The 111,406-nt window shown below is 43.3% G+C and overlaps 3 protein-coding genes and 1 long non-coding RNA gene across 10 annotated transcripts; all 4 read right to left on the bottom strand.

Moving 5' to 3' along the window:
• Positions 1 to 1,091: 1,091 nt before the first annotated feature.
• On the bottom strand, positions 1,092 to 6,694 carry LOC121533583 (ras-related protein Rab-11B). The gene is made up of 5 exons (XM_041839659.2): positions 6,559 to 6,694; positions 2,979 to 3,174; positions 2,611 to 2,804; positions 2,421 to 2,501; positions 1,092 to 2,297 (listed from the first exon to the last, which is right to left on the bottom strand). The coding sequence occupies exons 1-5, from the start codon at positions 6,596 to 6,598 to the stop codon at positions 2,155 to 2,157; spliced, it is 654 nt and encodes a 217-aa protein (XP_041695593.2). The 5' UTR covers positions 6,599 to 6,694; the 3' UTR covers positions 1,092 to 2,154.
• A 272-nt stretch (positions 6,695 to 6,966) lies between these two features.
• On the bottom strand, positions 6,967 to 11,018 carry LOC121533581 (interaptin). Of its 2 annotated transcripts, XM_041839652.2 has the most exons (10): positions 10,790 to 11,017; positions 10,613 to 10,703; positions 10,406 to 10,503; positions 10,138 to 10,299; positions 8,900 to 10,022; positions 8,673 to 8,781; positions 8,251 to 8,563; positions 7,822 to 8,000; positions 7,519 to 7,634; positions 6,967 to 7,162 (listed from the first exon to the last, which is right to left on the bottom strand). In XM_041839652.2, exons 1-10 carry the CDS (start codon positions 10,850 to 10,852, stop codon positions 7,119 to 7,121), a joined length of 2,298 nt encoding a protein of 765 aa, XP_041695586.2. In that variant the 5' UTR covers positions 10,853 to 11,017; the 3' UTR covers positions 6,967 to 7,118. The 2 variants fall into 2 exon arrangements, with proteins under 2 accessions (XP_041695586.2, XP_041695587.2); XM_041839653.2 differs by lacking the exons at positions 10,138 to 10,299; positions 10,406 to 10,503; positions 10,613 to 10,703 and having other exon boundaries at positions 10,790 to 11,018.
• A 2,057-nt stretch (positions 11,019 to 13,075) lies between these two features.
• LOC121533582 (phosphatidylinositol 4-phosphate 5-kinase type-1 gamma) lies at positions 13,076 to 92,239 on the bottom strand. 5 transcript variants are annotated; one of them, XM_041839656.2, is made up of 19 exons: positions 91,780 to 92,236; positions 52,555 to 52,586; positions 48,735 to 48,821; positions 48,339 to 48,469; positions 47,990 to 48,107; positions 37,746 to 37,898; positions 33,412 to 33,711; positions 32,359 to 32,558; positions 32,143 to 32,226; positions 30,528 to 30,576; positions 28,641 to 28,725; positions 28,156 to 28,317; positions 27,813 to 27,984; positions 27,509 to 27,541; positions 27,015 to 27,128; positions 25,458 to 25,701; positions 21,162 to 21,234; positions 18,125 to 18,217; positions 13,076 to 15,165 (listed from the first exon to the last, which is right to left on the bottom strand). In XM_041839656.2, exons 1-18 carry the CDS (start codon positions 91,907 to 91,909, stop codon positions 18,168 to 18,170), a joined length of 2,217 nt encoding a protein of 738 aa, XP_041695590.2. In that variant the 5' UTR covers positions 91,910 to 92,236; the 3' UTR covers positions 13,076 to 15,165; positions 18,125 to 18,167. The 5 variants fall into 5 exon arrangements, with proteins under 5 accessions (XP_041695590.2, XP_041695591.2, XP_041695592.2 ...); XM_041839657.2 differs by lacking the exon at positions 21,162 to 21,234 and having other exon boundaries at positions 91,780 to 92,234; XM_041839658.2 differs by lacking the exons at positions 18,125 to 18,217; positions 21,162 to 21,234 and having other exon boundaries at positions 91,780 to 92,235.
• Positions 92,240 to 93,785: 1,546 nt separating this feature from the next.
• LOC121532723 lies at positions 93,786 to 110,499 on the bottom strand. 2 transcript variants are annotated; one of them, XR_005994373.1, is made up of 4 exons: positions 110,410 to 110,499; positions 105,960 to 106,035; positions 99,499 to 99,556; positions 93,786 to 94,136 (listed from the first exon to the last, which is right to left on the bottom strand). It is a non-coding gene; the product is annotated as an uncharacterized LOC121532723 (long non-coding RNA). The 2 variants fall into 2 exon arrangements; XR_005994374.1 differs by lacking the exon at positions 110,410 to 110,499 and adding an exon at positions 106,477 to 106,790.
• Between the last annotated feature and the right edge of the window lie 907 nt (positions 110,500 to 111,406).

Here is a 111,406-nt window from a genome sequence, read left to right as displayed (position 1 = left end):
TCCATCAAAAACAACTGTATATTGAAGGAATGCCTTTGATTTGACGGCATGCACATGCGCAATTCGTCGCGAGACGACCGTTAGACCCGATGACGTGTTTCTGCGCATGAGTTTAGCTAGCCAAAGTCGCCATGACATCGCCTACAAGTGAAATCCGGGATTTCTATTGGAGAAGCAGTTTATGCCTAACTTCATTATGTCAGTGATCTTAATACTGTACTGTCTTTGACAGTAGCCTCCTCCTCCACGTACAGACGGCGTTTCCCGATCCGCATAGCTAGTTATCTTGCCTGCCAACAGGCTGGCTACGCTGTTTTTTGTAACTTGGCTGGCATTCTGCTCCCGATTGATAGGATATAAAAATGTAAAATATAGAAACCTGATAGAAATACAATATCTCACCCGTTTGAATGTGAAATAAAACAGATTGAGTTACAGGTATTTTTCCATATGTAAAATGTAAATTACCACCAGAAGCAAGCACACATTTTGTTTGGCAATGTATTTATCCACGTTTAATTAATCATTCACAAATTAAGCAACTTATATTTACATAGTGGATTGCACACTTAATAAAATAAATGAAATACCCTTATTTTCTTAATGGGATTTTTTTTCCCCTAAAATAAAATAAACTATTCAGAATGACTGAAATTAATGACTGTAAAGGTAATCAGGCATAAAGGAAAAAAAATCAGGAAAAAATTCAGACATTTTATCAAAGTTGCAATTTACTTAATATCTAATGAACACACTATTTTCTGGTGAGCATGTACAGTACTTTGAAGTTAAGTCTTTGAACTTATTCAACTGAGTCTATATTTCATAAGTCTACCATTACATTTCAGTGCACTCTTACATTCTCTGCATTCAATTCTTCAAAATCTGTAAATAAGTCTCACATTGCACTGTAAAGTTGTAATGATATTGGTCCTACTGATAGCAGTTATGTGAACATGTATTTCTGTATCACGCATTCAATGTTAGTTATACTATATAACTAGACCACTAGAAGTTCAGCAGGCCATGTTTCAGCATTATAAGGCTTGAGAGGAAAGTTCTTGATGTTCAAAGAAAATTCTGTCAACAAGTGACATTAATTTGGTTTATTTCATTTCAATGCTCCTTGATGAAATGGCAAATTAACAGATGTATTTATTGATTTAAAAGTTGGACCTGTGACAGAAAATGATGTACAGGCAATTCTACTAGAAAGGGGAGACATAAGGCATTATAGCCAACCATACAAAAGCAACCTTCCTTTCTTAAAATTCCACTGTCATCAACATTTTAGAGGCTTTAATGGTTTGAGTAGAGAGTGAAGCAATGAAAGCATCCTCCACCCTAGATATAGACTGTTACTGTATATCAGCCTCCTTCCCAGACCAAGCAAGCTAAGTGTTGTGATTTGAAGACGTTAGAGTCCTTCGGAATTAGTTGTTGATTTTACATGGCGAGTTCCATTGAAATGATTGGCAGGACACAAGATGCATATTCACATTTGCTTTCAATTGTAGTCGGACTACTGGATTAGTTCATAGTATAAACTAATTACATAGAGAACACAGTGGCTGCAGCTAACAATAGTGAAACAAAGCGCATGATAAAATTGGGAAAAGTCCAATCTTGACAAATGTGCCTCTGCAAATTTACTGTTTAGATGAGGTTTTAGATTGAAAATGATCACAGCCACACTTTGGCATCTCTGTGAGCCACAGGCTTAACAAAAAACTACATTTTCAGAAACACTTCATATCAGCCTAAGTCAGTCACTACCCAGGTCTCTGTTCTTTTCTTTCATGCCACACTCAGGACAGGGACCTTGAGGACAGCAGCAAGGCAACCGGAAGCACAGGACAAACTGATCTCTCACCATTCCTTCTACAGGATTGGATCACACAATCAGAGCCTGAACACAAAATAGACAAAAATCCTATCACTTGTTAAAAGACATGAGCTTTGAGGTTAGAAGAGGATAGCGTACAGACGAACAAAGAACATGAGGAAAAAAAAGGGAGAAAGGAATGTTATCTAGAAAGTCAGATTTTCTAGGAGACTTCTAAAACACATGGAGGAATAGAGACAGCAGAAGTACAACACACAGGAGAAAAGAGAGAGGAGTAAGGGGTGGGGGTAGGAAGGTGGTATTGTGGGTCACAGGCTTTGGCAGCACTGCAGTTTGTTTTTCTGCCCATCGGTGGTGGGGGGGACACTGATGTCTACTACATTGTTGCCTGGAGACTCGTCATGTGCTGATCTGTCAGCTATCTGCTTCTGTGATACAATTCGGTGGATTTCTGTGGAGAAAAAAATCAGGTGCCTTAATACAGCAGCAATTCCATTCAAGTGTAAGAAATCAAAAAATTTGACTTGAAACTAACTAATGTAAATAGTCTTGTATAGTGGCCCCTGTCTATTACCTGTGAGGATGTTCTTGAACGCCTCTTCTACATTAGTGGAGTCCAAAGCCGATGTCTCAATAAATGATAGCGTATTCTTTTCTGAGGGATAAAAAGAGATAAGATTGAGTTGAGACAAACAGGGATGTCTTCTTAACCATCTTTGTCCCCGGAGTGAGCTGTCATCTACTCCTGTGTTTTTGTTGTTTACCTGCGAAGGCGCGAGCCTCGTCTGTGGGCACTGCCCTGAGGTGGCGCAGGTCACTCTTGTTGCCCACCAGCATGATGACGATGTTGTTATCAGCATGATCCCTCAGCTCCTTCAGCCAGCGCTCCACGTTTTCATAGGTCAGATGCTTGGCAATGTCGTACACTAGGAGAGCCCCCACCGCCCCCCGGTAGTACCTGATTGGGACAGAGCAGGGAGGATAGGAGGTCAAAGGTTGTGAGACTAAGATAGAGAAAGATTTCACAGAATGGTTTCAGTACTATAAAAATATGCTAGTTCCATAAAGGGCAGGTTACAGGAGGATGAGTATCCTTAACATTATTGAGCAGTGAGCACCCTCCTCCACTCACGCTGAAGTGATGGCTCTGTAGCGCTCCTGTCCAGCTGTATCCCAGATCTGGGCCTTTATCGTCTTGCCGTCCACCTGGATGCTGCGGGTGGCGAATTCCACACCGATGGTGCTTTTGCTCTCCAGGTTGAACTCATTCCGTGTGAAACGGGACAGCAGGTTACTCTTCCCTACACCAGAGTCTCCGATCAGCACCACTGGCAACAAAATAAAGATGACATTAGAACTGTATGAAAATGTATGCACTCACTAACTGTAAGTCGCTCTGGATAAGAGCGTCTGCTAAATGACTAAAATGTAAATGTAAACTGCAATGACAGGCTGCTGGGTCACAATGGAAACGATTAGGGTTGAGAGGTGACTAGTACAGAGCTATATTTGTTCAGTATGATTCAACAATGACTAAATTAAGCCCAAATCTACTGAGCACACTTTTCCTGGTAGCTAGTCATTTAACCACTATCATGATAGACAGTCATGATGACTGGTGCTGATACTTAGGGAGGAGTCGAAATTTACAGGATGATTACCTGGGAGGAAAATGGGGGAGGGTCATGCTTTTTCAATTTCAGTCAAGGGGAGAGTTTCGTTTTCTATCTAGTCCAGGGGAGGGTCATGTAATTTGCAATTGATGAAATTTCAATATTTCTCAATGTTTTAGAATTAGTTGCTTATTAGGCTACAATGCCTTCGGAAACTAATCACACCCTTTGACTTTTTCCACATTTTGTTACGTTACAGCCTTATTCTAAAACGGATTAAATTGTTCCCCCCCCCCTCAATCTACACACAATACCCCATAATGACAAAGCAAAAACTGCTTGATTTTTCTTCTTCTCATTTATTAAAAATAAACAACTGAAATAACACATTTACATAAGTATTCAGACCCTTTCCTCAGTACTTTGTTGAAGCACCTTTGGCAGCGATTACAGCCTCAAGTCTTTTTGGGTATGACCCTACAAGCTTGGCACACCTGTATTTGGGGGGTTCCTCCCATTCTTCTCTGCGGGCTCTGGCTGGGCCACTCAAGGACATTCAGAGACTTGTCCTGAACCACTCCTGCGTTGTCTTGGCTATGTGCTTAGGGTCGTTGTCCTGTTGGAAGGTGAACCTTCACCTCAGTCTGATGTCCTGAGCGCTCTGGAGCAGGTTTTCATCAAGGATCTCTGTACTTTGCTCTGTTCATCTTTCCCTTGATCCTGACTAGTCTCCCAGTCCCTGCCGCTGAAAAACATCCCCACAGCATGATGCTGCCACCACCATGCTTCACCGTAGGGATGGTGCCAGGTTTCCTCCAGACGTGACGCTTGGCATTCAGGCCAAAGAGTTCAATCTTGGTTTCATCAGACCAGAGTTGTTTCTCATGGTCTGAGAGTCCTTTAGGTGCCTCTTGGCAAACTCTAAGCGGGCTGTCATGTGCCTTTTACATTTTACATTTCAGTCATTTAGCAGACACTCTTATCCAGAGCGACTTACAGTTAGTGAGTGCATACATTTTCATACTGGCCCCCCTGTGGGAAACGAACCCACAACCCTGGCGTTGCAAGCGTTCTCCCCCGATTGCTCAGTTTGGCCAGGCGGCCAGACTCTAGGAAGAGTCTCGGTGGTTCCAAACTTCTTACATTTAAGAATGATGGAGGCCACTGTGTTCCTGGGGACCTTCAATGCTGCAGAAATGTTTTGGTACCCTTCCCTAGATCTGTGCCTCGATACAATCCTGTCTCTGAGCTCTACGGACAATTCCTTCGACCTCATGGCTTGGTTTTTGCTCTGACATGCACTGTCAACTGTGGGACCTTATATAGAGAGGTGTGTGCCTTTCCAAATCATGTCCAATCAATATAATTTTCCACAGGTGGACTCCAATCAAGTTGTAGAAACATGTCAAGGATTATCAATGGAAACAAGATGCACCTGTGCTTAATTTCGAGTCTCATAGCAAAGGGTCTGAATACTTATGTAAATAAGGTATTTCTGTTTTTATTTGTAATAAATTTGCAAAAAAATCTAAAAACCTGTTTTCGCTTTGTCATTATGAGGTATTGTGTGTAGATTGATGAGGAAAACATTACATGTAATCAATTTTAGAGTAAGGCTGTAACGTAACAAAATGTGGAAAAAGTCAAGGGGTCTGAATATTTTCAGAATGCACTGTATATCACAAACCCCCCGAGGTGCCTTATTGCTATTATAAACTGGTTACCAACGTAATTAGAGCAGTAAAAATAAATGGTTTGTCATACCCGTGTTATACGGTCTGTTGTAAACTGGGTGGTTTGAGCCCTGAATGCTGATTGGCTGAAAGCCGTGGTATACCACAGGTATGACAAAACATTTATTTTTACAGCTCTAATTACATCGGTAACCTGTTTATAATAGCAATAAGGCACCTCTGGGGTTTGTGATATATGGCCAATATACCGCGGCTAAGGGCTGTGTCCTAGCACTCCGCGTAGTGCCGCGCGTAAGAACAGCCCTTAGCCGTGGTATATTGGACATATACCACACCCCCTCGGGCCACATTGCGTAAATATAGCACGGCTGTCAGCCAATCAGCATTCAGGGCTCGAACCACCCAGTTTATAAAAAATATATATTCTGCTAATATGTAAAATGATGTAGAACTGCATAATATTTTTATAAATGGCACCTTTTTTTCTCGGACCTGCAAATACGATGATAGATTCAAGCAATGTTTTTACTATAAAATTAATCTTTCCACCCCTACTCATCCATGGTGGTATGCGAACCCACAACCTTCTGGTCCGCAGCCCTGTGCGCTATCAACATTCCTGCGTTGCCATGTAATGCGTACAGGATGACTAACAGTTGCTAAAACTGCATATCTAAGGCTCTGGCCTGTCCAAGAAGTGAGGGTAAACGGTATACATGTTCTCTGCTATCCACTTTGTTGTAATTATTATGTTGGGTATAGGGAAGGGTTTAGCCTTTTCAAGCGTACAGTGAGGGTTTAGCCTAGGTAAAATTAATTTGCTGAAGGGAGGGCCATCCATTTTAATTTTCAGAGGTCCGATTTTCTCCATGTAACCCTTACTATAAATAATGTTCACTCCCTTAGGGCAAAGTTATTTGTGAGAGAAAACATTTCATATCTTGGACGCAGATGTTCAGTCAAAATGGTTCTTCATATTTCAGACAAGTGGCGACCAAGCTAGACTAGCATCGTTGTTACAAGTTATGGCTAGCCTAGCATATTGCCAGTGGCTTTGGCTAACATTACACCAAATATTTATATGTGATCATACCAGCTGATTGTCAGACATTAGCAAACTAGCTAGTTTGCTAGCTAATCTTACAAACGTTTATAACTAGTAAGTAAGCAATTCTTTTCTCCACATTGTCTGAATGTAGCTTACGTTAGCTAGCAACCTAAATGGTGATGAGACGCTTATTAGGCTGCAGATAACTGCTCGTTAGCTAGCTTGCTAACCTGTTAGCAAGCTAGTTTGGCTAACGTGTTAGTTAGCTGGGCACTGGAGACATCTGCGTTGAATTTCAACTACTGAGAAAATAAGTAAATGGTCCCCTAACTACTAAATCTCTGGAGCGCGTCTTACCTTTGAATAGATAGTCATATTCGTCGTCTCGGGTTCCCATTTTGATGATTCCCAATTTATGAAAATATTAAGACTGGCAAAGAGCGCCTCCGGACTCCTACCCGCAGAAAAAAATTATCCGAAGGGAATGCGAACGTGAGCTGAGGGACAACTGCTTAGACCAATTAGAGGTATATCTCTGTTAATTGATAGATACATTGACAAATAATACCCTTCACCATGTAATATTGACCAATGGCCATAGGTAGGGGCGTGATCAGATGAAAAAACTCCACAAGTCTACATTGTAGAAAATGTGGATTGAGCAATAATTTTTTCCACCCCATGTCAGTATTTCAGTTCATTCATGAACTTGATCGCTTAGGAATGTGATCTTATTTATGAAAAGAAAATACAAACGAACAAAAATGGACTAGAACCAATGATTTATTTGCCATGAAATCATTCTTGAAATCATTTTGATTTTATAACAATTCTCAAATTGTCTGGTATTTTTAAATGATGTGGTTTCCCTCAGTTGTAAAGTAATTCAATGGTCCCAAAGAGTCTCGCTGCTGGTGCTATGACGTCCGGAGTAAACCCTTGATATTCCTCTGGAATTCAACTAAGACAAAACAAATTCATACTGCATTCATAATTTACAATAATTTGGTGGAACAAATGCCAGAACAAGGGCAAATATTGGCCTACTTCTGTCATAATGAAGGTCTCTAAGCTTTGGTTGTGTAAATGAAAGCAAAACACCAATGGGATATCAGGCCATATAATTAGTAAAATATTCCTTTCTGTAATTCAATGGTCTCTTTAAACATTTTGTGAATCTTTTTGTCCTATTAAAAAGTTCCATTGTTATGACTGACCTGGAATTGATGACAGGGTGGTGCCTGTCTACAAAGAGGTCAATGGATGTATGTCATCTACATATTCTCTTTGTGATAGCTTAACGTGATTGCTTTTTACCTGACTGGAGGTTCTTCAGTCTTTTTTGGATAGTTAGTAAATGCTGCATGCCTTCAGAATCATTCAACCCACGGTGGGAGCTAGACCCAAGCTTCTTCTCCTGGCCTAAATATTGCCTGTGAAGAAAAGAAGACAAAACCATACATACAGGTCTGTAATGGCACTCAATGTAAAATCATAAAACCCCAGAACCTTCTATCCACTCTCCCAGGAGACAGCAAATTGGGAGACAACAAATTGAGCATGAAAAAAAAAGATTTTGGCTTAACTATGAAATCTATGCAGAGATGCGGATTAGATTACCCATAGGGATATGGAGAAGCGGGCCTCGTAGAGAGGTTCCTCTGGGGCACCGTCACAGCAGAAGGGGAAAGGATGGAGGGTGATGCTCCACTTCTCCATGCTCCTGCTCTATATTGGTACCTCTCATCCCCTCCTTCTTCCAGCAGCTGGTGACTCTGCAGAGAATCTAAACTGTCCACCTGCAGAAAAAAAGGAACATAAAGCCAACAACTTCATCAAATTGCAATAATGATGCAGAAATTCAAGTTTTCTGTAGATTGTGAAACCTCAGCTGTGCTTCTTTATTAAATTCTGCTACTGAGGTAATGTAACAAGTATAGTAGAAATATATTGAAAGTGATTCTTTAGTCTGAGCAACCGTACCGTGAGCAAAATATACCAATGTGTATCGATTGTCCATTATTTACAGTACATGATTTACAGTCTCACCAGTTTTTCTGCCTTTTTCTCCCATTCCTTACTCTTGTCTAACACCTGCATCCAGTCTTGCCTCCCCGGGTCGTCTCTCCCAGCCTCCTTCTCCAGGACGGAGTGCAGGCTGGTTCTCAGGTGGAAGAACTCCTCCTTCAGGTCACCCTTGCGGGGGGTGAAGTGCTGCGGTCCCTTCTCCTTGCCACAGACCTGGCTGCACCTCAGCAGGTCTGCCTGTAGGTGGCGCTGTACATCCGCCAGGTCCTTCTGACGCAACCTCAGGCTATTCAGAGCAAACCCCCTCTCCTCAGTTTGAGTTCTCAGCTTCTTCCTGATAGAGTGGAGAGAGGGGACATAGGGAGTGAGTAATGTCCAACCATTGGCTAGGGTGACTGTTTATTTGTATCACTAAAGGAAAGTCTGTGTGTGCTTGTGTTTACCTAAGATTCTTGATAGTGTCTTGCAGCTCTTTCTCATATCTAATGGATCTCTCAAGGTCCTTGCTTGCCTTTGACTGCTCCTCCAGCAATTTAGTGTTCAAGGCAGCAACTAATAAAACCAATATAAAATCAGGATTACACAGTTAAAGGGAAACATCTGATATAATCTTAAACATTATTTTTGTGGATTTTCACATTGACGAAGCAAAATTATCACTCTCACTCACTCTGGTTGTGCAGCTCCTGCTCTGTTGAAGACAATTTCTTTGCAGCTCTGTTCAGTTTCTGTTGAAGCTGCCCCACCTCCTTCACATGCCCAGACTCAGTCCTGTTCAGTGTATCCTGCAGAATCTCCACCTTCTCCATGGCACTCTCAAGACCCACCTGCAGGTCCTGCACTGTGCTGTGGTGCTTCACCTCAGTGATCCTGAGAGTCTGCATCAAACTCTTGATCCTCTCCTCCTGCTCCTCTTTGCATTTCTCCAGAGACTGCTGCTGGGCCTTGGTCGCCCTGATCCAGCTCTCGCTGACCCCCAGGGCCTCCTGTAAGGACTTGGTCTTCTCCTCTGAAGATCTGAGAGCTTCCTTCAGGGCTTTGGCCTTCTCATCTGTAGCCTTGAGCCAATGTTGTGTCGACTGGAGCTTTTCCTCTGAGGAGTTGAGGCTCTGCTGCAGGGACTGGACTCTCTCCTCCAGGGCCCAATGGTTGTGTTGGAGGGATAAGACCTTCTCCTCTGAAGACTTCAGGCTCTGCTGCAGGAGAGAGACCTTTCCCTCAGAACAGCTGAGGGTCTGCTGCAGAGACTTGACCATCTCCTCAAACTTCCAGTTATTGTGCTGAAGGAAATCAACCTTTTTCTCTGAAGCGCTAAGGTTCTGGCTAAGGGACTGGATGTTCTTCTCAAAAGAAGCCAGGTTATGTTGCAGAGTCTGGTTCCTCTCTTGGGAGTCCCCAAGGATTTGCTGCAGACTTTGGCCTCTCTTCTCAGACTCCTCCAGGTCCTGCTGAAGGGACTGGAGCCTATCGTCAGAGAACCGGAGGGTTTTCTGCAGACTCTGAGTCCTTTCATTGGAGCCCATGAGATTGTGCTGCAAGGACAGGACCTGTCCCTCAAACTCCTTGAGTTTCTGCTCCATGGAGTGTAGCTTGCCCTCAGACAGTCTGAGGTTCTGCTGAAGTGTCAACTTGGAGCTCTTATTCTCCTGCTCAGCAGAGTGAAGGGAAAGGTGCAGGCTCTTCATCACAGTCTCATGTCGAGACTTGGCATCTCTGAGCTCCATTTTCAGAGCATCGTTCTCAGAGAGTAGGAATGTTCGTTCGGAAGAGATCAGGTAACTCTGCACGTCATCCTTCAGTCAAACACAGCACAGAGGTTACATGCATGATGGTCACATATGACTATGAAGATTATCCTATAGCCTCACATCAAAAACACAAGAGGGGAAACACTTCTAGAGTACCTACCGAGTTTTTGGTAAAGGCTAATTTCAAAAGGAGCTCTTGGAGGGAGGGGATATGTAAGAGAATATGTCTGTCCTGCTGGTCTTTCTTGTGACAGCTATCCTCCAATGCTGATGACCTAATCACCAATTTACATGCATCTGAACGAATTTGATCCAAAATAGGCTGAGAACGTAAAACATTTTTATTTTTTACAAACATTACTGTATACTAAAGAAAACCATAAACAATTAGTCGTCAAACAGTCATTTGCTACTATGCGTCATCATACCTTCATGTGGGCTTGGACCATGGCCTCTACTTCTTTGTATGACATTTTGGACCTGTCTATTTCATCATGAAGCTGTCTTATTATAACATAATAGGATTCTAGGAAATAAAAGAGTGAATTACCCTACACCTTTAACATTTTTTATTTTTTATATGAACTTGTAGAATTGTATCCAAAGGCCCAAATCCAATAGAATGTTAGTTTTACCACTGGGTTGATTTCCCTCATCACTAAGAACGCCATTTGCTGGACTTGAGCATCTACTATTGCTTGCATTTGACATTTTGTCTCCAAGACCCTGGAACAAACCAGATACAGCTAAATAAGATATATAAAATAAACATATTTGATAATGAACAAAGTTTTGATGAGAGGACAACAAACCTTGCAAGACAGGTCCTCCCATGTGTGGAGAGTGTTAGTGAAGTCTCCGTTGTCCATCATCATGCCAAAATAGGGCAAATAACCCTATAGCTTGATTAAAATAGGAGACTTCTAATTGTCATTGTTAGACAAATTATCGATGTGCTAGCTAGATTACATTAGCTACATTTTTACAAAATAAAAAAGTTCCAAAATGCGCTAGTGATACAAATCCTAAAATATCACTACTTTTCAAAATGTATGTTGTTCTCCAAGGAAACCTGACGTATGATTATATCATTCAATTCGATCATTCCCGCCCTCTTTGCTCTGGTTCTTGATCCGAATGTAGCGGTATGAAGACGTAGCCTGGCTGACGCGCGACCCACGTGACTACACAGCGAGCTGTCAGGAACATAGGGCGCCTGAGGTGTATTCATTACGCCAATTATTTCGTTTGTTGCCAATCGTTCTGCAACAGAAACCGTTTACTCCAAACGGAAAGCGAGAGTTTCTATTGAACATATTCAGGTACGTCGTTCCGCGCTTGGGTCCGTTTACTCTGTTTGCTGCCGTCTGGTTCTACCTATATGTACAGTGCATTCGGAAAGTATTCAGACCCCTTCACTTTTCCCACATTTTGTTACGTTACAGCCTTATTCTAAAATGGATTAAATAATGTTTTCCCCTCATCAATCTACACACAACTGGGTACTCGGAAGAAAACGAGCTCCGACTGGGAAACATCTTTTGAACTGTCATCCAACTCAAAATTCCAAGTCGGAAACTCTGGCATCTTTTTAGAGCTCCAACTTTCCGACCTGAAGATCACTGACGTTGTGATTTGACCTCGTTTCTTTTCCGAGTTCCCAGTTATCTTGTGCCGCGTTCACATTTTAGTCCAACCAAGTAGCAAGTCAGATATTTCAGAGTTTCCTTGTTCCGACTAGCACGTGAATGCGGCATTTAAAGCACCATATTGAAAACGCTTCACCGACAGAAATAGACAAAATTAATGTTGCATTTTGGAACTTTATTAATTTTCCCCCACCTTTTAATTGACATAAATTAAGAGAAGGTCGTACAATTGAATCTCATCCCTGCTATTTGACAGTTGAATTCGGTTGACAATACATTTTAATGTCACTTCCCTCTGATATAGCTCAGTGTTTTAATGAGATGGCTCTTGCACAGGGCATATTTTCTCTATATAAAACATTCAAGCAAAATACTAACAAAAAAAGACAAACAATCAAAACAAAGATCACGTAGCCACAATATGGGACACACTCGTTTCACGCCACTTCGATACAGCTACAACCGGAAGTGATTTTCATAGCAGGTTAGGAGAGCATTTTCCCTAGACCTAACCCTTTTAATAACATTTACATTTTAGTCATTTAGCAGACGCTCTTATCCAGGGCGACAACATTTTTCGAACCCACAACCCTTGCGTTGCAAGTGCCATGCTCTACCAACTGAGCTACCAACTCCCTTTCTCTCCTTAGCCTAATTATCCTAACCTGCTGCGTAAATTCTCCTAACTGGCTACGAAAGTCACTTCTGGTTGTAGCTGTATCAAAATATGGGCAGGTAACCGTGCAAACAGCTTTTGAGAACATGTATGACATTTTGTTAGTACAGGGAAATTATGGACCAATGTCAAAATATTTCCTAAGGACCTCATTATATATTTGACATAATAAAAAAACATGATTGATTGCATAACACATTTGAACACTTTCCCTCTGTTGTATTGTATTGTGTTATAGCAGTACTACTTTTCAAAAAGCTGTAGTGTAAACAACAGTCTAGTAGGTATGATCTCCATTTATGGGCCACACTCACCATCATAAATCAGCTCAGATGAGAACTGACTGGTAGACTCAAACCTTTCTGTTTTGATGAGGACCAATCATAGTAGAGTGTTATGAAAAATGGTCTTTGTACCTTCCTCATTCACCAATATTGCTTCAGATAAAATGTCATAAATCAAAATAAAGATATTCTTGAGTACCGTGCCTTGAACATCATGTTGCTATTCTCACCAGTTGAAAATATTGAATTCTACACTACGCAGGTCAATATGCTTCTCTTAAAATGTATCTTCTGTGCGCTTTCTTGCAGGCTAGGGGGAAAAAGGCCACACAAAAATCAAGCACAGCACAATTATGTTTTTCACAACATGCACTGAACAGTAGCACAAAAGAGACACATGGAAGGAATTCCCCTGCTTGCAAACATCAGCAATATAGACATGGAAGTCAACAGACATGCACAACTTTGGAAGCATGGACGAATACACTATTTCATAGACATAGAACTGCTTTATTTTGTATTCATTCTCATCGTAAGGGTCCAAACACACACAGACATACAGCCATCTATTTATCCTCATGAATAAATAGATGAATATACACAGATATACATAAATACATATCTCTGATATGCATATTCATTTTGAAACCATGCTATGTCTCTGTAAAGGAGGGCACACAGTGATTTGAAAACATGTACACAAATACAGCTAAACTGTCAGAACAACCCCTACTGATTTGCATGGACAGTAAAACTGACAACTCTTCAGTAACGGATATCATACAAAAAAAACAGCTGTGATTTATAAACCCTAAATAGAGCTGCATCTTGTCAACACCTTGAAGAACATGGTACAGTAAATCATGTGTAGATCTTAATCAAAAAAATAAAAAATAATAATATTCTCCAATTCAAATGGAAAATATATTTATATATCTTTATATATGTATTTATAATTCTATATACACATTTTCAGGCTCACAACTACACTATTGAAAAAATGACTTGAAAATAATAAATACAACAGCACTGCTATGAAAAGAACATTGATATGATACGTTTTAATTTCTCAATAAGGCAATTAAAAGTAACTAAGACTACACCTGTACTGTACAACATACTGCTGCTATGGTCTCTTGATGACATTAACAACAGCAACTGATTACAACTGGCCACTGCACATTATGATAGAATGATCAGTATTTTACACGTTTTGACATTGACACCTTCCCTCACGCACGCACTCACAGACATACAAACACACCAACTAACTTAAACAGCCAAGTGAGAAACACAAAAAGAGGAATAAAAACATAGAAACATAACTTAAACCTTAGAACATGTCATTCGCATAAAGACTATAACACTAATCCTATGCCAGATGATTGTGATGAAGACGTCACTTTCACATCTGATGATGGTTGACAGGTAAAAGTGCTGTCTGAAAGCAGCCTGAAATCCCTCTCTGATTAACTATTACTAAATAACAGAAGTATTAATTAATTCTGGACATGATATGTGATAGTGTGAGTTATTTAGCCTAAGTAATCAAATCCATTAGCCTAAGTCCCCTCCAGCAGAGCTAACATTCAGTGCCAAAGTTTGACTGCTGAAATGTTGGTATTTCATGATATTACGACAGCTCAATGAATCATTATGCTTAGAAAATGATTTGTTTGCATTTCTCCAGAAGTTGGGCGGAGCTGGAAGACATTGTAATGATGTAGGATTTTGAAATGATTGACAATACCCCACCTTATTTAGTGTTCCAATGATCTGGTTTTGAGGCTAGAAGGCTGTAGCAATACTGTGATAGAAATTACAAAATAAATACATAACAATGAATAAACAAACCTGTAAAAGAATACAGTAGGCTTATGAGATTTACCAAATCATGTTTTCTGAAACAAAGTCTATAGATTCTTTTTCATTTTATGGAAATAAAGTGTTCCCTCTCCAATGGTAAAGTACCATTCATCATAGCGGTAAAGTAACACTTTGATAGCGATTAATATCTTGAAAAACAACATTAAGATTGATACTAGAGCTAAATTTGATGCACACAACATAACTAAATATATTCACAGTATTAAAAAATGGCTGAAAAAGTGCACAAATAAAAAAGATAGAAAAACAACACAAACAAAAGAAAAAACTAAGAAAAAGCACACAATATAAATTAACATATCAATTAAACACATGATATGACCATTTGACTATATCAACATTTGGGAATGTGAGAGGAGTAGCAGAGTTGCCTCAATGACCCTGTTTTTATGGGGCATGCTAGATGTATAGCCTAGCAATTTGAGTTCCTGCTTTTCTTCTGGTATGGCAATTTGGGGTTGGGGTGGGTTGAAAGGAGGGGAATCGATCATACAGTATCATCACCACTGTGACCACGGGATGTCGAGGGGGTTTCCTCCCAGTATTTAGTCTGTTTTGTTTTTGTATCCATGGTTTAAAATACAGGTCTGGACTGGAAAGCTTCTGCTGCCTGCTACTCAGAGGCCCGGGGATCAGTCTGATGGCTCCTCTCTCCACGGAATCATCCTCTCAGCTCTACGGAGGAGTGTTTACTGTTGGTGGAAGGAGAGAGAGAGGGAGAAAAAAAGAGAGGAGAGAAATAGGAGAAGGGATAAAAGTTGTAAATCTTCAGAACATAATCATGTCAAGAGTGTAAAATAAAATCGATTCATTCCCCCACAGCATGATATAACTGAGGTATAACTCTTATCAAAGCACATCTATTGATCAAAGGTATATCAATAATTTAAAGGGAAAGTCAGAGGACATACTGAAAATAAGAGGGTAGAAAAAGAGAAAAGTAGTATTTTCCTCTCATATGAACATCCCCTCAACACAACCAAATAATGCAGTTTTCTATGACTGTTTTTACATTTGTTTTCATCTATGCATAGACAAACCCCAGGAGACAGTCTCCTTCCACTAGCCCACAGGCTCTGATTCCACTTATTCCTCTGGCAGCTCCTGTCCCTGGGATAGGTGGAAGTGATGGTTCTCTGTGTGTGTGTGTGTGTGTCTCTATGGAGAATAATGGGCCGGGACGGGGGAGTGATTGTTCACTTCATCGACCTGGCCAAGGCTTTCGACTCCGTCAATCACCGCATTCTTATTGGCAGACTAAATAGCCTTGGTTTCTCAAATGACTGCCTCGCCTGGTTCACCAACTACTTCTCAGATAGAGTTCAGTGTGTCAAATCGGAGGGCCTGTTTTCTGGACCTCTTGCAGTCTCTATGGGGGTGCCACAGGGTTCAATTCTTGGGTCGACTCTATTCTCTGTGTATATCAATGATGTCGCTCTTGCTGCTGGTGACTCTCAGATCCACCTCTATGCAGACGACACCATTTTGTATACATCTGGCCCTTCATTGGACACTGTGTTAACAAACCTCCAAACGAGCTTCAATGCCATACAGCACTCCTTCCGTAGCCTCCAACTGCTCGTAAATGCTAGTAAAACTAAATGCATGCTCCTCAATCGAACGCTGCTTGCACCCGCCCGCCCGACTAGAATCACTACTCTCGGCGGGTCTGACTTAGAATATGTGGACAACTACAAATACCTAGGTGTCTGGTTAGACCGTAAACTCTCCTTCCAGACTCACATTAAGCATCTCCAATCCAAAGTTAAATCTAGAATCGGCTTCCTATTTCGCAACAAAGCCTCCTTCACTCATGCTGCCAAACATGCCCTCGTAAAACTGACTATCCTTCCGATCCTTGACTTCGGCGATGTAATTTACATTTATGCGCTCCAGCAGGTATATCTCACTGGTCATCCCCAAAGCCAACACCTCCTTTGGCCGCCATTCCTTCCAGTTCTCTGCTGCCAATGACTGGAACGAACTGCAAAAATCTCTGAAGCTGGAGACTCTTATCTCCCTCACTAACTTTAAGCATCAGTTGTCAGAGCAGCTTACGGATCACTGCACCTGTACACAGCCCATCTGTAATTAGCCCACCCAACTACCTCATCCCCATATTGTTATTTATTTTGCTAATTTGCACCCCAGTATCTCTATTTGCACATCATCTTCTGCACAACTATCATTCCAGTGTTAATACTAAATTGTAATTATTTTGCACTATGGCCTATTTATTGCCTTACCTCCATAACTTACTACATTTGCACACACTGTATATAGATTTTCTATTGTGTTATTGACTGTACGTTTTGTTTATCCCATATTTAACTCTGTGTTGTTTTTATCGCACTGTTTTGCTTTATCTTGGCCAGGTCGCAGTTGTAAATGAGAACTTACTGGCTTACCTGGTTAAATAAAGGTGAAATAAAAAAAATAGAAAAACATAAACTTAACCCTTACCCTTATTTTAAACCTAGGCTAACAATAACCCTAACCTTAGCATGCAGTTGCTTATCAACATATAGTTTGTTGATAGTATAACCATCTGTAGGTCATCTATATGAGACTATCCAAATAAAATGTAACCTGGACCTTAATCATGAAATTTGTCAATGGATTCATATATGTACCTTTAATAATAATAATAATAATATGCCATTTAGCAGACGCTTTTATCCAAAGCGACTTACAGTCATGCGTGCATACATGAACAAAATGATTTCTCATCCATCTCCACCCAACCCTTGCCGGAAACTAGAAGCCTATAATGAAATATGCACGCTTAGCTTTCCAAAGCCATAATAGTAGCTTTAGTAATAAGAGTTTAATTTATAATTTATCTAAAATCTCAATTACAGAACATTCATGGGATTTGACACCCTGAAAATACCCAGTGAAATAGAAGTCATCAGTAATATAACAGAGTTTGTACCAAGGGATCAATTATGGGGTCTCATAACACAAAGTCGTTTCTGATCATTTGTGCAGAGTGGCTGAAAGAGGACCATCTGAAAGCAATAATGTCATATTATATGGATTTATAAACAAAGAAAACACAGTTATTGGGTTTCAGAGAGGAACTGTACAAATCAAATAAATGTATTGCCATACTTGCCACCACTCATCTGACCAACTGCTTTGTACTGTATGTGTCAAAGCACATGCTTATATGTTGGTCAGTTGTTTCAGAATAAAACAAATGACAATGACAACTGTAGCTGTGTGGGTTTGGGATCTGGTAACGGTGATGCATGAGTCAGGAGGTAGGGTTGCAAAATTCTGGTTACTTTCCCAAAAACCCTGGTTCTCCAGAAATCCTGGTAGGGAGGTTCCGGATTTCCTGCTTATACCCTTCTGATTCCGGGAATCTTCCAATCAGGATTTCGGGAAAACCTGGGAATTTTGGGAAAGCTACCATAATTTTGCAACCCTAGGCGGAGGAGACATGTACCAAGTTGCCAAACCACATGCAGCCAGACAGACCTAGCGGTGTGAAGAAACTGAGCAGCATGCAGTGAGAGCTGGGTGTTGCATGGTGAAGGGAGGGGGAACCAAATGGTCATAACTGGCACGGCCATACTCAGTGGGCATGACGGTCGGGCCGGCCCACACACACTGGTACTGGGAGGTGTAATTCTTACTACTTACTGTCTCGCTCTCCTCCCCTTCCCCATCCGGCAAGGTCTGAGACTCACTGCCGTAGTGCAGAGGGGAGTACACCCAGGTCTTGTCCTCCGGGGGCTGCACAAATGACACAGCAGAGGGCGCCAGAGAGAGGGGGTCATTGGACACAGCACAGAGAGAAGCAGAGGCAGGCAAGAGAGATAGACAGGACAGGAAAACACAAGACAAGGCAGGAAAATAAAATTAGAAATGCAAAAGGAGGAAATGCCAGGACAGAAAGTGTGAGCTTGGAATATAGATTAGCCTAACTGTAGAAATGTGAAAATGAAACACTAGCAGTGAAATCCTATTGGAATACAGCCTAGAGCAGGGGTCTCCAATCTTTTCTAGCATGACAGCTACTTAATAAAAACAAAAAACATGTTGCGAGCTACATTTTTTTTTATAGCTTTCAAATTGGCACATTATTTTCTTCTACTGTACCCTGCAACTCTTCCCGGGTCCTTGGTGTACAATATGTGTTTTCTGTCAATATACCTGGTTAAATAATGCTTAATAAACAACTCTAAGGGGGCCCCATAAAATTATATTTAGTATTTTCCTGAATTATGTTTTCTCAGTAAACAAATTCCAGGTTTGGGATTGTTTTTTTGTTGTTGTTTTTTTACTCTCAGTATTACAATTATTCATAGACAAACAATTAAAATGGATGTTCTGAGTCCATGTCAATACTTAAAGGCCCAATGCAGCCGTTTTTATATCAATATCACTAATTTCTGGGTAACAATTAAGTACCTTACTGTAATAGATTTCCATTAAAATTGGCAAAAAATAACTTTATAGGAAAAAAATTAATCTCAAGCAAGAATTTTGCTAGGACTGTCTGGGAGTGGTCTGAGTTGGGAGGGGAAAACTGAAAACTAGCTGTTATTTTTTGTTATTGGTCTATTAACCAGTTTACCGCATGGTCATGTCACCATGGAAAGCCAAAGCTCCCGCCCATGCAAACCTGCTGATTAGAAGGTCCTGTGTAGATTGTATTTTCAACCAGCAACTATGAGGAAATAACACTGATCATGTTTTTCACACTTTTACAGTGTAAGTTTAATCAGATGTTGTACAATATGTTATAAAACACAGGAAAAACGTAACTTTGACTGCACTGGGCCTTTAAACACACCAGACAATGTAAAAAAAATAAAGAAAATACAAAATATGATTTTGAGAGTAATTCCACTTTAATCGCGCATCTTGCAAGAGAGGCATTTGTAGGTCTAGGATGTTTCTGCTGTGGCCTACTGCTGCAGAACATGTCATGGCAGAGTTTGCAAAACAATCACCACCCAATTGATACAAATAATCATTATATAGTTCTGTCACGTAATACTACTTTGCAGTTAACATTTCACTGAGAAGGTTTTTTGGAAAAGTCTTTCTTCGGTCTACCCATAAGACGGTTATCATTAGCATCGCTAACTGGCTGCATACAGAGTGATAGACAAACGCAGGCACCAAACAGACAGACGGCAATATTGCTGGAAATTAATTGGCAGATATTGTGTTACGTTTGGGTTTTTAAGCCAATAGTGGCTAACCAGGGGTGATATAATGTCAATGTGGCTTTAATTGGATAGTAGCCGGGAGCTTTATGTTTATGACAGTTTGCATGGAATATGATAAAATGCATGTACTTTCAGAATTGATTGGCGAGCTGCTCATAGGTGGGCTGCGAGCTCGCGATATACCTGTTGGAGACCCCTGGCCTGGAGGTAGACTACATGTGCTAACATATCAACATAGCCTTCAAAAGAATGTTAGTTCTTTCCTGCTGTCACTTTCAAAACTCTTCATTTGTAATGCTGGCTGGTAGGGCTATGTATGTGCCTAATAATTGCTTTCTATGACTATGCTATTTCAAAAAAGCCAAGATGAAGTGGACAGGAAAAATTATGAATCTACAGTATGTATCAGCCAGAAAACAGGGTGGGAGTAGGTGGTTAGTGGTGGGTGGAAAGCGAGGGTGCCAGTACTGCCAACAGCCAAAAGGACATATTCTCCCACAGCATCTTCCCCCCTTTCTTTCTCAATAAAGAAAAGTGCTCTGTGTGTTGCTTATTATGTGCATTAAGTGTTTAGCCTTGTCAGAGCCTCAGTGCTGCATGGTCTCTGATGCAGTGACCGTGGCGTTGCCCTGTACGGTACTCTCCCTTTAAGAAAGAGCAGCAGCTGCCACACACTGTCTGTGATGACGTAGTTGGAAGCGGCACTGAGGTTTGACGTCACACACACACTCGTCGCTCACACACGCTTATACACACACACACACACCATATGCACACACACGCCACACTCACAGCGCAAGAGCTGACACACCTTCCACAGGGAGACCACTCAGGTGGAGAGAGAAAGTGAGAGAGAGAGAGAGGTGGGAAGACAGGGAGTGGGAGTGAACGAGAGAGACAGATGGCCTCAAATGAGAAGCCAGAGCCCCCTCCTGTAACTCAGCCACTTCCTCCCTTCTTCCTCCTTTCTTGCCCCATCTCTCCCCCTCTCTCTCTCTCTCTCTCTACATGGAGTCTTCTCCAGCCGGCCATGATTTGATTCAACATGAAGAGGAACAAACCCCAAGCGGAGGATGAGGTAAATAAATAATATTAACAAAGACATGATATGAAGGCAGAACAAAAAAGGCCATGACCCCTTTTGTTCTAATGAGAGGAAACACATGACATGATTAAATAAAAAAGGTCTAGCACAATATGTAGAGCATATCATGTGTCATGCCCTCTTACACATCAAGTATCCTTTGAGAAAATATGCTCATTAAGGAATATCAGTCCATTATGGATCTTGTCAAATTTCAGAAGATCAAACATTGAGAAGATCAACTGAGGAATCACTACAGTTACAGCACTAAGACTCAAAGTAAGCAGACTGGGGGACTAAGCTACAACAACTCCATTCACAGCTATAGGCCATTGATATCTGTATAAAAAGGTGCTACTAACTGAAGCATTGACTAAGCAGTTAGCAGAGCTACCAGCATGTCCCACAGACTTACACTGCATCTGAGAGCTGGTCTGGAGCTTTCTCCTCCGCAGGACAGGAGAGAACACCCAGGTTCTCCCTGCAAGCTGACAGCACATCCCCACAGAGAGATGGGAGAGACCAGAGAGGGCAGAGGAGAGAGGAGTGAAAGGGATGGAGGGACAGAAAAATGACACAAAGATGGAACATGGAGGGAAATTAAAGGTTAAGTATTGAGGTGATAGAAGAGATGATTGCTGGTTTGACTGTGTTTTGGTGAAGGGTGATGAAATTAAATGTGAATCAGCCATGATGATGAATAGGTCTGGTGCATTCCTTCACTATCTCACCCCCCCCTGAACGAGTGTGCTCACATACTCCCTTAAAAGACCTTCACTTGAAAAACTAGAAAAAAGCGTCAATAGTACTGTTTGTCCGTTTTGAGACGCCGTTGCCAGTATACACTTCCTCAAAATAGTCAGAATTAATCTAATAACTCAAGAAATCTCTCATAGATTTTTACGTTTTTGCCGAAGAGATATTAGTTGCGCAATTGTACATCTAACTAAGATGTTTGTTGCAGTATTTTTAAATTAAAGAATTTGCATGAAAACGAGTCGTCTCTCATAGAATGACAACAGACTTTATTGAAGAATCCCTACTGTTGACCAATCACCGACGAAGGAGCGTAGACTTTGTCTCTGAACTTCGACTTGCCTCCAGAAAAATATTTGTGTGCCCGAACAGCCGGAAATACCCTCACCGAAGTCCAAAACTAACAAAAACGTCACAAAATGTCGTCATAATATATGCACAAACTCTACCGAACTGTTTCGGCTGGGAAGCATGCGGACGCCTTGAGGCTCCGTCACAGCGAGAGGGTGAGAGAAGAGAGTGTGAAAGACAGAGAAAGGGAGGTGGTGACTGCCAGGGTTGGGCGGTATCCAGATTTTCATATCGTCATACGGTCTTTCTCTCAACCCAGGATTTACGTAATTATCGGCTTAGTACACAAGGGGGCGCCAAAAAATGCATAAAATACCATTGGGCGTCTGTTACCAGAAAGTAATAGCGAATTTCCATGGAGGCTGGTTGCTAAATATGCTAACAAGCGCAAACCAAAATAAACAAATTGCAAAGACAGTCAATCCAGCTCATAAAGTTATACATATATAGGTAGGAGCTACCGAATGTCATTTTTGGTGAGTTTGGACATTTACAAGCGAATATGAACGAGAGACATTGTGCAAATGAAAAATGTTTTGATGCATGCTTGTCTGAAGGAAGAACAATACTTGCTCTGAAGCAGCATGTGTACACGCTGTGTCTGTGTCGAGTCTGGAGTCGCTAGGGCAATGGGCCTGTCTGCTCTGCGAAGATCGGGGAGGAGCAGACGGGCCGAGAACGGAGAGGAGAAAAAACGCAAGGAAATCAAAAGATAGCAGTGGCAGCTGTACAGATAAGTCATCCAAAGGGCTTTGACTTCTCAAACAGAAAGCTTACGCAATTATCTTTAAGCAAAACATTAGGAAATGTAGCTGGCTAACTTCTTTCTATAATAAACATTAGAAAGATGATGGCCATGCATTATTTCTGCAAGAAAAGACCTTGCTTTTTCATTGTAAGCTCATTTCCTTGTGTGGCTGCCAGCCAAATAGCATTGAACTTCTGTTGTCATCTAATTAAAATTAAGCTATTTTCTGCCGAATGTGTCGCACTAATGTATTTTCTTTGAAGGAAAACTATAGTTGCATGTCCCTGATCACTCTATTGAAGTAAAGAAACACTTGACTTTCAATATAAAATGCAACCCCTGTCAATATACAGCTGTACTCCCGCCTTCTCCCGTTGTGCTATTTACAAACAAACACGTGACTGGCTCAACTGTTCTGGGGAACTTTGGTAAGCTTCATAATGTTAAATAATGTGACAAGTGAAATGAAGAATGAGATCTGCTTTATCTCCTATTGCACAAGTTGACTGCAGGTATTTACTTAAAAAGTAGCTACGAATATTAACATCTATTGAAAAACTTCAAAAGAAATGGTTTCAATGGTATTGACGGTATTGAAAAAACCATCCTGTGTCTATTTCCAAATGCCCCAGTATACGGTATATATGGTATACCGCCCAAGCCTAGTGACTGCTGATGATACATTCATAATTCAGGCTGTAGCCACTTAACAGGGGCTTGTGAAGCGCTCCTCGGCCATCTTTCCTGCTCTGACTAGAACAATCACTTAAGCCCTCTCTCCAAGAGCTCTCAGAGTAATGTCCGCTCTGTCTCGTAGGACTGGTGCAATATCCCATGAATTGTTTTGGAAGAGTCATCTCTGCTTTTACCAGTCAGGTAGCTTAGTGGTTAAGAGCGTTGTGCCAGTAACCGAAAGGTCGCTGGTTCTAATCCCCGAGCCGACTAGGTGAAAATTCTGCCGATGTGCCCTTGAGCAAGGCACTTAACCCTAATTGCTCTGGATAAGAGCGTCTGCTAAATGACTAAAATGTAAATGTAAATAATAATCTGTTTATTCTACCCAGAAGACAATCATCTGTTTATGCTGTCTACTAGTATTGGCTTCGTATTCATACGACATATGAAGTGACATGGCCATATTGTACAACCTCATTGTATACTACAGCCATTTAGAAGCACTCTACAAATAAAATAATGTTCCATTAAAATGTGAAATGACCTAATCTGTGTCTGTTGGCTAAATGTAAATGACGACAGGTGCATACAGAGGCAGGGGTGATATAGTCTCTATTTTCTATGTCTCCTGACCTGAGCTACTGCACATGAAGAGAGAGGCAGAGTAGGTGAAATGGTCATCAGACAACTGAGAGCTCCTAAACAGACAGACAGACCTATTGACCCTCAGGGCCACAGACAGACCTACTGGGCCACAGTGTGAGGTGTTTGATTGCAGGAGAGACTGTCCACCAGTCAAAGGAATGCCAGAGGAGCCTTCCCATTCCAGCCTTCTCATCCCTTATCACCAGAGACTCATCCATAAATACATGGCTCTGGTTCTGAAATCTGTCGTAGAACCTAACATATGGAATTGTTTTAAGATGTTCATACCAAGGATAATTTAGCTATTTGATTTAGAATTTTAGGACCCCTTAAGGTATAAAAAAATATATATATAACAATTATTTGATGAAACATTGAATTTGGCCTTGCTGCTATTAGCCCATAGAAACGCATTGAATAACAGCTTCATACATGGATAAACAGATAGTAAAAATTTTTTATCAAAAGGAAGTTTGTTCTAAAGTGTCTGTCCTATTTTTATCTGAGAGATAGATATTTTGTTTTTTGTTTAGGGGCATGTATTTAACCCCTTATTTTAAGCACTAAACTATCTCCATATTTACTTCCATTCATTTTTTTAACTAGTACCTGGCTACCTTTAGACTAGCTTTGTGAGGAATGCAGGCATCCTAGAGCAACACGTGAGAGACTCACCTTTCCATGGAAGGGTCATATTAGTGTGTAGGCCAAATCGTTAGAGTGCTGCAGACGTTTTCGTGAGAAGACCGATTTTCGGGATGTCTCATGGTCTGACAAACACCGCTCTAGCTCTGCCACCTTTCACCGCAGATGCAAAAAACAGATATCTCTAGCTTAAACTGATGGATTTTGATGGGGATAAAAAAAAAATGCTAATTAGATTTCCACGGGGGCGAAGACATCAACTCTAGGGTTAACCCTTAACCCTCTACAGACTCACCCTCTCTGCCCCCCCTGTAGCTCAGTTGGTAGAGCATGGCGCTTGCAACGCCAGGGTTGTGGGTTCGTTTCCCACGGGGGGCCAGTATGAAAAATGTATGCACTCACTAACTGTAAGTCGCTCTGGATAAGAGTGTCTGCTAAAATAAAAAAAATAAAAAAATAAAGTCCAACTGTCAATGCTTCTGTAGAAAGGCATCCAACTCAGACTCACACACACATACCTTCCCATGACCCAACACTAATAACACACACTCTGACCAGCTGCATTACGGGTGGCAATGAGGAGTTACACACATGGGCAAACAATATATGACAAATCAAAAATGGAAATGATGGCCAATGGAGATTATGTAAGCTATCTGTGTCTAGTTTACCATCTGCTGTTGTCTGTATCATGTTAGTGCAGTATGCCTGCTGACTGACAAACCTAGAAGCTATTTAGTAGCTAGGATACTGTAGTATTTAGCTATTTACCATGTTGTAAGCCTACAAAATGTTTTAAACCGTTTTCTGTTGTGTGCCCTAAGGAATACGACCCAGGTGTGTGTGTGTGTGTGAGTGTGTGTGTGCTGAGCCAATGAAAGCACAGCTTACAAAGTAGATGTCTGTGATTGGCACGTCATCCTCGTCGTCCTGGGAGGCTTGGCTGGTGCATCCGGACCCAGACACTGTGCTGCCCCGGCGGTCCCGCTCAGCCTCCACCACCACCACTTTGGGACTGGCAGCAGCCTCTGGGCCAGGGGCCTCAGCAGAGGCTTCAGCAGGGGCCCCAGGGGCTGGGGGAGAGGAGGAGGAGGGTGGGGCAGCAGCAGGAGCCTCGGCTACCTCTGGTACCTCACTGAGAGAAGAGACAGACGCACACCTGCTCATACACAACCACAGACGTGATACGACATACTGTACACACCTGCTCTCTAACACACACTCACACGTACACACCTGCTCTCTAACACACACTCACACCTGCTCTCGCTACTCGCTCTCTCTCTCTCACGCACAGGATAGAATAGCTGTACAGACAAATTATCAGGGACACTTCCGATTAAGCCCTTCTAATGAACAAGAACCAGCCCAGACAGGCAGAGCTGAGGCTGAACAACTAGAACAGAAGGAACAGGCTCCAGGGTGGTTTGAGAAGACGGCACTAACCAAGACTTACAGTACCAGATGGCATGGTGCCGCGCCACCACAATCCCTCTATTGTCCAGGCCCAGATCATTGACTATTAGGAACGACTTAAGCTTATCCCAGATTGCTTTCTCAGCCTTGTGTGTTTAGAGTTCACGCTGAAAAACCTGGAGCCTGGCGTTCCTAAAGAGCAATGACAGCATCTCAGACTCCGAGACGGACCTGATTGGCTGGGAAGAAGTATTTAATGGGGGGACTTGGTGTTGTGGTTGCCATGCAGCCATGGACCTTGCACTCTTTCTACCTCTCTCTCTCTCTCTCTTTTTCTCACCTCCCACTCTCTCCCCCAGAAGGGGAGTCTCTGAGGCTGCTTTGAGGAGCCGGGTCTCCAGATGGCTAATTCCCCAGTATCCCGTCGCCCTGCCGGCCCCCTTCACCCTTCCCCTTCTACCCCATCCAGCCCCCTGAGGCCATTTGTCTGGCCCTGTCTCAGCCTCTCAGCCCAAGCCTTAGCCCCAGACCCTCTAACCTAGTTCCACTGCCTGGCCGCTCCATGACTTTCCCAATGCACTCCTGTCTGTCTGTCTCACCCTTTTACAGTAATTGGTGTCACCCTATTACCCTGTGCCTCTCACCCTACTCCACTCTCTTAACCTAATTAGATTGCTGCTCCAGAGAACATCCGTAGGCAGTGCTTATCTGTCCATAATAAGGGATTTAACAGCATCGCAACAGCCCACAACCACAATAACCAAATGGGACTTAGAGTAAGGTGTAAGGTGGGGATTTAATATCACCGCCACCCTATCAACCAAATGGGAGCATGGCTGCCCCACTTCCCAGAGTGGAGTGTTAGCTAACCAAGGTGTTATCCTGTCGCAGGTGAGACGTTTTCAATGTATGGCTCTGGTGTCAGGGAGTGTGTTGGATGCTGGGTGTGCCGTTCAGTAGAGTTGAGCCTGCCTTTTCAGGGCTTTGTGTGATAAATCTTGGTCTATGTAGAGTAAGGTTGAGGCTGTGTACCTGGTCTCTGGAGAGGGCTGTGGGGCCGTGATGGTGGGCTCGCTGTCGTGTCTCTTCACCTCCACCTCCACCGTGATGGTCTGCTGCTCCTCCTCAAGCACCTCCTCCTGAGTCCTACACACAAACATGCGTAATGTAAGTACACACGCAAACATACATACAGTGAGCTCCAAAAGTTTTGTGAAAGTGACAAATGGTTTGTTGTTTTGGATCTTTACTCCAGCACTTTGGATTTGAAATGAGACAATGACTATGAGGTTAAAGTGCAGACCATCAGCTTTAACACACACATACACAGGGAATACAACTGAGCGACAGGAAGGGTGGTCACGCACATAAAAACGCAGACCAACAGGCAGATCTGACACACCCTAGCGTAGTAGCCTTCCTCACTGGTCAGAGACAGAATGACTAGCACTGTAAGAACTACCAAGTCTTTTATACAACGGAATAAGTTGTGCATTCATACAGGCCATGCAGGGTAGTGTTCTTACCTCCCGTCATGACTGACAGACTGGGTGTGCCTCCTGCAGAGAAACAGACAGACAGAGAGACCACTGTAAGTTAATGGTGTTATAAGCCAGGGTGGGGTACATAAAATAGGCTCTATAGCTTTGACAGTTCAACACAACCAGTTATTGTTAGTTATTCAGTCATGAACATGGTATAACCATTATATTATACATCTTGACTTGTTTTCTTCTTCTTGTTTTTTATTTTCTTCTCATGAAAAGGACATGCTCCACATGTGTCATGAATACATGCTCCATAAATAGGACATTGTGTCCATAGCTGTACCTTCTCTCAGAGCTGTTGTTCTGGTACCTGTAGCGTGGGTGCTCTGCTCCAGCGTCTGAGGGAGACCTCTCTGGGATGGACAGAGAGGTGGTGGAGGAGAGCGTTGTGGCGATGGAGGCTGTGGTCGCCTCCTCAAATGACGGAGGGGTGCAGGGGAGGAGGTCTGGTCGCCCTGAGAGAAAGAGAGAGGGAGAGAGAGAGCGAGAGAGAGAGAATCAGAACAGGTTGTCAAAACACCTGCATCCAGTCTCCGTTAACAGCTAGGATAAAATGATAGCGCTGTGTGAAGGTGGAGTGTGTGAATGTGACGGTGGGGGTGTTTGCATGATCTAGTACCCCCTACCCTCGTCCTCCAGTGTGGGGAAGCTGCGTGCTCCTCTCAGGTCGTAGATGTTGTCATCTCTCTCCGAGGGCAGCTGGCTGGCTGACCAGGCGGCCCCGGGGCCAGTGTACTTAGGCACCGTCAGGCCCACACGGCCCTTCTTAATGGGAGAAGACTTCAAGGCTGGGGAACACACACAGAGGAATAACATCACTTACATCTTCTTATTACCAAAGGGAACACTGTACTAAGTGTGTGTTTGAGTGTTCAATATCTTCTATCTTTTCTAATCCCTCCCAGTACAAAATACATAAGAGGATTTGCAGTTCAAGTGAAAAAGTACATCCATTCAAAAGACATCAAGTTAAAAGCCAACAGCAACCTTCAAGCATAACAATAAGTGAATTTAGCAGGTCATTTTCTCAGACAGCTTGAGGCAGTGGAAGCGGTGTGTCTGTCAGTCTGACTGACTGGTAGTCTAGTCTAGTCTGGTCAGGTCTACTCACAGGAGCTCTTCTTGAACACAGTGCTGCTCATAAATTTGAAGAACCTGTCTGCATAGAAGCCTGGCCGATGGACTGATACGGTGTCCTGAGAGAGAGAGAGAGAGAGAGAGAGAGAGAGAGAGAGAGAGAGAGAGAGAGAGAGAGAGAGAGAGAGAGAGAGAGAGAGAGAGAGAGAGAGAGAGAGAGAGAGAGAGAGAGAGAGAGAGAGAGAGAGAGAGAGAGAGAGAGAGAGAGAGAGAGAGAGAGAGAGAGAGAGAGAGAGAGAGAGAGAGAGAGAGAGAGAGAGAGAGAGAGAGAGAGAGAGAGAGAGAGAGAGAGAGAGAAAGAAAGAAAGAAAGATGGAGAGAGGCAGAGAAAAGGGTATGAGGAGAGAAAGACAAAGCGAACGAGAGAGAGGTAGAGAGAGCGAGAGAGAGAGAGATAGAGGGAGAGTATGAATCCTCTCTCTCTAGAGTAGGCCAGAAGAAAACAACACTTCCTCATCCCATCCTATTATTCAGAGGTAGACAATGAGAGCATCACTGCAGCTGAATAAATCCCGATGTGCGTATGTGTTAGATGTGTTAACCCTGAGAACATTCAGTCATTATGCTGGTTTCACAACACGTCACAGAGACAGGGTGAGAACCTAAGGTGATGTACACCAGGCTTGTTAGACAAGAGAGGGTGAGGGAGAAATAAGCAAGAAAGAAAGAAAGAAAGAAAGAAAGAAAGAAAGAAAGAAAGAAAGAGAGAGAGAGAGAGAGAGAGAGAGAGAGAGAGAGAGAGAGAGAGAGAGAGAGAGAGAGAGAGAGAGAGAGAGAGAGAGAGAGAGAGAGAGAGAGAGAGAGAGTGAGAGAGAGTGAGTGAGAGACTGTCGTTCTATATTAGGAGCATCCTGAAGCTGATGTCTGAGAGGAAAGGGGGGAGTCTGAGGTGTTTGAGGTCACAGCCACAGGATATGTTAGTGATGGAGATGTGGAGAGGGGGAAAGAGGAAGAGATGAGGAGGGGGCTCTTACTGAGTACATGTGTATTGGACAGATTCAATTAGGAGGCTACACACACACTACTTAGACAAATGGCCAGAAGGACCTGCACTGATACACAAGGCCAAACACACACAAAGGGCTACCCTGCTTCTCCACAATAGCTCAACCTGTCTGTATTTATTTTTTATTTTACCTTTATTTAACTAGGCAAGTCAGTTAAGAACAAATTATTATTTACAATGACGGCCTATACTGGCCAAACCCGGACGACGCTGGGCCAATTGTGCGCCGCCCTATGGGACTCCCGATCACGGCCGGTTGTGATACAGCCTGGGGGTCTGTATTGACGCCTCAAGCACTGTGATGCAGTGCCTTAGACCGCTGCGCCACTCGGGAGGCCGTATAGCTGTGACTTCATCAATAAATGCATGAGGGAAAAGAACGGCAGTTACCACACGTCTGGGTATAGCGTACTCCCAGACAGAGAGAGGGGGGAATAGACAAACGCTGGCTTGGTGTTCAATGATTAAAACACACACAACTGGTTACACAGCTGTCTGCCTGGGAAGGGCTGGAGTAAGGAAGGCTGTCTGTCCATAAAAAGGACTAGGGGCCAGGAGTTTTTCCTCAACACATGACCTGAGCAGGAACAACTCTGGGCTCTACTCGTAGGTCACATGATCAGGAAACCCTTGACCCCTAAACATAACCAAAGAAAACCTCAACCAGTCACAAGACTTGGCAATAGAATAACTCATAAGAAGAAAACATAGTATGACATAACCCATAAGCCAGAGAAGAAACGGATATTAGAAATGATTATGTTCATAAAGAGATCAGATATGATTACAGAGCCCACCCAGACTGTAATAGGAAATACAAATAAAGAAGGATTATATAATGAACGTGAAACTCACCCCATCGTGAACCATAGCTTTCCATGTGTGCTCCAGTTTCTTTATTAGCCTGGAACCGTAAAGAAATAACACTCAAACGTTTGGTATTAAAGTCACAGAGACAAATATAAAAAGCGTCAGCCATCCATGCTACAGGCTGTTGTTTTATACACTGATGGAGGCTGAATATGTTGTTCATCTTATGAAGCTGGGAGGCTGGTTCTACATGACAGAGAGGGACTGAATGAGTTCTAATTTATACTGAACAAAAATATAAACACAACATGCAACAATTCCAAAGATTTTACTGAGTTACAGTTCATATAAGGAAATCAGTCAATTGAAACGTATTCATTAGGCCCAAATCTATGGATTTCACATAACTGTGAATACAGATATGCATCGCTTAATCACAGATACCTTAAAAAGAAAGGTAGGGGCGTGGATCAGAAAACCAGTCAGTATCTCGTGTGACCACCATTTGCCTCATGCAGCGTGACACATCTCCTTCGCATAGAGTTGATCAGGCTGTTGATTGTGGCCTGTGGAATGTTGTCCCACTCCTCTTCAATGGCTGTGCAAAGTTGCTGGATATTGGCGGGAACTGGAACAGGCTGTCGTACACATTGATCCAGAGCATCCCAAACATGCTCAATGGGTGACATGTCTGGTGAGTATGCAGGCCATGGAAGAACTGGGACATTTTCAGTTTCCAGGAATTGTGTACAGATCCTTGCGACATGGGGCTGTGCAGTATCATGCTGAAACATGAGGTGATGGCGGCAGATGACTGGCACGACAGTGGGCCTCAGGATCTCGTCACGGTATCTCTGTGCATTCAAATTGCCATCAATAAAATGCAATTGTGTTCGTTGTCTGTAGCTTATGCCTTCCCATACCATAACCCCACCACCACCACCATGGGGCACTCTGTTCACAACATTGACATCAGCAAACTGCTCACCCACACAACAACATACACGTGGTCTGCGGTTGTGAGGCCGGTTGGATGCACTGCCGAATTCTCTAAAACGACATTGGAGGCGGCTTATGGTAGAGAAATGAACATTCAGTTATCTGGCAACAACCCTGGTGGACATTCCTGCAGTCAGCATGCCAATTTCACGCTCCCTCAAAACTTGGATTGTGCTGTGTGACAAAACTGCACATTTTAGAGTTGTCTTTTATTGTCCCCAGCACAAGGTGCACCTGTGTAATGATCAGGCTGTTTAATCAGCTTCTTGCTATGCCACACCTGTCAGGTGGATGGATTATCTTGGCAAAGGAGAAATGCTCACTAACAGGAATGTAAACAAATTTGTGCACAACATTTGAGAGAAATAAGCTTTTTGTGCGTATGGAACATTTCTGGGATCTTTTATTTCCGCTCATGCAACATGGGACAAACACTTTACATGTTGAGTTTATATTTTTGTTCAGTGTAGTTACCTGGGTCACATTCATTAGGCCCCAAACTGAAGTAAATAGAGGGACTATCTGAACTTCTCCAATAAGAAACATTAGTTTTCGTTTCCATTCCAAAAAGTTTTGCTACAGTGTGCCCTAATGAACACAACTCTGTATAATTTATATGATGTATGGGTACCTGTATGACTGAATGATGTATGATTATTACCTGTAGGATTGCAGGATGTCTATGATTCCGATGTAGAGGAGTAGACGCTCTCCTTTCCCATTGACTGCTGGGATGCCTCCCATCCTACAGAGACAAACATGAAGAGATGGAGTGAGATAAAAAAAGTGACACTGACAAACAGAGAGATTTACAAGGAGACAGCAAGCGACACTCAAACACACCCCACCCAGCCTGTCACACGTCTCATTCACTCACGTGTCGTCTGTGTCGATAGACTCGCCGCAGGCAGCCCCTCCCTGGATAGACTCCATGGCAGTGGAGTAGAGGGCCTTCTGGGCCACGGGCCTCTTCTCATCCTTCTCGCCTCCCTCCATCTGCTGCTCCCGCTCTGCCTGGTCGATGTTATGGACCCCCAGCAGCAAGCTGTAGTCCATGATCTTAAAGCTCTCCAGCACCTGGCAACATACACAGAGATATGGGTCATAGTTATGCGACTGAGCCAGGTCTATCAACCCTATGAACAGGTCCACCCGTCAACGGGGTCCTTCTCAATGATCTTTTCTTTTGCAGTTCAGGGCATTAAAAAGTTAACCTGTACTGCAGTGCCATATAAAACATTTGCTTTACAGTGGATGACGTAACCGCACAGTCAGGGGCATATTTCAGAAATGTATTTAATTATGAACTTGCTGCTTGGCGTCAAAGAGAGTTTGTCATATTAACGATGGACATGTATGGAACTGTCTATTTAGTAGGCCTAAACTTGTCTGTTGTCTTCGTGAAAATATTTTAAATAGTTCCTCTTACTTTTGTTAAATTGAAAACCAGACTGGTTTATGAAATTACATTACATACAGGAATGATGATATTACTTTTGACTTCATGTACCAGGCATACTCTCAATTTAGTTCTAAATGGATTCATCCATCAAAACAATTTGGAAATAATTTTCCTTTTTTTGTGTTCAAATCTTCACTTGAGTGCTATTCATGTGTTCATTCTGCCTGCTGTTGGCTGTCTATTCTAACAAATATAATGAATACATGGGGGATGATGATGTATCTCCTTGTGCTAGATATCCTTTTATATTATATTACATTTTGAGGAGCTGGTTCTGCTGGCCAGATGTTGCTAATGTTTTGTTGTTTTCCTTTCACATACGTTTTTGTTAATTGTACAAGAAAAAGAGCTAGATTGAAAAAGTAACTTTTTAATGCCCACAACTATAGATGCTAGGTTTCAAACTACGTCAATGTGTAATTTAAACCTTTATAGCAATGGGTCCTAAACCCGGCTGGTTTTCCTCACCAGACAGTCTCTCTGCAGGGTCTTGACCAGAGCGCTGTACATATCCTGGTCCAGCATCAGGCCATCCTGCAGGTCCTGCATGAAGTCCAGGTCTTTGAAGGTGGGCTTGGCTTTCTGTCTCTCCTTCTTGGAGGCACAGCGTTTGTACGTGGAGCCCTTCAGGTCAAACTTGAGGTGCATGCGGACGGCGCGCGGTAAAACGTTGTTCATGACCACCATGCGGATGTTCTTACCGCCAGATTGGATGCAGTACAGGCCGAAGAACTTGGGAAGCAGGGTGCGAGGGTTCTGGTTGAGGTTCTGGAGAAAGAGAAAGACAGAGTAAGAAAAAGACCAACAGCACCAAGAGCACAGGGCAGTATTGGAACAAACAGTCCAGAATTTGGTACCACTAAACTAACCTTCAAAATATTCAAAACACATGAATAACTAAAAAAAGACCGAAAGCAGTAACCCAAAGCACGAGCCGTTTAAACAAATCTAATTCATCCTTCAGTAAAAATATCTCCTCATCATCAATCTTCCCCTTTAAATTAGGTTAGCCAAGCGACAAACGTTCCAAAAACCTCCTAAATCCCATTAAAGTAATGACAGAGGAGCCTGCTCCTTATCCACTCAAAGACAACCACCACTGGCTGGCAGACAGACAGAGAGAGAGCTAGAGAGAGAGAGCGAGAGAGAGACAGAGAGAGAGAGAGAGAGAGAGAGAGAGAGAGAGAGAGAGAGAGAGAGAGAGAGAGAGAGAGAGAGAAATAGAGCGATAGAGAGAGAGAGATAGATAGATACAGTTGAAGTCGGAGGTTTACATACACCTTAGCCAAATACATTTAAAGTAAGTTTTTCACAATCCTAGTAAAAATTCCCTGTCTTAGGTCAGTTAGGATCACCACTTTATTTTAAGAATGTGAAATGTTAGAATAATAGTAGAGAGAATGATTTATTTCAGCTTTTATTTCTTTCATCACATTCCCAGTTGGTCAGAAGTTTACATACACTCAATTAGTATTTGGTAGCTTTGCCTTTAAATTGTTTAACTTGGGTCAAACGGTTCGGGTAGCCTTCCACAAGCTTCCCACAATAAGTTGGGTGAATTTTGGCCCATTCCTCCTGACAGAGCTGGTGTAACGGAGTCAGGCCTCCTTGCTCACACACGCTTTTTCAGTTCTGCTCACAAATTATCTATAGGATTGAGGTCAGGGCTTTGTGATGGCCACTCCAATACCTTGACTTTGTTGTCCTTAAGCCATTTTGCCACAACTTTGGAAGTAGGCTTGGGGTCATTGTCCATTTGGAAGACCCATTTGCGACCAAGCTTTAACTTCCTGACTGATGTCTTGAGATGTTGCTTCAATATATCCACATAATTTTCCTTCCTCATGATGCCATCTGTTTTGTGAAGTGCACCAGTCCCTCCTGCAGCAAAGCATCCCCACAGCATGATGCTGCCACCCCCGTGCTTCACGGTTGGGATGAGTTCTTCGGCTTGCAAGCCACCCCCTTTTTCCTCCAAACATAATGATGGTCATTATGGCCAAAACAGTTCTATTTTTGTTTCATCAGACCAGAGGACATTTCTCCAAAAAGTACGATATTTGTCCCCATGTGCAGTTGCAAACCGTAGTCTGGCTTTTTTATGGCGGTTTTGGAGCAGTGGCTTCTTCCTTGCTGAGCGGCCTTTCAGGTTATGTAGACATAGGACTTGTTTTACTGTGGATATAGATACTTTTGTACCAGTTTCCTCCAGCATCTTCACAAGGTCCTTTGCTGTTGTTCTGGGATTGATTTGCACTTTTCGCACAAAAGTACGTTCATCTCTATGAGACAGAACGCATCTCCTTCCTGAGCAGAATGACGGCTGCGTGGTCCCATGGTGTTTATATTTGCGTACTATTGTTTGTACAGATGAACGTAGTACCTTCAGGCGTTTGGAAATTGCTCCCAAGGATGAACCAGACTTGTGGAGGTCTACAATTCTTTTCCTGAGGTCTTGGCTGATTTCTTTTGATTCTCCCATGATGTCAAGCAAAGAGGCACTGTGTTTGAAGGTAGGCCTTGAAATACATCCACAGGTACACTTCCAATTGACTCAAATGATGTCAATTAGCCTATCAGAAGCTTCTAAAGCCATGACATCATTTTCTGGAATTTTCCAAGCTGTTTAAAGGCACAGTCAACTTAGTGTATGTAAACTTCTGACCCACTGGAATTGTGATACCGTGAATTATAAGTGAAATAATCTGTCTGTAAACAATTGTTGGAAAAATTACTTGTGTCATGCACAAAGTAGATGTCCTAACCGACTTGCCAAAACTATAGTTTGTTAACAAGACATTTGTGGAGTGGTTGAAAAACAAGTTTTAATGACTCCAACCTAAATGTATGTAAACTTCCGACTTCAACTGTAGATAGAGAGGGGGAGACAGGCAGACAGAGTGGCTTAAGGAGCCTGCTCCTTATCCACTCAAAGACAACCACCGCTGGCAGTCAGACAGACACAGAGAGAGAGAGAGAGAGAGAGAGAGAGAGAGAGAGAGAGGACGGAGGGGGCCAGAGGGGCCACAGGGCTCCAACAACAGCCTGCTGAGGGGCCTTCAGGCTTTTAGGCCACAGCCAGTGACCTTCAAAGGAGAGACCGACTGGAGCATGATAGAGAGAGAGTAGAAGGGAGAGAGGGAGTGAACCCATATCCTCCAGCCAGACACGACCCCTCTGTCCATGAGTGAAGGGCACAGCGCTGACAAGTCAACAACAGACACGTGAGAGAGAGAGAGCGGGGGAGGGAAAAACAGGGATAGAAAGAGAGATGTGAGAGGGTGAGAGCAAGTGAAAGCGTGACAGAGAATCGAGCTTGGCATGGAACATTTAAAAATGATGGGGGGAAAACCGGCATGGAAAATAATAGCATGAGAGAGTGTGGAAAACAAGTGTGAGGGGGAAAAGTGAGGGGGTGGCACGGACATCTGTTACATCACCATGCTTTACATTATGCCCCCAGCCCAACCTAGTCCTGTCAGCTGCAGCAGACGTGTAGAGCTGCTCTACTGCCTGTGTGTCTGTGTGTCTGTCTCCCCACTGTGTCTCAGTCAGTCAGTCTAAGTCTGTTATGGCTTCAGGCTATAGATAACCTGCATGGCTCAGAATCTCTCTGGGCTTCTTAACTCGCATTCCTAAAACACCCATAAGAATCGTGTAACTGCAATGGTCTGGAGCCAAAATTGTGGAAAAGGTCCGTGTAAATGCGTGAGTCTTCCTGTTCTCATGTACTAATGCTCTGTTGCCAGGCCTGTTGGTACATGAATTTACACAAGCTTAGCCCCACCAGGAACCTAAAATAGAAACATGGACATACATGGAGCTGTTGCTATTTAAACAGAGTTCTACTGAAGTGTGACCAGCATGGCTAACTGAGGCTCAACAACATCCTGCTTCTGTTACACAGTGACAAGGGCCTTCCATGGCTCGGTGACCTCCAGTTATCTGCAGTCTAGACCAGGAATGGGCAACTGGCGACCCAGGCCCTCGGATCAATTTAGTCGGGGTCTCAACTTACTGTTACGAGGTAGAATACACAAGGTGCAATTTTGAAATTTGGTTGTGCATCAACAGTTTTTATCTTGTTATGTCAGTCACTGATCGTCACTCAATTAGCCCATGTCAGATACATTTTCTAGATTGGTAAGTTAGTCTAGCGGCCAGCTATCTAAACTTGTAGTAATCAAGGTCAAATTAGAGCCCGGGGGGCCCCCGTTGATTTTGTTAGTCAGTCTCACTCAGATATCATATTAAAAACTGCAAACATTTCTCTCCATCCTATGGCAAAAACAATTGTAGATTTGCAGCAAACTAGCTTTTAAAACAGCTACATTTTCTCTACAGCCCATGGCAAAATGTGTAGAATTGCACGAAATTAACTCTAAAACACATGATGAGTTCAGATTTTTTGTGGCCCCCACTCCAGTCAAAGTTGCCAATCCCTGGTCTAGTCAATGAATGTACCAAGGTATAAAGCAGCTAGGCAGAGTTGTTTGAGATTGGAGCAATGAAGTGTGTAAGGATGGGATCAGCAAAACATGGGCTTCATGTTCCTTTGTGTCAGAAAATAAGGAATGTTTTATTCATCAGGAAAGGTGGCGTCTCTGGTTGTAGAGTGAGTTTAGTATGTTAGTGAGTGGGATTACAATGATGAAGAGTGCAGTATGTGAAAGAATGATGCAGTGTGTGTGTGGGCGCATGTGTTTTTGTATGTTTGTGTATATTCGTGCACGCATGTGCGTTTGTGTATGTGTAAGTGCGTGCATGTGTGCGTATTGTGAGTGTCTGGGGTCACATCTCACCATGTAGTAGCCAGGCAGCAGCTTCTGCAGAAACTCGGCCTCCTTGTGCATGACGGTCTTGATGATGAACTCGTCGTCCTTGGTCAGGTAGAACACAGACCCACTGGCCCCAGGGTTGGACAGCTCAATCAGGGGCTCGTTACACAGGGAATACTAGAGACACACACACACAGAGAGATACAAGCACACACAGCCACAGAGACAGAGAGACACTGGTCAGATTGGGTAAAAGCACTGAAAAACTGAAATAAAATAAAAATGTCAGTTTGAAAACAAATATCACTTTTGGGGGGTTAGATATATATCCTCACTTTTGGGGGGTTAGATATATATCCTCCTCAGAAAAGCAGTGAATCAAGACAATAGTTTCACCATAATCCATTACCCTCTGAAATGTAGGCTACAGTCTGTTTAATCATCCTCTACGCCTTCTTGCGCTCCATTATTTTCTTTAGAGACAGCAAAACAATATCTGAAAACCCTGTCTATCTGGTAGTGGAAATGAGATAATAAAGTGAGATGAAACGAGGACAAGCTAGAAACAACACCCGATTGAAACACACACAGCAGGAGACGGATGCATGCACATCCCAATCAGACAGTATGTGGAATGAGGGATGGAAGGACGACGGGAGGGAGGGAGAGAAAAACAGAGAGAGAGAGAGCAAGAGAGAGAGAGAGCGAGAGAGCGAGAGAGAGACCGAATGGGAGAGAAAGAGAGGATGACAGAGGGGAAAAGAGAGAGAGAGGAGTGAGGGAGAGAGATGGAGGGAGAGAGAGAGAGGAAGGGAGAAAGGAGAGAGTAAGAGGGAGAGAGAGAGTGAAGAGAGAGAAAGAGAGGAAGGGAGAGCAAGACCCTGAGTCCAGAGAGCACGAGCACTGGCCCCAGGCACTGTGATGAATCACTGAGGCAGGAACACTGCGCACACACACACACACACACACACACACACACACACACACACACACACACACACTATAAACGCAGACCCTCAGAGAGACAGATACACCTAATGCACAAAGGATCTTAAAATAGCCCAGGCCCATATGTTTATACATGAGACGGTCTGCTCCTTCAGGGCTTTCTCTAACGAGCTGCTCAGGTTGGGCTGACATCTCACGTCTGATCTCTGCTGTGTTCTGCTGTGTGTGTCTAGACCTGAACCCCAGTGTGCTTAACACATAACTAACCCTGGGTTAATGACAGACAGAGAGACGCTTCACAATTCACTGCCCCAACGAATTGTGAACGCAGCCCCCGGCGCGGTTAGCCCTTGTGGCTAGGACCACAGATTGTCCCGGGCTTGTGGCTGTCTAGATCTCTGCTGTTTGTTGCGGTTTCCATCTGCCCTGCGACCTGCCCTGAACAATACCAGGTCTATTTTGCTCCAGAGAAGTAGCTCATTGTTCCCTCGTTGGCGCCATCTTCCCTGCGACCTGCCCTGTCTGGAAGTGCGAGGAGTAACAGCATAGCCTACATTGGTACCATGACAAAGCCGGTGGGAGCACTGTTGAGGACAGTGGTTCTCTATCACAGGTGAAGGATCTTTTAAATGAACAAAACGTTTCTACAAGCAGTTGTTACAACAACAAGAAAATAGCTTAAAGTGTTGTGTCCAAATACTGTCAACTAATAAAAGAATGGACGACCTGACCAGAGAGGTCCAGGACCTGAAGAACAGTTTGCAGTTCTCCCATGGTCAGCTCGATGAGTTTAAACAGGAGAACACCAAGATGACAGCAATCCGTAAGTCATTGAGAGAGGACATCAGTTCTGTATGTGAATCCATGATAATAATGGAGAAATCAGCTTATCTCAAGGGACAATCAAGGCGGAACAACATTGTTGTGGACGGAATTGCAGAATTGCCACATGAGACCTGGACGGAGTCTGAGGACAACGTGAGGGAAATGATCATTGAGAAACTGATGATGGACCACAGGAACATTGAGGTAGAGCGCAACCAGAGGACTGGAAAACCCACCACCGGCCCAGGTGACAGGCCCAGGCCGATAGTGGTCAAGTTCCTGAGGTTCAAGGACAAGATACATGTTCTGGAAAGAGCCAAAAACTTGAGAGGGACGTACATCTTCTTCAACAAGGACTATCCTGAAGCTGTGCGCCAGCAGAGGAAAAACGCACCCCAGCCATTAAAGCTGCCAGAGCGTGTGGGGACATTGCTTACAGTACATCTGCTATGACAGGCTCATTGTCCACCCTCCCTCCCAAAAGCCTGGCAGGGATGAGAGCGCTAAGCCTATGGGTTCATAGCTTCAACCCCGCAGCACACACACACTTACATACACCAACTGATTAATGGACTGCTGAATGTTTGTTTGTTTTTCTCTTGCTTTGTTTGCTCTGTTCCATATTACAGTGGGGGAAAAAAGTATTTAGTCAGTCAACAATTGTGCAAGTTCTCCCACTTAAAAAGATGAGAGAGGCCTGTAATTTTCATCATAGGTACACGTCAACTATGACAGACAAAATGAGAAAAAAAAATCAAGAAAATCACATTGTAGGATTTTTAATAAATGTATTTGCTAATTATAGTGGAAAATAAGTATTTGGTCATTAACAAAAGTTTCTCAATACTTTGTTATATACCCTTTGTTGGCAATGACACAGGTCAAACGTTTTCTGTAAGTCTTCACAAGGTTTTCACACACTGTTGCTGGTATTTTGGCCCATTCCTCCATGCAGATCTCCTCTAGAGCAGTGATGTTTTGGGGCTGTCGCTGGGCAACACGGACTTTCAACTCCCTCCAAAGATTTTCTATGGGGTTGAGATCTGGAGACTGGCTAGGCCACTCCAGGACCTTGAAATGCTTCTTACGAAGCCACTCCTTCGTTGCCCGGGCGGTGTGTTTGGGATCATTGTCATGCTGAAAGATCCAGCCACATTTCATCTTCAAAGCCCTTGCTGATGGAAGGAGGTTTTCACTCAAAATCTCACGATACATGGCCCCATTCATTCTTTCCTTTACACGGATCAGTCGTCCTGGTCCTTTTGCAGAAAAACAGCCCCAAAGCATGATGTTTCCACCCCCATGCTTCACAGTAGGTATGGTGTTCTTTGGATGCAACTCAGCATTCTTTGTCCTCCAAACACGACGAGTTGAGTTTTTACCAAAAAGTTCTATTTTGGTTTCATCTGACCATATGACATTCTCCCAATCCTCTTCTGGATCATCCAAATGCACTCTAGCAAACTTCAGACGGGCCTGGACATGTACTGGCTTAAGCAGGGGGACACGTCTGGCACTGCAGGATTTGAGTCCCTGGCGGCGTAGTGTGTTACTGATGGTAGGCTTTGTTACTTTGGTCCCAGCTCTCTGCAGGTCATTCACTAGGTCCCCCCGTGTGGTTCTGGGATTTTTGCTCACCGTTCTTGTGATCATTTTGACCCCACGGGGTGAGATCTTGCGTGGCGCCCCAGATCGAGGGAGATTATCAGTGGTCTTGTATGTCTTCCATTTCCTAATAATTGCTCCCACAGTTGATTTCTTCAAACCAAGCTGCTTACCTATTGCAGATTCAGTCTTCCCAGCCTGGTGCAGGTCTACAATTTTGTTTCTGGTGTCCTTTGACAGCTCTTTGGTCTTGGCCATAGTGGAGTTTGGAGTGTGACTGTTTGAGGTTGTGGACAGGTGGCTTTTATACTGATAACAAGTTCAAACCTGTGCCATTAATACAGGTAACGAGTGGAGGACAGAGGAGCCTCTTAAAGAAGAAGTTACAGGTCTGTGAGAGCCAGAAATCTTGCTTGTTTGTAGGTGACCAAATACTTATTTTCCACCACAATTTGCAAATAAATTCATTAAAAATCCTACAATGTGATTTTCTGGAGAAAAAAATTCTCAATTTGTCTGTCATAGTTGACGTGTACCTATGATGAAAATTACAGGCCTCTCTCATCTTTTTAAGTGGGAGAACTTGCACAATTGGTGGCTGACTAAATACTTTTTTTCCCCACTGTAAGTATAAACACCATGGGACCATGCAGCCGTCATACCACTTAGGAAGGAGATGCGTTCTGTCTCCTAGAGATTAACGTACTTTTGTGCGAAAAGTGCAAATCAATCCCAGAACAATAGCAAAGGACCTTGTGAAGATGCTGGAGGAAACAGGTACAAAAGTATCTATATCCACAGTAAAACAAGTCATAAAAAAGCCAGACTACGGTTTGCAACTGCACATGGGGACAAAGATCTTACTTTTTGGAGAAATGTCCTCTGGTCTGATGAAACAAAAATAGAACTGTTTGCCCATAATGTCCATCGTTATGTTTGGAGGAAAAAGGGGATGGCTTGCAAGCCGAAGAACACCATCCCAACCGTGAAGCACGGGGGTGGCAGCATCATGCTGTGGGGGTGCTTTACTGAAGGAGGGACTGGTGCACTTCACAAAAGTGGCACCCCTGCAAATGACTGCTGATTGGTTGAAAGAAATTGATAATAAGAAGATTGTGGGTGCTGTACTGTTAGATTTCAGTGCAGCTTTTGGTATTATTGACCATAACCTGAAAAAACGTATGTGTTATGGCTTTTCAACCTCTGCCATATCGTGGATTCAGAGCTATCTATCTAATAGAACACAGAGAAGAAGCCCATTTTTATTCTCAACTTCTTAACTAACTCATCAATATCCTTTTTAAGAGACTGCTTTTCATCTATCCAGATATTTGTAAGGAGGGACATGATCAATATGGACACCATCTAAAGTACATACAGTTGAAGTCGGAAGTTTACATACACCTTAGCCAAATACATTTAAACTCAGTTTTTCACAATTCCTGACATTTAATCCTAGTAAAAATTCCCTGTCTTAGGTCAGTTAGGATCACCACTTTATTTTAAGAATGTTAAATGTCAGAATAATAGTAGAGAATGATTTATTTCAGCTTTTATTTCTTTCATCACAATCCCAGTGGGTCAGAAGTTTACATACACTCAATTAGTATTTGGTAGCATTGCCTTTAAATTGTTTAACTTGGGTCAAACGTTTCGGGTAGCCTTCAACAAGCTTCCCACAATAAATTGGGTGAACTTTGGGCCATTCCTCCTGACAGAGCTGGTGTAACTGAGTCAGGTTTGTAGGCCTCCTTGCTCGCATGTGCTTTTTCAGTTCTGCCCACACATTTTTTATAGGATTGAGGTCAGGCCTTTGTGATGGCCACTCCAATACCTTGACTTTGTTGTCCTTAAGCCATTTTTCCACAACTTTGGAAGTATGCTTGGGGTCATTGTCCATTTGGAAGACCCATTTGCGACCAAGCTTTAACTTCCTCACTGATGTCTTGAGATGTTGCTTCAATTTATCCACATAATATTCCTTCCTCATGATGCCATCTATTTTGTGAAGTGCACCAGTCCCTCCTGCAGCAAAGCAACCCCACAGCATGATGCTGCCACCCCCGTGCTTCACGGTTGGGATGGTGTTCTTCGGCTTGCAAGCAACCCCCTTTTTCCTCCAAACATAACGATGGTCATTATGGCCAAACAGTTCTATTTTTGTTTCATCAGACCAGAGGACATTTCTCCAAAAAGTACGATCTTTGTCCCCATGTGCAGCTGCAAACCGTAGTCTGGCTTTTTTGTGGTGGCTTTGGAGCAGTGGCTTCTTCCTTGCTGAGCGGCCTTTCAGGTTATGTCGATATAGGACTTGTTTTACTGTGGATATAGATACTTTTGTACCCGTTTCCTCCAGCATCTTCACAAGGTCCTTTGCTGTTGTTCTGGGATTGATTTGCACTTTTCGCACCAAAGTACATTCATTTCTAGGTGACAGAACGCATCTCCTTCCTGAGCGGTATGACGGCTGCATGGTCCCATGGTGTTTATACTTGTGTACTATTGTTTGTACAGATGAACGTGGTACCTTCAGGCGTTTGGAAAGTTGGAAAGGATGAACCAGACTTGGAGGTCTACAATATTTTTTCCGAGGTCTTGGCTGATTTCTTTTGATTTTCCCATGATGTCAAGCAAAGAGGCACTGAGTTTGAAGGTAGGCCTTGAAATACATCCACAGGTACACATCCAGTTGACTGAAATGATGTCAATTAGCCTATCAGAAGCTTCTAAAGCCATGACATCATTTTCTGGATTTTCCCAAGCTGTTTAAAGGCACAGTCAACTTAGTGTATGTAAACTTCTGACCCACTGGAATTGTGATACAATGAATTATAAGTGAAATAATCTTTCTGTAAACAATTGTTGGAAAAATTACTTGTTTCATACACAAAGTAGATGTCCTAACCGACTTGCCAAAACTATAGTTTGTTAACAAGAAATTAGTGGAGTGGTTGAAAAACAAGTTTTAATGACTCTAACCTAAGTGTATGTAAACTTCCGACTTCAACTGTAGGCTTAAATCATCAGTTATTTGTATGCGCTCTAGAGAACATATACTTAGTTTTACCTGCATTCAGTACTCATTTCAGGTCAATAAAGTGTTTCTGTAATACAATGATGGCATACTGTAGTTCAGATAGAGCCTGGTCAACCGTGGGGGCAATAGCATACACATTTTTTACATTTACATTTTAGTCATTTAGCAGACGCTCTTATCCAGAGCGACATACAGTTAGTGAGTGCATACATTTTCATACTGGCCCCCCATGGGAATACACAACACTTTAATGGAAGCTTCTCTAATTTTAAACATGTAAAGTGTGGTGTACCGCGGAGCAGCTCTCTTGGCCCACTATTCTTTTCTATTTTTACCAATGAACACCCACTGGCATTAAACAAAGCCTGTGTGTCCATGTATGCTAATGATTCAAACCTATATGCGTCAGCAACCACAACTAGTGAAGTCACTGCAACCCTAAACAAAGAGTTGCAGTCAGTTTTAGAATGGGTGGCCAGTAATAAACTGGTCCTGAACATCTCTTAAACTAAGAGCATTGTATTTGGTACAAATCATTCCCTAAGTTCTAGACCTCAGCTGAATCTGGTAATGAATGGTGTGGCTGTTGAGCAAGTTGAGGAGACTAAATTACTTGGTGTTACCTTAGATTATAAACTGGCATGTGCAAAACATATAGCTTAAATAGTTGTAAAGATGGGGAAAGGTCCGTGATAAAGAGATGCTCTGATTTTTTGACACCACACTCCACAAAGCAAGTCCTGCAGGCTCTAGTTTTATCTTATCTTGATTCTTTTCCAGTCATATGATCAAGTGCTGCAAAGAAGGACTTACTTAAGCTGCAGCTGGCCCAGAACAGAGCGGCACGTTTTGCTCTTCATTGTAATCAGAGGGCTGATGTCAATACTATGCTTGCCAGTCTCTCTTGGCTAAGAGTTGAGGAAAGACTGCATCATTGTTTTTATAAGAAACATTCATGTGTTAGAAATTCCAAATTGTTTGCATAGTCAACTTATAGCACTGACACACACTTACCCTACCAGACATGCCACCAGAGGTCTTTTCACAGTCCCCAGGTCCAGAACACATTTAAACACACATACAGTATTATACAGAGCAATGATTGCATGGAACTCCCTTCCATCTCATATAGTGCAAATGAACAGCAAACCTGGTTTCAAAAAACAAATAAAGCAACACCTCTCCCCTATTTGACTTACTTGTTGTATGTACTGACATGTATGTGTAACTGATAGATGCACGCACACACAAGCACACTACATGTTCATGTTTTAAATGCATGTAAATTGTAAAGTATTTTGTCTGTAATGTCGGACACCAGTAAGACTAGCTGTCGCCATTGGCGTCGGCTAATGGGGATCCTAATAAAATCAATGAATTACCCCCATACAGCTCTGGAGAGGAGGGAAGGAGCTGTGGACTGGGTTGTTTGGGGATTATGGTTGTTTGGGTTTGTGGAATAGGCCCACTGGTGTATTTTCTGTACAGTACATTGCTATTTGCTATTCAGAAAATCAATAAAAATAGAATTTGGCCATATACACTACTGTAGCTCTGTACATTGTTGTCAGAAATGGAAAACAGGAATAACTCAGACCAAATGATTGCATTGTGTCTGTACATGTTGGCACACAGACAAACACACCGCCAGTCAGCCAGCACAGATACAATGTGACAAGGGCCATGAGGTGTGACGCTGTGTCTATCGCATGCACACATTATTATGTCATAGCTAGAGTTGGCAGGGTAATTGTATAACCGTTTTTTGTTGATCAACTTCATTTTCAAGTCAACAAACTTTACCCAAAAGCAGTAAAGTAAAAGTAAGCCTGGTTCACATCGAACAGCCAATATAAGAAGGAGACAAAACTAGCCAGTTTTAGAATTTTGTGTTGTGGAACAATTGTAGTGCTTTAAACTGACTGAAGACGGGACGGCAGGACATTCAAAAATACAAAACATGCGTGCAGTTGAGTCCGTTCCCACTGTAACAGACTCTTTACAACGTGATGCAACTTTGTTGCTCCTTGTTACAGCAGAGTGTTGTTGCAAACGGGTATGATAAAATACATGCAACCAATGACTTGACCATAGACTGTATAGTTAACAACAGCAAGCTATACCCTCGGTTAGCTGTCAGCTTGGCTTAACAGTAAACATGGATCATCACGTCCCTGATTTGAGTCCTATACAGCGCCTTGGAACACATGCGGTCAGGAGCAGCACATGCAGTCAGGAGCAGAGAACAGGAGAAAATGCAAATTTTTATTTTATTTATTATTTTACATTTACATTTACATTTTAGTCATTTAGCAGACGCTCTTATCCAGAGCGACTTACAGGAGCAATTAGGGTTAAGTGCCTTGCTCAAGGGCACATCGACAGATTTTTCACCTAGTCGGCTCGGGGATTAGAACCAGCGACCTTTCGGTTACTGGCACTACGCTCTTAACCACTAAGCTACCTGCCGCCCCACACTATTATAACGTGACTGCGGTCATTTGGCTGACAAATAACCATCATCCAAACTTCCATGACCATCACAGCCCTAGTCATAGCGAAACACAAAATGACATGGATGTATCCTACTTGACATGTACACAGACATAAACATGCACACACACTAGTCAGCGGTCTGTTTTGGAGCTCCTAGACTGCTGACCGCTCAGGGAAGAGCAGTGACTCACCCTGCCTCCACACTGATGGTGTATGACAGGGCACAGGCAGCCCTCCTCGCCCTAACCTCTTCCCCAGACCTCCTCTGGGCCTAACCATCTCTCTACCCAGACCGCTTATAGCACCCCCCCCTCCCAACCCTTCTCTGGCCCTCCCCAGCCTTCATCCTCTCTACTCACTGTTTCTCCCCTCGCCCTCCCTATCTCTGCTTCTCCCTGCCTAATATCCCTATTCATCCACACAGTATTTATTTGCTCTCCCAAACTCTCCTCATTCTCTTCAACCCTCCCTGTCCCTCCCCCGTCTCTCCTCATTCTCTTCACCCTCCCTGTCCCTCCCCCGTCTCTCCTCATTCTCTTCAACCTCCCTGTCCCTCCCCCGTCTCTCCTCATTCTCTTCAACCCTCCCTCCCCCTCCCCCGTCTCTCCTCATTCTCTTCAACCTCCCTCCCCCTCCCCCGTCTCTCCTCATTCTCTTCAACCTCCCTCCCCCTCCCCCGTCTCTCCTAATTCTCTTCAACCTCCCTCCCCCTCCCCCGTCTCTCCTCATTCTCTTCCACCTCCCTCCCCCCTCCCCGTCTCTCCTCATTCTCTTCCACCTCCCTCCCCCTCCCCCGTCTCTCCTCATTCTCTTCAACCTCTCCCCCTCCCCCGTCTCGCCTAATTCTCTTCAACCTCCCTGTCCCTCCCCCGTCTCTCCTCATTCTCTTCAACCTCCCTGTCCCTCCCCCGTCTCTCCTCATTCTCTTCAACCTCCCTGTCTCTCCCCCGTCTCTCCTCATTCTCTTCAACCCTCCCTGTCCCTCCCCCGTCTCTCCTCATTCTCTTCCCAGTCTCTCTCCAGCCATGCCTGGGTGCCTACCTGTCTGGTGGGGGAGATCACACTCCCAGTCATGGTGCTACACAGCCTGCTGTGCTGCTGTCAGCAGGCTGGACCGAGAGGGAGGGAGTGGGCAGCAGGCTGTGGGAGTGTGGGCCAAGACCAGAACACAGCAGGTGGACTGGACACCTCAGTCTCTCTGAACAGCTTTTGTAAAGAGACCTGCTTCAGTGGGATCATTCCACAACACTGGCCTATTAAATGACTGCTCATCTGTTCATCTAATGTATGGTGACACTATGCCATGTGTTCATATCTGTTGTCATGGTTCAAAAAGGGTAGAGTTCCATCTTCTTACCAGGTAGTCATCAGGCCTGATCCCAAAGAGCTCCCTGAAGTAGCGGAAGGCCACGGGAGCGTACGTCTTGAAGCGGAAGTCTGGGAAGTGGTGGGCTGGAGTCAGGTTGCTGCCTTCACTGGGATCAGGAGAGAGGGAGAAAAGCTTTTAGATACGGGACAATTATCTATGAAGGAATTATTCTAGTGTAAATAATGAATGACTTTCTATCAAAAGAGCATCTCCAGGATCAGGGTTGTGATCGGTCAGAAATCTCTGATATCTTTGAAAGGCCTGGATGACATGTCCGTCTCATTCTAATACTGTCACAAAGCTGTGTGCTGCCCTGATGGTGTGGTTACCTAGTTACCTTGGGAAGAAGATGCTCTCCACCACATAGAAGTCCTGCATGAGAACGTCTCTCTCAGGCTTGGAGCTCAGGTTGCCCACCGTGTAGCCAATGCCCAGCTGGATGGCACCTTTCAGGGCAGAGGATGTGGTCTGGGGGAGAGGAGAGAGATGGTGGTGGTTAGGGGAAATACTTAAGACATTTCTGAGCTAATTGTGCATAAAGGACCATTGCCAAGTGCCCTACCAAGGGAGCTTTTCCTTGCCAATGTCTTGGCTTGGCTTGTTCTATTGGGGGTTTGGCCGTTTTGCTGTAAGGCATTTGTAAAAGGCACAGGCACTATATGTGATCACTATATGATTGATTAATTGATTGATTGACTGGCTAAAATCTGGGGAGATAGTGCCTACTGCCTACCTTCTTGTAGGTGGTCTCTCCAGACGCATCCACTCCCCTGTGGCCCATCCTTTTCCCCTGGCCTGGTAGGCCTGAGACACCAGGCAGCTGTTGGCCAGAGGATGGAGCAGAGTGGTTAAAAGACACATATTTAGATTGATACTCACTTCTATGGGGTGACAACACTAACAACACTACCACCTGATGCCCAGCTACAGTGAGGGAAAAAAGTATTTGATCCCCTGCTGATTTTGTACGTTTGCCCACTGACAAAGAAATTATCAGTCTATAATTTTAATGGTAGGTTTATTTGAACAGTGAGAGACAGAATAACAACAAAAAAATCCAAAAAAACGCATGTCAAAAATGTTATAAATTGATTTGCATTTTAATGAGGGAAATAAGTATTTGACCCCTCTGCAAAACATGACTTAGTACTTGGTGGCAAAACCCTTGTTGGCAATCACAGAGGTCAGACGTTTCTTGTAGTTGGCCACCAGGTTTGCACACATCTCAGGAGTGATTTTGTTCCACTCCTCTTTGCAGATCTTCTCCAAGTCATTAAGGTTTCGAGGCTTTGGCAACTCGAACCTTCAGCTCCCTCCACAGATTTTCTATGGGATTAAGGTCTGGAGACTAGCTAGGCCACTCCAGGACCTTAATGTGCTTCTTCTTGAGCCACTCCTTTGTTGCCTTGGCCGTGTGTTTTGGATCAATGTCATGCTGGAATACCCATCCACAACCCATTTTCAATGCCCTGGCTGAGGGAAGGAGGTTCTCACCCAAGATTTGACGGTACATGGCCCCGTCCATCGTCCCTTTGATGCGGTGAAGTTGTCCTGTCCCCTTAGCAGAAACCCCCCCCCAAAGCATAATGTTTCCACCTCCATGTTTGACTGTGGGGATGGTGTTCTTAGGGTCATAGGCAGCATTCCTCCTCCTCCAAACACGGCGAGTTGAGTTGATGCCAAAGAGCTCGATTTTGGTCTCATCTGACCACAACACATTCAGATGTTCATTGGCAAACTTCAGACGGGCCTGTATATGTGCTTTCTTGAGCAGGGGGACCTTGCGGGCGCTGCAGGATTTCAGTCCTTCACGGCGTAGTGTGTTACCAATTGTTTTCTTGGTGACTATGGTCCCAGCTGCCTTGAGATCATTGACAAGATCCTCCTGTGTAGTTCTGGGCTGATTCCTCACCGTTCTCATGATCATTGCAACTCCACGAGGTGAGATTTTGCATGGAGCCCCAGGCCGAGGCAGATTGACAGTAATTTTGTGTTTCTTCCATTTGCGAATAATCGCACCAACTGTTGTCACCTTCTCACCAAGCTGCTTGGCGATGGTCTTGTAGCCCATTCCAGCCTTGTGTAGGTCTACAATCCTGTCCCTGACATCCTTGGAGAGCTCTTTGGTCTTGGCCATGGTTGAGAATTTTTTTATCTGATTGATTGAAATAAATGCACTGTTGGTTAAGGGCTGTAAGTAAGCATTTCACTGTAATGTCTGCACCTGTTGTATTCGGCGTATGTGACCAATAAAATTTGATTTGATTTGATTGATTGCTTCTGTGGACAGGTGTCTTTTATACAGGTAACAAACTGAGATTAGGAGCACTCCCTTTAAGAGTGTGCTCCTAATCTCAGCTTGTTACCTGTATAAAAGACACCTGGGAGCCAGAAATCTTTCTGATTGAGAGGGGGTCAAATACTTATTTCCCTCATTAAAATGCAAATCAATTTATAACATTTCTGACATGCGTTTTTCTGGATTTTTTTGTTGTTATTCTGTCTCTCACTGTTCAAATAAACCAACCATTAAAATTATAGACGGATCATTTCTTTGTCAGTGGGCAAACGTACAAAATCAGCAGGATATCAAATACTTTTTTCCCCTCACTGTATGGACAAGGTTTATCAAGCGTTTGCAGCACCAGTGTGAAGTTTGCACCTGTTCTTTTCAATAATAACACATACAATTAGGAACGAAAGGTAAATCAAATCAAATGTATTTGTCACGTGCCGAATACAACAGGTGTAGATCTCACCGTGAAATGCTTACTTACGGGCCCTTATAGTAACACAATAAAATAACAATAACGAGGCTATACACAAGGCTTACCGGTACCGATTCAATGTGCAGGGGTACGAGGCAGTTGAGGCAATGTAGGCAATATGTACATGTAGGTTGGTGTAAAAGTGACTAGGCAATCAGGATAGACAATAAACAGAGTAGCAGCAGAGTATGTCAAGAGTGTAAAAGTGTGTCTACAGTGCCTTCAGAAAGTATTCACACCCCTTGACTTTTTCCACATTGTGTTGTGTTCCAGCCTGAACTTAAAATGGATTGAGATTTTTTGGCACTGGCCTACACACAATACCCCATAATGTCAAAGTTGAATTTTGTATTTCTAAATTTTTACAAATTCATTAAAAATGAAAACCTGAGGACATCGTCGATGCACTTATTAATGAAGCCGGTGACTGATGTGGTAAACTCCTTATTAATGAAGCCGGTGACCGATGTGGTAAACTCCTTATTAATGAAGCCGGTGACCGATGTGGTAAACTCCTTATTAATGAAGCCGGTGACTGATGTGGTAAACTCCTTATTAATGAAGCCGGTGACTGATGTGGTAAACTCCTTATTAATGAAGCCGGTGACCGATGTGGTAAACTCCTTATTAATGAAGCCGATGACTGATGTGGTAAACTCCTTATTAATGAAGCCGATGACTGATGTGGTAAACTCCTTATTAATGAAGCCGATGACTGATGTGGTAAACTCCTTATTAATGAAGCCGGTGACTGATGTGGTAAACTCCTCAATGCCATCGGATGAGCCCCGGAACATATTCCAGTCTGTGCTAGCGAAACAGTCCTGTAGCTTAGCATCCGCTGCACCGGACTACTTCCGTATTGAGCGCGTCACTGGTACCACTCTTCTGTAAAGCCCAGCTCTGTGGAGTGTACGGCTTAAAGTGGTCCTATGGACAGATACTCCAATCTCCGCTGTGGAGCTTTGTAGCTCCTTCAGGGTTATCTTTGGCCTCTTTGTTGCCTCTCTGATTAATGCCCTCCTTGCCTGGTCCGTGAGTTTTGGTGGGCGGCCCTCTCTTGGCAGGTTTGTTGTGGTGTCATATTCTTTCAATTTTTTAATAATGGATTTAATGGTGCTCCGTGGGATTTTCAAAGTTTCTGATCTTTTTTTATAACCCAACCCTGATCTGTACTTCTTCACAACTTTGTCCCTGACCTGTTTGGAGAGCTCCTTGGTCTTCATGGTGCCGCTTGCTTGGTGGTGCCCCTTGCTTTGTGGTGTTGCAGACTCTGGGGCCTTTCAGAACGGGTGTATATATACTGAGATCATGTGACACTTAGACTGCACACAGGTGGACTTTATTTAACTAATTATGTGACTTCTGAAGGTAATTGGTTGCACCAGATCTTATTTAGGGGCTTCATAGCAAAGGGGGTAAATACATATGCACGCACCACTTTTCCGTTATTTATTTTTTAGAATTTTCTGAAACAAGTAATTTTTTAAATTTCACTTCACCAATTTGGACTATTTTGTGTATGTCCATTACATGAAATCCAAATAAAAATCAATTTAAATTACAGGTTGGAATGCAACAAAATAGGAAAAACGCCAAGGGGGATGAATAATTTTGCAAGGCACTGTACAGAGTAGTATAGGGAAATGGTGTGTGTGGGATTGAAGTGTAGGATCACAGTGAGGGGGGGGGCGGTTAACATAGAGGGCATGTCTGGGGGGGAAGAGTCAAATGTATTTCACTGTCATATGGGCTAAATAAAAGTAAAGTAAGCAAGTACATTACCTCTGTGATGTGTGCTTTTCTAGCAGAATAGTCTGTGAGAGAGAGAGAGAGAGAGAGAGAGGGAGAGAGACCGTTAGTCCTACGAGGGGCTCCATTACTTCACATCATTAGTGTTAGAAGGAACAAACAGAAGTCCCATAGGGTACACATTATGTTAAAAGTGTAAAAAAAACAGTGGGGGGCAGGTAGTGGAGGGGATGGTTACCAAATCACTATATCATCCCCATTCTTCCTGGTAGTCAGAACCATCCATCCCCAGTCCCACTCTAGCATTTCTAGCATTCCATAAAGCCATACGATGTGAAGACGTAAACAACAAAGGAAGTAATCAGTGAGCTTTGCTGCTCTGTTCTCCCCAGCCAGCCTGAAATAGATCCATAATTATAGCTAATTTCGCCACTCAGCATAATGAAGGAGTGCGAGGGGAGCTCAGATAGCACAACACACTACTTGCTTGATTGATTCAGTTCACTATTACGAGTATTAACATCAGATGCCAGTGTCAAAACACTGACTGACTGAGGCATTTTAAACTGACAGTGGTTCACACCAACATTGTTATTATTAGGCTTGTCTATTTAAAATGAGTAACACGCAGACAGTAATAGTGCAATTGGAATGACCTATAGAAATACATTAATTTTGAATAAGAATGCGTTATAGGCTACACCAGACGTGAAAAGCAAAGGGGGTAGGCTATGTGATGACAGAGGGCCGCAAAGGGAAGAAGCTGCATGTTCTCTGAATATGTGTTTTTCTCCTTTAAGCTGCAGTGCTAAAGTCTGCCTGCCTGCTTCCTGTGGTTGCCCATGTGACTGAGCCAGCCCTCCTCCCTCTCCTCTCCTCCAGCTCTCTAACTCACTCACTCGCTCCCTCCGTCACACACAGATTTGCTAAGGGATGAACAAGCCAAAACCTGCCGATGCAATCCTTCTGCAGGCAGGCTGGAACATTGCATAAAGAATAAAAATACATTACATCCAACCACATTGACACTGAGAATGTTGACAATGCAGATGATTACAGAGAGAGGAGCCTATCCTCCTTGTTACCGGGCAGACCCCAAGGTTTTCCTCCATTCCTGTTTCCTTTATAAACAGCCCCCCTGTCATTTTGCCCTGCGAACAGTGGGGTCGTTTCCCCTTGTATCTTACTGACTTCTTACTAGACTAGAACCATTTTGGTTCTGCATGCCTACAGCTGTTCAGACAGCCAATAACAGACAGCCATGTGTTATTATTACGCTACAGGTTTCCAGGCATTTTTTTGTGAACCCTCCCTCAGATCTTCGCCACCATAAAGGTCTGACTGAGTGGTCGTAACCTATATGGATTTGCTACACGCTTCACTGGCTTCTTTTCCATTTTGTTGCCTTCAAATCGCATGGTGGTGAATGGAGCACTTCTTTGGTCCATTTTCCAGTTCTTTGAGAGTATTGATTGCGTCATTGTGTGAAGAAGACCTTGAAACCTACAAGGCAGAAATGGAGCTGGAGAGGTTTCCAATGGGATCTGTCACTCCCAATGTGCTCCTGGCCTAGGGAGGGAATGAGGTCTAGTCAATGAACCATGTCGATAACATGGCAGAACCAGTTAATCACCATATATTACAGCCACCATATATTACAGCCACCAAATCTGTGCAGGGGGATAAACAAATATAACCTACTCATCACAATAAATACCAACCATTCCTGGGAAGTACTAAACTGACTAGGTCATCTGTTAGCTTTTTTTCCACATAAAGCCATTAGCAGCAAGTCCATTAGTAGTGGATGACAGGGAGGGACAGAGGGCGTCATGGGACAAAAGCATTTTGGAGTTGTCCTGTCCTCTCGCTCTCCCTCCGGCTCATTTCCATGTGCATCAGTGACCTCCCTCAAGGTCACTCGCTCAGCGCCTCCTGGCCATCAGCTAAATGAGCTCTCTCTCCTCTCACTCTCCACATTTCTCCACCCAAGTGTCTAAACTTAACAGACCAGGGGAGAATGAACGAGCCTTCTGTGTGTGATAGTTCAGCTTCACCTTACCGACGTGCCTCTCCCTATCACACGCTTAAACTGATAAATAAATGTTTATTTACCTATTCTTGCTATGGGTTTGCAGTTTGGAGAATTTATATATGTTAAATTGTAGACCCTCTCATTCACATTAGATGTGTTAGTCACAATTATTCCTCTAGTCTAGAACACCTGGCCTCTTCTATGTGAGATTACTGTATTATGGTCTATATTGTACTGTAGTGCCGGCTGTTGACTTCCTCATGCAATCATCCTCAAAAACTAGGGCTGTCCCCAAACAAAAAAAATATTGGTCAACCTAGAGTCGTCTTTTCTTTCGAAATTCTAAAACATGTATTTTTCCATATATAAACACACCCTATGTGTTTTAATAAAATCAACCCTATGTACTAAACTTGTCTGATGCTTTAAGCACGCTGTTTGATTAAATAAGACACACAAATGACTCAAGCGGGAGCCAGAGATCAAGATAGCCTACCCAGAAGAAAAAAACCTGTTCCCGACCCTCCTACTCCCACTGCTGCTGGCCTTCACAGATTCTGCCATTACGCTCCTGAAGTTGCCGGTAATAGGCTACACCAGCGGTCGGCAACTTTTTCCATGTGGAGTGCCAATTTATCTTACCATCTGCGTGCCAGTTAGGATTTTCATATGAACATTTTCATGGAACAGTTTCATTTCATTTATGTCGTTGTATCTCAACATCATTGTCTGAGGTTAATCTACATTCTATCTAAATATATACTGAACAAAAATATAAAAATGCAACAAGCAACAATTTCAACGATTTTACTGAGTTACAGTTCATATAAGGAAATCAGTCAATTGAAATCAATTCATTAGGCCCCAATCTATGGATTTCACATGACTGGGCAGGGGTGCAACCATTAGGAATGTTTTTTTCCCCACAAAAATACTCCTCAGTTTCATTAGCTATCCGGGTGGCTGGTCTCAGACAACCCCGCAGGTGAAGAAGCCGGATGTGGAGGTCCTGGGCTGGCGTGGTTACACGTGGTCTGCGGTTGTGAGACAAAACTCGCAAATGGAATGAAATAAACAAAAATGTGTTTCTCACAAGTCTAGCATAGGTTGTGAGTTCTGCAAACAATGTGTCCACTCCGACAATGAGAACGGTAAACGACTGTAATAATATTAATAATAATATTATTATATTGATTGCATTAACAGAAATACCATAACTAAGCAAACATTGCAGATTAGAAATTATGGGAATTAACTGTAAAATGTAGGCTACTACTGGTGATATATGTAAATGGGGAATTGACAGACACAGCAAACAATGCACACAATTAAGTTATGAAACAATGAATATGCACGAAATGGTGGGAGAGAGCACATTCTGGAAAGGGATGTGCCTTGTGCAGCTGAGCCACACTCCCCTTTTTCTTGGACCGTGGCATCCCCGCAGCCTCCTCAATGGATTAGTCCACTAAGAGAGGTGCAAGTCCTTCTGTTCACCCGACCTAGAATATCTCACAATCAAATGCTGACCGTATTATCTCCCAAGAGAATTTTCTTCGGTTATAGTCACGGCCGTGTATATCCCCCCTCAAGCCGATACCACGACGGCCCTCAAAGAACTTCACTGGACTTTATGCAAACTGGAAACCACATATCCTGAGGCTGCATTTATTGTAGCCGGGGATTTTAACAAAGCAAATTTGAAGACTAGGCTGCAGAAGTTCTATCAACATATCGACTGTTGTACTCGCGCTGCTAAAATCCTCGACCATTGCTATTCAAACTTCCGGGATGGTTATAAGGCCCTCCCCCGCCCTCCTTTCGGCAAATCTGACCACGACTCCATTTTGCTTCTACCTTCCTATAGGAAGAAACTCAAACAGGAAGTACCCGTGCTAAGGACTATTCAAAGCTGGTCTGACCAATCGGAATCCACGCTTCAAGATTGTTTTGATCACGCGGACTGGGATATGTTCCAGGTAATTTAGACGAATACACTGAAACAGTGACTGAGTTTATCAGTGATGTTGTGCCCACTGTGACTATTAAAACCTACCCTAACCAGAAACCGTGGATAGACGGCAGCATTCGCGCAAATCTAAAAGCGCGAACCACCGCATTTAAACATGGCAAGGTGACTGAGAATATGGCAGAATACAAACAGTGTAGGTACTTACTCCGCAAGGCAATTAAACTGGCAAAACATCAGTATAGAGACAAAGTGGAGTCGCAATTCAACGGCTCAGACACGAGATGTATGTGGCAGGGTCTACAGACAATCACGGACTACAAAAAGAAAACCAGCCACGTCGCAGACACCGACGTCTTGCTTCCAGACAAGCTAAACACCTTCTTCGCCCGCTTTGAGGATAACACAGTGCCACTGACGAGGCCCACTACCAAGGACTGTGGCCTCTCCTTCTCCATGGCCGACGTGATTAAGACATTTAAGCATGTTAAGCCCCGCAAGGATGCCGGCCCAGACGGCATCCCTAGCCGCGTCCTCAGAGCATGCGCAGACCAGCTGGCTGGTGTGTTTATGGACATATTCAATCTCTCCCTTTCCCAGTCTGCTGTTCCCACATGCTTCAAGATGGCCACCATTGTTCCTGTCCCCAAGAAAGCATAGGTAACTGAACTAAATGACTATCGCCCTGTAGCACTCACCTCTGTCATCATGAAGTGCTTTGAGAGACTAGTCAAGGATCATATCACCTCTACCTTACCTGTCACCCTAGACCCACTTCAATTTGCTTACCGCCCCAATAGATCCACAGACGATGAAATCACCGTCACACTGCACTATCCCATCTGGACAAGAGGAATACCTATGTAAGAATGCTGTTCATTGACTATAGCTCAGCATTCAACACCATAGTACCCTCCAAGCTCATCATTAAGCTTGAGGCCCTGGGTCTGAACCCCGCCCTGTGCAACTGGGTCCTGGACTTCCTGACGGGCCGCCCCCAGGTGGTGAAGGTAGGAAACAACATCTCCACTTCGCTGATTCTCAACACTGGGGCCCCACAAGGGTGCGTGCTCAGCCCCCTACTGTACTCCCTGTTCACCCATGACTGCGTGGCCAAGCACGCCTCCAATTCAATCATCAAGTTTGCAGACGACACAACAGTAGTAGGCTTGATTACCAACAATGATGAGACCGCCTACAGGGAGGAGGTGAGGGCTCTGGGAGTGTGGTGCCTGGAAAATAACCTCTCACTCAACATCAACAAAACAAAGGAGATGATCGTGAACAGCAGAGGGTGCACCCCCCTATCCACATCGACGGGACCGCAGTGGAGAAGGTGGAAAGCTTCAAGTTCCTTGGCATACACATCACCGACAAACTGAAATGGTCCACCCACGCAGACAGTGTGGTGAAGAAGGCGCAACAGAGCCTCTTCAACCTCAGGAGGCTGAAGAAATTCGGCTTAGCACCTAAAACCCTCACAAACTTTTACAGATGCACAATTGAGAGCATCCTGTCGGGCTATCTCAAGGCCATCAGACTGTTAAATAGCCATCACTAGCACATTAGAGGTTGCTGCTGCCTATTGAAATCACTGGCCACTTTAAGAAATGGAACACTAGTCACTTTAATAATGTTTACATATCTTGCACTACTCATCTCATATGTATATACTGCATTCTATTCTATAATTTTCTACTGTATCTTAGTCCATGCCGCTCTGTCATTGCTTGTCCATATATGTCTATATTCTTAAATCCCATTCCTTACTAGTTTTGTGCGTATTGGGTATAAGTTGTGAAATTGATAGATATTACTGAACTGTCGGAGCTAGAAGCACAAGCATTTCGCTACACCCGCTATAACATCTGCTAAACACGTGTATGTGACAATTACAATTTGATTTGAAAATCAGACAGGTGTCTCGTGTGCAATTAAAAATATATGTATATTTGCCACTGGTCGACAAAAACAATCTCTGTCGACCAACAGCCTATCGACCAAACAATCGACCAGTCAACTAAATGGGGTCAGCCCTAACAAACAAAGCCAAATCATCCTAGATTCAACTGCACATGCTCCCCTTCTCCACTCCCCATTCTCTGGTTTCCATGGCTCCCCAATTGAGGTCGTCTGGCTTTTTATTAGCATGCACGTGTGCCTGGAATCAACAGACACATGCTGCCTTTATTCCACTCACTAAATCAGGCCATTTGCCTTGCACACGGGAGAAAACAGAGATCATAGCCAATCCACTGACTAAACAAAGGAAAAACAATACATCATAAACAAGCCTGCTTTGTTTATTGGGTCTTTCGAGTGCACCTGGCATGACTTTCTGGCTCTGGAATCAATGAATGTAGAGAACTCAAAGAGCTCAACACAGAGAAAGATACTCAAATGAAACTGTCTAGACTCAAAATATACCACTGACTGTTTAATGAGTAGGCTAAATGAAAGCCATGTCCCTTTAAGGCAGCACAGAGTTTTCACACATAGGGCTGTGACAGTAATTGAATAACCGTGTAACTGACGGTTATGGATGAAGACCATCATGAAAATAACAGTCAACATTTTTAAATAGGCCTATACATTCATTTTAGGATTTTTTTCCATCTAACTTTATTTTCATTAAGATAAACTTTAACGGGAGTGTTTACTAATGATTATAAGCAATTGTTTTTGCTAACTTAGTCTGTCTCTCCTCCTCTTTCCAACTGTCCTTTGATGCCCAAGCAGCTAATCAACAATACTGAAAAAAAATATAAAACGCAACATGCAACAATTTCATTGATTTTACTGAGTTACAGTTCATATGAGGAAATCAGTCAATTGAAATAAATTCATTAGACCCTAATCTATGGATTTCACATGACTGGGAAATACATATGCATCTGTTGGTCCCAGATACCTTTAAAAAAATGGGCCTCACAATAGGCCTTAGGATCTCGTCACTGTATTTTTGTGCATTCAAATTGCCATAGATAAAATGCAATTGTGTTCGTTGTCAGTAGTATATGCTGGCCCATAACATAACCCCACCACCATGGGGCACTCGGTTGGAAGTACAGCCAAATTCTCTAAAACGACATTGGAGGCGGCTTATAGTAGAAAAATGAACAGCCCTGGTGGACATTCCTGCAGTCAGCATGCCAATTGCACGCTCCCTCAAAACTTGAGACATCTGTGGCATTGTGTTGTGTGACAAAACTGCACATTTTAGAGTGGTCCTCTGTAGCTCAATTGGTAGAGCATGGCGCTTGTAACGCCAGGGTAGTGGGTTCGATCTCCGGGACCACCCATACGTAAAAATGTATGCACACATGACTGTAAGTCGCTTTGGATAAAAGCGTCTGCTAAATGGCATATTATTATTATTATTATTATTGTCTCCAGCACAAGGTGCACCTGTGTAATGCCCATGCTGTTTAATCAGCTTCTTGATATGCCACACATTTCAGGTGGATGAATTATCTTGGCAAAAGAGAAATGCTCACCAACAGGGATGTAAACTAATTTGTGCACAAAATTTGAGAGAAATAAGCTTTTTGTGTGTATGGATAATTTCTGGGATCTTTTATTGCAGCTCATATAACATGGGACCAACACTTTACATGTTGCGTTTATATTTTTGTTCAGTGTAGATTAGCTACACTGGGGTGTAGAACGCTATAGGCTATGGCACTTCAGTAAAAAAAGTAAATAAATAGGTATTCTTTTAAGAAAGGTTGGATGTGTCTGACTATTAATGAATTATTTGTCGGCAGTCGACAAGGTCGTTCTGGCTCTGAGGCCTATAAATGTGCTAATGTTGTGTCAAATGGACAATGCGCCAATCCTCTCCAACCTGGCATGGTATAATTTGATACTGAAATCTTTTCTTAATTTATAGACTAATTAACGCTGAACAGGCCCGGTCCTGGCCGATATGCTGCCCTAGGCGAGACAGAAAACATTACCGCCCTCCTATCCCTGCAAATTGAATAGTAGCCTAGGTTATACAGTGTCAGCCCGCAATGCACTTCTATGATTGCCTATTTGTTTGTAAAACAGGCAATTTAATCCCGGTCATGTGGTTACATACATTTCTGTTAATGTATATATTAATTACAGTAATTTACCGTTCTCATTCCCGGAGTGGAATCGTTGTTTGCAGAGTTCACAACCTGCTACACTTGTGAGAAAAAAGTTATGGTTTATTTCATACCATCATTTACGCGCTCCATGTGCGCAATAAGCATGTGTCTGGTTTCTCTGTCCTGTTGATGTTGACAGAGCCCTGCTGGGCTTCTCAGTCATTTTTTCTTCACCTCACGCAATAAGTCAACGAACATCCATTCAAATTATAATAGTTCCTCACAGTATTTGAAAAATCTTTCCAACACTCTCACCCTTGATAATCAGCGTTGTTGATAAATAGGCTATGTGTGTATTTGTTTCTATTTTAATAATTGTCAATTTCATCTTCATACTATAGCATAGCTGTCCCCTTCATCATTTACTTGTCAATTCATTATCTTATAGCCTACTTTCGGAAAACGTAAGGTAAGCCTAGCTTTGAAAAAATATATGTTTTAAGGAAAGGAGAAATATTTGCTAGTGTCTGACATATGCTGGTGGCTTTGACTGACGGGTGCTTTTATGGGGGTGTGCATTTGCTGATTATCTCTATAGGCCTACACTGAGTGTACAAAACATTAGGAACACCTTCCTAATATTGAGTTGCACCCCCTTTTGCCCTCAGAACAGCCTCAATTCGTCGGGGCATGGACTCTACAAGAGGTCGAAAGCGTTCCACAGGGATGCTGGCCCATGTTGACTCCAATGCTTCCCACAGTTGTGTCAAGTTGGCTGGATGTCCTTTGGGTGGTGGACCATTCTTGATACACACAGGAAACTGTTGAGCGTGGAAAACCCAGCAGCATTGCAGTTCTTGACACACTCAAACCGGTGTGCCTGGCACCTACTACCATACCCCGCTCAAAGGCACTTAAACCTTTTGTCTTGCTCATTCACACTCTGAATGGCACACATACACAATCCATGTCTCAATTGTCTTAAGGCTTAAAAATCCTTCTTTAACCTGTCTCACCCCCTTCATCTACACTGATTGAAGTGAATTTAACAGGTGACATCAATAAGGGATCATAGCTTTCATCTGGATTCTTAATGTTTTGTATACTCAGTGTATAGCATTTGCTAGTCATCAACAGGTATTGTTTCAATCCTATGGGGGCCTAATCCTAATGTTTTGTACACTCAGTGTAACTGTATATGTCCATTCAGAAAGTTTCCTAAAGTAGCCTGTCTGGACTCCTCTTTAATAAGAATCAAACACTCCTGTCATGATTTAATCTTGTAAAAGTCCTATTTTCAGAAGCTTAAGTTACATTATTTCTCTCATTATTTCTCCCAATACCACTGCCATCGAATGACTGTGTCACGATCGTCGTATGGAGTAGACCAAGGCGCAGCGTGGAATGCAAACATATTTATTTATTTAATGAATGCACGAACAAAACAACAAAACGAAAACGTGACGTCCTCGGTATAACACAACCGACACGGCAACAAACCAAAACGGAACAAGATCCCACAAACACAAAGGGAAAACAGACAGTTTAAATATGGCTCCCAATCAGAGACAACCCGCAACAGCTGACACTCGTTGCCTCTGATTGGGAGCCACTCTGGCCAACATAGAAATACAATAACTAGACACTCAAACTCAGCACACAAACAATGAATCTACACATCCTGGCTCAACATATAGAGTCCCCAGAGCCAGGGTGTGACAGACTGCAGCAGCAGGGTTTGTGACGTTCTAAAAATGTTTCGGGAAAAGTGGGAGAAAACCCATCAGACATCGTTTAAATGGTTTTGTGCGTCGAAATAGGATCTGTATTAAAAAACAACAGACAAGGACAAGGTAGGCATAGATCTTTATTTTGACTCCGTTAATGTTGTGTCAATATGAAAATGCGACAACCCGGCATTTATTAATTTGTTGATTCATATTTATAAGTAATAACCTGAACAATAATAATGAAATGCCATGATAATAATGAAGTGTAATGGTTTGTTTCAAATACGTTTTTATTAAGAAGCATATCCATGTAAACAAGCGTACAAACATAATTGTTACCTCCCCCTGAACGGTTATGTCGGTCACCGTGTACATTGGCCTGGCCAATTACTGTAACCTCAAATTCCAAGTCAGTCACAGCCCTAGTCACACACAACAATTATATTTGCTGCTTGTGTTTTCAGTTTAAGTAGGCCTATATTTTTCTCATTAATAAGTGCCTTTCGGCAGCAGTTAAAGTTAGGCCAAAACAAAAGCAGGGCAACAAAATTAGGTTTGAAAAAGAACTAGGTCTGTAGGTTGTTGAGTATTGAATCCACGGAAGTAGACGGGCCACCACAAAAGCCTAAATGGTGGACAACACCTTGGTCTCCCGCTAGATCACAAGTCGCTCTCTCCTTCCCTCCTTCTCTGTTTTTGGTTTCGGTCCAAGTCGGGATGGAAAGTTGCGGTAGTGTGGTAATTGACTCTGTCTGCTCCAGTGCGACCAAAATGTTGCCGGATTTCACCCATTCCTCCCCAACCAAGACTACTGAGTGACCACACTCATAATTTAGAAACCATCAACTTTACTAATGCTAAGCCGTTTAGCACCTTCCTGGCAATTACAGTGACTGCCAGTATTTCCCTGTATTACCCACACACTAACAGATGGCATACCAGTAACCCACAGATAGAGAATGGCTGGACTAGCATTCCAAAACACATCTTAAATTGGCAAACCATACCACAACTTAAAACCGCCCAAACACAATTAATTATTGCATTGAAATGATAGTCTAGTCAACATAACCACTTAGTGACATGTAATGCAGTTAGTGTATAGCTGACAGTGGATACAGCCTGTGCCTGGGGGAAGATGTATAGCTTTTCATGAAGCCAACTGAGGCTCCATTTTGATCAATAGCAGCTCTGAGTTAATAAAAAGCATCAGTCAATTCAGCTGGCTACAACATCGCATTGAGACCTGTGGGTGGGCTGAGCTGCTGCTCAATGGAGTCTGCCAGCACAGTCATCTCAATGGAGCCTAGTATTCTAAAAACACTAGCATTATACTGTATGTTTGGGCCATTGTATGTTTGGGACACCAAAACATACGAAGGGTTGAGGTCAATTCCTTTTCAATTCAGTCAATTCAGCGATTAAAAGAAACAACTAATATGAATTTAATTTCAATTCACTTCCTGGATTGACGGATTCATAAACAAATTGACATTGACATCCAAATCTGAATGTAGAATGTTCGATGGTGTAGCAATGGAGTTTCCTGCCCAGGGGTGAAACTGCTAAAGTGACCTGAATAAGTCATCATGTTCATCCCTATAAAATACTTTTTTTTTAAGCATATTGGGTTATGTGGTCTCTTTGTTCCATAATGGAGCTTCAGAATAGACAGACACTAGTCTGTGAGTAGTACTGTAATCCCCTAACTCACCCAGCTGGGATTAAGGACATAGTAGAGGCTTGTCAGGACTGGTAGGTGTTGTTTCCTTTCAAAGCAGAACAATAACAATATAGTGAAACTCAGGATGGAACCTAGTGTATTGGCACACTGACTACCATTGCCAAAACAACATTTTTGTGGCCTTTCCTCTCCATGAAAAACAATGGCTAGCCTACATGGTCAGTACTGCTTCTCTAACTTCTGACATTTTTAAAAGACTGATCCATTGAGACCAGATGGCAAAAGTGCTTAGTACATTTCCTTTCAAAACCACAACCCAAACTGAACTCAGCCATTGAGATGGAAATTCAATGGTATCTTTATTAATACCTAGTCCGCTCTGCTGACTGCTGGGGTCTCATTGACTGTAGACTTATAGACTCAAAACCTCCACGGACCTCCTGTGTCCTGCCATGGCCTGGAATGCAGTCACTTACGGCCAAATCCAAATTTTAGGCAACTGTAAGATACACATTGGCAATTTGAACTTTCTCGTAAATTATGCATTGATGTACAAGTAAAGGCTTGACCCTTATAAAATGCAGCAGTAAAGGCCAGTCAGTCTCTCCAAGTCCACAATGCACTGCTTCTCTTCTTTACACATGGCTCTAACATTAACTCCTTAGGGCTTAACACTGCCTGCCTGAGTGGAGCCTCTGCTGTCTCTGACCCTGACCTCTGACTCAATGCTCAGTCTCCCATCTGTCTCAATAGGAATGATGGACAGTATGCTGGAGATGGACCCAGCATGACTCTGTCATTCACCCAGAAACCCTGCTTGGCTGGGACAGACAGAGACCGTGGTCTGATAAACAACATGCTCCAGCACACAGAGATGTCAACACACATTAAATGGCTTGGCGTGCTTCATCATAGCAAGTTTCTCTAACCTAACGTTGTGATATAATAGGGTGTTGTATTCTGATGAATAGGAGTCATCCGTTCCAACACCTACAGTAGACAGGATATGACCATCTGCAGAGCACGATGTGTCAATACTGGGCCGACTAATTATGTGAATCTGTCAGAAGGATGGGTGTACTGAGAACACATCTAGACCATGTTGTAAAAATAAACCTTTCTCTTTTAAGGACTTAGGTTTACTTTCCCACACCGTCTAGTAGACAGCGGATTGTTTACCAAGTCCTATGTGCACCAATTCTTGGCCGTCCTGTGTGTGTGTGTGTGTCAGCATATCCTCCATGGAGATGTGTGCTCCTGTACGGCTACTGGGAGCAGGGCAGCAGCAGTAGCCTCCAGCGTCCTGCTCCTCAGGCTGAGCTAAAAACAGCTCAGACCTCCAGGCAAAGAGAAGAGGAGGAAGGGGATTTACCTTTCCCTCTCCCCTCGAAATTTCTGTTTGTTTTCATCACTTACTGGGGCCTTGGATCGGGGCTGAGCAATTATCACTCGCTGAAACCCCAAAACTGTCAAGAGATGTTGTGAGCAGCATTAAAGTCATTTTAGGGTGAACAGAGGGGAGCATGGCAGTTAAAAAACTTGTGTAGTAGCTAGGTTCTGTTTCACTCAGTACACAAGAGAGAGCAGCACATCTTGCTCTGTTGACTAAGAGCTAATGCTCGTGTTTACCTAGACTCTGTCTGGCACAGGATCCATAGCATAAATGCTGTATTGGTGCGACAGTAGCAGTGCACACTTTCCCAAACTCCTGGGTTAGGCTAGTCATAACAACGTCTGGACTCAGAAAGAGGCTGACCATATGTGGCTCAACCGCAGCTTTATATGGAGGAACTAGGGTTGAATAAGGAGCTAAAACGTGTCCTTACAAAGACCGAGTCAAACTTGTGAAATAGGTGGACAGGTTATATAATAGGGATGCGCAGCTTTCCCTTTCAAGACGATTCGATACGTATCTAGATACATGGGCTCCAATGCAATACAAGAAGGTACGTTTTAGTTTCGGCGCGATTCGGTTTGATTAGAGAACGAATCGATGCGATACGATGCACTAACATTTGTTGCATAAACACATTCATTTCCCATTCTTAACTAAAATCTGCTGCTGATGGAGCTCATGAGCTGGGCCTCTCTGAGCTGGATCTGTCTGAGCTGAGCCATAAGGGAGACTAGGCATCTACCACCCCACTACCACTATCAGATTAGGGGGGGGGTGCAATGTAGCCCATGTTCTTTGTCCCCCACTTTGGTTCTGAAATCACCATCTCCCAATAATTAACTTGTCATTTTTGATTGACAGATTAAATGTTTAAGCTAGTAATGTATCAATATTTATCTATGCCATAGCCAATGAATATATAGCACAACTTTGAATTTCACCCCCCATCTCAAATCTTCTCCTCTTGCTTCAGCCATGTAGTGCACCTCGCAAAAGTGATTGCTTTCCTCGTTATGAAATTACGAACTTTACCCTGTATCTCTAAAAATGACCACTGATTGTTTAAAGCAAAACTACCAAAACTATTGCTGATGTTGAACCTGAACAATCAAAATAAAAAATATATATATATAAAATCTACTGTAAACCCAGTTCAGCAGGTATAACCAGATGAGAGCCTGCTCCTTACTTTTATTCCGGTAAAAACATTTTTTAACAGCGCATAATAACAATAACCTAGCAAATTACATAGGATGTCACTCAATTAATAAAGCCTAATATCACGCAAGCTATTTTAGCATTTGAATGCTGAAGGTGCCGCGCAGATGTGCAAGATCAGGAACAGGCCGCCTACCTTGCATTGGTCAACATGTGAAGCTGGACACAGTTTGACTAGGCTACTAATATTGCCTGGGGTTGTTCGGCATGCTAAATGACTTGTAGATCAACCCCCCTGTATATATAGCCTCCCTACTGTTATTTTATTTTACCTCTGCTCTTTTTTTCTCAACACTTTTTTGTTGTTGTTTTATTTTACTTTTTTATTCAAAATAAATGCACTGTTGGTTAAGGGCTGTAAGTAAGCATTTCACTGTAATGTCTGCACCTGTTGTATTCGGCGCATGTGGCCAATAAAATGTGATTTGATTTGACTGTCAACACAGTTACATGCAGTTCAACACTGAAGGAGAGGATGCATCAGTTGTCACAAAATATGAGGTATTTTCAGAAGGTAGAAAGAATGTAAAAAAAATATTGGGTGAACCAGCGATTCGTAACATTTGAATCGATTTTCTGACCGATGCATGCTACATTTGGATCGGTTTGGGGTCCGCGGACCGATGTACTTGTATCTTAAACGTTTGAATCGGGGACCGATGCGGATCGTTACATTCCTATTAAATAGGCCTACATGTTTACACTGATCATGAATAGACCTAGACCTAGGCTATAGTACAGTCAGATGCATGTTGAGATAATATTATGTCCACCCTGTGCAACAGCCTGAGGTCTGACTCGGTTTGACTCATACGTCCAAGATGTGATGTGAGCCTTACGCAATTTTCTCTAGAGCCCTTCTCCTAGGAATGGCCAGTGTGTAAATGTGTCCTGCTTGTGCTCTCAGACAGAAATCATTAAATGTGTACTAAACCCAGCTGAATACACCAAGACAGGGATTGGGAGTCTGACTGTGAGTGTAAATCTTGACTGCCTGAAAAAACTACCTGACATAATGTGACACTGCTGCTGATTAAGGATGCATTTATAGAGGGAAGGATGGATGATAGATCATCTCAAGCCTTCTGCAATTACTTCAGAGAATGCTGAAGTATGGAGAAAGATGACAGCTTCTAGAGCAGTGGTAACTTTTTCAGCGGGGACCCCATTTTTTCCACAAGAATTTCTGAGGACCCCATTTTTTCCACAAGAATTTCTCGCGACCTCACCCCTCCCCAAATCTAATGACACAACCTTAAAAATCGGTACATTTTGATTTTTACATCAACAAATAACCTTAAATTCATGACATTTCTCAAAAACGTTTGTATACCGTCCCATACAATAATCTGTACTCTTAATTTGTTGTCCCCCCCCCCAAAACATTTTACATTTTTGTTTATTTATTTTGGCGACCTCACTGCAGTTTCCCCGCAACCCCACTAGGGGTACCACTGTTCTAGAGAGTATGGATAAGAGCCAATGTATGCTTTGTATGGAGGCATGTAGAGGCCAAATTTAGCTCTGTACCGCATCGCTGTGCGCCTCCCAAATTTGTAACAATGCGGAGGGCTCCGTATAGCTCCGCATTGACATGATTGGTTGACGGTAGGTGGGGGCGGGATGTCCTGTATAAACACAAACTCACTTCCTTGACAACCTCCTTGTCCGGCGGGGGAGAGTTTTGTGGAGGAGACTGGCATCAGGAATGACGTCGGTCGATTGGGGACTATGTGGCGGACCAAATTTTTTCAGATGGAAAATGAAGGCCAAGATGTCGACACAAGTCCAGAGGATAGAATAGACGCCGGAGGGAGCAATGAAGAGGTCATTGTGGACTGAGGCCGAGGATAGAATAGACGCCGGAAGGGAAAGGAGGGGGAAAATGGGAGTCCTTTGAAAAGGCAAGAAATAGATATTGGTCAGGAGAAATGCAGTATTATCATAAGGAGACGTATACTTGGATGAATGAGGAGGAATGGAGGGAAAAAGAGAGGCAGAGGAGGTCTAAGAGCGAGAGGGAGGAAGACTGAGTTTGAGTCGGTAATAATAATAATAATAATAATAAATGGCGGGAAAAAGAGAGAAGGTTTGTTAAAGAAGAGTGGTAGGAAATGTAAGCAAAGTAAGCTGAAGACAGGAGTAGAAATGGAAGAGGGTGAAGTATCGGAGGTGGTAGGTGTGGTGAAGTGCTCGGAGCCAGAGGCTTGCGCAGAGGGTCAGGATAAAGATGAGTCTGTGACAGTAGGAGTGAAGTTTGTGGAAAAAGTGGATCCTTGCCTTTTGGCTGATCCATTTGTGGTTTCAGTATGGGTGAAAAAAGCATTGGGTATAGTGGAATCGGTGAGGGTAACCAGAAGTGGTCTAGTGATAATTGTTTGTGTTTCTGTTGGGCAGAGGGAGAAGGCGCTCAGAGTTAAACAAATGGGGGAAAGAATTGTGAATTGTTTCGCTCTTAAGAAAAGGGCGCCATTGAGAGGAGTGATTACTGGGGTAGCAGTAAATGTAAAAGTGGATCAACTGAAGGAGAAGATTCCCAGTGTGTGTGATGCTCGTCGTTTGGTGCGACGCAAACAGGGTGGCGAGAGTGGGGAAACAGAAGAGCCATTGTCTGTTCTTTTGAGTTTTGAAGTTGAGTCTTTGCTGGATAAAGTGAAGTTAGGATATATAAGTTATCCTGTGCGAGCTTATGTGCCGAGTACATTACGATGTTACAGGTGTCAAACTTATGGGCATGTGGCAGCAGTATGTAGGAGGGAGATTCCAAGGTGTGAGAAGTGTGCAGAAGGGCATGAGACTAAAGAGTGTGAAGCAGTGGGGAAAGTGGTGGTATGTGCTAATTGTAGGGATGGCAATGGGTGATATATGTTTCAATAAGATTGGGTTTTTAACGTTTATAGCGATGGTTATTAATTGTACTGCAGGGATGGAATGCAAATCAAAGAAAATTAAGGTTGTGGTGGCAGCTGCAGAGAGATATTTGGGTGTGGGAGACTTGACAGCAGAAGAGTTACAGGGAGTGTTAAGTGGTGATGCCCCATCATTTCAGGTTGAGGGCATGAGGTAGGAGTGAGTATATTTAAATAGTGGAGAAGGGTGGGGTTAATTATTAGTAGTAGTTTTGAAGTTGTGAGTGTAGTGTTAGATGGTAGGATATTTATTTTTCAAGAAAAGATAAGGGAGATGTACTCCAGTCTAGTAGGTGGCGGTAATGCAACAAATTGGATGCCATCCGCCGTTAAACCTCATTGAAGAAGAAGAAGAAGACAACCTCCTTCACAACAGCTCTGCGCTGCTCCGCGAAGCGCAAGAAGTATGAATGCCCTGACTTCTGCAGATGCCTTATCACCGTAAATGCTGCACGGCCAATGCAGACATCGGATTGACCATGCAGTGCCTTTAAATCCAGACAGATATTTCTTATGCATAGCACAGGAGCCTTAATTGTGGAGAACGGGCTTATCGTAATGGCTGGAGTGGAATTGGTGGAATGGTATCAAATACATCAAACACATGGTTTCCATGTGTTTGACGCCATTCCATTCACGCCGTTCCAGCCATTATTATGAGCCGTCCTCCCCTCAGCAGCCTCCACTGACATAACCACAGGATCTAACAACAAAATGTTAATGTATAGTAATATGGGGGTAAGTGATCAAAAATATATTGTGCAATGCTCTACACACAACTTCTGCCACAGACTAAAAGTCTATTCTCATTGGCAAGAATTAAAGTGAATTTCGAGAGATATCGATTCTTGAGAGACATCACCGTAATGTAAACTTGTGTATTTCTCATGTCTCGAAGGCTACCTCCAGAGGTCACGCACGACACTTGCCCGACAGTTGCCCCCCTCTAAGCAGGGCAGTGTAAACAGAATTGTCTCGTTGAGCCCAACATTCACTCAGCAATGTTTTTGAAACAGCTTAAATGTATGGACATTTATGATATTTGAAACTTTTATTGAGTTTTCACCTGAAATTTCAGTAACAGCTTACAGTTATATTCTGAAATTGTCGATGTAGCTTTAAGAAAGGAAAGCTCAACGGCACTTTCCCCCTTGCCTTGTGTTACGAACCCCGTGGCTCTAAACGTCTAGGGTGGATGGACATGAGACCCGTAACATAAATTATGCAAATTAGGAGTGTGGCATGGAGCAGTGAGAACAAATGTGACACAACAACCATGAACTACCGTCAAACACAAATGGTTTATTTCTGAACACACGGTAAAGGATTGGGAAAAAGGGCTGAGCAGGACCCAAGAAATGAAACAATAGTGTAAAACACCCCTAAACTGATCTTGCCTGCCTCAAGAACCGCTAGGCTACTGCTACCATACAAAAATACAGTGGGTGGTCCGCTCAGGTCTAACTAGTGTTTATAGACAGTTCTTTCTACGGGAAATGTATGCCCAAGGGCAGCTAGCTCAAACTCCCCTTTTTCCCAGAAACACACAATAGTTACCAAACAGAGTAACCAGCAACTTAGTGAGTACTCTAAACAAAGGACATCACAGTATCCATTACTCACATACAAAACAGTAGTCTAACAGAATTACCAATCATAGTAAACAGCAACTTAGTGAGTAATCAAAACCAGGACACCACCGTGTCCATACTCACATACGGAAATATTCTCTCTCTCTCTCAACAAACACAAGACTGGTTTTTATACAATGGGATGTGTGATTGAACAAACGAGTAACAGGTGGTGCAATGCACAGGAATGTTCACTGATTGGTCCAATCAGCAGACACCTCAACGACCACCAATCAGGAACATACAGGACACCTGTGATTAGGGCAGAAGGAGAGAAACACACAAAAACACAGGATACCTGTATCCGTAACACCTTGGCTGCTCTGAGCCACCATCCAGGCAAGAAGCATGCAGCAAGAAGCTAATCAACTAAATTATCAACATTTTCAGTTGCAATTTTCCATTTACCTTGTGTAATGACTTCCATGATATTGATAAAATGAAGCCTAGTTTGTTCTATGGTAACTTTAATCTGCTGAAACTTTACTTTTATATCCGTATGAGAGGGGTAAACATTCATTTTTGATATGCTAATAGCTAGCTAGCTGTGTCATTGTCTTGCAAGCTACATGCTAACCCTACATTTAGCTAATGTGTGTACGAACAAGAAAAACCCTTTGTCTGCTCATGCTTGTGAATTGTTTCATTACTCAAGAGTGTAATATGGTTTGGTTGCATTATTCAAGAGTGTAGCCTCTGCAACTGGATCCTGGACTTCCTGACGGGCCGCCCCCAGGTGGTAAGGGTAGGTAACAACACATCTGCCACACTGATCCTCAACACGGGGGCCCCTCAGGGGTGCGTGCTCAGTCCCCTCCTGTACTCTCTGTTCACCCATGACTGCATGGCCAGGCACGACTCCAACACCATCATTAAGTTTGCCGACGACACAACAGTGGTAGGCCTGATCACCGACAACGATGAGACAGCCTATAGGGAGGAGGTCAGAGATCTGGCCGTGTGGTGCCAGGACAACAACCTCTCCCTCAACGTGACCAAGACAAAGGAGATGATTGTGGACTACAGGATAAAAAAGAGGACTGAGCACGCCCCCATTCTCATCGACGGGGCTGTAGTGGAACAGGTTGAGAGCTTCAAGTTCCTTGGTGTCCACATCACCAACGAACTATCATGGTCCAAGCACACCAAGACAGTCGTGAAGAGGGCACGACAAAGCCTATTCCCCCTCAGGAGACTAAAAAGATTTGGCATGGGTCCTCAGATCCTCAAAAAATTCTACAGCTGCACCATCGAGAGCATCCTGACTGGTTGCATCACCGCCTGGTATGGCAACTGCTTGGCCTCTGACCGCAAGGCACTACAGAGGGTAGTGCGTACGGCCCAGTACATCACTGGGGCAAAGCTCCCTGCCATCCAAGACCTCTATACCAGGCGGTGTCAGAGGAAGGCCCTCAAAATTGTCAAAGACTCCAGCCACCCTAGTCATAGACTGTTCTCTCTGCTACCGCACGGCAAGCGGTACCGGAGTGCCAAGTCTAGGTCCAAAAGACTTCTCAACAGCTTCTACCCACAAGCCATAAGACTCCTGAACAGCTAATCATGGCTACCCGGACTATTTGCACTGCCCCCCACCCCATCCTTTTTACGCTGCTGCTACTCTGTTAAGTATTTATGCATAGTCACTTTAACTCTACCCACATGTACATATTACCTCAACTACCTCAACTAGCCGGTGCCCCCGCACATTGACTCTGCACCGTTACCCCCCTGTATATATAGCCTCCCTACTGTCACTTTATTTTACTTCTGCTCTTTGTTTTTCTCAACACTTTTTTTTGTTGTTGTTTTATTCTTACTTTTTTTGTTTAAAATAAACGCACTGTTGGTTAAGGGCTGTAAGTAAGCATTTCACTGTAATGTCTGCACTTGTTGTATTCGGCGCATGTGACCAATAAAATTTGATTTGATTTGATTTGATTTAATATGTTTTAGAGGAAAAGTTGCTTGCATTGTTGAATAGCTTGCAAGCTTACTGGCTAGTCAGTGGCTACTGTGATACTGATATTTACGGTAAATTTGGAGCTGCAGAGCAAGAATGTCACGTTGCCAGCCACAACGGAAGGTTAGGCAAGGATGTAATATCAATTGAAAAGTTCCTGTTCATATTAAGTAAATTGAAATCTCGTCGTACCGCCTCTCCTTAAATGTTTGTCAATGAGAATATTGCCTTTAAATCAATCAATGACTAGAGTCAACTGCATGCCCTAAGAGTCATGAATGATAGAGATGGCTTTAAATAAATAGCAAACAGCAGAGAGAAGGTTCAGTAAGTTCGCCAGCTGTATAATTAATGAATTTCCTCACTGTTCAATATCATTAAAGATTCATAACCCGTCCAGCATCTCTATACTTTGTGAAACATTGCATCAATGATGCCCTGACTGTCAAGTCTGCATTAATCAGTAACAGAATATTCAGTGCAGTAAATTACTTACTGAGTTAGATTAACCTGCCATCTGACTAACCCAGAATTCAGATCTAGTTCACTAGAGCAAGTGATGTTCTTGTGGTGCTTTGATGTCAGTGCAGAACGCCTGCTAGTAGTCCAGTAACATGGAGTACGTTTACATGTACACTAATAATTCGATACTAAACAGATTATGGCAGTAAGCCGAGTATGGAAATAGTCATGTAAACACCTTAAACTGGGTGTACATTACACAATTTTAGCCCGGATTTAGCTTTCCCAGACACATTTTTGAGATCGGAGACAAAATCTCCATGTCGTTGCCTACTCGGGGTGCGCAGCCATCAACAACACTTGTTTCATGTGAGCGGGTCAGAGACGCAATCTGAGGGCTACCGATCCCGTCTTTGAGCAGTCCCAGATGTCCCGATATGTTCGATTTTATCGGCACAAAATCTGCAATGCTCTTGTAGCGTGAGATCTGCAATGACAAGATTTGAGAACGATGATCAGCAATAGCCAATGAGAGCTCGTCTGAGAAGAAGTACGTGAGATGCCGTTGTATCGCATCACCCAGAATGTGTAGACTCTCGAGCAGGAGCTTTGACTACTACTAGTATGCGTTTGTACTTGCCAAAGTGTAAAATCGTTACAGCTCTGGCAAGCTCTTTACACACGTTATTCAATTCAAAATGTATTGGCTAGATATTTCAACTCTGTATGGCAAGCGTGAATGCCTGACTGAAAACGTTCGAGGCTGCTTTGAGCCACAGCTCGTTCTAGCGATCACATCACATCCTTGTTTTCGTGAGACAGCGCGGTATTGAGGATCTTGTAGTGTGTGACCCCCGTCTGTGCCACATCGTTTAGTGTGTGCACCACTACGTTGGCAAGACAAAAACTACAGGAAATACTGTTGTTTAATGTGAGCGGCTCAGCGATGTTAGGATTTAGTGTCCGCCCGGCATTATTCTGCTTATCTTAATTGGCGTAAGGTCAAAATCGAAATGTGAGCGTACGCCAATTAAAACACCTGGTTTTCTGAGCAATCTTTTGAATTATTAGGACATGTAAACAGCTTAAATCAGCGTTCCAGCTGTGTATTTGATCTGCACATGTGCTAGCACCAGTAGCGCAAGCCTCCCTCTTATTCGCAAGTGAAGTGATTTTGGAAAAACTGTATGCATCTTAGAAATAGTTTTCACATACAAACTTTTTACTGTATGTCTGAACTCAGACTCAAACAGGCTTCGCAAAAATAACATGGTCACTGTGGTAGAACATTTATTTTGATAGGCAATGCTTTGCATTTGTCCCATCAGGTAGCCTGATTTCAGATGTGTCCATGTAAACAGTATTATTACTGAAATCGTTCTTCTTGCAAAGCATGTAAACATATTAAACTATTACATTAATCTGACTATCCACAATAATCGTATTCTTGTGTGCATGTAACTGTGCTCATGGTTGACATTACTAGCCACTGAGGATAATGTCTGGATTCTGACCCATTATGATAAGAGCTTGAATGATACTGGTATAAATAATCCAGTGTGCCGCAGCGCCCTTAGCAGACAGAATGAAGTGGCATTAGCACAGATGGCTACTACTCTAAAAAATGACCCCTGTATGTGTACTAACATCACCTGAATACCTCCCATGCTTAAGAGAAACTGTTGCTCCATCTACCTTCATATTTACAGACAGGTAAAGCAGTCAAGACTGTGAGATAAGCTCTCCTCATGCCTTTGTGCATGGATTTAAAATGTTCTTCCACCAGCCCGACTTAAGCACTGAAACAGAGAATTGCCAGTCCAAAGAATTTCACTGTGTCATGCAGACTCTGGAGGGGATTTTTAAATAACTTTGAAGTCGTAATGTATTTGAAGATAGGCATTAGAGTGGGAGACAGAGGAGCAGATCAGCAAAGCAATTTATTTTGTTGTAAAAGCAACAATCTGTTAAGGTTTTGATAGACGGTTTAGCGGTGATGAGCTAGCTTCAAACGGCTCTGGATTCTCTCAGACTTTAGTAACAGGATGTGAAATGATATTAGCTCCAATTGGCAGTGTGCACAGCGCTGTGTAATTAGAATCAGCAGCAACATTTGGTTTGGAAGCTCCCTAAGGGTACACAATAAAGTCTGAAGCTGAGCTCTGCCCTCACCTGCAGACTGGCAACGACACATGCAGAGCAGAGGGGATGATGATGATGGTGCCTCCATGGTTCTTCAATATAATTAAAATGGAAAACTGGGCCTACATGAAAACCTACGGACAAGGGTAGCCAAAAGAGCAGCCAAAAAACAAAGACATTCATTCCCATCTAGTCAATTTACCCACATATCCTGAGGCAATGCCAACATCAGTATATGCAAGCAAAAGCACACAACTAGCCTTTGTTATAAGATGACGCAAAAAGATCAGAGAGGAGTCCGATCAACGCTCTGGCCAGCAAGATTTAAGGAAACCCTGAGAGTAGCACGTCGCTCGGGAGGGAGAAAGAGGAGAGAACAAGAGGAAGGGAAATGGATCAATGGCAAATGATGCAGCGGGCACACCATTGTGCCTCTGTCAGCATTTCTGACAGCAGCAGCCTACAGCAAAGAACAGAGGGCGAGATAAGGAAAGAGGGATGGATGCAGAGGAACGAGTGCCTAAGCCAAGGGATTCACTGACTCACAATGGAGAGGAGAGGAGGTACTGAAGTGTGGACTGAGGGTAGGGGGAGGAGGGGACCAAGGAGAGGAGATAGGCCTAAGTAAGATTAATTTCTCAGCCTGACAGGGGGACTGTTCATTGATCTAAAGAGAAAAATGATGGTTGCTTGAGTGTGAAGGCCTGAACGGAACAAAATGGTGAGATTATTATTTAACATACCACAGTGACTCCCACACCATGTTCTCACTAAGTACGCGATGATCTCGTTGTCAAACTAAAACTCAACAACATGGTGAGGCCATATGTTACAGCTGACATTTTCACGGAACAATAGGCCCAATCAACCACAGATAATTGAGACGTTATCCTTATTCAGCAGTGACAATCTGATTATGTTTGTTCCACTTTCCATTAGTTATGCTGATATAATTAATAGCCTTGGCTTATTGGTGGGCTGGCTTAGACTAGTCTACTTATTTTCAATCGTCAAGCTGTCAAGACAGAATGCACTTTTATGATCTCTTATCCGACCAAACATTGGCCAAAGAAAGAGCCTTTTAGAGCAGGCAACAGCAAATTGAGGAGGTCTGTGGAGCTGGAGCACCTACAACCACTCCATTATGGCTTATCAACTACAGTCGTGGTCAAAAGTTTTGAGAATGACACAAGTATTGGTTTTCACAAAGTTTGCTGCTTCAGTGTTTTTAGATATTTTTGTCGGATGTTACTATGGTATACTGAAGTATAATTACAAGCATTCCATAAGTGTCAAAGGCTTTTATTGACAATTTCATTAAGTTTATGCAAAGAGTCAATATTTGCAGTGTTGACCCTTCTTTTTCAAGACCTCTGCAATCCGCCCTGGCATGCTGTCAATTAACTTCTGGGCCACAACTTCTGGGCTACATCCTGACTGATGGCAGCCCATTCTTGCATAAGCAATGCTTGGAGTTTGTTAGAATTTGTGGGGTTTTGTTTGTCCACCCGCCTCTTGAGGATTGACCACAAATTCTCAATGGGATTAAGGTCTGGGGAGTTTCCTGGCCATGGACCCAAATTTCGATGTTTTGTTCCCCGAGCCACTTAGTTATCACTTTTGCCTTATGGCAAGGTGCTCCATCATGCTGGAAAAGGCATTGTTCGTCACCAAACTGTTCTTGGATGGTTGGGAGAAGTTGCTCTCGGAGGATGTGTTGGTACCATTCTTTATTCATGGCTGTGTTCTTAGGCAAAATTGTGAATGAGCCCACTTCCTTGGCTGAGAAGCAACCACACACACAAATGGTCTCAGGATGCTTTACTGTTGGCATGACACAGGACTGATGGTAGCGCTCACCTTGCCTTCTCCGGACAAGATTTTTTCTGGATGCCCCAAACAATTGGAAAGGGGATTCATCAGAGAAAATGACTTTACCCCAGTCCTCAGCAGTCCAATCCCTGTACCTTTTGCACAATATCAGTCTGTCCCTGATGTTTTTCCTGGAGAGAAGTGGCTTCCTCGCTGCCCTTCTTGACACCAGGCCATCCTCCAAAAGTCTTCGCCTCACTGTGCGTGCAGATGCACTCACACCTGCCTGCTGCCATTCCTGAGCAAGCTCTGCACTGGTGGTGCCCCGATCCCGCAGCTGAATCAACTTTAGGAGACGGTCCTGGCGCTTGCTGGACTTTCTTGGGCGCCCTGAAGCCTTCTTCACAACAATTGAACCTCTCTCCTTGAAGTTCTTGATGATCCGATAAATGGTTGATTTAGGTGCAATCTTACTAGCAGCAATATCCTTGCCTGTGAAGCCCAATTAATTGCAATTCATCTGATCACTCTTCATAACATTCTGGAGTATATGCAAATTGCCATTATAAAAACTGAGGCAGCAGACTTTGTGAAATTAATAGTTGTGTCATTCTCAAAACTTTTGACCACAACTGTACAACAGCTGATCCTTTGAATCGGATGCTCTACACCAGAAGAGGAAGCACACATGACCTTATTGTGCGAGCAGGTGAAAGTATGAGTGGATGTAGCTCAGTTGGTAGAGCATGGCATTTGCAACGCCAGGGTTGTGGGTTCGATAAAATAATGTATGCGCTAACTGTAAGTCGCTCTGGATAAGAGCGTCTGCTAAAAAATGACTAAAATGTTTTAAAAAATTAAGACTAGCTGCTAAATTTAGACTTGACTGTGAAGTCAAGATAGCACAGTGAAAGGACCTGGAATGTTAGAAGAATCCTTCCTGTCATAAACTAGCTTCAATAAACAAGAATATCAGCAGGGAAGCCAAATTATCTCCGGTTGAATTTTTCCACAACAGTAGTGTCTGGTTGGGGAGATGTTGGGGAACTGTTCGGTCAACAGTAGCCTACATTATCAACCATTAAAGTCACAATGTGATGTCACATTGTCTATGTCCTGAAGAATAATGCTGATTGGCTCTCCCAAGAGCGCAAATGGACAATGACAGTCCTTGAACATTCTGGCTTGCAGATTCATTCAGACAGAATGTAGCTAGCGATATCAACCTGCCAGAGAGACTGTGATCAAGCTGTATCAAAAATGACTGTGGGTCCCCAGGGATGCTAATGGATCTCTGTGACTGCGTGAGAAAATTAGTTTTACATCATATGTCCGTTGGCATTCCTACATGGAAAGCTTTCATTGCATGTCTGTGGAAAGCGGTGTTTGCCTATTCGCCTATTTGTTAGTCGGATCGAGTCTAAATTAAACATCACTAGTCAAATTGCAAACATTTTGTTAACACTCCATCAGTAAGCCTATTTATGTATTAGGCCATACAAGTACAAATCCCAACTGCAGAATAGCATGACTTCTGTTTAGTCTACACATGTATAAAGATCATGCACTCCTGTACATTTATGTATATTCAGTGCAATGTGCAAACTGATGCAGATGACACTCGCTAGGGCCCCCTAGTAAACTTTCATTTTTACCCATAGCTGAGCAGCAGTCCCTCAGACTGATTCATGGGAGAGTCAGCGCTTTTCCCACAAGGGACATGATCAAATCTCCCAGCCTTGCCATACAGTTTAGAGGACCAGCTAAAATAACTTGACTGACAACCGTCTCAGCACCTCCACACACACGCGCCCACACACACACACAAACCAACACACACACATCTTTAAGAGGCAAGCCATTGCATATATTCCTGACCTAGCACATTTTTTACGCAACAGACAAAGTATTTTGTGTAACATGACATGTTGTCTGCACAGTAAATAGTTAGGCCTACGTTTTAATGTGAAATACCAGCTTGTGCTTGCAAACATCTGTATGTATCAATAAATATCCCCAAAGAGTGAAACTGGGCTGGGATTAATAAATGAGACATTTCTTCACCTCATTTAGTTGACACGGACACTGCACATTACTCAACATTTTCTGTTCTCATGTTCTCACATCAGTGTAGAACTGCCAGTTATCTATGAAGCTACTTTTCATCCGTATTCCCTGGGCAGGCTAAAACAGATTAAATGCATCAACAACAGTTCAATACAAACTTACAAAATGAGCCAGAGGAGTGGTATTAGGCTACATAGTTGTATTTGAGAAAGGGATAATAAAGAATCTATAATACAAAAACTGCAATGGCCTGGTAGGCAAATCCCTCTTTTGAACCATGCAGGTAATTTTCAGTTCCGCTTCCAAAAATACAGTGATAAGGAAAGTGATTTCAAAGAGAGCCAATCTACTATCACCAACATTTCAGAGATGAGCCAAACCTCATTTCCAGAGCCCTTAACAGAAATTGGGTTTCTGGCACTGTCGGGTGAAGGGATTTGGAATCAGTCCACAGTGTTGACAGCTGAGAAAAATAGCAATAGGAAAAAACCTAGACTGTGTATTCAAATTCAGTTTGTGTGAAAGGTGTCGAAAGCGTTCCACAGGGATGCTGGCCCATGTTGACTCCAATGCTTCCCACAGTTGTGTCAAGTTTGCTGGATGTCCTTTGGGTGGTGGACCTTTCTTGATACACACGGGAAACTGTTGAGCGTGAAAAACCCAGCAGGGTAACAGTTCTTGACACAAACCGGTGCACCTGGCACCTACTACCATACCCCCTTCAAAGGCACTCAAATATTTTGTCTTGCCCATTCACCCTGTGAATGGCACACATACACAATCCATGTCTCAAGGCTTAAAAATCCTTCTTTAACCGGTCTCCTTCCCTTCAATCACACTGATTGAAGTGGATTTAACAAGTGACATCAATAAGGGATCATAACTTTCACCTGGATAGTCTATGTCACGGAAAGAGCATGTGTTCCTAATGTTTTGTACTCTACCTAGGCAATAGAGCCCCACAGTGGAGGTGTTATAATACCCATAAAGCCAAGCGGTCAAACAGGGAAATGGTTCCAATCGTTTTTCCACCATTCATTTTTTAGAAACACTTAAAATAAGGGCTGTGTTTCGTGTAGGCGTACCCTGGGGTGACGTTTTGATAACCATGTAAATCTCTCTCGGACAAGGTGACTTTTATCAATATATTCGGCTCTATTTACTCTCAGATTCAAAAATGCTAATTAGCGTCAAAGTAGACATCATGCAAAACTACAAATCCCTGCAAGCTCCTGCACGTCATCTCTAGCGGACACCTTTGCTAACAGGTATTGTGTCAATTTAAAACTTGCACAAGACAGTTCACAGAATTGCCAATTGAAAGAAATGTTGCCTATTTATTCATTACTACATTTAGCTAACATTAGATAGTTAATCCAGTGATTCTTACTTTGCCTCAATTCGGGCAGTCTCGTCCAGATTATCGTGGCATTTTTAGTTCTTTATGATAGCTACATTTGCAGATATTAGCATTTCATTTTTTAGGGGTAAATACAGTGGAATATACTGATAAAAGTCACCTTGTGCTAGAGATTTACACAGTTATCAAAACGTCACACCAGGGTAAACCTACACGAAACACAGCCCTTATTCTAAGTGTTTCTAAAATGAATGGTGGAAAAACGACTGGAACCATTTCCCTGTTTGACCTCTAGGTTTTATGGGTATTATGACATACTGTGGTACTCTATAACTCAAAGTATAGGATCATGGCCTCGGTAGATAGGCTAGTTTCGCTCTGGGGATCTTTGTAGTGACTGTCTATTTTGCTCAGAATTTCCCCAGGTAGTCAGCTATTTGTTGTTCATAGTCCAGGGCCTTAACGAAAAACCCCTGTTATGAAGCATGAAATTTGGTACAAACATTCCTCAGATGATATGAAAACATCCTAGATGGGGTGCTTATTTCAAAATTAACCAGGAAGCGGAATTCAAAATGGACGCCAATGGAGATGGTAATGAATCCATAGTTATACACTGCTCAAAAAAATTAAGGGAACACTTAAACAACACATCCTAGATCTGAATGAATGAAATAATCTTATTAAATACTTTTTTCTTTACATAGTTGAATGTGCTGACAACAAAATCACACAAAAATTATCAATGGAAATCAAATTTATCAACCCATGGAGGTCTGGATTTGGAGTCACCCTCAAAATTAAAGTGGAAAACCACACTACAGGCTGATCCAACTTTGATGTAATGTCCTTAAAACAAGTCAAAATGAGGCTCAGTAGTGTGTGTGGCCTCCACGTGCCTGTATGACCTCCCTACAACGCCTGGGCATGCTCCTGATGAGGTGGCGGATGGTCTCCTGAGGGATCTCCTCCCAGACCTGGACTAAAGCATCCGCCAACTCCTGGACAGTCTGTGGTGAAACGTGGCGTTGGTGGATAGAGCGAGACATGATGTCCCAGATGTGCTCAATTGGATTCAGGTCTGGGGAACGGGCGGGCCAGTCCATAGCATCAATGCCTTCCTCTTGCAGGAACTGCTGACACACTCTAGCCACATGAGGTCTAGCATTGTCTTGCATTAGGAGGAACCCAGGGGCAACCGCACCAGCATATGGTCTCACAAGGGGTCTGAGGATCTCATCTCGGTACCTAATGGCAGTCAGGCTACCTCTGGCGAGCACATGGAGGGCTGTGCGACCCCCCCAAAGAAATGCCACCCCACACCATGACTGACCCACCGCCAAACCGGTCATGTTGGAGGATGTTGCAGGCAGCAGAACGTTCTCCACGGCGTCTCCAGACTCTGTCACGTCTGTCACATGTGCTCAGTGTGAACCTGCTTTCATCTGTGAAGAGCACAGGGCGCCAGTGGTGAATTTGCCAATCTTGGTGTTCTCTGGCAAATGCCAAACGTCCTGCACGGTGTTGGGCTGTAAGCACAACCCCCACCTGTGGACGTCGGGCCTCATACCACCCTCATGGAGTCTGTTTCTGACCGTTTGAGCAGACACATGCACATTTGTGGCCTGCTGGAGGTCATTTTGCAGGGCTCTGGCAGTGCTCCTCCTGCTCCTCCTTGCACAAAGGCGGAGGTAGCAGTCCTGCTGCTGGGTTGTTGCCCTCCTACGGCCTCCTCCACGTCTCCTGATGTACTGGCCTGTCTCCTGGTAGCGCCTCCATGCTCTGGACACTACGCTGACAGACACAGCAAACCTTCTTGCCACAGCTCGCATTGATGTGCCATCCTGGATGAGCTGCACTACCTGAGCCACTTGTGTGGGTTGTAGACTCCGTCTCATGCTACCACTAGAGTGAAAGCACCGCCAGCATTCAAAAGTGACCAAAACATCAGCCAGGAAGCATAGGAACTGAGAAGTGGTCTGTGGTCACCACCTGCAGAACCACTCCTTTATTGGGGGTGTCTTGCTAATTGCCTATAATTTCCACCTGTTGTCTATTCCATTTGCACAACAGCATGTGAAATTTATTGTCAATCAGTGTTGCTTCCTAAGTGGACAGTTTGATTTCACAGAAATGTGATTGGCTTGGAGTTACATTGTGTTGTTTAAGTGTTCCCTTTATTGTTTTGAGCAGTGTATTTAAAACAGCTTATTAAGTGACATTTTCAAACAAAAAAACATGAAATCAAGTAATAATACACCAAATGTATTCCTTAAGTTCTGATTAGTGAAGAAAATAAAAGATTTCATGACAATTGAGCATCCTCGCATCGACACTTCCGAGAACAGAAGGCTCACTTTTGCAGCCACACCTCAGGAGTTCTCTGCAAGCTTTGTCAGCCTCTGGTAAGAGTATCCACAAAAGTGTCCAGGAATCAACTGTTTTAGACCATCCACATCTTTCTGGTGAAGGTGACGATTGGATGGTTTTCAGACTTGTTGACCAAATGCTTGTTTGGTCAACTGCTCGGTTTGAATTTTACAGCTTGGAGAAGAGATCCTTCCTCAGATCATTGACACATTCTAGGCTGGTTGTCTTGTCATAGAGAATACAGGTGTATCTCTCAAGCAATGTAAAAGTGGACGAATCCAAATCAAGGGGTTGAAATTGTTCAGCTGCCATGGAAAAGAAGGCATCTCTGGAAATGACTTCCCAATGACACTCCAAGCTGTCTTTTTGCCCTTTCCATGAAACTGCAACTGTGAATGTGTGAAAGCCTGACAAAGCCAAACTCTTGTGCATTCCAAGCTTCTCGTAGATGGTGTTGATGCAAATCTCCTGTTCGTTTTTACCCATACCAAAAGCAACCCACAGCTTTATGGTTGGATAATCCTTGGTAAGATGGAAGAACAGCCCAGCAAGGAGGACAATGTCTGTATCCACTGTTTGAATGATAATTGTGTGCGCACCCTTTTGAAGGCCATATTTAAGATGAAGGCATACTCTTGTGTCTGCCTCTTCATGGGCACATTCCGGCATTGATGTCAGAGAGGCCTTTGAAACCAAAGACTCATCAATTGTAGCATAGATTTCTATTGCAGTTTTTTTTAACTGGTGCTATACCTAAGGCAGGAAGACACTAGAGCAATTTCATAGTAAGGTCAACCTGAGCATGAAAAAACGAAATAGCTTATTTCCTAATTAAACTACTTTCAAATTTACCTTGAAAGTGTGTATTCTGAAGTAAAGACTACATTTGGCCGTTATATTTGCCAAATTGAACGTTATTGTTACTACAAAGTAGGATACAAAGTCTCGAAATAAGTATTTTCAGTCAACCAGATTTCATAGCTTTTGGCAATTGCTTACAGAACTTGTTCTGGTACTCACATCTGTCCCCCTGTGTTTCTGACCAAGTCAGAAGGTTCATGAAACAATATCAAACACATTTTTTTCCATTGAGTGCTAGTTCTACAATCTAGTGAAGATAGAACGCTGATTTGGACAGGCAGTGTCACATCCGTAACATTTTTGAGGTTGATATTGTGGAAGTGTTTCGAGTTTGATTGTATGCAAACTTTCTGTGCAAAGCTAACTTTCATCAAGGGCTTAGGTGATATATAATTGGTTCTTTCTGTCTTTGCCAGTGCTCGTTCTAAGCGTAACGGATGTGACCGTTACAGATTCTTCATAACATTATCAATGACTCACTAGTCAGCATCAGTGCATAACGCGATTATGATAAAATGTTCATGCCCTTCCTACTGCTTCCGAAGTGTGTATATGTTAGCAAACAAGCTAGCGGCAATCTTTATCTGTGTGATCTATTTCGGGTGTACTCACGTTCTCATATGAACTGCAATCATGCGTTGTTCTGCTAACTGGAGCATTGCATGTGATCACATGGCAAAATAAAGGTCTTAAATTCAAAAACATAATTAAGGTCTTAAAAATCCATAAGAACCTTTCACCGGTCATGCTGAGTTTGTTACTTCCTTGAGTAAGTATGGGTACCCCCCAGTGACAATATGAACCTGTATCTGTGTAGTCTGCCCACAATGACTAAGCGAAAACAGGTTTTTAGAAATGTTTGCAAATTTATGAAATATAAAAACCAGAAATACCTTATTTACATAAGTATTCAAACCCTTTGCTATGAGACTCTTAAATGGAGCTTTCCATTAAACCATCCTTGAGATGTTTCTACAACTTGGAGTCCACCTGTGGTAAATTCAATTGATTGGACATGATTTGGAAAGGCAATCACCTGTCTATACAAGGTCCCACAGTCAGAGCAAAAACCAAGCCATGAGGTTGAAGGAATTGTCCGTAGAGCTCTGAGACAGGATTGTGTCGAGGCACAGATCTGGGGAAGGGTACCAAAAAATATCTGCAGCGTTGAAGGTCCAAGAACACAGTGGCCTCCATCATTAATAAATGGAAGAAGTTTGGATCCACCAAGACTCTGCCTAGAGCTGGCCGCCCGGCCAAACTGAGCAATCGGGGGAGAAGGGCCTTGGTCAGGGAGGTGACCAAGAACCCGATGGTCACTCTGACAGAGCTCCAGAATTCTTCTGTGGAGATGGGAGAACCTTCCAGAAGGACAACCATCTCTGCAGCACTCCACCAATCAGGCTCTCAGACCATGAAAAACAAGATTCTCTGGTCTGATGAAACCAAGATTGAACTCGTCACATCTGGAGGAAACCTGGCACCATCCCTACGGTGAAGCATGGTGGTGGCAGCATCATGCTGTGGGGATGTTTTTCAGCGGCAGGGACTGGGAGACTAGTCAGGATCGAGAGAAAGATGAACGGAGCAAAGTACAGAGAGATCCTTGATGAAAACCTGCTTCAGAGCGCTCAGGACCTCAGACTGGGGCGAAGGTTCACCTTCCAACAGGACAACGACCCTAAGCACACAGCCAAGACAACGAAGGAGTGGCTTCAGGACAAGTCTCTGAATGTCCTTGAGTGGCCCAGGGAGAGCCCGGACTTGAACCCGATCTAACGTCTCTGGAGAGACCTGAAAATAGCTGTGCAGCGACGCTCCCCATCCAACCTGACAGAGCTTGAGAGGATCTGCAGAGAAGAATGGGAGAAACTTCCCAAATACAGGTGTGCCAAGCTTGTAGCGCCATACCCAAGAAGACTTGAGGCTGTAATCGCTGCCAAAGGTGCTTCAACAAAGTACTGAGTAAAGGGTCTGAATACTTACGTTAATGTGATATTTCCGTTTTTATTTTGAATACATTGGCAAAAATGTCTAAAAACTGTTGTTGCTTTGTCATTATGGGGTATTATGTGTAGATTGATGAAGAAAGGCTGTAACGTAACAAAATGTGGAAAAAGTGAAGGGGTCTGAATACTGTCCGAATGCATTGTATGTCATTATGTTGATGTCCTTCCTATGGGAATAAAATGTGTGTATCAATCCTTTAATCTAGGGTTAGAGTATACACTGAGTCTACAAAACATTAAGAGACAGTGCAGAATGTCACATCTATAACATTTTCCTCTAGTGTTATTATGAAAGTGCAAATATTTATATAATTGCTGAGGTATGCAGCACTCTAATTCGCAATGAAAATAGAGATTTTAGCACATTTGTGCATTTATGGTTGGTTAAGACCGGACCCACGAGTGCATTTTGATAGCCTATGCAATAAATATTCAAGATACTGGTGTTTTCTTGGTTCTTTGAGATACACTGCATTTTCAGATGACAACAAAAGTTTTATGATGATGTTTGGTTAAGAAATCTTTAAAATAGAGTACCAGTCAAAAGTTTGGACACACCTACTCGTTCCAGGGTTTTTCTTTATTTTTACACTCTTGGCATTCTCTCAGCCAGCTTCACCTGGAATGCTTTTCCAACAGTCTTGAAGGAGTTCCCACATATGCTGAGCACTTGTTGGCTGCTTTTCCTTCACTCTGCCGTCCAACTCATCCCAAACCATCTCAATTGAGTTGAGGTCGAGGATTGTGGAAGCCAGGTCATCTGATGCAACACTCCATCACTCTCCTTCTTGGTAAAATAGCCCTTACACAGCCTGGAGGTGTGTTGGGTCATTGTCCTGTTGAAAAACAAATGATAGTCCCACTAAGCCCAAACCAGATGGGATGGCGTATCGCTGCAGAATGCTGTGGTAGCCATGCTGGTTAAGTGTGTCTTGAATTCTAAATAAATCACAGACACCTCCTCCTCCATGCTTTACGGTGGGAACTACACATGCAGAGATAATCCGTTCACCCACACCGTATCTCACAAAGACACGGCGGTTGGAACCAAAAATCTCCAATTTGGACTCCAGACCAAAGGACACATTTCCACCGGTCTAATGTCCATTGCTCGTGTTTCTTGGCCCAAGCAGGTCTCTTCTTCTTATTGGTGTCCTTTAGTAGTGGTTTCTTTGCAGAAAATCGACCATTAAGGCCTGATTCACACAGTCCCCTCTGAACAGTTGATGTTGAGATGTCTGTGACTTGAACTCTGTGAAGCATTTATTTGGGCTGTAATTTCTGAGGATGGTAACTCGAATTAACTTATCCTCTGCAGCAGAGGTAACTCTGGGTCTTCCATTCCTGTGGCGGTCCTCATGAGAGCCAGTTTCATCATAGCGCTTGATGGTTTTTGCGACTGCACTTGAAGAAACTTTCAAAGTTCTTGAAATGTTCCGTATTGACTGATCTTCATGTCTTAAAGTAATGATGGACTGTCGTTTCTCTTTGCTTATTTGAGCTCTTCTTGCCATAATATGGACTTGGTCTTTTACCAAATAGGGCCATCTTCTGTATACCCCCCTACCTTCTCACAACACAACTGATTGGCTCAAACGCATTAAGAAGGAAAGAAATGCCACAAATTAACTTTTAAGAAGGCACACCTGTTAATTGAAATGCATTCCAGGTGACTACCTCATGAAGCTGGTTGAAATAATGCCATCAAGGCAAAGGGTGGCTATTTGAAGAATCTCAAATATAAAATATATTTTGATTTGTTTAAGAATTTTTTGGTTACTACATGATTCCATATGTGTTATTTCATAGTTTTGATGTCTTCACTATTATTCTACAACGTAGAAAATAGTAAAAATAAAGATAAACCCTTAAATTAGTCGGTGTGTCAAAACTTTTGACTGGTCCTGTATAAAACACTCATTTTGCACAGCGTCACTTCCATAACGGAGAATGTCACATCCATTACGGTAAATTTTCCTCTCTAAAGTATATATGACAATTCTTATATTTTCAGCATTGTTGTTTGTGTGTAGCCAAGCCTTACTTTCAAAATGGCTATTAATATTTTACCCGAAGACTTCGAGATTCACAGACTTTTGCTGATGTGTCCATTGTCCCAAAAATGTCTGTCCATTTCCGTCACATCCATAACGCAAGTTGTTGTTCCGTTACTTCAAAGCGGTATTCCTTAGAATTTTGTAATTTTGTGTCTACACTTCCTCTATAGGGTTCTACAAATATATACATTAACAATTTCATTTATGCTTGAACAGTGGGGTTCTCTGTGAGACCAATTACCCCCCTGTGCCTTATACCAGCTCATTTGTTTTGCTCATGGGCTTGGCCAAGTGGCTTGCATGAGAACTTGTTTTCTGTTTTTGGCAAGCCCCAAAAGTTTGAGAATTCTTCTCTGATGTTAACTGGTAGAGCTTTCATGTCTCGGATGTGGATAGGAATCCACCTTGCATAGTTTGTTCTGTCCAGTGCAAAGACCCAGGATGCCAAAGCCTCTAATGTTTCAACATAAAGACCAAAATCTCCACAAGTCTCTCAAATACAAGAACAATATTCCAAAACTGTATGGTTGGATACCTCTGAATCATGTCTGCTTTCAATGTATCAAAATAAATGCATGTGGACTCCCAACAGCCAAGCATCTTTCAGGAGTTTTTCTGCCATAGAAACCCTTGGGTGGGCCGCCTAAGCAATATTTCGGGACGCCTAAGTCCAAACTGTAAAAAAAATAAAAAAGAATAACATGTTTTTTGTAGTTTTTTATGGAAAAACGCTTTAAGTGTTAACTTAAATGACTAAACCCAGATATAAAGTATGTAGAAAATATAGTGGACCTATACCATTTTTTATAATCTTTGAGAACTAACAATCACCAAAATAAAAGCTACAGTCAGGGGAATTGAAAATTCCCCAAAAAATGAATTTAACAGTAATTATTTTGTTATTAAGTTTAACCAAAAGAAAGCAGCATTAGCCATGGCAAAATGCATAGAATTGCAGGAAATTATCTTTAAAACTGCAAAGAAAAATCTCAGCTCCATGGCAAAATGTGTACAATTGCAGGAAATTAACTTTAAAACTGCAAAAATCTATCTTGGCTCCATGGAGAATTGCAGAAAATTGGCTTAAAAATTCAAAAATTGCTACAAAAAACAAAACAAGACTGAGGCCTTTAAAATGTTCTAACAAATTCTGCTGCGCTGACCACACAGACTGTAGGGTGGTATCCAGATTTTATATTGTCTCTCATCCCAGGATATACGGTATTATCGGTTTAGTACACAAGGGTGCACCAAAAAACGCAAAAAAAACCCATAGGTTGTCCATTAACAGAATGCTAACAAAATTAGCTCAATAGCGAATTTCCATTAAATATGCTAGCTAAATATGTTAGCAAACGAAAACATTTACTAATTGCAAAGACAGACAATCTAGCTCATAAAGTTATACATATAGGTAGGAGCTACCAAATGTCATTTTTGGTGAGTTTGGACATTTTACAAATGATTGTGAACGAGAGACATTGTGCAAATGAAGAAAGTACAGTACTGGCTCTGGAGCAGCATGTGTAGGCCTACATGCTGCGTGGAGTTTGGAGTCACTAGGGCAACGGGACTGCATGCTCTGCTCAGGTAAGATGAGCAGATGGGTCGAAAACGGAGAGGAGAAAAAACGCTAGCAAATCAAGATAGTGGCAGCTGTACAAATAACTAATCTAAAAGGGCTTTGACTTCTCACACACGGCTGAAAGCTAACACAATATGATCCCTTACTAATTAAGCCACTTACTTAGATAACTAGCAAGTTAAACCTAGGACAGGGGTCGCGTTAACACAGAATTCTGCGTTTTTCATGCAGGAAAAAAGATAACACTTAATATCTGATGCGTTTCAGCATCAGACAGGTAAATGTTGTGCTTCAGTTGCACTTCTCCACTTGGATGAGAATTCATGAATGGGCATTATTTCAGACGACAGCGCTCTGACTGATGTGTAGCTACTTTTCTAGGTGTAGCCAGCCTACTGTTCTCCGGTAAAATACCAAGATTAACTTTAAGCAAAACATTAGGAAATGTAGCTGGCTACATTCTTTCTATGATAAAGATTAGAACTATGATGGCCATGCATCGTTTTTGCAAAAAAATACCATGCATTTTTATTGTAAGCTCATTTACTTGTGTGGCTGCCAACCAAATAGCGTTGCACTTCTGTTGTCATCTATAGTTGCAAGTCCCTGATCAGTCTTTTGAAGCAAAAAACAACAACTTAACATTCAATATAAAACGCAACCCCTGTCAATACACAGTTGGACTCACCTGCTCCCGCTTTCTCCTGTTGTGCTATTTACAAACAAACACGTGACTGGCTCAACCGTTCTGAGGAACTTACATAATGTAAAATAATGTGACAGTTGAAATTTAGAACGCGATCTGCTTTATCTCGTAACATATTGCACAGGTCGACTGCAGGTATTTACTTAAAAAATTGCTACAAATTGAAAAACCATCCCGTTGCTATTTCCAAATACCCGGTACACGGTATTTATGGTATACCGCCCCAAGCCTAGTGGACTGGCATTTCAATTGCTTCACGGGAACCTGGTAAAATTATGTTTGTAGTGTACGCTAGCTAGCCACTGAATGGCTCTGAATACACTATCAACATGCAGTCAAAGCTATAACCAACCACTTTTGGAGGTAACTAGTGCTCTCAAATTATACACCTGTGTCGACAGCAGATGGGAGTTATATTAATAATATGGCTAACTAACATACATTTCGGGAAAACAAGTTATACTAAGTGGCTAACTAGCGTTAGCATAGCAACGTTTGGTGGTCAATGAGACAGAGCTAGCTAACCAGCTGAAGTAGCAAAACAATATAACAAAAGTATAATTTCAGATAAATAAATACTCCAATAGGCTCTGCATTTCAAGAATCACAGTTGTAAGTATCCCGACCCTGGTGCACTTTAAAATGCCTTGTGTTTCAAACATGAGCTTTTCTGAGGTGTTGCCCAAAAGTCTGGGGCGGGGCTTAGCGAAGGGTAAATTCTTCCTGACTGTCAAGCTTTTATTTAGGTGATTGAAAAAAGGCAAATAAAACAGCATTTTCCAGATTAATTTCCAAGATAGTAAACAATACCTGTCCTATTTTACACACCACAGGGCAGCAGCACTGTCAGTGGAATCATTCAAGCCTTGGTATGGATGCTTGCTTTCTCCAACGTTAACGTTAGCTAGCTAACCGTCCACGCTAACCACGACCCGGTAAGCCCCCCGGTTTGGCAACAATACAAGCTGATAAATAAAAATTACTTATTTCCCCCCTGTATAAAGTTAAATTAATGTGTAATTTAGTGGGTGAGCTTGCTGCTAACTCTGATCTCAATGACAGCCGGCCTAATCTGCTAGCTAGCTGAGTCAGTGTGGCTAACAGTTTCCGTTCCTTGCATGGCTTATTGGCTATCCATGTCACCTGGCTAAAAGAATATGAACCACATCAGCTATTACAGTGCCGGATATAGCTATAATAAACACAAATAAATAGTTACCCATGTCACTATCCCTTCCGTAGCTAATTCCAATGACAGTGTCCGCATCCTCGGATGCTGTGGCCCCGGATAACGGACTCGCTTCCCTGGCCTCTGACAGCCCAACTGCTCCCTCGGCTGCTGCTTCCATTCAGACTCCCGGAGAAAGGGCGAGCCCTCCAAATGAAAGACCAACAGCGATGTCGCGATTCGGAGAAACCGAACGGTTGTTATTCGACGTCCTACAGCTAAACCTACGATTAAATTAAAAAATATTGTCGGGGTGATATCCGTTATGGCCCTGGGCCAGGCATCCGTGCTCTGGTTATCAGCGCGTCGGCAGCACAAGTCCTCTCCGTTCGACTGCACTTGCTGCTGTAGACGCTGGTTTACGCTATTCCGTCTCCTTCAGACTGATTTTTTAGGAACTACGGCTTTCCATTGGCTTGGGTTGTCACTAGTTACCACAGCCGCAAAGTCAAAATTGGCTATATACAAATTTATAAAAACAAACATGAACTTTTTGGTCTTCATTTAAGGTTACGATTATAGGCATAAGGTTAGCAAGTGTGGTTAGGTTGAAAATGGCTTGGCTGTACACTAAATGAAAATGGCTACAAAACAAACTGCTTTGATTGATTCCTTCCTCTTTTAAATGAAGAAAAACACAAGTCAACAAGTTTTATCCTAAAAAAGGATGGGTGCATTTAGGGTAGCTGACCCCTGTCCATGACCTTTCAAAATTGATGATGACCAAACATACATCTATCCTGCACAAGTATGGAACACTTCCAGACTAAAATATTGATTTAACCCCATAAACAAAAGCCAGGGATTGCCTTGGATAGTTCAGATATATTTGGCATTGTGACAAGGTGCTGCTCCTCTTTCATCATTGAACAAGTTCAGGTTGCAGAATGACTGCCAAACACCTACAGGTAAGAGTAAAAAGGAAAATAATATTTTGAGTATTGTAGACTGGCTGGGCATTGTAGGGATGAAGGGACCCTGACCTTTGTTATATTGTCATCTATCAGGTTCTTAAGTTTATTTTGATCCACAAAGGGCTCTTCTTAACATATTCAACTGAAAGAATAGCTGTTGTGAATGACAATGTGAACTGCATTTCTAACAACTAACCTGACCCATCCACAGTCCATCTAATTTGATTACATCTGATTAGGGTTAGATTATGTTTCAAATGCAGATTCATCATGTGTGTTCATTTGAAAGTATAAACTCAGTGGCCAACAGTCTCTCTCAACAGAGCAAAGGGACGACAGGCAAGTGACTATGGTTGTACCATAACATTTTTTTGCTCTCAAATCCAGTAGAGGGCAGTGTAACATGTATTTCAGTAGAATAGATTCACAAATTAAATTTCAGACACTACGATCCGATCCACTACCATTTGAAGGAATGCTATCTAGTGATGAATCAAAATACATGTATTCCTTCTTAGGTAATTAGTAACTTGAATTAGTTATTGTTGCATCACATGGAACAACCTTGTCCACGTTAACTCATGGCAAAACATCAGAATAGCAAAACCGGTTAGTAACAGGGACCATGGTTTTAGTACTGTTCTAACTTGTGTAATGTGAATTCAATACAAGAAACAGAAAGACGTAAATTCCTGAAAACATTCCTTACCCCAGTACACTTAAATCGACTACTCCGGAAAATAAATTTGCACTCTTATGCATAGATCTGAACGATTTATTAACGGGACATACAAACAGGCTTACGTTTCGGCATTAACACCTTCATCAGGTAAGAGGCACCATAGCCTCTCAAGGGAGTGTCCCACGCGCCATGTCAATCAAACATGTCAAAATGATAGCAACTAGACATGGGCTATTCAAACAAGTGTTTGAGTAATTTGAGTATAATGTTTTTTTGGAATTTAAGTCCCTCAGTCAGTCAAGAACCTGATTCCTTTGTTAAAGCTGGGCTGAAGCACGTTTACACTTTTTTTCCCCGCAGTTGAAAGATAGTATTCCCCATAAACACACTGGACAACAGAATTAGCACAAAAGCGTTTATTTATTATGGAATATGACACTAAGATCATATTTTCAGTTATGCACATTCAGTTGTATGTATTCAAAGCGAACAGTTGTAGGGGGTCAGGATTCCTCTCCGGCTCTGGCTGGGTATGCTTATAGCGGGTCCTCCCAGAGGGTTGGTTGCACGCCGTTTTCATCAGGTCTGTCCTCCCAGTCAAGCGGGTTTGCAGACAGACCGTCACTGGTCTGGGGAATGGACCCACTCTCACCCATTGGCTCACCGGAGAGGGAGGGATGGATGAGTATCAGTGCATTAGTCAGTTAGTGATGGAAGAATTACAGGTACGTGGGAAGGTCCTTCTCCACCGCCTGAAATGGAGAATAAATAGTTGTGATGAATTGCATCCATGCCTTTTAGTTGATTTTCCGTTATGTTTCTCTCCTTATATGGATTTAATATAATTGCATTTCATTTGTTAGGTAAGAGCTGAACCAGTAGGCCTATCTGTGTGTTAGACGTCTCTAACACCAAGAAAGCTCAGATTCCAACTCCCATTCAAATCAAAATCTATTTGTCACATGCGCCGAATACAACAGGTGTAGACCTTACCGTGAAATGCTTACTTACAAGCCCTTAACCAATAATGCAGTTAAGAAAATAGACTTAATAAAATATTTACTAAATAAACTAAAGTAAAAAAATAAAAAGTTACACAATAAAATAACAATAATGAGGCTATATACAGGGGGTACCGAGTCAATGTGCTGAGGTACAGGTTAGTCGAGGTAATTTGTACATGTAGGTAGGGGTAAAGTGACTATGCATAGATAATAAACATCGAGTAGCAGCAGTGTAAAAACAAAGGGGGTGTCAATGCATATAGTCCAGGTGGCCATTTGATTAATTGTTCAGCAGTCTTATGGCTTGGGGGTAGAAGCTGTTAAGGAGCCTTTTGGAAGTAGACTTGGCGCTCCGGTACCTCTTGCAGTAGCAGAGGGAACAGTTTATGACTTGGGTGACTGGAGTCTTTGACCATTTTTTGGGCATTCCTCTGACACCACCTAGTATATACAGTCGTGGTCAAAAGTTTTGAGAATGACACAAATATTAATTTTCACAAAGTCTGCTGCCTTTGTTTTTATGATGGCAATTTGCATATACTCCATAATGTTATGAAGAGTGATCAGATGAATTGCAATTAATTGCAAAGTCCCTCTTTGCCATGAAAATGAACTTAATCCCCAAAAAACATTTCCACTGCATTTCAGCCGTACCACAAAAGGACCAGCTGACATCATGTCAGTGATTCTCTCGTTAACACAGGTGAGAGTGTTGACGAGGATGCAAAGGCTGGAGATCACTCTGTCATGCTGATTGAGTTAGAATAACAGACTGGAAGCTTTAAAAGGATGGTGGTGCTTGAAATCATTGTTCTTCCTCAGTTAACCATGGTTACCTGCAAGGAAACACGTGCCGTCATCATTGCTTTGCACAAAAAGGGCTTCACAGGCAAGGATATTGCTGCTAGTAAGATTGCACCTAAATCAACCATTTATCGGATCATCAACAACTTCAAGGAGAGAGGTTCAATTGTTGTGAAGAAGGCTTCAGGGCGCCCAAGAAAGTCCAGCAAGCGCCAGGACCGTCTCCTAAAGTTGATTCAGCTGCGGGATCGGGGCACCACCAGTGCAGAGCTTGCTCAGGAATGGCAGCAGGCAGGTGTGAGTGCATCTGCACGCACAGTGAGGCGAATACTTTTGGAGGATGGCCTGGTTTCAAGAAGGGCAGCGAGGAAGCCACTTCTCTCCAGGAAAAACACCAGGACAGACTGATATTGTGTAAAAGGTACAGGGATTGGAGTGCTGAGGACTGGGGTAAAGTCATTTTCTCTGATGAATCCCCTTTCCGATTGTTTGGGGCATCCGGAAAAAATCTTGTCCGGAGAAGACAAGGTGAGCGCTATCATCAGTCCTGTGTCATGCCAACAGTAAAGCATCCTGAGACCATTCATGTGTGGGGTTGCTTCTCAGCCAAGGAAGTGGGCTCACTCACAATTTTGCCTAAGAACACAACCATGAATAAAGAATGGTACCAACACATCCTCCAAGAGCAACTTCTCCCAACCATCGAAGAACAGTTTGGTGACGAACAATGCCTTTTCCAGCATGATGGAGCACCTTGCCATAAGGCAAAAGTGATAACTAAGTGGCTCGGTGAACAAAACATCGACATTTTGGGTCCATGGCCAGGAAACTCCCCTATGGTGGTCTGCTTGAAACATGTAGGTATTACAGACTCGGTCAGGGAGAGGTTGAAAATGTCAGTGTAGACACTTGCCAGTTGGTTCGCGCATTCTCTGAGTACACGTCCTGGTAATCCGTCTGGCCCCGCGGCCTTGTGAATGTTGACCTGTTTAAAGGTCTTGCACACATCGGCTACGGAGAGCGTGATCACACAGCCATCCAGAACAGCTGGTGCTCTCATGCATGCTTCAGTGTTGCTTGCCTCGAAGCGAGCATAAAAGGCATTTAGCTCGTCTGGTAGGCTCGTGTCACTGGGCAGTTCGTGGCTGGGTTTCCCTTTGTAGTCTGTAATAGTTTGCATGCCCTGCCACATCCGACGAGCGTCAGAGCCGGTGTCTGCAAGCGTCATGTCAAAATATGTTTGTTGGTCACCAAATATGGAGTTCCGCTGAGCAACGATTTTCATTTACTGGTATTTACTTCCAAAAAAGGTCTAAATAAAAATGTACAAGCAACTTCAAAAATGCCTCTTTGACATTTGTAAACAACAGCTGGTGCACGATATCTAAGGAAGTCTCAAGGTTTTGCTCGCCTGAGGTAGAGTATCTCATGATAAGCTGTAGACCACACTATCTACCAAGTTTTCATCTATATTTTTCGTATCTGTCTATTTACCACCACAAACCGATGCTGGCACTAAGACCGCACTCAATGAACTGTATACGGCCATAAACAAACAGGAAAACGCTCATCCAGAGGCAGCACTCCTAGTGGCCGGGGACTTTAATGCAGGGAAACTTAAATCCGTTTGACCTCATTTCTACCAGCATGTTAAATGTGCAACCAGAGGGAAAAAAACTCAAGACCACCTTTACGTCACACACAGAGATGCGTACAAAGTTCTCCCTGTCACGATCGTCGGGTACAGAGGACCAAGGCGCAGCATGGAAGGTGAACATATTTATTAAATAATGATAACACGAACAAAACAACAAACGATACGTGACGTCCAAAGGTGCAAAACACAAACCTACACAGGAACAAGATCCCACAAACACTGTGGGAAAACTGGCTGCTTAAGTATGGTCCCAATCAGAGACAACAAGCAACAGCTGATTCACGTTGCCTCTGATTGAGAACCACACTGGCCAACATAGAAACACAATACTAGACTAAACACAAATGAAAACTCACACCCTGGCTCAACATACTAGAGTCCCCAGAGCCAGGGCGTGACACTCCCTCGCCCTCTATTTGGCAAATCTGACCATCATTCTATCCTCCTGATTCCTGCTTACAAGCAAAAACTAAAGCAGGAAGCACCAGTGACTCAGTCAATAAAAAAGTGGTCAGATGAAGCAGATGCTAACCTACAGGACTGTTTTGCTAGCACAGACTGGAATATGTTCTGGGATTCTTCCAATGGCATTGAGTACACCACATCAGTCACTGGCTTCATCAATAAGTGCATCGATGACGTCGTCCCCACAGTGACTGTACGTACATACCCCAACCAGAAGCCATGAATTACAGGCAACATCCGCACTGAGCTAAAGGGTAGAGCTTCCGCTTTCAAGGAGTGGGACTCTAACCCGGAAGCTTATAAGAAATCCCGCCATGCCCTCCGACGAACCATCAAACAGGCAAAGCGTCAATACAGGACTTAGATCGAATCGTACTACACCGGCTCCGACGCTCGTTGGATGTAGCAGGGCTTGCAAACTATTACAGACTACAAAGGGACGCACAGCCACGAGCTGCCCAGTGACACAAGCCTACCAGATGAGCTAAATTACTTCTATGCTCGCATCGAGGCAAGTAACACTGAAACATGCATGAGAGCATCAGCTGTTCTGGACGACTGTGTGTTCACGCTCTCCGTATCCGATGTGAGTAAGACCTTTAAACAGGTCAACATTCACAAGGCCGCAGGGCCAGACGGATTACCAGGACGTGTACTCCGAGCATGCGCTGACCAACTGGCAAGTGTCTTCACTGACATTTTCAACCTGTCCCTGTTTGAGTCTGTAATACCAACATGTTTCAAGCAGAGCACCATAGTCCCTGTGCCCAAGAACACTAAGGTAACCTGCCTAAATGACTACCGACCCGTAGCACTCACGTCTGTAGCCATGAAGTGCTTTGAAAGGCTGGTCATGGTTCACATCAACACCATTATCCCAGAAACCCTAGACCCACTCCAATTTGCATACCGCCCCAACAGATCCACAGATGATGCAATCTCTATTGCGCTCCACACTGCCCTTTCACACCTGGACAAAAGGAACACCTATGTGAGAATGCTATTCATTGACTACAGCTCAGCGTTCAACACCATAGTGCCCTCAAAGCTCATCACTAAGCTAAGGACCCTGGGACTAAACACCTCCCTCTGCAACTGGATCCTGGACTTCCTGACAGGCCACCCCCAGGTGGTAAGGGTAGGTAACAACACATCCGCCACGCTGATCCTCAACACGGGGGCCCCTCAGGTGTGCGTGCTTAGTCCCCTCCTGTACTCCCTGTTCACTTATGACTGCATGGCCAGGCACAACTCCAACACCATCATTAAGTTTTCCGACGACACAAGTGGTAGGCCTGATCACCGACAATGACGAGACAGCCTATAGGGAGGAGGTCAGAGACCTGGCCGTGTGGTGACAGGACAACAACCTCTCCCTCAACGTGATCAAGACAAGGGAGATGATTGTGGACTACAGGAAAAAGAAGAGGACCGAGCACGCCCCCATTCTCATCGACGGGGCTGTAGTGGATCAGGTTGAGAGCTTCAAGTTCCTTGTTGTCCACATCACCAACAAAGTAACATGGTCCAAGCACACTAAGGCAGTCGTGAAGAGGGCACAACAAAACCTATTCCCCCTAAGGAGACTGAAAAGATTTGGCATGGGTCCTCAGATCCTCAAAAGGTTCTACAGCTGCACCATCGAGAGCATCCTGACTGGTTGCATCACTGCCTCGTATGGCAACTGCTCGGCCTCCGACCGCAAGGCACTACAGAGGGTAGTGCGTACGGCCCAGTACCTCACTGGGGCCAAGCTTCCTGCCATCCAGGACCTCTATACCAGGGGGTGTCAGAGGAAGGCCCTAAAAATTGTCAAAGACTCCAGCCACCCTAGTCATAGACTGTTCTCTCTGCTACCGCACGGCAAGCGGTACCGGAGCGCCAAGTCTAGGTCCAAGAGGCGTCTAAACAGCTTCTACCCCCAAGCCATAAGGCTCCTGAACATCTAATCAAATGGCTACCCAGACTATTTGCATTGCCCCCCCCCCCCCACCAATTTTACGGTGTTGTGAGCACATGAAATTGTCAATAAAGTCACAAGGTATAATGATAGGGAGGTTGATTCCAGGCCAGGCCTGAGGTTATGGCTGAGTACTGCAATCTCACATGGATTTGTCAGTGAGTCCATCATAGGCCTGTGCTGTAATTAGAGTCAATGTGGGAGAGTAAAAGTCATTGACTTACGCTTGGATCACCCATTGGTCCATATCTCTTCATAACCTGGCCCTCTGTTAATCAGGAACTATAAAGCCAGAGAAAAGGAACTGAGGGATGGGCATTTAAACTAATTCTGCATTTAACTTCCAATATCTAGCTGCAAAATCGGTTAATAATCAAAAAGGTATTGTTTTCAATGTTAACCCAACAATTCATAAATACTGAAATATACATATAATTAAAGCTAGAATCCTTAATTTAAACAATAACAAAGTGGGCACCCTGCCACTGTTTTGGTTTAAGGGGATGGGCCTGGAAAAATGTAACCACTGAAATTCACAGAGAGCTATGGATGGAAATACTGACCATCCATGATATAGAAATGTATAGTTTTAATCATGTTTTGAGGCTATACAGTGTTTGTTTACATGTACATTGTTTACAGACAAAGGCGTACACAAGCTTATATTTTGGGGTTCGACAGTTGAACTAAGCTAATGAGACATTTATAAGTTATATTCTTCAAAAATCAATGGGTATAATATATATAATTCATTTATAAGTAAAAAATGGATGTAGCAATTAAGGATTCTAGCTTTAAGTATGTATTTGTATTACTCTAGGCCCAGAAAGACCACTTATAATAAGATTTTTATTTTTTGTAAACAAAAATGGACATAGGCCAGGGGTATTCAAGCGGGGGTCCGAAGATATTACATTATTTTTTTTATTTTTTTGAATATCGCTAGCAACAGAATAAACACATTTTTAATTACATACAGTTGAAGTCGGAAGTTTACATACACCTTAGCCAAATACATTTAAACTCAGTTTTTCACAATTCCTGACATTTAATCCTAGTAAACATTTCCTATCTTAGGTCAGTTAGGATCACCACTTTATTTTAAGAATGTGAAATGTCTGAATAATACTAGAGAGATGTCACGCCCTGGCTCTGGGGACGCTTGTATGTTGAGCCAGGGTGTGAGTGTTCTTTGTGTTGTTCTAGTTTTGTGTTTCTAGGGTGTAGTTCTAGTTATTGTGTTTCTATGTTGGCCAGAGGCAACGAGTGTCAGCTGTTGCTGGTTGTCTCTGATTGGGAACCATATTTAAACAGTCTGTTTTTCCACAGTGTTTGTGGGATCTTGTTCCTATGTAGGTTTGTGTTTTGCACTAAGGATGGCACGTATCGATTTGTTATTTTGTTCGTGTGATTACTCTAATAAATATAAGTATGTTCACTTTCCACGCTGCGCCTTGGTCCTCTGTATCCGACGATCGTGACAGAAGATCCCACCAAAACTGGACCAAGCAGCGTGTCCAGGAGCCATCGCCAGGGAAATCTCTAGCGGATCTCTGTTGCCTCCTCGACTGGGTCAAGCAGTGTGAGGAGGAGAGAGGCTGGACTTGGAAGCAGAAGGGCGAGAGACATGGAGACCTGGCCCACGGGAAGGAGAGACGCCCAGAACATTTTTAGGGGGGGGCTCACGCCGTGGACGACGGGGCAGCAGGAGGCTGCCAGGTTACGGGAGTCACTGGTCACCAGGGGGAAGGAGGATGTAGAGGCACGGCGAGAGGTACAGGGGTGTGTTGCCAGTCCGGTCCGGCCTGTTCCTGATCCCCGCACCAAGTCAGTGGTGCGCGTCGCCAGCCCGGCCCGGCCTGTTCCTGCTCCCCGCACCAAGTCAGTGGTGCGCGTCGCCAGCCCGGCCCGGTCCATTCCTGCTCTCCGCACCAAGTCAGTGGTGCGCTTCGTCAGCCCGGTCCGGCCCGCTCCTGCTCCCCGCACCAAGCCTATGGTGCGCGTCGCCAGCCCGGCCCGGCCTGTTCCTGCTCCCCGCACCAAGCCAGTGGTGCGCGTCGCCAGCCCGGTCCGGCCCGTTCCTGCTCCCCGCACCAAGCCAATGGTGCGCGTCGCCAGCCCGGCCCGGCCTGTTCCTGCTCCCCGCACCAAGCCAATGGTGCGCGTCGCCAGCCCGGCTCGGCCTGTTCCTGCTCCCCACACCAAGCCAGTGGTGTGCGTCGTCAGTCCGGCATAGTCCGTGCCTGGTCCGGCACCGGTCAGCTGCTCCACGCCGGAGCTAGAGCAATCCGCTCCACCAGTGTTCAGTCCAGCTCCGGCTAGCAGGGCCAGACCGGACCAGGGGTACTGTGGGGGGTTAGAGAGGGAGTGGGGATCATGCCCGGAGCCGGATCCACCGCCAAGGCGGAGTGCCCACCCGGTCCCTCCCCTGTGGTGTTCTGTTGGCGCGGTCGGAGTCTGCGCCTTTGGGGGGGGGTACTGTCACGCCCTGGCTCTGGGGACGCTTGTATGTTGAGCCAGGGTGTGAGTGTTCTTTGTGTTGTTCTAGTTTTGTGTTTCTAGGGTGTAGTTCTAGTTATTGTGTTTCTATGTTGGCCAGAGTGGTTCTCAATCAGAGGCAACGAGTGTCAGCTGTTGCTGGTTGTCTCTGATTGGGAACCATATTTAAACAGTCTGTTTTTCCACAGTGTTTGTGGGATCTTGTTCCTGTGTAGGTTTGTGTTTTGCACTAAGGACGTCACGTATCGATTTGTTATTTTGTTCCTGTGATTACTCTAATAAATATAAGTATGTTCACTTTCCACGCTGCGCCTTGGTCCTCTGTATCCGACGATCGTGACAAGAGAATGATTTATTTAAGCTTTTATTTATTTCATCACATTCCCAGTGGGTCAGAAGTTTACATACACTCAATTAGTATTTGGTAGCATTGCCTTTAAATTGTTTAACTTGGGTCAAACGTTTCGGGTAGCCTTCCACAATAAGTTGGGTGAATTTTGGCCCATTCCTCCTGACAGAGCTGGTATAACTGAGTCAGGTTTGTAGGCCTCCTTGCTTGCACACGCTTTTTCAGTTCTGCCCACACATTTTCTATAGGATTGAGGTCAGTGCTTTGTGATGGCCACTCCAATACCTTGACCTTGTTGTCCTTAAGCCATTTTGCCACAACTTTGGAAGTATGCTTGGGGTCATTGTCCATTTGGAAGACCCATTTGCGACCAAGCCTTAACTTCCTGACTGATGTCTTGAGATGTTGCTTCAATATATCCACATAATTTTCCTTCCTCATGATGCCATCTATTTTGTGAAGTGCACCAGTCCCTCCTGCAGCAAAGCACCCACACAGCATGATGCTGCCACCCCTGTGCTTCACGATTGGGATGGTGTTCTTCGGCATGCAAGCGACCCCCTTTTTCCTCCAAACATAACAATGGTCATTATGGCCAAACAGTTCTATTTTTGTTTCATCAGACCAGAGGACAGTTCTCCAAAAAGTACGATCTTTGTCCCCATGTGCAGTTGCAAACCGTAGTCTGGCTTTTTTATGGCGGTTTTGGAGCAGTGGCTTCTTCCTTGCTGAGCGGCCTTTCAGGTTATGTTGATATAGGACTCGTTTTACTGTGGATATAGATAATTTTGTATCTGTTTCCTCCAGCATCTTCACAAGGTCCTTTGCTGTTGTTCTGGGATTGATTTGCACTTTTCGCACCAAAGTACGTTCATCTCTAGGAGACAGAACGCGTCTCCTTCCTGAGCAGTATGACAGCTGCGTGGTCCCATGGTGTTTATACTTGCATACTATTGTTTGTACAGATGAACGTGGTACCTTCAGGCGTTTGGAAATTGCTCCTAAGGATGAACCAGACTTGTGGAGGTCTACCATTTTTTTTGTTGAGGTCTTGGCTGATTTATTTAGATTTTCCCATGATGTCAAGCAAAGAGGCACCGAGTTTGAAGGTAGGCCTTGAAATACATCCACAGGTACACCTCCAATTGACTCAAATTATGTCAATTAGCCTATCAGAAGCTTCTAAAGCCAGTACATAATTTTCTGGAATTTTCCAAGCTGTTTAAATGCACAGTCAACTTAGTGAATGTAAACTTCTGACCCACTGGAATTGTGATACAGTGAATTATAAGTGAAATAATCTGTCTGTAAACAATTGTTGGGAAAATTACTTGTGTCATGCACAAAGTAGATGTCCTAACCGACTTGCCAAAACTATAGTTTGTTAACAAGAAATTTGTGGAGTGGTTGAAAAACAAGTTTTAATGACTCCAACCTAAGTGTATGTAAACTTCCGACTTCAACTGTACATCGGGTCTGGCCGAGAGCTCTAATGCCACGGTGCCAGGACCGGCTGATACCCTAGTACACACTGAAATGGAGACATGTTAGTGTAGGAGTGGCGGAGGGAGTTTTGGGCCATCTCTGCCCAGGGGATGAAAGCCGCCCACACCCCCGGCCGGTCCTGGCAATAGGACTGCAGAAACCTACCCACATCCTGGTTAACTCTCTCCACCTGCCCATTACTCTCGGGGTGAAAACCTGAGGTCAGGCTAACCAAGACCCCCAGACGTTCCATGAACGCCCTCCAGACCCTCGATGTGAACTGGGGACCCCGATCAGACACTATATCCTCAGGCACCCCGTAGTGCCTCCGCAGTCGGTAGGGCCGTAGGGAGACCAGGCAAAGGAATGAGACGGCAGGACTTAGAAAACCGATCCACAACAACCAGGATCGTGTTGTTACCTTGTGACGGAGGAAGATCCGTCACGAAGTCCACCGATAGGTGTGACCACGGCCGTTGTGGAACGGGTAGGGGTAGTAATTTCCCTCTGGGCAGGTGTCTAGGTGCCTTGCACTGAGCGCACACCGAGCAGGAGGAAACATAAACCCTCACGTCCTTAGCTAAAGTGGGCCACCAGTACTTCCCACTAAGACAGCGCACTGTCCGACCGATGCCAGGATGACTAGAGGAGGGCGACGTGTGAGCCCAACAGATCAATCGATCGCGAACATCCAACGGAACGTACAGACGCCCAACTGGACACTGGGTGGGAGTGGGCTCTGTGCGTAATGCCCGCTGGATGTCCGCGTCAACCTCCCATACCACCGGTGCCACCAGGCAAGGAGCCGGAAGTATGGGAGTGGGATCCGTGGACCGCTCCTCTGTGTCATACATCCGGGACAGTGCGTCTGCCTTACCGTTCTGGGAACCTGGTCTGTAGGATAGGGTGAAAACAAAACTGGTGAAAAACATGGCCCACCTTGCCTGGCGAGGGTTCAGTCTCCTCGCCGCCCGGATGTACTCCAGATTGCAGTGGTCAGTCCAAATGAGGAAAGGGTGTTTAGCCCCCTCAAGCCAATGTATCCACGCCTTCAGAGCCTTGACAACAGCTAACAGCTCCCGGTCCCCCACATCATAGTTTCGCTCTGCCGGGCTGAGCTTCTTCGAAAAGAAAGCACAGGGGCGGAGCTTTGGTGGCGTACCCGAGCGCTGAGACAGCACAGCTCCTATCCCAGCCTCGGACGCGTCCACCTCTACTATGAATGCTAAGGAGGGATCCGGATGAGCCAGCATGGGAGCCGAGGTAAACAGAGCCTTCAGGTGACCAAAAGCCCTGTCCACCCCAGCTGACCACTGCAGTCGCACCAGTGCCCCTTCAGCAAGGAGGTAATGGGAGCCGCTACCTGACCAAAGCCCCGGATAAACCTCAGATAGTAGTTGGCAAACCCTAAGAACCGCTGCACCTCCTTTACCGTGGTTGGAGTCGGCCAATTACGCACAGCTGAAATGCGGTCATTTTCCATCTCCACCGATGACGCGGACAGGCGGTACCCGAGGAAGGAGACGGACTGTTGAAAGAACAGATATTTCTCAGCCTTGACGTACAGGTCATGCTCCAACAGTCGACCAAGCACCTTGCGCACCAGGGACACATGCTCGGCGCATGTAGCGGAGTATATGAGAATGTCATCTATATACACCACTACACCCTGCAGGTCCCTGAAGATCTCGTCGACAAAGGATTGGAAGACTGATGGAGCATTCATCAACCTGTACGGCATGACGAGGTACTCATAGTGCCCAGAGGTGGTACTAAATGCCGTCTTCCACTCATCCCCCTCCCGGATACGCACCAGAGTCGCCACCGAAGATGGCGGATACGCGAGCGGAGCGGGGTCTACGTCCCGCACCGGAGCCGCCACCGAGGCTAGATGCCCACCCGGACCCTCCCCTAATGAGTCAGGTTTTGCGGCCGGAGTCCACACCTTTGGGGGTCACGCCCTGACCTTAGAGATCCCTTTTATTCTCTATTTGGTTAGGTCAGGGTGTGATTTGGGTGGGCATTCTAGTTTTTCTATTTCTTTGTTGGCCGGGTATGGTTACCAATCAGAGGCAGCTGTCTATCGTTGTCTCTGATTGGGGATCATACTTAGGCAGCCTTTTTCCCACCTTAGTTTGTGGGATCTTGTTTTTGTATAGTTGGTTTGTAGCCTGCAGAACTTTACGTTTGTTTGTATTTGGTTGTTTTGTCGGTGTTCATTTAATAAATGAATATGTTCGCCTACCACGCTGCACCTTGGTCCGATCCTTCAATCAACGAGCGTGACAGGTATCATCACAGCCCTATTATATAGTATTTGGGAATGCTGAGTAACTTCTTCCACCCACTCACCTGTATTTCTCAAGGGATACCTCATTGCCATCAATATCCTTAGCAGAGAAGTAAATAGAGGCTCTGTCGGAGCAGACTGGGAAGGAAGAGAGAATGAAGGAAGAGTGAGTCAGAATATGAATGTGTGTCCTGTTTGCTGCTAGCTCATGAATACCTGTCTGATGTGCGTGCAGGCACACAACTGCGCCCTCTCACGCTCACTGTAAAGAAAAACTCAGCCTGAGACAGAATGTCAGCGAACCTCACTCTCTCAAAGCGATAGTCAACATTCAAATAAAATACCTTTGCTCTCATCCATTCTACACAGAAATCCATGTAATAATGACAGAAAAGCAGCAATTGATGTGTTAACATTACTGATTACAAGGGTGTATTTTCCCCTCCAGCAATAAACACTATGCACTTGGCATTCGTCCTCAGACAGAAAGATTCAACAGCAGAAACCTTCCATAGTCAATATCTCCAAAACATTTTAATCAAAGTGTAGTTTTGATTGACCATTCCTCAGTAATCTTACCAATGTCTGCAGCATGACAGAGAAAAGGACAGCGGAACCTAGTAGACACATGACTGCCTTTCAGTAATGTCCACTGAAAAGGCAGAAAGCGTATGTGACAGTATCCCTGTGACTTGACCAGACAGTCTTCTGTCCCACACAACTTTGACTGTGAGCCTTTCGGTACAGCACCCACTTTAATCCTCCAATTTATGAAACACTTAATAATGAACTAGGAAGATACAGCATTCTTCTCTGATAGGATGTTTTTATGCTGACCACTGACAGGCAAAGGATGATAACACCTACACAGTCAGTGGTGCTCATAAAAAAAATAGTGTTCTCTTCCTAGAAGTGACATATTAAAAGGGGTAACTTGCACAGGACAAAGGTAAACATCTTACACAATCTTTGGGAACTGACCTTGCTTAACAGAAGGTTACATTGGTCGAAAAAGAACAGAACACTCAAAGTAGTACTCATACTGCTCTCTGACTCAATGATCAGTAACATTTTACATCAACAATGACGTATACAAAATGGACGGAGCAAAAGTCTAATGCTGAGTATAGTATCCCTATGCTACAAAACCCCACTATTTCACCAAACTACACTGAACAATACTGAGGAGTATTTCTGTCTGTAATTCCCTTTTGTGGGGAAAAACTCATTTTGATTGGGCGGGCCTGGCTCCCCAGTGGGTGGGCTGGCTGCCAAGTGGGTGGGCCTATCGTCGCTGCACCCCTGCCCAGTCGTGAAATCCATAGATTAGGGCCTAATGAATTTATTTCCATTGACTGATTTCCTTATATGAACTGTAACTCAGTAAAATCTTTGAAATTGTTGCGTATATATTTTTGTTCAATATAATTTCATATCAACATCTTTAGAATAATATGGTATAGAATAGATACAACAGATGTGCTTATGTTTACATTTTCTAAGCGAGAGAGGATCTGAGAATCAATCTTTTCATATGAGGCTGGTGGTCAGGCAACAGAATTGATTCAGTAGAGATTATTTCACCATTCTGATAAGGTGAAGCCAGAGGAAAATATGGACCCGTCACAATGTTTCAACTTCACCACTCACTGATGTCATCTAACAAGCACGACAAGGTAAATCATATATCCTCCTCACTGATAAGATTGATATAAAGGAAGGTCCTGACACCATATAGCAGGGATTATCAACTAGATTCAGCCGCCGGATGATCTTTTCATGAGCGGATGGTCAGGGGGCCGGAACATAATTACAAATAATTTGTAGACCGCAAGAAGCCCAAACAGACACAATATTTGACAAAAACAATCATTTTAAACCTTGCTTACATTTGTATACGATCTATAGAGATGAAGGATCTTAATTGTACCTATATTGTCACTGCAAAATAATCCTGCAGCAACAGGATTTGAACGCTTAGTCCATAATGTTGCTTGATCGGTGGATAGGGTATTAGCTGGCCAAAAGTAGGCTACATGAAAAGTGCAATACTGTTAATATAACCGTGTGTTAGTGTGGGTTTTCAGTGAATTTATGTAACTCACAAAGCTCATCTGCATTTCCTGCAGTGCAGGAAAATTCTCAGCAACAAAAGAGTGATCAAATGAAGATCTTATATCTGTAGGTCTCCCATATACACAGCTGTGTGTGGCCACTAGGTTGACTATCAGTGGGAACCGGTACCTCTTAGATGTTAAGTCCCCTATATGGGGTCTTAAGCGGTTCTGGACCGGTTCTGACTGACATTTTGGTGTACAAAGTGCTCTGTGAACGTCATAGGGTCCCATGCCTTATAGTGCCAGAAAGCCCGATCAGTCTGCTATCCCTTCCCACTCTCTCAGCGAAGCCCACATTTGAAATAATCATTTTTTTCTTCCTTTGAGTGACAGAGCCTAGCCTGTGAGACGGCATATGAAAGGGGACTGTCCGTTGAATCCATCAGTACTGGTTTCATCTCGACTGTGATATTCCAAGCCGGATTTAGAGCTCTCAGTGGACGTTTAGGATAAAATTATCTGTCGTCAGTTATATGAAATAGTGCCAATATTGTACTGTCACTAAGTATGATCATATTTATTTAACAGTTATAAAAAGGTGAAATCTTATAGTAAGTCATTTATAATTTGATTTTTTACTATATTTAGAAAGTCTTGTCATTTCAAGCCCTATTGCCCCACTTTTGTTGAATAGGGAAACATATATATATCCTCAAAGGTGAGTACACCTCAGCAATTTATAAAACAAAATTACCAGAAAGGTGAGTTCCAGACCTTTCTAAAACTATGCAACATTACCAGTTATTGTTTATGGCCATCTCATGAAAAATATTTACATTTGGGTCTGTCTATTTAGGTGTAAATCTAAATGTTGCCCTATCATTCAATTAAAGATCTAGAGATTCATAGTAAAATCCACCACCTGTTTAGATGTGTACAGTATACAATGTGGAACATTCAGATAGACATACACTGAATGTACAAAACATTAGGAACACCTCTTTCCATGACATAGATTGACCAGGTCAAAGCTATGATCCCTTATTGATGTTACCTGTTAAATTCACTTCAAAATCAGTGTAGATGAAAGGGAGGAGACAGGTTAAAGAATGATTTTTAAGCTTTGAGACAGGATTGTGTATGTGTGCCATTCAGAGGGTGAATGGGCAAGACAAAATATTGAAGTGACATTGAACGGGGTATGGTAATAGGTGCCAGGTGTCAAGAGTGTGTCAAAAACTGCAACGCTGCTGGGGTTTTCCACGCTCAACAGTTTCCCGTGTGTATCAAGAATGGTCCACCACCCAAAGGACATCCAGCTAATTTGACACAACTGTGGGAAGCATTGGAGTCAATATGGACCAGCATCCCTGTGGAACGCTTTCGACACCTTGTAGAGTCCATGCACCAACGAATTGAGGCTGTTCTGATGGCAAAAGGGGGTGCACCTCAATATTAGGAAAGTGTTACTAATGTTTTGTACACGAGACGTGCTTTGATAATGCAACCTATGGATGGATTACAGAATAAAGTTAGGAATTTCCATGCGAGACATGAGTCAGGATTTTGGGTTTCAGTGGGATTGGGACGATAGGAAAATAGCCTAGGCTCTATATGTCTATTACGTGAGTCAATAGATAAATAATACACATGATTTAGGCTATATTATTGCATGCTTAATGTTTTTGATCAGTGATAGATGAGCAAACGAATAAATGAGCTACCTCTTCCACTTGTTCAGCCAGAGATCAATTAACCAAATATACAGAGAGATTCAGTGGAGCAGAAAAACAAATAATTTATCTTTAGTCTCTCGTGTTACATAATTTGCAAGAGGCTGAATGTATCTCACAGGAGAAAGCCATTGGTTCCTGCATGAACAGAACATCATACTGTGTTTAGCTTACATTGATTGGACTAAATAGGTTTTGGTATCTTTTAGTTGTCACTGAATTAGAGGGTGATGCCTCTGGAATTTATACACTGATTGAGTAGAGGAAGTTATGGAGATTGTACTCCTATTAGAGAGACAGTTTCTCAGTTTTTAGGGTTATTTTAATGTTGATTGGAGATGTAACTATGTTTGCAATTATGTGCCATGTCACTCAGCTGCGATTATCCAATGAACTGTCAATTTTTCCATACAAGATGTGGTCTGGAAATAATAAACATGAATACAACGGCATCAATACTAAGATAAGGCACATTCATTTAGCAATAACAAAACAAGATATACAGCTCTCATCTGTTATAATAATCCAATGACTGAAACGAAAATACAAGTAGCTAGCAACATCAGACTAACCAGCTATCAATGATAGGTGAAAATATAGCTAACAATGTCAGATAGCTAGCATAAAAACGAGATACATAATGCTGTAATAATGACGAAAATATTGTCTAACTATTGACAACTTCCTCAGTAAAACAGGGGAAAAACATATACCTTACTTACAGTTCTGGTATTCACGCACAGTGATTAATAAATTGGTCAGATAGGAAATAAATGTCCAAAAAACAGAGATTTACGTTCACAGCAGTAGGTGACGAGCTGCACTTAGTAATTAACTAAACACGCTGCCAGGTTGTGATAGCTGTGATGTCATCACTGAGTTCTTAAAAAGAGACAGGCTTCTTACACAGCCGCCCCAAATGTCTGCCACGACATTCTAACCAGATGTAAAGTCTGTTCTAGGTGACAGGTTCTTCAGCAACATCATCAAGGATGGCTGGGAGCTGCACCAGCCCACCAGCCGGGCCAATGGTCGTAGGTAAGTCCAACCCTTGACCTGGATAGCAGCAGTCCTAATAGTCCATCAGCAACATGGTAAGTATGAGTCACCTTCCCAAAAGGCCAGAGAGCTCGAGGGAGATGAGGGTCCACTATGAGAACCACTTCATCCACACTGTTCCCTTCCACCCTTCCTCCACTTCTGTCTTTCCTGTAGACTTGGCAAGTAATAGCGAACAAACTGGGACCAAAAGTGATCGGCAAGGACTTGGCAATGCCTCCAGCGGCATTTCCCTAGGATGTTACTGGAGTCATACAAAACCTGAGGAAGAGATGCGTCGTAGCGTCCCATGAGGAGGATGCTCGGTGTGATCTGGGTCCGCGACATCGGATATGTACCCGAGTGTTTTTACATTCAAGATTCCCTCCACTTATGTAAGCACAGTGGGGAGCATGGTTTCAGTGACGGTCTGTTACTTGAGTATGACCTTGAGAGCAGTCTTCACTGATTTCACCTCTCTTTCCCACGTTCCACCAAAGTGTGGAGCGATTGGTGGGTTGAACTGGAATGTTATCCTCTGTTCGGCCAACTGTTCCTTGAGGTGGGGGGCCATCGCTTTGAAGGCCTCTCGCAGTTCTCGGTCTCCAACAAAGTTTGTACCATTGTCCGAAAGAAGCTCGAAAAGCCTTGCCTCGACGTGCAATGAAGCGCTTAGAAACA

This window comes from Coregonus clupeaformis, chromosome 20 (genome assembly GCF_020615455.1).
Source record: "Coregonus clupeaformis isolate EN_2021a chromosome 20, ASM2061545v1, whole genome shotgun sequence".
In the NCBI taxonomy this organism is placed as follows: Eukaryota; Metazoa; Chordata; class Actinopteri; order Salmoniformes; family Salmonidae; genus Coregonus; species Coregonus clupeaformis.
This window is presented reverse-complemented; position numbering and strand designations above follow the sequence as displayed.

What these genes read in the sequence shown, in the direction of transcription:
- LOC121533583 (XM_041839659.2), bottom strand. Translation starts at nt 6,598, where the DNA reads ATGGGAACCCGAGACGACGAATATGACTATCTATTCAAAG. An exon ending in ATATGACTATCTATTCAAAG is followed by an intron (nt 3,175 to 6,558) that starts GTAAGACGCGCT and finishes TTTTGTTGCCAG; the next exon opens with TGGTGCTGATCGGAGACTCT. An exon ending in CGAGGCTCGCGCCTTCGCAG is followed by an intron (nt 2,502 to 2,610) that starts GTAAACAACAAA and finishes TTTATCCCTCAG; the next exon opens with AAAAGAATACGCTATCATTT.
- LOC121533581 (XM_041839652.2), bottom strand. Translation starts at nt 10,852, where the DNA reads ATGATGATGGACAACGGAGACTTCACTAACACTCTCCACACATGGGAG. An exon ending in TGAGGGAAATCAACCCAGTG is followed by an intron (nt 10,504 to 10,612) that starts GTAAAACTAACA and finishes TTTATTTCCTAG; the next exon opens with AATCCTATTATGTTATAATA. An exon ending in GCTTCTCCATATCCCTATGG is followed by an intron (nt 7,635 to 7,821) that starts GTAATCTAATCC and finishes TTTTCTTCACAG; the next exon opens with GCAATATTTAGGCCAGGAGA.
- LOC121533582 (XM_041839654.2), bottom strand. Translation starts at nt 91,909, where the DNA reads ATGGAAGCAGCAGCCGAGGGAGCAGTTGGGCTGTCAGAGGCCAGGGAA. An exon ending in GAGAGCATCTTCTTCCCAAG is followed by an intron (nt 48,108 to 48,338) that starts GTAACTAGGTAA and finishes TCCTGATCCCAG; the next exon opens with TGAAGGCAGCAACCTGACTC. An exon ending in TGTGTTCAAGAAGAGCTCCT is followed by an intron (nt 28,318 to 28,640) that starts GTGAGTAGACCT and finishes TGTGTTCCCCAG; the next exon opens with CCTTGAAGTCTTCTCCCATT.